Source organism: Canis lupus, chromosome 4, assembly GCF_011100685.1.
Source record: "Canis lupus familiaris isolate Mischka breed German Shepherd chromosome 4, alternate assembly UU_Cfam_GSD_1.0, whole genome shotgun sequence".
NCBI classification, from domain to species: Eukaryota; Metazoa; Chordata; class Mammalia; order Carnivora; family Canidae; genus Canis; species Canis lupus.
The window spans coordinates 39,882,980-40,027,158 of record NC_049225.1 but is presented as its reverse complement, the minus strand read 5'-3'; the positions used below and the strand labels follow the sequence as shown (position 1 = coordinate 40,027,158).

The 144,179-nt window shown below is 44.2% G+C and overlaps 1 long non-coding RNA gene across 7 annotated transcripts; it reads left to right on the top strand.

Annotated features, from left to right (window-relative positions):
• The first annotated feature begins 29,506 nt into the window (after positions 1 to 29,506).
• On the top strand, positions 29,507 to 142,828 carry LOC106558720. Of its 7 annotated transcripts, none has more exons than XR_005358167.1 (9): positions 32,720 to 32,858; positions 39,136 to 39,274; positions 51,010 to 51,776; positions 116,006 to 116,351; positions 116,577 to 116,718; positions 122,415 to 122,482; positions 126,222 to 126,359; positions 129,478 to 134,542; positions 141,756 to 142,828. It is a non-coding gene; the product is annotated as an uncharacterized LOC106558720 (long non-coding RNA). The 7 variants fall into 7 exon arrangements; XR_005358165.1 differs by having other exon boundaries at positions 32,721 to 32,858; positions 39,136 to 39,283; XR_005358164.1 differs by lacking the exons at positions 32,720 to 32,858; positions 51,010 to 51,776 and adding an exon at positions 29,507 to 30,831 and having other exon boundaries at positions 39,136 to 39,283.
• Positions 142,829 to 144,179: the final 1,351 nt, after the last annotated feature.

Genomic DNA, 144,179 nt, shown 5'->3' with positions numbered 1-144,179 from the left:
GGACAAGTACAAAAGCAACACTTTCTTTTTTTTTTAATATTTTATTTATTTATTTATTTATTTATTTATTTATTTATTTATTCATGAGAGAGAGGGGGGAGAGAGAGAGAGAGAGAGAGAGAGAGACAGACAGACAGACAAAGATACAGGCAGAGGGAGAAGCAGGCTACATGCAGGGATGTGGGACTGATGTTGGACTTGATTCTGGAACTCTGGGATCATGCCCTGTGCCGAAAGCAGGTGCTAAACCCATGAGCCACCCAGGATTCCCGCAACACTTTGATTCTTACACTGCAATGTGTAACCCTCTGTAGGATAAAAGATTTTAAGAGGAAAAGGCAAGGTACAGGTATTAAAGTAGTATGATGGTTATTCAGCTAATGACTTTCATTCTCTCTGTTAGATGTTTGGACTTGGCTTAATTACCTGTTTGCATCAAATGACACAGCAGATCATTCATAAGCCTCCAGATTCACTCTGTTAGGTCCTGACTCACTGTAGATGCAAAGATTCAGAGATAACAGGGACCTTGGTGGGAAGCATCTTCCCAGAACCCTTTGAATAAGCCACTCCCAACGTGTCTGACATCCCCAGAATCTGAACATAAGTTTGGTTGGGGAGCCTTCCTAGCAGGTGACCCCCTAGCTTCATGGGGCACCTCTAGCATTGTGCAGGCTGCTAATGCATAAAGCTGCAGCTCCTGCCCTCTGAGTGCTGGGCTTCGGGCTCCTGTGCAGACATCATCCTGGTTTGGGATAAGACTTTGTAAGGATGTTGGGAATCAGTATGCCAGGTGGAAGACCTGGAGGAGGTATTGCGAGCTCCTGGTGAGTCACCTTCTTCTGCTTCTAGATCAGATTGCTCATAGGATTGACCCAGGCTGGTTTGCTTCCAGATCGGCAAACCAGCCACCATATATATATATATTTGCAGTCTGCATTTGAGTCCCAAATTTATCTTTTTGCTTTATAGTTTCAGACAACTCATTTTACCTCTAACACCTCAGTTGACTGTTTAGTTTGAATCACAGCTTCACCCCTTGCTTGCTGTGTGGCTTTGGGCAAGTTGTTAACCTCTCTGTTCTTTTATTATTTCTCTGTCCATAAAATGATGATAATAATCATACTTATCTCTTGGGGTTGTGATGATTAGAGACTTGACATAGGTTAGTCTGTAGAACCCTGAGAGTCGTGTCTGGTGGGCAGGAAGCACTCTACAGAAGTGCCTGAAGTGGGTGCTGGTGCCTGACTGCTGATACTATAACCACACTGACCTTCCTTTCTTGATTTGAGCCTGGGTCTTTGATATCCTGATGCTTGTGTATCCTCTGATTTGCATCTGTCTCCTTCTTGTTTTTTAACCCTCTCAGGGCACAAGGCTGTGTCCCCTCTAGGCCCCTTGCCCTCCCCCACCATCACATGCTTCATCCTTTCTCCCAGTTTACTCCCTGTTATCTATTCCCCCACTTTCAGTAATACCACCTGACCCCATCCTACAAGGTGTCCAGATATTAACTGGACCCCACAAGGGCCAGATCTGCCAGAGACTCCTCTAGGCTGTGTCTGTGCTTTGGCCCCTCCTTAACTGCATCTCCTCCTGCCCTGGGCTGCCGACTTTTCTCTCACGCTTCCTGGGAGGGGCCAGCTCATTTGTAGTCCAGGGTCCCTCCTGGGCCTTTGGGCACTGTGCTGCTTCTCTGTGCTTAAGGCCTTCTCTGAGGATATCCTGGTCCTCCGCACTGCCCTCACCTCTCCACCTCCCCGTGTGGCCTGGCCAGCGTGTGTTGGTGGGCCGTCCCACCTGCCATTCCAGATCTGTCCCCTTGCTTTCTGGTGCTTGTTGGAACCACTCTCTGAGGCTTACCTTTCTTGGCTTTTTCTTTTCAATCTCTCCCTTGGAGATGACACCAGTTCCCACAGCTTTGGTGGCTTTCTGCTCTGCGTGTAGCTGTGTGTCGTTGGTGTTCTGAGTTGCTATACCCTCACAATATGGTAACCTAGACTCCCCATCCTGCCCTCTGCTCTGGCTCTTCCTGATTTTGCCCCTGCTGCCCACCACTCCCTGGGCCTGCCTCCTCCCTGCCCTGCCCTCCCGAGCCATGCTTCTCAGTATCCCCAGCCATCCCTAGGCTCCAGGCAGCTTATGCTGTTGCCTGTATCATGGGAAACCTTTAACCTTTAACCAAACCTCAGGGGTCAGGGTACAGGCCCAAGACCTTTTGGCAGAGAGTCCAAAGTCCTGCCCCTGCTAATTCCCAGATGGCACACCCACCTCATGGCTCTGATGTTCGGCCCACTGTCGTCAGTGCTGTAATGCTGTTCTCTCCAAGGCCAGCCTGCCTCTGCACCCCTTATCCTGCCCTATCCATTAGGATAACTAATGCCTTTTTTCAGGTTAGTTTTATGGATGAACGAGGCTAGGTCATAGTACTCAGTCTAATCAAACGCTGATCTTCATGTTGCTGTGATGGTCTTTTGTAGATGTGGTTAACATTGCACTTAGTGGCCATTGAGTAAAGAATATTACCCTTGATGTTGTGGGTGAACCACATCCAGTCACCTGAAGGCTGTTCCTACAAAACTGAGGTCTTGTAGAGAAGGAATTCTGCTTCGAGACTGTGGCATCAACTCTTGTGTTTCCCAGCCTGCCGGCCCCTCCTAGAGTTCAGATGTGTCAGTTCCCCATGATCACACGAGCCAGTTCCTCTCAAGAAATCAATCTCTGTGTGTGTATTTATATAAACACATATATCCATATGTATGAATAAGCAGTCCCTAGTTATCCAGTTTCACTTTCTACAGCTTCCATTACCTGTGGTCAAATGTGGTCCAGAAGCAGATGACCCTCCTTCTGATGTGTCATCACAAGGTCAGTAGCACATGATATGATGAGCACTGGGTGTTATATGCAACTGATGAGTTATTAAACACCACATATGAAACTGTGATGTACTACATATGTCGGCTAAGTGAATTTCAATTAAAAATATCTATTAAAGAAGAGATCAGTAGCAGCCTCATGCGATGTCATAGTGCCTGCATCATTCACCCATGTCATCTTCTCTTACAGGTGTCTTGTCATCTTATATCTTCACAAGAAATGAGACAATACAATGAGTACAATATTTGGAGAGAGAGAGAGAGAGAGAGGGAGGGAGGGAGGGAGAGACACCATTCGTGTAACTTTATCATAGAATATTGTAATAATTGTTCTATTAGTAGTTATTGTTGTTCATCTCTTACTGTTTCCAGTTTATAAATCAAACATTATCATAGGTGTGTACACATAGGAAAAGCATAGAATGTATAGGATTCAAAACCACCAGTAGTTTCAGGCATTTGCGGGGGGTCTTGTAATTTAACTCCTGTGAATAATGTGGAATTACTGTATATTCATATATATGTATTACTGGCTCTATTTCTCTGGAGATCCCTAACTGATATATTTCCTCTGGCATGGCCCAAGCCTTACTTTTGGGAATCCCCTGAGTCTCCAATCTCCAGGAGCTGTGCCCTCCTTCCTGTATCTAGCGCACTGATTGTTAGGATGCCTCCTTGACTTGCCTCATATGGTGTCTGGTGGCATTATGTAACTGTAAGGTTGTGTACCCATTTCATATTCATACTTCTCTGGAGCTTCCTCAGCTTCCAGGGGAACTGGGCACGTAGTAGCTGGTTATCAAATATTTGCTGGCTGAATGCAGGTGGTGGGACTAGGTGGTAAGTTGGGGATTATAAACACTTCCCTGGATTTGTAGGAGGAGAATCAAGAGTATCTAGCCCAACTTCAAAGAATTGGCTTATTCTTTTTGTGTTTGAGGCCTAAGGCCCTAAAATACACCTTAACTACATTTTTTCCCCCTTGTTCTCCCTCTCCCTGCCCAGCACGGTTTCCAGAACATAAAATACAAGTTCCGACATGGCAGAGGAGACTAGAACATGAAATTCCTGAGCTTTCAGATGGTTATTTGGTTGGAAGACACAGCTTGATTGTTGTGCTTGGTAGAACTATGTCTTGCTTATGGTGGAACATTCTGGGATTTGTCTCCTAAGTGTCCATCCTTGGGTATCTTCAAGTAGTTCCAAGTGGAAAACCACACAGGTGCCCAGATAAATGCAGACAGCTGAGTAGACTGCAGAGAAGTGGCATCCTCAGGACCTGGAGGTCAGCCTCCACCATGTAGGCTGGCCCTTTTCGTGTCCCTGGCAATGCTTCACCACATGACCTGGCAACCACGGTGAACATTCACTCAAGAAGTTTCTGCCTTGAGCTAGGGAGCTTTTCAGTTTTAACAAAAGCCAAGGCCTTCCTGGAATCTTCTTTTAAGGTCCCAGTACATAACCCTGCTTTACCTCTACTGGGCCTTTTTGGAATTGACAACACTTTCTCTTTTAACCAAAAACATCACTCTTCTTGGTGGGCGAGGCGGAGTTAATGAACACAAAGAGGGCATTGCAAATGAGTTTTGAAATGGCAAAAATTCCTTTTATTTTGTCGTTTTTAATGGAAAGGTCAATAGTTGAAAAAAAAAATGCCCTCGATGAGGAGTTATACTTAGGGTTTACAAAAAAGCACACTTTGTTGATAAAATATGAACTGTTTGAAAGATTTATAAGAGTCTAAAATCCTGCATAGCCCTTCAGAATTTGAAGCAGCAGGAAACCACTGTGATATTTTTAAAACAAGTATTTATAAAAGTAATTGGGTACTCTTGATGTGGAATAAGGAGGGAAAAAAAACTGCTAAGGAAGCTATATTGGACTTGACATAAAAGCGAGGTATGTAATTTGGGAGCAGAATGAAGGGTGAGGAACGTGTACATACAGTACCTGGGGGCCTGTCTCTTTCAGAAGAGCTGGAGGCAAGGATGGAACGCGGCTGCCTCCCCCAGTGGTGGGCGAGAGGGCGGCTCTTTGGGGCCTGCAGCCAGTGCCCAGGTAGTATGGCTCATTTCTGAAACCCTAGCTTAAAACTCTGAGGCCCTCTGAAACTGATTACATGCAAACAGGACAGAAAACACATGTTTCTGAGAACATTTTGGTTAAAATTAAAAATGTGGCAGAGACAGTGCCAATAATTTACTCGAGAATATCTGAACCAGATGCTGCTAGCCCGTAATTCTGAGTAATTTGCCAAAATTATGTATTTACTTTAATCCCAGAGATGAAGCTAAAATATGCATGGTTTTTGTTATTTGTGATGCAAAAAAAAAAAAAAATCTGAGGTGACTTCAGCAAATACTGGATAGAGAACAAGAAGTGGACAGGATGTCTTTTAACTACTGCTCAAACCTGCCTGGAGTTAAGCAAAGAGCTGTCAGAAATGGATCCTCAAAAAGCATGATACCCTGGGAGGTTAGGCAAACATTTTTGAGTAGGTAATTTATGAAATGACAACCTTGCATTAAGACTGTGTTTCTACTGGGGACAGTTCCTCCCACTCGTGGGCTTATCATCTTGTTTATGTGATGCCAAAATCTGGATGCAAATGGAAAAAAAAATTGTTTAGCTGTCTGGATTCCTCTTCTCTGTGAAGTCAAATAATCCAGTAGTGGGGCTAGTTCATCATTAGATGACACTTTTTTGTTCCTGTTAAACATTTAACATCTAATTGGACAGATGCAATTTAGTGTAGTGGGTAAGGATGCAGCTTTGAAGTCAGACTGCCTGATTTAAATCCTATCCTTGGGGTACCAGCTATGGGGTAGCTCCCTAAGTTCTCTGTGCTTAGTTTTCTCATCTGTAAAATGGGCATGATAGCAGTATTTACCTTGTAGAGTCTTTGTGAGGGTTAAATGAGTTAATACAAGTCTGATACCCGAACACAGTAATTGTCTTCAATAAATGTTCCTCCTTTTCATTCTTCCTAGTATTTGAAGAGTGTTGTGACCTAGGGGAGGTCCTTGAATTTATGCCTTTTGTTCTTTTGACAAATGAGTTGTGTGACATGGAGAAGGAGAGGTTTTTTTTTTTTTTTAATATTGTGGTAAAACAAAACAAACGTTACTATTTTCACACTTTTTAAAGTATATAGTTTAGGGTTATCAAGTATCTTCATATTGTTGTGCAATCATCATCACGTCTACAGAAGAGAATTTTTTTTTAATTACAAAAATAATCTCTAGAATCCATGGCTGGCTGTCCACACCCTAGTTTGGCACTTGTCCATTCTCTCTCCTGAACTGTTATAATGATCTGGTGGTTGGTTTCCTGCTGTTCTCTAATGCATATATGACTCCAGAGCAGTCTTTCTAAAATGCAGATTTGATCCCTATTAGCCTTTGAGGATCTTTCCACACCCCCCCACCCCCCCATATCATTCCTATGGGTTAAAGGTTGGCCTCATTAGCATGGCCTTTTTGGCATTTACAACATCATTCCTGATGGCCCGGTACTTGGTATATAGGCTTCAAGAAGTGTTTGGGAGCCTCTGAATGTGTGCTGCCTTAGGAATAAGGGATCCAGGTATCATGCCCATTTTACAGATGAGAAGTGGTGTCAACTTCAGCCTGGGATGGTGCCCCACTTATGCCTGGGTACTTTTTGGAGTCTATCTTATTGCTCACAATTTGAGGGGTGCCAGGATCCAGCCACTGTTCTCTGTTTCCAAACTCCTGCTTGGGGTTGGCCCTTGTGTGTGCAATGGTGCTGCCAGCGCATTAGGTCTAAGGAGATGTGGGTTCTAGTCCTGCCTCTGCCCCTCATTTGTGGTGGGACCTGACTCTCCATCTTTCATCTCTGATGTGGGGAGGTGGGGCCTTGTTGGTCTCTGTGGAAGTGGATGAGGCCTGGGAGGGTGAGGGGCGCTTCCTCAGAAAGGTGGAGAGACATGGGCAGAGGGAGAAGGACAGACCTTCATATTTACCACTTTGCTTGGCAAGGTGGTACCTTGCTCACATTCAGAAAATGTGCAGCCCAAGGTCTGGTTCAGTGCAGATGCCGATTACGTATCTGTGGAGTAAAGGGGAGTAAAGGGATGATCCAGTACCTCAGTGACACTTTTGGTGAGTAGCACTCTTTTCTTTGGTTCTGAGAATTGACTTCCAATCCCTTCTCCCTCTGCATTAGCTATCCATGGGCGGCTGCCGCTGCTGCTGCTGCTGCTTCTTCTTCTTCTTCTTCTTCTTCTTCTTCTTCTTCTTCTTCTTCTTCTTCTTCTTCTTTTAAGATTTATTCATGAGAGACACATACACAGAGAGACAGAGACATAGACAGAGAGAAAAGCAGGCTCCATGCAGGGAGCATGGTATGGGACTTGATCCCGGGACTCCAGGATCACGCCTTGAGCCAAAGGCAGATGCTCAACTGCTGAGCCAGCCAGGCATCCCTGGGCCTGTTCTTATTCTGCACTTTACCTTGGTGAATTGACACCCTTCTTCTGGATGCTCAAAAAAGAACCTGAGTGCTCAGTAAACTGCATGTCTACTATTTGCACTCCATTTCTTACAGGTGCTCACGTTATTTTGGAAATGATCCCAGAGTTCTCTGGCTTTACAGCTGGGACAGGGATCTCCCTGGAGGAGCATGACTTCAGATTCCCCCAAATCTGCAGAGTCTGCTCTTGAGGATGCCTTCCCTTCTGACCTGTTTCTCTCTCTATTTCATTTCCACATTAAGCTGCCCCTGGGGAAGGCTTTGCTTGTTGTCTTAAGTTGAGAAAAGGCTACAAAACAACTTTTTTTTAGTACTTGAAATATGCTCTCAGGTTATGGATGATATTAGGATTAGACAAGGAAGATCCCCTGCTTGCTAAGAAGTTTCTACCAGGTTTCGCTTGTGTGCTGTCTGCCCCCAAAGTGAGACCCCGTTGCATGGAGTCAAGAACATTACCATCTGCAGGACAGGTTGAGTGTGTGACCAGTGTCACAGCTGGAAGAGCCCCACTCAAGAGCATGTGGGTTACAGTGTACACCCCAGCGGAAGGAGAGGCTGGGGATGCAGCCTCCCTTTGGCGCACAGGCATTTGGGCTACATGGGGCCGCCTGGGCCTCAGCTTCACAGCGATGGCCATTTAGACCCTATACATCTGCAGGGAGGCTGAAATTAGCAAGCTTTTTCCTTCTTTCAAATCTGAGGAATGTGTGAAAGGCGAGTGTCAGACCAGAAAGGAGCACCATTAACTGTGCCTCTGGCACTCCCAATGGGCCTGCCCCACCACAACCCTGCTTGCTGTCAGAATGTCAACAAGTCAGACGGGGCAGCTCTGTGCGGGGTGTGTGGATGCCTGGGGAGACAACAGGAGACATCTGCTGCTTCCAGGCAGGGCGGAGGGCCGGCTCCCAGGAGGCCCTTTATTTCGGATGAGGAATTTTGCTGGCGATTAGGCCAGGTTGCCGCTGGGAAAACACAAGTGTGTTGGTGATGGTGTGGGCAGTCAGGCATCCTATGGGTGTGGCCGTTTGTTGGGCTTGCACACGTATGTGTGCACACACACACGCTAGCATGTGCAGACACATACGTGCACCACACCCTCACACATGTGCATCATGGGCACACGTGTCGCCCACATAAGCACATGCATGCACACTCATGTACATACCACCCACACACACACCACCCATGCACACATATGAGCACATGCTCACGCACACGGATGCATACTTACCACGCAGCTCCTTTATTAGGCAGGCGAACACAGGCATCAAACACCCTATTTATAGAAACAATAAAGCTGGCAGAAATTAAAATAAATAACAATGCAAAATTTTGTCTTTTTCTCTCTATTAAGACTTTATTTTTTCCCTTCTCTAGATCTCATTCTGCTTTGAGAAGGCAGGCCACTTCCTCCTCTTACTTTGGCTTTGAAAGCTGCCCTTGAGTATGATTCTCAGCTCTCTGATGAGAAAGAAAGTACTCTTATTCTGCCTTCTTGGAGCATGGTGTCATTTTATGGCATCTGGAATCAGGCTGTCTGGACTCATAGGCCAACTCTGACACTTATTGGCTGTGTGCCTTAGGGAAAGTCACTTAACTTTTTGTGCCTCAGTGTCATTGTCTGTACAATGGGAAAAATAATAGCCTCACCTCTGTGGGGGCATTGTGAGAATTAATAAATGCTGAGCCCAGTGCCGGCACATAGTAAGTATACAGTGAACACTAATGGCTATTAGTTTGCCCCAGGCCCTGACTATTTTCTGGAGGTACAGTTGGCTGTCTTGGGCTTTCAGCCTCTTGCACTCTACTATGCAAGTGTTTGTGTCTTTCTTTTCCATGTGAGCTGGACAAGAAGGAACCAGCAAAGTCAGATACCGATCTTGCTGATTTCTTTCTCTAATCCATGGGCTTCTGTATACCTGACTGCCTCTGTTTGTACCCTTTGGAGCTATAGTTGGGATTATCCCTAATTTGCTTCGCATGGTTCCTTAGCAACACTCACTAATATAGGATTAAGTACAAAAATACTTTTGGTTAGAATTTCAAGGATCTTCATTTACAGTCTATAGACTGTTGCTTTAAAAAAATTATTTTGACATTCCTTTCCTTATTTCAAAATTAGTGGTAAAATATTTAGGATACCTAGATGATCAGAATAAAAGTCACCCTTCTGTCAGCATCTTTGTACTTTTCTAGTTTTAACAGTATATATACGTGTGTTTCTGTCAAAATGGGAATTGTTGTACATGCCCTTTTGTGAAAAGCTCCTCCACATTTCACAATGTCCATCTACCCATAATGTTTTGAAACAGTTCTTAAAAGAACACAATATTTCCAATCAGATGAAGCATGGCTTCTCCCCGAAGAACGTGGTCCCTGTGCACATTCTTAGTGGAGAGGAAGTGTGATGGGCTGGATGGGCGGGTGTGTGGCTGTAGGAGCACCCTGACAGTGCATGCCTGTGGGAGGGGCAAGGAGGATGCAGCTAGGGCATGGGTGGGAAAGACATCTATCCTGACTTTTCTTCTGCAGTTGGAGATGACTTTCAGCCCAGGTGTGAGGTAATGGATGGATGGCCTGCTGTCACTGTCATTTATGGACATCAGGGCTATTGGAGGAAAATGTGAACCCTTTGGGACTTGGACAAGGAGCAGAAGGGTACAGGGTTTACCTTCCAGTGAGGCAGGCAGGGGTTAAGCACAGGTGCTGGGACCAGACCATCTCCGTTGAGGTCCCACTACTGTTGCTTGTGTGCTTTGTGACATTGGGCAAATTGCCCAATGTCTCTGTGCCTCAGATTTCTCATCTACAAAATGGGGATCATCACTGTAGCTATCTCACAATGTAGTTATGTGGATTAAGTTAATAGGCACATGCAAAACATCTTTAAAGCTAGCGGTGGTGAGTTGAGTCTTGCCTCAGATAGCACCCCTCTGATCTAGTCTGCTTTCTTCTTCTAGTTCTTAGGAGCTGATTATATCTGGCCCACCTGGATAATCCAGGATAATCTCTTTATTTTAAAGTCAGCTGATCAGGGGTGTCTGGGTGGCTCAGTGGTTGAGCGTCTGCCTTTGGCTCAAGTTGTGATCCCGGGGTCCTGGGATTGAGTCCCACATCAGCCACTTCACAGGGAGCCTGCTTCTCCCTCTGCCTATGTCTCTGCTTCGCTGTGTCTCATGAATAAATACATAAAATCTTAAAAAAAAAGCCAGCTGATCAGCAACCTTAATGGCCCTTTGCTGTGTAGGGTAACATATCTGCAAGTTCTGGGGATTAGGACATGGACATCTTTGGGGGCCATTTTTCTACCACATCTGTTGGTTTGAACAAGTCTTTGTGTCTTCTGCAGTGATTGATCTGGGATGATGGGCTCAGAGTGCATCTCCCTCCCCAGATGTGAACTCCTGGAAGATTGGAATTGTATCTTGTTCTTATTGGGATTCTCTACAACCTCATCTGCAGACCTGGGCTACTGGTACCCCTGTAGGTGTGGGAGAACTTTCCAAGGGGATGTGGGCAAAGGTAGTTTTAAAGGGACCCATTTAAGAATGTACCTACTATGGAGGCCAGTTTTCTTTTTTCCCCTAGTCTTTCCAGATTCTTTTTTCCTACTTTCACAAAGAAAGATTTAGTCCTCCCTCACCCTGAGATGCCAAATAGTGGCATTCATATACTGGTGTCTGAGAAGCCTCCATACCACCCGTCATCCTAATTAGGACACGTTATTTTCCATAAAGTGTGTGTGTGTGTGTGTGTGTGTGTGTATGACACATATACAGCAACTTTTGTTATATATCTATATTGCCTTGATCAGATGTGTACAAATAATAATTACAATGATAGCTCAATCCAGAGGAAGAATTTTCTTTTTTTTTTAAAGATTTTATACATGTTCTGTCTCCCTTTCTGATATTTCCCATTCATTTTTTCTCCTTTCCCCTTTAATCCCTTTCACTATTTTTTATATTCCCCAAATGAATGAGGCCATATAATGTTTGTCCTTCTCCTAACTCTGGGAAATGAACTAGGGGTGGTGGAAAGGGAGGTGGGTGGGGGGTGGGGGTGACTGGGTGACGGGCGCTGAGGTGGGCACTTGACGGGATGAGCACTGGGTGTTATTCTATATGTTGGCAAATTGAACTCCACTAAAAAATAAATTTATAAAAAAAATAAAGATTTCATACATACACAGAGAGGCAGAGACACAGGTAGAGGGAGAAGTGGGCTCCTTGCAAGGAGCCTAATGCGGAACTTGATCCTGGGACCCCGGGATCATGACCTGATCCAAAGGCAGATGCTCAACCACTAAGTCACCCAGGTGTCCCCAGAGGAAGAGTTTTTAACACTCAGAGCCTTATTGTTATAGAAAAGAAAGAGTAAATGAAAATTTCAGCTTATATACTATTTTTTCTTCCATAGAATTATGATAAGGTGAATAGTAAAAGACTTGGTACCATAAAAATTATATTACAGCAAAATTCTGTGAGGAAAAGTAAATATGCTTTCAAGGAGGAAAAAGGAAAAGCTGTAAACTTTTCCAACTCCTAAAGAAGAGATTGTTTATGTATTTTTTAAAATAACTGATGGTGGGTATCAAATTGCTATGGCATTTAAATTCCATTGGAAACATTTAAGAGAGTGATGTAATAGTTTTAGATTTATAAAATGTCAATATTTACAATACGGTAGGAGTTGCAGGCTTTGCATTATTTAAATTTACAATAAAAATTTTAGATGTTAACCAAATTGTGCAGGGGCCTACATAGTATATGAAAATTCTTTTAGGAGTAATATGAGCTTAAATACATAAAGACCATCTGCTTTTGGCACCTTGGGACTAAAGTGGTCGTACAAACTTTAAATGAGAAAGGTTTATTTAACAAATAAGATTCTCTGATGGATGGCTGAAGTGTGTATCTTTTAGCAGTTCAGGAGCATCTTTGGGTCTCTGTGTGTTCCATTTTCCCCCAAAAAACCAGTTCTTCAGTTCTCTGATACCAGTTGGGTGTCCCACAATTCATTTAAGTTCTGATACCAACCACCCAGAGTGATGCAGACCTGCAGGTGATCTCAGTCTTCAACCCTGCCCCCACTCCAGGTGCCAGGTACAGATGGGGTCCCCAGGCTACATGCACTTCTGCTTGACCAACTACAGATTTGTGGGGCTTCATGACCTTCATGCCCCTTTACTTTCATAATTGGCTAGAATGACTTCTGGAACTCAGGAAAGTGCTATACGTGGGGTTATAGTTTTAAAGGATAGAAGTCAGGAACAGCCAGTTGGAAGAGATGCATAGGGCAAACCTGTGGGGGGAGACAGAGATTCCATGTCCTTTATGGGGGGGTACTACCCTCCCAGAACATCTGTGTGTCCACCAACCTGAAAGCCTCCCTAACCCTACATTTCAGAATTTTGATCAGTTTTATTATATAGGCATGACTAGATCATTGGCCATTGTTGATTGAGCTCTATCCCTGGTCACTCTCCCCTCCCCAGAGGTGGGGCTGTGCAGGGTGGGGTAGGTTCCCTGGGCATCCAACCCCTCTCCTGCAGCCTTTGGGGGGGCCTGCCAAAGGTGACATAAGCATAAACTCAGGTACAGTCAGAGGGGCTGGTTAGGAATAAAAAAAGATTCTATCACTCACAGAATTCCATGTATGTTAGGAGCTCCATGCCAGCTATCCAGGACAAAGACAAAAAAAAAAAAAATATATATATATATATATATATACTTTTTAAAATTTTTTATTGGTGTTCAATTTACTAACATACAGAATAACCCCCAGTGCCCGTCACCCATTCACTCCCACCCCCCCGCCCTCCTCCCCTTCTACCACCCCTAGTTCGTTTCCCAGAGTTAGCAGTCTTTACGTTCTGTCTCCCTTTCTGATATTTCCCACACATTTCTTCTCCCTTCCCTTATATTCCCTTTCACTATTATTTATATTCCCCAAATGAATGAGAACATATAATGTTTGTCCTTCTCCGACTGACTGACTTCACTCAGCATAATACCCTCCAGTTCCATCCACGTTGAAGCAAATGGTGGGTATTTGTCATTTCTAATAGCTGAGTAATATTCCATTGTATACATAAACCACATCTTCTTTATCCATTCATCTTTCGTTGGACACTGAGGCTCCTTCCAGAGTTTGGCTATCGTGGCCATTGCTGCTATAAACATCGGGGTGCAGATGTCCCGGCGTTTCACTGCATCTGTATTTTTGGGGTAAATCCCCAACAGTGCAATTGCTGGGTCGTAGGGCAGGTCTATTTTTAACTCTTTGAGGAACCTCCACACAGTTTTCCAGAGTGGCTGCACCAGTTCACATTCCCACCAACAGTGTAAGAGGGTTCCCTTTTCTCCGCATCCTCTCCAACATTTGTTGTTTCCTGCCTTGTTAATTTGCCCCATTCTCAGCGGTGTGAGGTGGTATCTCATTGTGGTTTTGATTTGTATTTCCCTGATGGCAAGTGATGCAGAGCATTTTCTCATATGCATGTTGGCCATGTCTATGTCTTCCTCTGTGAGATTTCTCTTCATGTCTTTTGCCCATTTCATGATTGGATTGTTTGTTTCTTTGGTGTTGAGTTTAATAAGTTCTTTATAGATCTTGGAAACTAGCCCTTTATCTGATATGTCATTTGCAAATATCTTCTCCCATTCTGTAGGTTGTCTTTGAGTTTTGTTGACTGTGTCCTTTGCTGTGCAAAAGCTTCTTATCTTGATGAAGTCCCAATAGTTCATTTTTGCTTTTGTTTCTTTTGCCTTCGTGGATGTATCTTGCAAGAAGTTACTGTGGCCGAGTTCAAAAAGGGTGTTGCCTGTGTTCTTCTCTAGGATTTTGATGGAATCTTGTCTCATATTTAGATCTTTCATCCATTTTGAGTTTATCTTTGTGTATGGTGAAAGAGAGTGGTCTAGTTTCATTCTTCTGCATGTGGATGTCCAATTTTCCCAGCACCATTTATTGAAGAGACTGTCTTTCTTCCAATGGATAGTCTTTCCTCCTTTATCGAATATTAGTTGAAAAAAATATATATTTTTATTGTAACTCAGTGGGATTCTAAGAAATCATTCACTTTCTTTCTTAGTTTGGGAAGTTGGGGATTGGCTCAAGGTAGCAGAGGCAACTGTGACCTTGTGGCCTTTGCCAAGTCTCAGAGGAATAGCACTTGAGAAAGGGATTCAGGACTCTCCTTTGAGATTTGAGTTGTTCATTTAACCAACTGACCAATCAACCAACCAACCAATGAACCAACGAACCAACCAACCAACCAACCAACCAACCAACCAACCAACTCATTAACTTTACTGAGTGCTAAGTCCTAAACTAGGACCCCAGGAGCCTCTGCAGGCAGAGGTCAGAGGGGAGGCAGGAAGTACAAAGTTGAATTCAGTGCAGTTCCTGCCCTGGAGGAGTCTGTCAGCCCAAGGTGAAATGCATGGCCTCTTGCCTTTCCAAGCTTTCCCCCAGGGCCAGCTCTTTCTGCTTTCCTTTATTCCTTTTAGGATCATGTTTCACTGATAGAACACGCCTCTGGTGGAAGGGAATTTCTGCTGCCCACCAGCAGCCGTTGGGAGCAGGGTCTCCAACGTGGCAGCTGTTCCTATGCTTGCCCTCTAGCCCTCTGTCACTGCCCTGGATGACTCCTGTACCCTCCTGCACCTATGCTCCGGGTTGCCTCAGTCTCTTGATTCCTCGTTAGCAGGAATGAGTCCATTTTTAGAGTGATGAGTGGATGGAAAAATGTCACCAATCACTCATGACAGATGTCGCCAAAGCTTAATTAAGACCAGACAGTTTCAGCTCAGCGACTGTGTAGATCGTGTCGGAAGAATGCTGGATCACAGAGCAAAGATCCAGGGTTGCAGGCAAGGTTCTGTTATTGGTCTGTCTCACCTTTGTGCAGAGAGGTCTGCTCTGCAATGTAAGGAATGCAGAATGTAGAACATGAAGTTTCTGCCCTCATGGAGGTTATAATTAGAGACTTAAAACTGTGTGTGTGAAAAGAAATAAGGTAAAACCTAACATTGTATTCACACTCCTGCTGTGTTTGCCTCTCCAGAGAGATAGAGAGAGAGAGAGAGAGACAGAGAGGGAGAGAGACAGAGAGGGATAGGGAGAGAGAGATATTTTGGATTCTGCCCTTGGCTGCTCAGGCTCTGCCTCTTCTCTCCACTGAGGGAGGCTGTGGGTCTGTCAGCTGGGTTCTAGAAGAGGGTGTAGGGGGTGAAGGCATCAAGAACCTTAGACTAGGGTTTGAGGAGAGATTCTGATGGGAAATCAGCAAGGCTGGGCTGAGGAGGGAGGCTGCTGAGGAAGGTATGGGTAGGAGAGATGAGAATTGGAAGAGGGGATCATTGGGAAAAGAGGGTTTGATTAAGTGTTGGTATGGACTGTGAATTAGATCTCTTTTGAGGTTCTAGAAGATTGGAATGATTTTTCTGGAAATATTGGAATGACTTTGAATTATTTTTGGTCTCTAGACTGCACTTTCCAACATATGCTATCAGACAGACATTGGAGGAATACAATAGAAATAATAACTCCAGTTTAAACCGAGGAGGCCAGCTACACTATTGGAAAATACTCTCAAGATGAAATGTAAATCTAATCATGCTACTCTCAGGCTTTCATTTGCACTTGAAGTGAAATCCCATTTCCTTACTGTGCCTTCAGGGTAGGCCTCTGTCCAACCCCCCCTCCCGCCCCAGGACACCTTGGGCCATTGTACTCACTCTGTTCTGGCCACACTGGTCTTCCTTCAGTTTCTGGGCACTGTCAACTCAGCTGCTTGCTTGGGCCTTTGCACAGGTTGTGCTCCCAGCCAGTGGTGCTTTTGTCTCTGTTCCCACTTCTCTACTCTGCATGTTTTTCCTCATTCTTCAGGTCTCGGCTTAAATCTCACAACCAAAAAGGCTCCCCTACTCCCCCCTCTTTTTTTTTTTTTTTTTTTTACTCCCCCCTCTGATCTAAGATCAGTTCCCCATTATTCCTTCCAGTGTCGTGTAGCAGGTGGCCCCCCAAAACGTAGGTCCTGGAAACTGTGAATGCAACCTTATTTTGAAAGAGGTCTTTAAAGATGTAATGAAGTTAATCTCAAAATGAGATTATCCTAGATTATCTGGGTGGGCCTTAAATCCAAAGTGTTTTTATAAGAAACAAACAAAAGAGAGACATACAGGGGAAGAAGACGAGGAGGCCATGAGTTCATGGGACGATAGAGTCCTTTAACATAAGTGCCATAAGCCAAGGAACACACCGGTGGCTACCCCAAGATGAAAGAGGTAAGGAATGATTCTTCCCTAGAGCCTTTGGAGGGAGTGTGGCCCTGCAGGCACTTTGATTTCAGACTTCTGGCCTCCAGAACTGTGAGAGAATAAATTTCTGTTGTTTTAAGCCACCCAGTTTGTGGTACTTTGTTGCAGCGGCCCTGAGAAACTCATACTCCCAGTGTCTGTTGTTTTCCTTCATATTGTTTATGATGACTTGATTTCACATCATGGACTTGGTGATTTATTTATTAGCGACTTGCAACCCCCCCTCCATGCCGCACGACACTGTCAGATCAAGGTCCTCTCTGTTCCCCGCCATATCTGCAGGTGTTGCAGCACAGTATTTAACACACACAGCAGATGCTGAAGAGATGTTTATGGAATAAGTGAAAACAAGTACCACAGCTTGTTTAGAATTGTTGATGAGGGCAGCCTGGGTGGCTCAGCAGTTTAGTGCTGCCTTCAGCCCAGGGTGTGATCCTGGAGACACGGGTCGAGTCCCACATCGGGCTCCCTGCATGGAGCCTGCTTCTCCCTCTGCCTGTGTCTCTGCCTCTCTCTGTGTGTCTCTCATGAATAAAATATTTTATTTATTTATTCATGAGAGAGAGAGAGAAAGAGAGGCAGAGGGAGAAGCAGGCTCCATGCAGGGAGCCTGACATAGGACTCGATTCCAGGTCTCCTGGATCAGACCCTGGGCCAAAGGCGGCGCTAAACCGCTGAGCCACCCCGGCTGCCCAAAAAAGAATTGTTGAAAACACCACCTTCTTGGAGAACTCACCCTTAGAAGGTGGAAGGTGTACTTCTCAAGTGCTTGACATCACCTGTTTACATCAGGGGACAAAGGGCTGCAGCTAAGGGCTTCAAGAGGTAGAACCATTCCCTCTGAACTTGAGCCCACTTGTACTTTTTTCCTTGATGATCCTTTCTGTATGGAAAGGGAGACAGTTTCCCAGCAGTCTTTGTCCAAACGACCCCAGACAGCAGTGTGGGAAAGGAACAGCCTCGCCCTGAGCCTGGGGGTGAAGTGCAGAAGGCCTGGGCGCATCACGTCTTAGTAGGGGTCAGTGCCGAAGAAAACACATTCTTTGAAGAGAAGGGTAATTGTTGAAGGCTTTGTCTAATATGAAGGCAGAGGGGATGGACCGTTTGAACCAGTTTAGTATTCATGATAATATATGGTTCGGGACTCAATAAAAGGGTATAATTCTATTGAGGGATTCCACTGAGCTCATAAACCACGGGAGTGTGGCTCGTCAGCAGAATGCAGAGATTGGGTTACCACGGAGCTTGTCAACAGGGACCACTCAGGGCTGCTGATCACTCCCGAGAAAGGATTATCATGGAGCTCCTCTGGACTGCATGCCTAGAAAAATCAGTGCCCAAATAATTTAGTTAAGTTGTGTGTGTGTGTCTGTGGTCCCAAAGTAAACCAAGGATCACAGTGGAACAAATGGTTTCATTATGTGGTATTTGTTAATGAAATTTATGTACAGAAATTTTTGTCTCTAAAGATGCCATGAATGAGAAAGTAGGTGTTTCCTCGAACTTTGGGTGAAACAGCCTTTACCTTTACTCGGGAATCATAACAGTAAATATGAAAGTGGCATGGTATTAGGGTAATAGGGAATAGTGGGGCCCATGGTCAATAAGAAAGTGAATGTCTTGCTTAAACCTGGGGTTTGCCAAACAAGACATGTCTGAAGGCCAGTGTGAGATCTTGGTTTACATGTTTATCTTTCCTGTACACCAGGGGTTCACAAACTACAGCCCTTGAGTCAAATCTGGCCTGCCACTTGTTTTTGTAAATAAAGTTTTAGTAGAGTGCAGCCATGCCCATTTATTTATATATCATCTATGTTTGCTTTTGAGCTATGATGGCAGAGTTGAGTGTATAAGAGAACAAATGACCTTCAAAGCCCCAAACATTTATCACCTTTCCTTTTACAGAAAATGGTTGCCAATTCTTGTGCTAGACTATGAGCTAGAAGAGGGTGACTTGGCACAGATTCTAAACTCAGTAATTATTTATTTGTTTTGAGGAGGAGATTTTATATTTTCCATGGCAGGTACAGGGGTTGTTTACCCAATAGCCATTCCCTCTTCTTTGCTAACAGGGGCATCCATGGACTTTAGGGATGGCAGATGGACTTCTCCCCAGCCTCCAGAGGGTGAACTTTGCTTAGTTCAAGCTAACTTGTTATTCCCTCCTCCTACTAGTTCTGTGGTTTAGACATAGGCTTGTGATGGGATTGTGGCCAAGGAGATGTGGGGAAATGCAGACTTTCCCCACAATGGAAGTCTTCTGGAGGTTTCTGAGAAGGTAGGTCTGAGGGATGGTTTCACAGTCTTCAAAAGGAGCTCAGGGAGTGCTGTCTTTCCATCTTTTGCCTCTGGACTTTGCTGAAGGAGGATGGTGCTTGCAAAAGCTGTAGCATCTTAGGACCAGCCAAGACCAAAACTCAAAGGTGAAGATCACAGGGTGAAAATAGAGTGTGAGTTCTCAATGACATATTGAAAACCAAATGAACTAATCCAGGATCTATCCTACTGTGTGTGTGTGTGTGTGTGTGTGTGTGTGTGTGTGTGGTTAAATGTCTTTTTTGCTTATTTACTTTTAATTGGGTTGATTTAAAAACCTGCATGCTAAATAATTAGAAATGTTATGTTGTTGGATCTGCCGACTTTCTTTGGGATTTCTAACTTTCATGTCTGTTTACTAGGAAGGTCTCCTATAGTTTTTTTTTTTTTTTTTTGTCTCCTATAGTTTTTATGAAAAGGTTCTTCTGATGTTGTTTTATCTTTCATTTAGAATCTTACTCCATCAGGAATTCATTTCTTTATATGGTATGAAGTGAGGGTTTTTCATTTTTTTTCTAGATGGAGAACGACATTTTTTGAGTGCATAGTATGAGTGAAATCCAATGTGCTTATAGAATTTTCATAAAGATAGTATGTTATTTTCTACACTGGAAACTGATATGATAAGACTGGTTTCTCATTGATACCTTCTTAGAAAATGGCTGACCTAATGGATGCTTTTTACGGGTGATACTACTGTTCCTGGAGTGTTTGCTATTTCCCAACAAAGAGCTTAAAGTAATGTGAAGATCTTTGCCAGAAGTTATCAATTTTAAGACAAACCATATCATGTAAGGGAAACACCAGCCCTGCTAAGTATATCTAATCTGGACCATCCCAAGGACAGATATTGGGTTATTTCTTGGTTCTGATTAGGAATGTTGAAAGAAAAAAAAAAGTGAAGATTTATCAGCATTTTGCACTGACTTGAAGGAAACAGTTTAATTTTGGACTGCAGACATTCCTCATATATGAAGATAATTGTTACTGGGAAACAACCTTTCAAGTATATTTTGCCGTATACATGACCAAAGAGTAGTATGAAGAATGTAAAAAGAATACTTGCAAATCAACAAGAACAGAAAATAGAAATGTGGGCAAAAGACATGAACAGATATTTTTCAGAAGAGGGAGCCCAAAAAGTTAACACGTTTATGAATTCTTGCTCGTATGGTTAGGGTCAGGGAAATTCAGATCAAGATCTCAATGAGATTCCCCCATCATGCCCATTTAACTGAGAAAAATGTACTATACCCTTAACCAAATTTAGTTTATAAGTGAACTGTGTACTGAATCTTAGAATAAGCAAAGTAAGGGTCAAATGTTGATTTTTTGGGATATTATGTTTTTAAGGCCATAAGATGTATAATTAAAAAATTGTAATATAGCACTAGTTTCTAAGAGTCATTTTATAACAGGGATCGATGTTGACAAAAATATTTGAGGACATCAAGTTCTGATGTTTAAACCATTCTTTTAAAAAATTCTTATTTTAGCATCGTCCCTGCAGATTTTTCCTTTTGAGTTATAACCGGGCTAGCTTTGGCCAGATCCTCCTTTGCCAACAGGCCTGCCTTTGGTTTAAGCAGCTCTCCACCATCACTCTTCTGGAATTCGTGACTTCTTGCATCTTTGTCGTCACTTTGCAAGCTGTTGGTGATGAAATCATGTGGCATTGGAGAGCCTTTGCAGTTTCCCTTGGGACACTGACAAAGAATTGATAAGATTGGGAAGATGGGAGAATGTTGGCAGCTTGAGTGGCTTACAGTTGGCTTTTGTCTCTCTGGTAACCATTTCCCCCTTTTTGGAAATAGCACCCTGATTTTCATGGGGAGACTTAATCTCTTCCAGTTCTCAGCCCATACAGTTTGACTGAGGCTGCTCCCCACCTCCAACCCCAGGGGTGGGGATGTGCCCTGGGCCTGCACTGACATTGGCCTGGCCACATTGAATGGCTCAGGGATGGACACATGATTGAAAGCAGGCCAGCGAAATCCTACTCAGTGGCTTTTGATGGAGCCCTTGGAAAAGAGGATGTTCCTTTCTCCTGAGGTTCCTGAGCTGCTGGAGTATAAGGCTGGATGTACTGTGACCACTTTGCTGTCACCAGGGGAAAGCAGATCTGAGAACAGAGCCAACAAAAAGCAACATGCTGTCACAGAGGGAGCTGGTTTCTTTTTGACATTTTTTGGGAACTTGGAGAGGTTTTTGTTTCTATTTTTCACATCAGTTGTGTGATTTGGATTTCTTTCACTGGCCTTCATAAGAGGCTGGTGGACAAATAGGAGGGAAGGATTTAGACTAGAGTGTGTACTTCTTGGTCCTAGTTCACTGCAATCCCCACTACACCCGGGTGCTTTCCCCAGAGTCACATGTTCAGTCTGCAGAGCTCCTGGATTTGTAGTCTAATGAAAGGTGATGTTATCACATGTGGAAGAAATTGCCGTCTCTACTGATGGAACCCAGCACACGTCAGCCAGTCAGTTTTCTAGGAAAGCATTTGTTCCGTGGAAGGGTGGATCATGCTTCCCTACCATACTTGGCAGGTTCGTACAGTACCTTTGGAGTGAAACTGCATACGAGGAAGTGACTGGGAACCAGAGCTGGCAGGGAAAAGTCTAAGCCTTTGAAGAGGGTTAGGAGAACTGCTGTGTGGGTCCCACTTCAGCTCTCACATGTGCTCAGTAAGAAGCAGGGGAACATGATGGGGCTTTCTCTTCTTTCTGTCTTACCAGATTCTGTGCCACTAAACATGGTGAAAAATGGTTGTTGTAGGTTTGGGAGGAGAGTAAGCAATTTGATGGAGTGCCTGGGTGGCTCAGTCAGTGAAGCATCTGCCTTTGGCTCAGGTCGTGATCCCAGGGTTGTGAGATCGATCCCTGACTGGATCCCTGACTCAGGGTCCCTGCTCAGTGGGGAGTCTGCTTCTCCCTCTTCCTTTGCCCCTCCCCCGCCCCATTTGCGCTCTCTTTCTCCTATGCTTTCTCTCTTTCTCAAGTAAATAAATAAAATCTTAAAAAATTAGCAGTTTGACAAAACACCAAGTGCTTCTGTCATGCAAAGTGCTGAAGGGTAAAGGTATGACACTACGGTGTATGTATCAGTCAGGTTATGGTAAGTTCTGCTGTAGTAACAAAGAATCCCTAAATCCCAGCAGCTTTTAACAACAAAGGTTTATGTCTTTCTCATGCTACATGTCCACTGTGGGCTGGCGAGGGTACCCAGGCTGCTAGAGCAGCTATCATCTCCATTATTGTCAGTCACCATCCCAGATGGGAAAAGAGAAATTAAATGGCATGTGTCACTTTCACTCACTTCATGAGTCAGAACCACACTCTTCCCAACCATAGGGGGACCAGAAAGTACACCCATACTATGAGTTTGAGGAGGAGAGCTGGAAATATTTGGTGAACAGCACTCATGATGTCCGTGGTAGGTAAGTTCCAGCCTTGTCTTTGATGGAGGGGGGAATAGAATGTAGAGGGGGAATAAATAAGGCACCCATCCTATGGCGACAGGAGGACAGGGGGAGGGTGGGCGAAGCAAAGGTGGAATGAACAGGCCTCAGGGTCCTGTGAGTGTCGGATACAGTCTGCTGAACTGTTAGTTACCGTTTTTTTGCTTAAAAATGCAGCATTAAAAAAAAAATGCAGCATTTTCACACCTCACCCCAGACTGGACTGAATTAGAATCTGAATTTTAACAGGACCCCCAGGCAGTTTGAATGGACAAAGTTTGAGAAGTCTGACATGGACAACAAATCAGAGTATTTTAGGTGGCAGATGGATATATTTAATCTTGGTAATTATTAAATACCTCTTCATTCTTAATAATATTTGATAGCTATTTGTTTTATTACATTCTCTACACGTCTTCACCCCAGTCATCCCTCCTCCCATATTTCTCACCTTCCCCCAACTCCCTGTCTGCTTGCAGAGTCACCTGTGACCAGCCTCTAGAAGTCACAGGTAGGAGATAACAGGACAGAGATTCAACTGAGCTCTGCTTGTGGAGAGGGAAATGGCCATTGGAGTTCAAACTGAGGGTGGGAGGGGAAGTTATCTGGAAATATCAGTCCTCACAAATATCAGGATCCTGAGTCATCCAGCTAGTTTCCTCATTTGCCCGGGCACTGTGCACACATATGCGTATATAGCCTCAGAATTCTCTGTTAAAGGTTATCAAACTAAAATAGGAAACTTCAAATGAGGGCAATGGTGTTCAAAATAGTCTTTGGCTAGTTTCCCATTTTAAGCTGATCCGTAAGAGACAGTGTCTATCTTAGTCCTTCATGGTGGGTGATGGTGGCTTTATAAGGTGATGCCTTTTTTTATTATCTTTCATGTGGTAATGCCCCCATGCAAATGTCCACGTCCTGATCCCCCCAAACCTGTGACTATGTTACATCACATGGCCAGAATGACTTTGCAGATATGATTGAGAATCTTGAGATGAGAGGGTTATCCTGGATTATCCAGGCCAGTCCAGGATAAACACAAGAATCTTATAAGAGGGAGGTGAGGGTCAAAGGCAGATAGAAGATATGATGGTGGAAGCAGATGTTGCTGGAATGGGCTTTGAAGGTGGAAGAAATGGCTATTAACCAAGAGTTGTAGGGAGCCTCTAGAAGCTGGAAAAGACAAGCAAACAGATTTTCCTCTAGAGCCTCGAGAAGAAAGACAGACTTGATTTTGACTAAAATCAAGATGTTAGTCACATAAAGACTCATTTTGGACTTCTGACGTCCAGAATTTCCAGATAAGAAATTTGCATTGTGTTAAGCCACTGAGTTTGTGGTGCTTTGTTATAGCAGCAAGAGGAAGCCAATCTACCTCTTCAGGGGCGGAGAAGTAGGTGCATCTCTTAGCATCCATGGGGACAACCACAGGATCACCTTCTCAACTGAGACCCCCAGATGGCCATTATCCCATGAGCCAAGCTCCCACCCCCATCCCCGCCCTCACCTCATCAAATAACCTGTGTAGTCAAGTGCTCCTCACAAGGAAAACTCACTTGAGCACATAGGCCCATCTTAATGATGTAGATGCCCATCTGGGTGATGGACAAGCTGGACCAAAAAATAGCTCCTTTCCAAAGATCCTGTTAGTGAAAAAATATGACATTTTAAATCACTCCCACAGTGATGTCCAAACATGACGAGCTGACCCTGGCTGAGGTGGGTGGGTGGGTTCCATCTTCCTGCCCTATATCTAAGTAGGATTTTATGTATTTAGGGAGAAGAATGCATGATGGCTTCCTCAGAATTCCCCCAATTCTCCTCATCCCATTTTGCACTTTATTTTTAAATTTTAACAATGTTTTTTTTGTGTGTGTGTTTTCCCATGGATCCAGAGGCTGAAGGTCATTTATTTCCTGCTTTCCAACAATAGTATTAGATTCATATGAAATTAACTCACACATCCTACTTTTGTTTCTTGAAGTATACCAAGCAAATTGGTGTGCTGGGGCTTTTTCCACACAGAGATCCAAGTTTGTTTTCCCACTGTGTCCCTCTCAGCTGTGTGCCTTTGAGGAAGTCACCATACTGCTCAGAGCCTTGTTTCCTCATGTGCAAAATAGGAGTGATGGTTCCAAATCCTAAGGGTTGCTGTGAGGATTAAGTTAGTGAAGGACATAATATAGAGAAAGTACCCACATCCATGTTCAGTAAATTACATGTGATCTCATTTTAAAGTTTTGACTTAAGAGATAGGACATTTTGTGAGATTTTCCCCTAGATTCCTAAGTAAGTGGTATCTTTCTGTGCTGCCCCTGGCCTTCACTGTCTTTGTGTCTCATGGTAGTTCTTGTCGGCTGAGTACCCAGCATTTATTCCTCCTTTCTCCACTGCAACAGAACTGGTTTTCTGGTTTCCACTTCTCCCTGGAGGAAAATTGGAGCTCACTCCCATCTCAAGGGCCCATTTGACCTAGGGTAATTCCCAATGATTGATTCAGGGATTTGGATTTGAGCCAGTGATCATGTGGCCTTGCCCCAGCAATAGTTATTGGGTCAGGATGGGTATATAGCCAAAGCTTGAGTGAAGTATGGCATCCTCTCTGTCTCCCCTGAACAAGGGGGAGAACAAGTGAACAAGTTAATTTGCTGCAGGCTACCATGAAGGAAGCCAGCTCGAGGTGCGATCAACATGTGGAGGAGGGCCAAGCCCAGAGACCCATAGAGAAGTTCAGCTAGAGCCCCTGATCATACCATACCTGAAGCCCACATTGTCGCTCAATGCCCTATTACAAGAGATAGTATATCTTCTGACTGTTCAAATCAGTTTGCCTCAGGGTCAAGCTAGAGGACTCTCCATGGAAGAATTTTCTTCTTTATGTATGTGAGCATGTGCTGTACAAAAATACTATTCTCCACATTATTCCAAGCCTACAGAGCTCCCTTTAAGGAGTCAGGGGAGGGGTAATTAAAATTAACCGCAAGGCTAGGTGAATTTAACAAAAAGATCCAGACTAAGGATTATGCTTTCTCCTCACCGAGGTAAGAAGTCTATTGAATGTGGATGTGACAGATCCTCAGAGAGCTTTAGTGGGAAGTAAAGTGAAACACTAATCTATCCTTTTTACTTCTTTGAGAAGTGGCATGATTTGGTGGGAAGAATCATTCAGAATCCGGACTCTGATATGGATCTGGATCCTGACTCCCACTCTCCTCCACTCCCCTAGCTATGTACCTTTGGACAAGTCACTCATTCTCTCTGACTTACTATTTATTGAATGTCTTTGAATGTTTTCTGTGTGCTGTTCTAGGTGCTTTCTGTGGATTAGCTCACTTTATCTTCCTGTCCACAATGCGGGTATGTTTAATAGGGAAGTGGGCTCAGAGAAATGAATAATTCATCCAGAATCACAGAGCAGCAAGCAGTGATACTGGGATTTGAATCCAGACGGTGGGACACCAGAGACACATGGTCATACTCAACCACCACATTGTACTCCCATCAATCTTTGGAGAAGCAGCAGTGGCTGGTCACATCTAGGCAGGAAGCTGAGGGCAAGTGACAGAGAAGCTCCAATCCCAAAGCTGCTTCATTCTTTTATTTATTTTTATTATTTATTAAAAAAAAACATGTTATTTATTTGAGGGAGAGAGAGAGCAAGACAGTGAGTGAGCATGAGCTGGGGGAGGGGCAGAGGGACAAGCAGACACTCTACTGAGCAGGGAGCCTTATGTGGGGCTCGATCCCAGGACCCCAAGGTCATGACCTGAGACGAAGTCAGACCCTTAACGGACTGAGCCACCCAGGCACCCCTCAATTCTTTTATTTTTAACTTATTTCTGTAGATATCCCTGACGCTATGAAGATTTGCTTTCAGCTTTCCATTTTATAGCATGGCATGTCTGCTTGTGACCTCCTAAGTCAGGCATGGCAGGGACACAGAAAGCTGAGCTTCCTTGCAGTGACACTTCCTCGGTTCCATTTATACCTTTAAGTAAAACCTGCGCACAGTCAGCAACAGAGAACTCCTCCTGAGAGGCCCCCCCCAGGTGAGGCCGAGATACCAGGCTCTCTCTTTAGACGCTCAGGGTTCCCATGCATCTCATGTGCCTAGTCAGTCCCAAGCACCATTCTGCCCTCCGGTTCCAGAGCTGACCACAGCCTGCCAGCCCCACACTGCAGGCTGGCAAAATGAGTCCCATACATGCCAGGGAAGCCCCAGCCAGGTCAGCATCTCTAACTGGAAAATAAGACCTAGAGAGGCTGTCCCCTCCATCACCCACCAGATTTCAGCCAATCATTTGATCTGAGCCCCATGTTTTTATCTAATAAGTGGGATGGGTGGTAGAGGTCTGCCCTCCTCACACTGTTTAAGGAGGACCCTATATGTGAAAACACTTTGTAGACTATTAAGTGTTCTATGGATGTAATGGTTGCACACAGTAGTAGTGTGGCCATTTCAAATTCCTTCCCATTTTCATGATCTTGAAAAAGGGCAACAGAAAGTCCACCAGATCTGTGTGGGACAGTAGATCACAGTGGTAAACGCACAGGTCCTAGGGTCCTACAGAGTTAGGCCTTTGGCACTTACCTGCTGAAGATGTTGGGGCATCCCCAAGGCTCAAGGTGCTCAGCTTCCCCTTGTGTGGCAAAGGGAGTGGTAATGCCCATCCATGTCATGCTTGCGAGGATCTGTTTGGATTTAAAGCGCTGTTTGAACATCTGTTTTGTCTGAGCTATCACCAATTGCTATCCCTTGTTCTAGAAGCAACACCTTGATTTCCCTCTGGGATATGTCCCTACTGTGTGCAGTCTTGTGTTGCCACTCAGAGCACCCTGACTGCCGCTTGCTGATGGCGCACCCCAAACCCAGTTGTGCCGTAGCCTGCCTGAAACTTTTGTGATGAGAAGACAGGAAACACTGGAGCTGAAGAGGCTGTGATTTGATCGTCTGCCAACAGCCCGGCAGCTGATCTGATTTCCACTGGGAGGCTTGCTTCATCCCCTCTTCCTCTTGTTCTGGGAGCTCCCCCTGGAGTCTCCCAGTATCACCCATTTTTGCTTGTTGGCCAGAGTAGGTTTCTGTTGCTGACTTCCCAAGCTCCCTACGTAACTGTCTGAAGGCTTCATATAAGAGTTTGGCAGGTACATACTACACATATAACAAATGGTAGCTCTAGATTCAGCAGACTGCATCACACACTCATGGGACACTGAGGCCTGTGCATTCCACCCCAGCATCCCTTACCCTCACCTTTCTTTCCTCCTTCATGTGATTGGTGCCCTCTTAATTCTCCTTTTACATATTAGTCACACCCCTTAAAGACAAAACCCAAAGCCCAGAACTTACCTACTATGGGCATCATGAGTATTGCTCACAAATGTTTTTAGTTCTCCATCTTCTAACATATGGTAGGATTGCACTTTCTGGTCTTATGGTTGGATGGGGCCTAGTTCTGGCAAATGAGTTGTGAGTGGAAGGGACTAGTGTCATTTAATTGCCAGGATGTGACCCCTCCACCCCAGAATTTTAATGCCCTTTGGGATGCTGATCAACTATATTTGAGACGTGGCTAGGTATCCTTGCCAACCCATAGTGGATATGGAGTGTGAGAAGGAAATAAACCTTTTTGTTGTTAAAAGCCACTGGGATTTAGGGATTCTCTGTTATTGTAATAGGACCTAGTTTAACCTGACTAATACATACACTTTTCCTTTTAGCACCTTGCATGTGGGAAGCACTTGATAAGTGTTTGTCAAATTGCTTATTTTCCTCCCTGAATCTATAAACACAATATTCTTTTTTTTTTTTAGATTTTTACCTATTTTTGGAGAGAGAGACAGGGTGAGCATGAGCAAGAGGAGAGAGGGAAGGGCAGAGGGAGAGGAAGAGGGAGAGAATCTGACTCCTCACTGAGCGCAGAGCGTGATGTGGGACTTGATCTCATGGGCCTGAGATTATTATGACCTGAACAAAAAATCAAGAGTCAGGCACTTAACTGACTGAGCCACCCAGTCACCATATTTTGCATTCTTATACCATTTTGGGCCACATTCAGTGGCACTGAGTTTGATAAAACAGGAAGAAGAGAAAGAAAGCTCAATTTTATTTCCTTGCTTCTTACTTTGAATCATGAGGATGTACACCATACTTTAGGAATCATGGCAGTGGGGTCAGAAGATGATGAGGTTCTCACATGTAGATGCCATCCCATCATTCTATTGGGGACTCATTTAGCCAACAGGTACTGAGCTGGAACTCTGTGTTGGGTGCTGTACTAAGTGTAGGCAGTTAGAGGGAGATGTAAGTGGAAAAACTGAGAATCCCAGCTCAGCACTCCTCTGGACATAAGCCAGATGGCCCAGGAGTAGAGATGTAGGAATGACTAACCCCAGCTTTAGAAATTCATGTGACATTTGAGTTGAGTCCTTTAAAGAAAGCAGAACTTACCTGGGCCAAAATATCTTGACAGCAACGCCAAGGGCACAAGCATGTCGGTTGGGAGATTTCTTGACTTCCAGCTTCCCAGGTGCAGTAGATAGTGAACCCCTTAGAACAATGGTGCTCAGAAAATATGTATGCACTGGGAAGGTCATTTCTTCTAGCACTTCTTTGTTGAGGGGCGGGGATATGGGCAGCTGAGGAAGCAAGTTTTCATCAGGTATTTAGGAAAGAGCAGGACTTGATCTAACATGATGCCCAAAGGAATGGGAACAACTAAAGCCAGATTTTCCCCATGATGCTTGGAGGAAACTAGCAGCCCAAGGAGGCAAGAGGGTGTCAGGCTGGGACTTGGGGTGAAGAATACATGAGATGGAGAGGCTTGGGCATGGCCATGGTTTCAGGTTTCAGGCAGCGTTGAACCACATGACCACATCACATCAGAGTTGCTGTTTTAACAGAAAGCTTAAAGAGACTGATGGATCATAGGAGTAAAGGTTTTGTGTCCAAAGGGAAGTCCCCTCTAATTTTGGCAGATCCGGGAACACCCCCTACAGTAAAGCCAGTTTACTTGAAAGGAAATATACTTTCCTCTCATCTTGTGCACAATAAGCATGAAGTTTTTTGATAAAATGAAGTTAATACACTTTCGTGATATCAGTGCCAATAAACATGGAAATGTGCTCAACCTTGTCAATAATCAGGGGAATGAAGAGCTGGGATTCATGATGGTGCTGTTACATTGAATTCTTGAGTTTTTGCAGGATCTGTTGAGACATAGGTTGTGCTCTTTCCTGCTGGATTGGAACCTGAGAGGATAAAGGCTCATGTTGTTGCAGCCATCTTGCCACATGAGGGGAGAGCTTGTCTGAGAATGGAGCCACACCAGAGGAAGGAGAGACTAGAGATGAAGAGAGAGACTAGGGCTGGTCAGAGCCATTGAGTCTCTAGATCCAGCTATACCTGAGGCCAGGACTCCCCTGAACTTTTAAGTTATGTGAACTAAGTTTGAGCTGAGATTTTCCATATTTGGTAAGAGTTCTAGCTGACATGAGCATAGTGATGGAGGGAGAAAGGCTCTCGATGTCTGTCACTTACTGACTGTCACTACACACTGTTCTAAACTTTGTGTGCATTACTTCATTTAATCCAACAAGGCGCTGAGGTAAGGCACTCTTCTTCTCATTTTACAGGATGCAAGGAGACTGAGGCATACAAAGCTAAAAATGTTCACCTAAGATCCCACAGCCAAGTTTGGGGCTAGGCATAGGCGATCTGACTCGAGAGCTTGTATTCTTAATCACATCCTCACTGGAATCCTTGAGTGCAAGTCAGGAAGCTTTGGTGCTTTCTCCTGGGTTGATGACGTTGGCATTGCCTGCAGGTTCATGTATATGAGTACAGTCGGTGGGATCCTGAACATTCAGTCTGTGAGGAAAATCCACAAGATGTTTTCAAATCCATTGTCTTTCTCCATTTAGAAGCTGCTGCTGCTGCATTTTCATCATGCAACACAATGATATGGGATTAATTTGGTAATTAAATGTTTGTTGCTGGGAATGAATAAATTGTCCTTCATCACTAGGAGATTTTGTCATCTCAATTTGAAATTGGAGAAGCAAGACGCCTGCTTGTTTGTTGTGGCATTCACTTCCACTTTGTAACTTTGTATAATATATGCTGACAGTATTTCCCCATTTGTATTCTCTGGGAAGATGTTATTTACTCTCCCTGATGGTAGAGGAAAAAAAATAGGTCATTGCCTCAGACATCTTTCTTAAACCATCCTAGCACGTGCTCCATTAGGTAGAGATGCATTTTCTGAAGAAGAGAAAGCCAACCCTGTCTTTTTTTTTTTTTGTCCTAGTCCAAATTTTCTCCGAGACTGCTGTGTTCTTGAATGTTTGCAGATAACAGGTAGGTTTCTTATTCTTTTATGAAGCAGTCTTTGGCTCAGCTGTAGCATCACCATATTTTAATAAGTCCTGAGGTCATCTAACTGCTGAAGCATCGACTCTGTGCAGATCTTCTCCCTCTTGCCACTGGAGTCCGTTTCCAAGATGACCAGGCAAGCCTGACCCCTCCCACCTGGGGACATCTCCAACATGCCCAGGGTTCGCACTGCACACTGCACACAGCATGGGAGGACAGACTTGTTTAATTAATTAATTAATTAATTAATTAATTAATTAATTGAGACACACAGAGAGAGAGAGAGGCAGAGACACAGGCAGAGGGAGAAGCAGGCTCCATGCAGGGAGCTCGAAGCGGGACTAGATCCCGGGTCTCCAGGATCACACCCCAGGCTGCAGGCGGCGCTAAACCGCTGCGCAACAGGGGCTGCCCAGGACAGACTTATTTAGATGAACTCTTTTGAAAGCTGCTGTGTCATATGCTGGTATTTTGTGGCTGACACTTTATAAAAGAGTCACTGGTCCACCTTGTTACTACCAAATTATATCAATGGAAAGTTAAACTTTTTGTTTTTGTTTGTGGTTTGGGGGAAATAATTTGAAATAGTTTACTTTAAAAAATATGTAGGACATTGGAATGTGTTTCTTGACTCTTATTGTACCCTATAATAGTGTAGAACTTTCATCTGTTCTGAAAAAAGTTGTGTTGCATAAAGATCAGTTATTAAAGTCCCTTTGGAATCACATGCAACATTTATTCTCAAAACATTTTACTTGAGGTGTGAGGGGACGCACTGAGTGAGCATGTATATGTAGGTTTTTGAGTCCAGCAGCTTGGGGTCAAATCTGAGGGCCTTACCTAGTAGCTATGGGACTTTGGGCAAAGTACTCTGTATCCTGAGCCTCAGTTTCCCTCTTCCATAAGATGAGGAAAATAGTATCTCTGTGCAACGGATGAAGAATAGTATAAGAATCTGAGATATAAGAAGTACTCATCAAGTGATAGCTGCTTTATTTTTTTTTAAAGATTTTATTTATTTACGAGAGAGAGAGAGAGAGAGACAGAGAGAGACAGAGACAGAGAGAGGCAGAGACACAGACAGAGGGAGAAGCAGGCTCCATGCAGGGAGCCCGACGTGGGACTCGATTCCTGGTCTCCAGGATCACGCCCTGGGCTGCAGGCGGCGCTAAACCGCTGAGCCACCCAGGCTGCCTGTGATAGCTGCTTTAATTATTGCTCTCCCTTATGGCTTCTTCCCTTAGGTAGATTCCCACAGGAATTTAAATATCACATTCCACTTAAGATGGGGAAGCAGGGCCAAAAGGTAGCATGATGCCCAGATATACTTTGTGCTAAGCAGTACTTTATGAAAATTAGGACTCAGAAGCAAAACACAGTAGAAGGGTGTTTGAAACAATCATTTGCTCCTAGAAAGATCCTTCTTTACTCTGTATACTTTCCTGATTTATTTAAAACATGAGTGCATTTTCATCCCACTTTTGGGAATATATTCCAGACATCTAGGGTCTGTTCTCCAGGACATTGCCCTAAACCTGGAAGATCCTAGGATTCTCTTAAAAGCAAGATTTAAAGTAGAAGCCAGGGCACTCCTGGCTCATAGGAGGAGACAGAAGAACAGAAGGGATCTTGAGGGAAGAGGGAAGAGAAGTGGACCTGGAGGAGGGGCAGCCTTGGAAAGCAGGAGCATCTCTGAAGGAGATCCCCCCGTAGCAGGACGGAGGGAGAGAAAAGAGGCAAGGAGAGAGGGGCCCTACAGCTCTGTGAGAGAGGCCACACACAAATGGTTAAAATATTGCTTACTTCTATTATATCATGAAAAAAATGGCAGTGACCAGAGCTGCCTGGATTAGGAAGAAAGGGTGTAATTCCATCTTGGGGCTTCTGGTGAGTTGAGCTTGTGGTTCTGTGGTTTATGATGTCACCAGAACCCCTGGCTGGAATTACAGCCTTTTAATTTACAACTTGGTAAGTGGGGAGGCTGAGGGTCCATCATGCCTGCTGGAAATGTGGTAAGGACACAAGGGTCGAGGTTGGCCTAGGAGGTCAAGTTCTGGAGGCTGGCCCCTTCTGCCCTTAGTGGGTAGTCTTGGTGAAGCCACTTCTCCTGTTCTGTCCTCTGTTCCTTCTTTCCCTGTCTTCCTATCCCTCCCTCCTCATTTCACCAAGTTGCACAGCTTGATTTTCCCATGATTTATTTTATAAAAAACCCAAGTTGGCCAGATTCCTCTGGCCTTCCTGCTCATTAAGCTCACAGTTCAGACCTTGCCATCTAAAAACGCACCCAAGAAAGGCTCAGCCCTACTGTGAATTGAGTGGCTCACTTCTGTCTTTTGTTCTGCCTCCAGCCTTTCACTGTACATGACAAGGTCAGAAAGTGATGGTTTAGCCTTAGTAGAGTGACTGGTTGTGGCCTCCTCCAACATGGTAACAAATTAATACCTCATGGTCTTTGGTTATTCTCATTCCTTAGACTTCACTTATCCTTCTACTCATAACAAAAGTTGTCTGAATATTTCTTATTGGCAGGACATTATAAGGGTGACATCCAGAAATATAACAGAAGACAAGATAGAGATGATTGCTGTTCTCATGAAGGCTCCACCTGCCTGCCTAACATGGCCATTTTGGGGTTTCCTCTGAAACCCCAGATCTCAGAATTAGTGTGTCACAGCCCTTGTCTCCAACCTGCTCCTCCTCACGTATTCTCCATGCAATTTCTGCCACTGTCATACCTAGTTGCTCAAGCCTTTGATCTAGGAGTGTCCTGCCTGATGTCTCCTTTTCCCTCATCCCCACCCTCCAGTCAGTCAGCTAGTCTTGTCCATGGTATCTCCAAAATAGAACTGTTCATGATCAGTTTTCTCCACCTCATTGATATTATTTTATTCTCCCAGCTCTTAACAATCGCACCAGCACCCCAGTAGCACCTCTCACCTCTTTTCACTGTTCTTTCTAACCCAAGAGTTCTCAAAGTAGGGTCCCCTGGACCAGGAGCAGCCAAATAATCAGGGAACTTGTTAGAAATGCATCTTCCTGGGCCTCCCCCAACCTATTGCATCAAAGTCACCAGGGGTGGGGCCCAGCAATCTTGAGCTTAACCAACACCTCAGGTTATTTTGATACAAGCTCACATTTCAGAGCATCTTCTGTCCAATTGCCAACCAGGCAAGGCACTCATAGCTTTTTATGCATTCTCTTATTTACTCTTATTTTACAGGTCAAGGGACTGAGGCCTGGTCTTGGAGAGTAAATTGGGCTGTATCACTTTCAAGCTGAAAACCCTGCTAGAGCTTCCCACTACACTTTTTCATAGCCTTTAAGATGCTATCTGATCTGGCCTTGGCCTTTCTCCCTGGCCTCCCCTTGAGCAACACTTTTCTTTGGACTCACTCACTTTAAGACAATCTAATCTTTCAGTTTCAGGAACACACAGTTCCCTTTTCAGCCTCAGGGCCTTTGTACATACTGTTTCCTGTGCCTGTAACACTCACTGTTCCATTATTTTACATGAATAACATGTTTGCTTCGTCATTCAGGCCCAGCAAAAATGTCACCTCCTCAGAAAGACTGCTTCTGACTGTCTTCAAATAGATTTCTCTGGTATTCTCCATTTCTGTTCCTTTTATGTCTCAGCACACAAAATTGGCAATAACTTTATTCATGCAATTTTTTAATGTTTCCATTACTGGGAAGTAAACTCTTTGGGGATAGGAGCTGTGTCTATTCACCACCAAATTCCTAATACCTACCACAGTGTCAGAAATATAGCATGGAACAAATGAATGAGTGAATGAATGAATGAACAGAAGTAGTCTAGATTATTTTTTGTCAACAAAATCCTTACATGTCCTTAAGGTCTCAGGCCAAATACTGCCTTCTCCAGGGAGCCTTCCCTTGTTCCCCTAGTGGAACTAAACTGTGTTCTCCCAGTGTTCTGGATGGCGCCATTATGGCACTCATTTCCTTCTGAGTCAGTGGGAAGGCAAGAGTATGGGTTTTGAGACACAGAGAGCTGAGTCCATAAAATAGCCTGTGTCACTTCCTGGCTGCTTGCCATTTTGTCTCTCTGAGTTCTCTCATGTGTAAGCTGGAGAGTTTCTTGTGAGGATGGAGATAATGTGCCCAGCACAGAGCAGGCCCTTAAGAAGTGGCTGTTACTGTTCTAGAGCTAGTTATTCACATAACCTTCTCACTCAAGGGAGAATGAGAGAAGGAGCTCCTATAGCACTGGCCTCTGTTGTGTTACCCATGCTGGTTGAGGGTGGAGGCAGAGTGAGTCCTTTGCCACCCCTCCCCATGCACGCCCAGGGCATGGTTTTGGTGGCCAGTCGGCCAGAGGACAGTAAGAGGGCTGTCTGTGTCTGTGGGTGAGCCTGGCCTATGACTCATAGGGAAAGGGAACACAACTGGTTTCAAAAGCAAGCTAGACCTATTTACTGATGCTCCCCTCCAATGAACATCACAAATAGATGAGCCAAAAACGCAAAGAAAACCATGGGATCATAGCTTGAGCCGAGTATCCCATTTGCCACAAGATGCCAGTGAGTAGTTTTGCAACACTGCTTGGAAAGGCTCAGTGGGCTTCTTTTCCACCCAAAACTTCTTCCTTCCAGCACTTGCCCTCAGCTGCTTGGGTGGCAGGGGATGCGGGAGACCTGGATTCCTGGTAGTACACTAGGTATTTGCCCTGTCCTCATTTGGTGATTAGTGAAGTCTGCTTTTCTTTCACGGCTAGAAAGGCTAGAATCCTAGCCTTGTGGCAGATGCTGATGACTGCCAGTCCATTCTTTCTCCTGCAGACTCTCTCTTTCATGGAGCTTCCTGAGCTGCTCTGCCCAGTGCTGACTTCTGCCCATGCCCATGACCTTCTGCCCGTGTCTGTGTCCAAGACCCATCTCCACGTTCAGCAGCATCTGCCATCTTGTGCTGTGTTCAGCTGCAGGGGGCACTTTGAGGTTAGCTGCTTCTGGAGGCAGGACTTTGCCATTGATTAGCTTCTTGAGTGCTCCCTGGGCACAGAACATGTTTGTGGGACTTCTGCTTCCAGGGCCCCCTTAGTGTCTACCAGTGTCTCTCACATTTGAGGCGTTTGGAGTTTATTACCTTCATGATTTTTGCCATAGTATGTTTGCAATTGATATTGTTATTTCATGTTTTTCTTCGAATCAGCACAATGTTTAATATCAATAGACATTTTATATGGAAAATTTATACCACTGTCATAAATAGAAAACCAGTAGCAATTGCCATTAAATAATAATGGTAATACAACAAAGGTAAAATCACTTTATTTCAGCTAACTCTTTCTGCCTGCCAGAGACGAGCTTGAGGCCTGCTTTCTCTCTGTTAAGAGAAAGAACAGCAAGTTTTAGAGATGTGTTAAGTCATATTTGCATTAAACTGTGACCTTTTCCTTGATACAGAAAATCTGAAAGAGGATTGAGAACAAGGTTGTTCCTGGGTTTAATGTTATTTGAGGCTACCAAAACCATTTTAGATATAGTGATTTTAGTCAACAATACTGTATTCTATATTTCAAAATTCCAAAGATACTAGATCTCAAGTGCTCTTACCACAAGAGACACATGACAATAATGTGACCTGAGAGAGATATCAGCTAAAGCTACAGTGGTAATCATATGGGCAGTATATAAATGTACCAAATCACCATGTTGTGTATTTAAATGTATACAGTATCGTATGCAAATTATATCTAAGAAAACCCCTAATACTTACATAGTGAAGGCACTGTGTTTTGCAGAGATTAACTTACTTTTTTTTTTTTTTTTACAACAACCCTATGATGTTGTATTGTAATTACCCCCATTTCACACATTAGGAAATTGAGACATGAGGAGGCTAACTTGCCTCTTTATAAAGCTTGTGAGTAGAGTGAAGGCAGAATTGGAACCTAGCTGTCTGATTCCAGAAGTCTTGATCTCAAATGCTAGTCCCTATGGCTTTTTGAAGCAGTCGCTTGTCCCAACATTTTGGGAGATGCTGGCTATGTGAAGGGTCTCATCCCTGAGCACAATGGGTTGGTGTAGGCAGATTCTTCCTCTGTGGGGTAGGAACTGTGGCCCTTGTGTCTATAGTGCTCTTGTGTCTTTGGGTCTGTTCTCTTCGCTGTGAGTGTGTTCTGTAATAACTGGGGTTATTACACAAGAGCACCCCAGGCCTTGCTCTCAGGGACCTCCTGGCGGGGGCAGTGGAGGTGGTGGGGGAGACATGCAAATGGCATGGAAGCGGCCACATGATGGCGTTCTGTTTCAAAGGGGGGCAGTAGGGTGAGATGGGCTGTAGGTGTCTCCCTCAGGTTGGGAGGTGGAGAGGTAGGTGCCTCCTGAAATGAAGAAGGGCATACAGGTTGTGCAGAACACAGGGAAAGCTTGAGAAAAGGCCTCAGTCTGACCAGCTGGATATGGGGAGGTAGCTTGCTTCTTGACTCCTCTGAAGAGTATATGCAAGTCTCTGAAAATCCTGGGCAGCACTGCAGGAAAGTAGTTATGCGGCTTTTCTTTCCCATTGATTTTTCCAAGGACACAGATCTGGGACTGGTGCATGGTGATCAGTGAAGACCTCTGGCTCATCAGAGAACAAAATGGAGGCTTTGGTCCCCCACTGTTCCCCAAAGAACCACAGATCACTGCAGTCTCTGTACACTGTCACAGCCTGTGACTCTGAGGTGCAAATTTGGCCATTCTGGAGGGGTAATTTTAGGGGTAAGTTTGTTTATTTGAAACCCCACGCTGGCAATGAGTCAGGTTTTTATGTGAGGATTTTGTGTTCTGCATATAAGGAAGTACCGCTTGTTAGCTACTACGAATGTGCCCAAAACATCTCTCTCCAGAATAAACTCGTGTTTTGCAGATGAAATGAAACATACTGGGGCCACACTCAGAATAGAACATCCTTGGCTTGGCTTTGTAATCCCTGGTGAGCCGCTGACAAGAACCATAGAGTGGGAACTGCCACACTCCATACTTGGAGCTCCTTACTGAAGGCAGGAGGCTTCAGAATGCAGAGCTGAAGGGCGGTGATGAATGGCAGACTGTGAACGTTTTGGGGGAGATGCAAATGCTCCCTGCACTATTTCAAGGATGCACATACTCTTGGGCAGCGTTTGATAAGTGGCGAAGGAAGGCTAGTTTTGGCACAGTGGCAAGGAAAAATAGTCACAATTCAGGCCTTCTAGCCAGAACAACTTAGGTTGTATCTTTGTGGAGAATGGAAATTGTTTGGGAGTCTGCTCAGGAAGCAGAGGCAGGTGGGAAATCTGACCACCTCTAATGCACTGAAGGACACTGGCTGTGTTGCCTAACCTTCCAAGAGTGTCTTTTTCTTTTTCTTTTTTTCTTGTAAAATGAGTAATTGAGGCCATTTGGGAAGCTTTCAGGTCACTTTCAGATTTGAAGTGCAGTGATTATCTGGGGACAGTAAGTTGGAATTTGCTGAAGTTGTTTTGCTCTGTGTATTGGGCAGGTTCTTTAAGCTACAAGTTATACAAATACTCTGGGAATTTATTGGTAGGACATTGGTAGGATCGAAAGCAGAGCTGAGTGCTTGAGTAATGTAAAGGTGGGGAACTGGGGTGATGCTGGGGATCTGGGGAGTCGAACTGAAATGCTGTTTCCTGGGGCTTCACTGATAAGAGCCCATCAAGCCTAATCTCTTTGGGTATTGTATTGTTCTACTCTAACTCAAAATTCCTCAGGAGAGAGGGCCTGATTGATCTATCTTGGGTCCAGTATCTACTCTTTAGGCAAGGGAACACAGGATGCCTGGAATCACAGGCTCATCAAAACTGTATGAAATGGGGGTGGTCTGGGGTGGGGATGGAAGCAAGAGGGGAAGGATAACTGTCCAGAAGGAAAATGCATTGCTAACAAAAAAGGTAGCATAATGCTGGATGGGCCAAAATAACAGATTTCCATTACTCTGACATAATTGATGAAGAGGAGATAATTTGGACTGTTACAATGCCTATTTTTAAGGTCATATTGAGCAAGGCAACTGTTCTTCTCATCCTGATCTTATCAAACATTTGCTTAAATATCCTACCTGGCTGTGTAAAGACAAGCATTTCTACATGTGACCAATGAGTTGGCCATGACAGGATCCTGGCTCTTGTAGCCATTTTTCCAGTCCATGCATGAGTAGAACTGAACACACAGGAGTAAGCGGAGGTGAAATTACTGCAGCAGTAATAGTGGGGTGTGTCTTTTCAGTTATTTATTTATTTATTTATTTATTTATTTATTTATTTATTTATTTATTTATTTTCAGTTTTAGAGTTATAACCATGATGGTTTGTACCTGTTCCTTGGACCAGAAGGGGAAAAAGGAAGAGGAGGTATATGAGGGGAATTGATAGCAGCCCTGAAGCCCTTGGTTTACATTATTCCTTTGCCCTCTTGGGTTGGAGGTGAGCATGGTGAGCAAGTTATATTGTTAAATTTCCACTAAGTACTATTCTTACTATGTATTGACAGTGGAGAAACAGCTTTGAGCAGCATTTTCCAAAACTGTTCTATGGGATCTAGGCTTTGAGATTCACAAAACAAAACAAAACTAACCCCACAATAGTCAAATAGGCTTGGAATATATTGCAAGTTATATTGTCTTTTGGGTATTCATGGTATGCATTGACATTGATAAGTCCTGCAGCATACAAGCCTGTTTAGTTATTTGGCATTTCCCAAACATTTTTGACCAGGTAACATTTTAAAATGACACCTATTACTAGATAACATCTTTGGCTTCGAGGAATGCTCACAGTGCTCTTTCACTTCCATTGATCAGGAGCATGTGGGGTCATTGGTCACCTCTCCATCTTCTTGGCACTTAGAGATTTCTATCCAGTGACTTCAGACACCATGTTGAGTTATATTTGATAATTCTAAAGCAAGCAATATTTCCAGATTTTCTGTGACAAGGTTCATTTACCTTCCCACCAAATGTTTGTCAGATGCCAAGGTACAATGTTCTGGGAAGCACAGTTGGAAGCAGAAAGATGAATAATGGATGGGCACCCCCTTAAAGAGCCTCTGGGCTCACAGTTGTATGCAAGAGCATACAAACAAATCACAAAAAGGAGATACGGTGATAACAATAAAAAGATGCTCTATGCCAGCTCCAGGAGGGGCTTGGTGTCTCATGTGCATGCTAAGACACACAAATTAGGTACATTGTACCTAAAACCCAGCAACTCTGCTCTATGGGTATTCTGTTCCCTTTTTACTAGAGAACTGAGGTTTAGACAGTTCTGTCTCTTGCCTGATAATATACCATTCATAAATGATAGAGGCGAGGCTTCAAACTAGCTCTGACTCTAAAACCCGGGGTCTTCCCAAACACCCTGCACTGCTGCTATTTACTAATATGATTTCCCAAATCCCAAAGTCAAATCATTTCAGAGACTGTCAAATATTAGAATGGGTTCAACTATTTAAATAAGTATTGGGCAGCCCTGGTGGTTCAGAGGTTTAGCGCTGCCTTCAGCCCAGGGCCTGATCCTGGAGACCCAGGATCGAGTCCCACATCAGGCTCCCTGCATAGAGCCTGCTTCTCCCTCTGCCTGTGTCTCTGCCTCTCTCTCTATCTCTCCGTGTCTCTCATGAATAAATAAATAAATCTTAAAAAAATAAATATTGTCTCAGAAAACCTGAGCTGTGATCTTTGTCACTAGTGGGAATTGAGAAGAGGGCAATTTTCACCTCTAAAAGAACTTACTTCAAATTGTGTGATCAATTTGTAAATGCACTCATAAAGAATAAAAATATCACTGCAGGAAAGCTAAAGTATAGCTGCTATCCTGGTCTTTTGCCCAAAGGTAGACTGTGTGATCAATTTGGGATGTATTCCTCCAAACCTTTCTCTGTGTATTACTTATCTACAAAGAGATGTATTATGGGAAGTATTCCACTGAGAGAATTATCTTGCACATTTTTTTTTCACTTAACAGTATACGTGGAGCTCTTTCTATGCTAGAACACATAGTTATATCACTTTTTGTAACAACTTTTCCTTTTGAAGCAGTAACAACTTTTAAAAAAGATTTATTTATTTAATATATATAGAGAGCATATGCAATTGGGGAGGGGGCAGGGGGAGAGAGACTCCTCAAGCAGACTCCCCACTGAGTATGGAGCCCTACATGGTGCTGGATCCCAAGACCCTGAGATCATGACCTGAGCTAGAGGTCATGAGAGTTGGCTGCTTAGAGTTGGCTGCTTAACCAGCTGAACCATCCAGGTACCCCCAAAGCAATAACTTCTTATTTTGAAATATAAAAGTTGTATGAATAATATGAATAGTTCAAAGAATCTTCAAATACCTTTTAATATTTTGCCCTATCTGCTATCTGTATGTGTATGTATGTATATAACGTACACACACATTATATATATGCATATATATAAATACATATAACATGGTTTTCTTTTCTGAATCATTTGAGAGGAAGTAGTGTAAATTATACTCTGCTTCCCCTAGTTTACTGCATATTTCCTAAGAGTAAAAGTATTCTCCTAAATAGCCAAATAGTTATCAACATCTTAAAATTTAATATTGATATGCTGCTTTTATGTAGTCTACCATATATATTCCATTTTTTGTCAATTGATTTCTCATTTTTTGTCAATAATGTACTATTTCTCTCTGCAATCTAGGCTGCCATCTAGGATCAGATATTGTTCTTAGTCATCATGTCTTTTTGTTCTTTTACTAACATGGACCAGTTTTTAGTCTTTTTATTTTATGATATTGACACTTTTGTAGAGTACAAGCAATTTTTTATGGAATGGACTGTTTCCTATTTGAGGTTTTCTAATGTTCTCTTATGATTAGATTGATGATTAGATTCAAGGTTTACATTTTCAGCTGCAGCATTATAGAGGTTATGAGTCTTTCTTGGGGTGCCACACCTGCACACACAATGTCTGCCTGCCCCTTGTTAGTGATACTCATTTTGATCCCCTGCTCAAGGTGTTGTCTAATTTGTCTCCTCTAAGATTACTATTTTTCCCCCTTGAAACTAACATGCATTCTGTTGGAAGACAGTTAAGACTATGTGAGTAGAGTGCTCCTCACCAGTATTTCTCCCCACATTTAGCATCCTTTGATGATTCTCACCTGAGGCAGTCTTGATTAAGATGGTTGCAAAATGATGATTATCAGCTGTAACAATCCCTCCACATACACCAGTGGACTTTACATTCTGCTGTAAACCAGGGCCCTCCTTTCCCTCTGTTTTTTTTTTTTTTAACCTATTTATCGTGGACTCGTGGGTTCTAATTTTTTAATGGTTATAATTTGTTATTATCCTTAATTATTTTGGTGCTCAAATTGTCTCAGATTTGCCCAGTGGAAGTCCTTTCCTGTGTCCCTGTGACATGTACCCATAATTTTTTTAAGTGTTTTTTTTTTTCTTTCTGGCATTATAAAATGTTCTAGGCTCATCTTGTACTTCCCCTGTCTTGGTTTCAGAACCAGCCATTCCTCCAAGGAGCTCTGATTTCTTTAATTTTTTTTGGATTAAATTTTTATGTAAATTCAATTAATTAACATGTATTATTAGTCTCAGAAGTTGTGTTCAGTGATTCATCAGTCTTATTTAACATCCAATGCTCATTACATCACGTGTCCTCCTTAATGCTCATCACCAAGATACTCTGTCCCCCCTTCCCTCCTCCCCTCCAGCAACCCTCAGTTTGTTTCCTCTGATTAAGAATGTCTATGGCCATACCACCTTAAATGTGCCTGATCTAGTCTGATTTCTTTTAATAAGGAATAGTATCAGAGATCAAGATCTGCATACTAGCATGCTCATTGCTTGGATCTTCTCACTCCTATCTACCATATTCTTTTAAACGACTGCCTGGTATTTCTTAGAATGGCTGCATAGTAGTTTATTTATTACCCTATTGATGGATGTTTAGATTGCTTCCAGTTTGTCTCAAGCAATGATTGAGAGTTGCTTGAAATAGGTGCTCTTTGTGCATTTGTATAAGGAGTATCTCTCCAAGGGTGAGTGATGAGAAGTAGAACTGCTTGCTTGTGAGATGTGCATGTGTAACATTTTACTACCTACAGCCACTTTATTCTTCACAGTGGCTCCACCAATGTAGTGCCCAGTAAACAGGATATGAAAGCCTTTATTTTTCCACACCCTTTCTGATGTCTGGTATTGCTCAATATTTTGTTTTTACACCATTTCGGTGGTGCAAAATGTTGTCATATTGTCTTAATGTTCATTTTCCTGATTGTAAGGGTGAGCATCTTTCAAGTGTTGACTGGCCATTTGTCTTCTCATGGGAGGAAATAGAGAAAGCTTTATGAGGGCTATAATAGCTGAGCCAGACCTCACTAGATGAGAAGATTTTTAGGAGGTAGACAAGACAGAGAAGCTGTTTCAGACATAGGAAACAACAGAGCAAACCACAGAGTAGTTAGGGCCAACTCGTAGTGGACTTTGGATCCCCCCACTTTCCTGGGGTGGGGCCTGCTATTTCATCCCTATGCCACCTCGTTCATGGTCATCCCTATGACAAGCCTTGGAAGTGATGGGAGGGCAGCTCCCTGGCCTTTTATTTTAGGGTCATTTCAGAATTCACACACGCCTTCCTTGTCTGAGTGAAATTTAACTGGGGCCGAGGTAGCCAGATGTTTTTCTTAGGTGGTAGCCAGATGTTTTTCTTAGGTGTGAAACCAACTGCACTTACCAAAAATCAGATCAAGTCAGGGCACAGCTGATGGAGGAAAGACTACAGGCTAAATGACCTGGGGTGGGAAACAGATTGATCGTTCAGTGATATCAAGTGAACAGAACTCCACCCAGAAGTGACAGGTGGAAACTCAACACAACATGCGTGTCGGATCAGGACTAAATGAAAGGCTAGCTTTTCCTTGTGGCCTAGTGGTCAGAGGTTTGGAGAAAAAGCAAGAGAGTGTTGAAGAAAGAACATCTTATTATGATCATTCTGCAGTCTGTATGTAGTAGATCATTACATTGTAGACCTTAAACTGATACATTGTTATATGTCAGTTATATCTCCATGAAACAGGACCAAAAGACTTCAAAAAGAGACACAGAGAGAGAGAACAGTGATGGTATTCTGCTAAGAGATGGGTGCAGGGTAATTTAATAATGGATAGGCAAGACCTTCTTTCATGGGAACAGTGGCCTTTGTGAGAGAAAAGGGCGAGAAGAAGGAATTTCATCTGGAACATGAGGAATTTAGGTTGGAGGTTGCAACTGATGGGGATGACCGTAATTATTTGAGTGATTTGTCAGGGGGGGTTTGTGGAAGGCTCCCTTCCTCTTTGATAAAGACATAGATTCTCTTGTGCTGGAATAATTTGAGGCATCCTGTGTGAAAGCCCCCCAGGCCTGGATTCTCTGCCCCTCAGGGTCTTTGTGGGTGACTGCAGGTATAACACCTGTGGGCAAATGCTGGTTTACTGCTCACACATCCACATACTTCCTCTGTCAAGGAAAGGAGAGGAGCCTAACCAGCAGGCCTGAGCCTTTCTTTCCTTCTTTTTATTTAAGATTTTATTTATTTATTTATTCATTTATTTATTTAATTTATTCATTCATTCATTCATTCAATCATTCATTCATGAGAGACACACAGAGAGAGGCAGAGACACAGGCAGAGGGAGAAGCAGGCTCGTCGCAGGGAGCCCGATGCAGGACTCCATCCAGGACCCCGGAATCACGACGTGAGCCAAGGGCAGACACTCAACCATTGAGCCACCCAGACATTCCAAAGACCTGAAACTTTCATAGCATAAATGGCTTTTGGGGATGCAGATGTTCTTGGGAAAATGGCACAGTATTATTATTATTTTTTCCAGATTGCTATCTCAGTTTACTTCTGACAGTACCATGATTTAGGGATTCTTATTCTTTTCCCCAACCTTTTAGTATGACAAATTTTAGACTCACAGAAATGTTGAAGGTCTAATATCAACACTGCTATATTCATCACCTAGATTCAACAATTTAGTCTCTCTCTCCTTTATCTCCATACGAATTTGTGTACCTGTGTGTCTGTTAGATCTACACGTACACATGTTGTGTGTCTATATATTTTTTCCTTTTGGTTGAATCTTTTTGAAGCAAGTTGCAAACATTATGACACTTTAGCTGTTTGGGAGACAGAAACCACACGTGCTATTTGAGTGGAGAGAATTTAATGACTTAATGAGGTATAAAAGTTATAACCAGGTAACTGAAAAAATAGGAAGAGAACTCTAAGGAATCATGGAGGAGACAATTTCAGGAAGCATGTGCCATCTTTACAGCTGGGGGCATACAGATGAAAGGCTGGGATTATTAAACTAGAAGCCTAGAGGGGAGGCAGCTTGGCTGGTGCTGGCCTCTGAGCTGTGGGGCTGGGACCTGGACCTCTGACTGCGGGGTGGGTGGAGGGGCTGGCATCTGTATGGGGCTGGATTCAGCATCTGGCACAGGAAAGAAGTGCTGCTGCCAGGGTGAAGAAGTGGTGCTGAGCCGCAGAGCAGGAACGGGAAGGCGACCGGAGGGAGCAAGTCCCCTCTTCCCCCTTCAGCCTTGTAGGCTCTCTCTAGCGCCCCCTTTTGGCAGAGACTATCAGGGTTTGCAGAGTCCCAGACCCAGCATCAGAGGCCAAGTACGGAAGAGTGAGTTTGGAGTCCAGAGACAACATTTTACTAACTGGCACAAACCTTAAATACTTTAGCATGCATCGCTGAAATTAAGAAGGCACTCCTACCTATACACAATATCATTATCATGCCTAAGAAACAGTAATTCCTAATATCATCTAATATGCAATCTGTGTTACAGTTTCCCTTATCTCCCAAATGGTTTTATGGCTGTGATTATAATCTTTTAGGGAGTAATCCAGTCAGCATTCCTGCATTGCATTTGCTTGATATATTTTAGTCTCATTCTAGAAGAGTCTACTGCCTCCCTCTCCTTTTTAAAATTATTATGATGAGAGGCTAGGCTGGTTGAGTTGTATAAAGTGTTTCTTCATGGTGTTTCTTTACCGATTCTTCTGTCTCCAGTATTTTCTGTATTCTAGAAGTTAAGTCTGAAGGCTTGATTGGATTCATTCATTTTGGCCAGAAATTATTCATAGGGGGTGTTGTGTTCTTCATTGCAATGTGTATTTTAGCATATGAATTCTAGTGTCATCTCTTAAGACATGTATTAACTTCCAATACACTTTTGTACCCCTGGGAGCAAAAGCCAAATGATTCTCATGAAAAGGGAAGAGGACAGTCGTTTTCATTGTGACAGGTACCCTTATCTCCCTTCCCTCCCCCCCTCCACAGACTGCGCCCTCCCTGACCATCCTCTTGCGTCATCTGGAGATGTTCTGTACTATGTACTGGAACTTCTGCTTATTCAGACTAGGTTTTATCCCCAAGCATCCTGTTTTGCAATCCTTTGGGTTCCCTACATGACCTGCCAGTGTACAGTGTGGCATCACCGGTTCCCTGGGCATGCCAGGCTTGGCTCTCTGCTGCCCGAGTGCTCTCAGCTGCAGAGCCAGTTTGCTAATTACCTGTGAAAGGGGAGTTTTCTCTTCTTTTGCCTGCATGATTCTTTGTGAGTTCTTACAGGGGGTACCTTGCCAACCCTGCACTGTGTCATAGCATCTCTCTTCTGTGGATGTGCCTTTCTCACTAGAGATTCTGGACTGTCTCAGCATTCCTGCTGTTCTCTCTGCCTTGTCATTCACCACTTGGGATCTTGGCCATCCTGACCTTTCTTTGGTATCACCAAACAGAGCCTTCACCAACTACTTTGGATCCTCTTTCTGGGTTTTAGTTTCATCAAATCCAGGTTGCTTTCCCATATGCATGAGTTGAAAGATCAGGCATGCTTGTTCTAGCCAAGTCATAGGCTCAGAGTTTTAGGTTCATTTCTTTAATTTGGATGCCTCTAGGGTTCCAGGTTTAGTGAAGTTTTGAGGAAGACCAGATGTAAGAAAACCAGGATTTCTTTTTTTTAATAAATTTATTTTTATTTTATTTATTTATTTATTTATTTATTTATTTATTTATTTATTTATTTATGATAGTCACACACAGAGAGAGAGAGAGAGGCAGAGACACAGGCAGAGGGAGAAGCAGGCTCCATGCACCGGGAGCCCCGCGTGGGATTCGATCCCGGGTCTCCAGGATCACGCCCTGGGCCAAAGGCAGGCGCTAAATCGCTGCACCACCCAGGGATCCCCAATAAATTTATTTTTTTATTGGTGTTCAGTTTGCCAACATATAGAATAACACCCAGTGCTCATCCCATCAAGTGCCCTCCTCAGTGCCTGTCACCCAGTCACCCCTCCCCACCCCGTCCACCTCCCTTTCTACCACCCCTAGTTCGTTTCCCAGAATTAGGAGTCTCTCATGTTCTGTCTCCCTTTCTGATATTTCCCACTCATTTTTTCTCCTTTTCCCTTTATTCCCTTTCACTATTTTTTATATTCCCCAAATGAATGAGACCATATAATGTTTGTCCTTCTCCGATTGACTTATTTCACTCAGCATAATACCCTCCAGTTCCATCCACGTCGAAGCAAATGGTGGGTATTTGTCATTTCTAATGGCTGAGGAATATTCCATTGTATACATAAACCACATCTTCTTTATCCATTCATCTTTCGATGGATACCGAGACTCCTTCCACAGTTTGGCTATTGTGGACATTGCTGCTATAAACATCGGGGTGCAGGTGTCCCGGCAAAATCAGGATTTCAAGTTAAAGGAGAAATGGCAGCTGACTCCCAGTTTCTGCAAGGTGGGGGATTATGGTGAACTGGAGAGCCCATGGGAAAAATAACTATTGATTCCATGTAGCTTCTCCTATCAAGAGATAAAGAGATAAAGTCTATTTTGCTAACCCCTGAATCTGACTGATCTTGTGTCTTGCTTTAACCAATGGGACATTAATAAAAGGCATGTAGGCAGAGGCTTGAAAAATGCTTGTGTACTGTGACTTGCCCTCACTCGCTGATGGAAGACCACTGAGTTAGCCCACTGGACAGGCCACGTAGAGGAGAATTGGGGTATCCCATCCAACACCTGTCAGCTTCTGGCCACAGCCATATGTGTGAGCCTAGGTGAGACCAGCTGAAGAAACACTGAGTTGGGCTCAATCCAAATTGCAGATACTCATGGCTAGTAAATGATTATTGTTTTATGCCACTAAGATTTGGGGTGGTTTCTTAAACATAGCAAAGACTAACTGGTACAGGCACTGTGTGATGGGGGCAGTGCCCACTCAGCCCCTGCGTGGAGTTGGCTGCCAGAATATGGGCCCAGTATCATCCTATCTTCCAGTTTTTCCAGAGAAGCAACAAATTCAAGATTAGTTTTATGTGAAGTATTCTAACTTTTAAATTGGCTCCAATATTTGCCCCACATCATTCTTAATCCAGGGGAAGTGGTCATTTGAGGGGGAACAGAAGAGCCAGCCTCAGTCTCTAGGGACCCATGGCTCAGGGCTGGAATGGGAGCAAAGGCATCTTGGCCTGCCTTGGAGCACTGAGTCAGTAACAGACATTTGTGGCAGGGTGAGGCTCCCTCTGAAAAAATCCCCTTCTCAGGATTTTTTTGCTCATTTTTCAAGAATCAAACAAAATGCCATCTTCTATGACCTTCTCTACCACTTTGTTCAATCCTCCATCAGGGTACATAAATACTGTACTCTTCTCCCACCATCTGCCTCCTTCCCTTGACTTGGAGGAGCTTCTGGAGGGCCATATTTAGGGGACTTATTTACCTTCCTACCCTAATGGCCAGACCAATGCTTGTTGAAGGAACAGGTGACCTGGTGAATGCCTGGAATGTTCTTGTGTGCCCCTCCTTTCTTTGGGACAGCCTGCATCTTGTCACTGGAGATGACAAGATTTCATCTTTCCTTGAAACCCTGTATCAGAGTGAGTCATTGAGAACAAATGTTCATCCAGCTAAAGAATTCAAGAAAATGGAATTTTCTTACATTTTTGTCAGTTTAAGGAAAAGCAACAAATAAGCCAAAAATAAACCCCAAAACCAAAGACAAAGGTACTCTGCATGTCAAGTATGTCAGAGGTTAAACCCCAAAGATGGACTGTCAAAATCACTCTTGGCCTGGGAAAAGTATTAGCTTCCTTGGGGCCTTGGAGCTGGTACAGCCATAGGGCAGGTGATGTGGGCCTCTGAGGTGATTTAGCCCCAGTAGAAACTGCAGAGTTCTGTTGGGCCTGATAATCCGGGCCAGCCCAAACATCTGGCTGATTATGGAAGAGTAAAGCCTCCCAGAATCTGGTTCCCTAATGCCTTGTACTCCCATTGAGAGAGTGAGTGCAAGGACACACTTTTTCTATTTTCATTTACATATTTGACATCTCATAGTCCAAGACGTGGTGTGATCACGGTAGGCCAGAAAAACTGTGTGTGAAGGTCATCAAAGACCCTCAGGGGAGGCCTGGGGAGGAACAAATGTGTCTGGCAGGGCCTACTCCTCTTTCCTGCAATAGTCCTCTCTACCTAGCTGGTGGAGGGCTGCTTTGACTCTAAAGAGCAGGGCCTGGGGCCTGGCTGGGAGGCGCATGGCTTTCCTCTCTCCACTAGGGGGTGGGGGAGTTTGGATGTCCAGCTAGGAGGCTGCCTGCATAAAGTTCAACCCGGCAAGGAAACCAGGTGGCTCCCACAACTAGTGAGCTGCAGGGACCCGATGAAGTTGAGGCCTTTTGATGAGTTGCCTGTTGGAGGCAGGTCTGGTTCCTGGGGAAGAGTGAGCTATTGGGTCTGGCCCAGGTTGGCCCAAGGCAGGCCAGTGAGGGTGACTCCTCTGGGCTGTGACTCCTGCAGTCCCGACCTCCAGGCTAGCTAGCCTCCATCAGTGACGGCTCTGTCCCTTGTTACAGACCAGCCATAAAAGATGACAGTGCACTAGGTGGAGGACACAGGGATGGGTTTCATCTTCTACAACCTGCAGTATAGGGCCCAAGGCTTTCCCATGGCAGGGCAGTCAGGGTGCCAGGAAACCTGCTGCCATTGAGAAAATATTTGCCCAGCCTCCTGCTAACTGCCCTGCATTCAAAATTTTATTCCTTTGAGTCAAGGTGTGGATGCTTCCCTGTGGTCTCTTTTAAAAATGCATCTCTGTCTGAGAGAAGGAATATGTTAACATAGGGCTGTCATAGATGCCTTAGAGTGAATTAATTGATCACGCTCCTCTACCTGCCAGGGTCCTTGATTGTGAAGCAGAGGACACAGAAAGAGGAAGGACAAAGGTGGAAGCCTGGGAGACCAACCACATTAAGAGGTCCGGGGCAGTCAGGGAAGAGTGGTGGTAGAGGCCTCTTGGCACCTTTCTAGGAGGGAAAAGATGGAGCAGAGAGAGGATTTTTGGAATGCAAGAGAGAACTGAAGAACGGGGCAATGACAGAAGCATTCCATAATTTAGCCTCATGCTGCCTTTCTGTCAGAGCTCCTGGAATTCTGGGTGGAATGTTTTGTTTCTCACCCCTCCCAACTTCCCCATCACTTGTCACTTACTGAGGGATTGACGAAAGCTTGAAATGCAAACTCAAGTGAGTTAACTTTCCAAGTCTGGATTTTCTGCTTGGTAAAATGGAGAGAACTCGACTCATCATTATTCACGGAAGGATCCAAGCACAGCATCGGCAAGGAAATACTCATTTGCCAATGCCATAGAAGAAAATCTAGAGCATCTCCCTTAATCCCTACTATGGAATAGTACTAAAAATATCCAGGCTGGTGTTTCTGGGATTTTGCAGTAGGGATGTGGTGAGAATGGAAGGCCAGAAAGATGCTAGCCTCAGCGTGTAGATCACCATCTGGTTGGACCAGGTGTTGTCATCAGCTGAGAGTAGGGAAGAGGGGCAGATTTGGCTTCTGGATTTTCAGAGAAGTGCCCCACTTTAAGATTTTTATTTAGGTGGGCTACCTATAGACTCAGGTTTTAAGTACACAAGAATTAAAGAAAAAAGTCCTAAAACTAAAATAGACAAGCCGTGTACAAACACCACTTTTGATAATTTATACCCAAAGAAAGAATTACAGAAAACCAAAACCTGGACATCTAAAGAGCAAACAACGTAAGAACACATAGTGTTTCTCCATGGGATAAGCAAGATGTTTGTTTTCCTGCAGGGAGGCCCTTCTTGTCCTGTGGCCCACATGGTCTTCCCTGCTTCATCTTCATGGAAAGAAAGAAGTGTTGAAAGATCTATGAATCATCCCTCCTTCCTCAGGAGACCTTGGAGCAAACTCACAGAACACAGCAGGACAATCGATGTAAAGAAAGATGTGAGAGTGAAGAGGGACCAGGATGACACAGGAGAACCTACCAGGGGTAGACTTGAACACAGATGCTTGAGCCTTAAAGTCCTGTGCAGTTTCTAAAGGTGAACTACAGATCTAACTCTGAGCTCAGCAGTGGCCAAAGCAAAGGCAGAAATATGATCTTCAAGAGGCCTCATGTGGTCTGGCAACTGGACCCACATTGGCTCACTTAGGAGAAGCACAGTTCTTCTTCTTCTTTTTTTCAAGATTTATTTATTCATTTCTTCATGAGAGATGCACAGAGAAAGGCAGAGACACAGGCAGAGGGAGAAGCAGGCTCCCTATAGGGAAGGGAGCCTACTGTGGGACTCGATCCCAGGACCCTGGGATCACGACTTGAGCTGAAGGCAGATGCTCAACCATTGAGCCAGCCGGGCATCCCAGGAGAAGCACAGTTCTTACTGGAACCAAACATCTGTCTGATTATGGAAGACTAAAGGTTTCTAGCCTGGGTTTTCACGGAGGAAACACTGTGTGATGAAGTCAAGGATCTCTTCACCACAGTGCTGCAGTACACGGAGCAGTGAGTTTTATACACCTCACCCAAAAATTCCCTCCATGGAGGCAGATGCCAGGTAAGCAAGGCCCTTCCAATGAAAACGATTGCACGAGAACCTGAACCACTCTGACCCAAGCATTCAGCTCTTTCGTGGTTGGATTTTCCCCGAAGGTAAAATTTAGAAAATGTGGAGCAGTAACTTGCAAGGTGTGTCCTATGGGATAATAATATGCATGGTGTGAAAAAAGGTTAAGCAAAGGTAAGCAGGCTATTTTTGTAGGCTGTAAACCCTCTCAGAATCTTTCCTGGGCTGATACACTTAGACCTCTCCAGTTTGTGGTCTAAAACCTATTTAACTGCTTAACTCTGCGTGTGTCTGTAGGATGTTGAGCGTCCAGTGGAGGTGGGGGAAGACAAAACAAAGACAATTCCCCAGAACCCAGAAGTGAGGATGCTGCATCTTCTTGGTCCTCAGCTACATGCCTGCCTCAGACTTATTTTTGAAAGGGAAGCTTATGTGGTGTCACCTTGGGAAGCACTCCTCTGAAGCAGTGTTACATGATGTGGCTATAATTTTCCTGGGAAATGTAAATAAATAATCTAAATAGATTTATAACTACTTTAACAGTGAATATTCAACAGAGCCCTATCTGACCTTGCATCTGTGCAGTAGTGGGCCTGCCCACCACCCTCAGGCCATCCTGCTGTGGGTGGAGGTATGGATTCACACCTTTCCATGAATCCGCTATGGGATTTAGCCAAATCTGCCCCTCTTCCCTACTCTCAGCTGATGACAACACCTGGTCCAACCAGATGGTGATCTAGACGCTGAGGCTAGCATCTTTCTGGCCTTCCATTCTCACCACATCCCTACTGCAAAATCCCAGAAACACCAGCCTGGATATTTTTAGTACTATTCCACAGTAGGGGTAAAGGGAGATGCTCTAGATTTTCTTCTATGGCATTGGTAAATGAGTATTTCCTTGCTGATGCTGTGCTTGGATCCTTCCGTGAATAATGATGAGTCGAGTTCTCTCCATTTTACCAAGCAGAAAATCCAGACTTGGAAAGTTAACTCACTTGAGTTTGCATTTCAAGCTTTCGTCAATCCCTCAGTAAGTGACAAGTGATGGGGAAGTTGGGAGGGGTCTCATCCCTGATACCGTAGGAGAGTTGGCAGGGGAGAGTCAGTATTGTTCTGTGGCCCGGCCTTGGACTAGAGCCGTCCTGGGTATTGGCATGCCTGGTGAAGGGATGACACGTTCACTCTGGACTTTCATGAAGTGTGGGGCAGGGAGGAAGTGAAAGGAGGTTCAGAGTCAGAACCTGACAGTGCCTGGCCTTAGTGGATATGAGCTAGAAAATGAACATTATTCTCAATTTCTTAAACTGCCCAGTGCATCCTACTTCTTTTTCTCCTTAGGTTACATAGTGGTTTTTTTTTTTTTTTTTTTTTTTTTTTTTTTTGTCTTCTTCAGGGGAGATTTCCAGATGGGATTCTTCAGGTTGTATGACAGTGGATCAGGTTCATATCCTATCAGATCTTCAGCATTCCCCCCAGTTTTGTGGCCAAATGTTTGGGAATGTTTGCTTTCCAATGGCAGCCATTCATTTATCTCTTTATGCAGCAAACATATATTCAGTGCTGACCATATGCAAAGCTCGAGTGAGCAGATGCTCACAAATATATACAAAAGTCATCTGAAAGTTACATAAATCTCTGTATAAATAGTATAAACCACATTTCCAGCCAAAAATGGCAAGCATCATGTATTTGACAAAGAACATTTATACAACAAACCCTATTCTTTTAGTAAAGTGGTTCTTAAATAATTTACGCTCAAAGATTGTTGCTTACCAAACTCATCTGATCATTAAATATGGCCACCTTGATTTGGGATTTGGGACAAAGTGATGTGGTCAAGTTTTTGACTTTTCTATGTCTGATCTTGAGTGTCCTCACTCTGCTCGGCCCTAAGGCCTTTTTCTGTCCTTCCCTTTTATACTACTGCTCAGGACTAACACCCTTCATGCACTAGTGTAATCCTCCTATTCAGCAAACATTTACTGGCTGTGGTGGCTCAACATCTTCACATCGGACACACTCTCATCCCATCCCCTCCGAAAACTTCTAGAACCAACCTTGTGTAGGAAAACTGTCTCAGGAAATTTTCTCTTTAGCTTTCTGCCAGACAGGTCTCTAAAAGAACACAGAACACCCCCTTCTGGGAGAATTATAGTGAAGAGAGATTTAGCTGCAGATCATTTCCAAGCTAGATGATGTACTGTGCTCATAAGCTGTCTGAACAGTCTGTGATTTGGTTGGTAGGAAATGCGCAAACAGCGGAAAAAATCTCCAGGTGGTTAAAAGCCAGTGAAGATAAATTTCTTTTACAATCTCATTATTCAGTTAAAAAATGGTACATTGCGAATGAAATTCTCTTGACATGCTAGGTCAAAGATCAGAAGGGACTATTGTCTGCATCCTGGGGAGGATCAATAATATAATAATGGGAGATGTAATTCTGGTGTGTGGATAGTCATTCATTTGATTATGGTACAGATTCATATTTGAATGTCTTCCTAACTCGGCCATAGGATGCAAGTGGACAGTGAGACATTCTTCCCAGCACATGAGTGTGTCTGACAAGGAGTAATTAATGAACTTGTCAGTCGTGCTTCAGTATTCTGGAGGTTAGTGCCTGCTTGAGAGGATCTCCATACTGACAGTGGAGAAGAGGCATAAGTGGATTAAGCCATGAATGTCCAGTTGACCCTTCTGTCATGTGTCTCACTTTCCTCTTCATTGAGATGTCGTGTTGTCCTGTCTATCTCAGTCCTGTGGCTTAAATATTTTGTGTTGACCTCCACTGAGAGGGAAAATATTTCTGGTTGAGGATGTGAGATCAGATAGAAGTTGTGAGAGGAACCTTGTGAAACCTGCCACCAGTGTGATCCAGCCAGCATTTCCTGGGCAACTATTAATGTGAGTGTGTGTGCTAGCCCCAGAAAAGCTCTGTGGGGCAGTGAGGATCTCTAGTTCCTCCTCATTGATATTTTATCTCTTTTCTTGCCATGGCACACTGATATTTTACAGATTGCAAATGGAATTTTCTCCTCAAGTATACCCCTTTCATTATTTGGAAAATCTGAATTTCACACTGGCACGAAGCAATATCTGTGGTAAATCAAGCCATCCTGCTCTCAGAACCCCATGAAATCTGCCTTTCCACCTTGAGGTTTAAAGATACATTTGTTTTCTTCTAGGAAAATAAGGGAGCAAGCTTCTTTTCTTCTTTTCCATGGGTAAGAGTAGGTTATGATTTTAGAATATTGTCCTGGTCCAGCAAGTTTTGCAATGCAATGACCTCATCTGTATGAACTTATATTCCGTGGTCTTACAAAAAAAAAGGCATAGAAGATTAATAGGAGGGGTTATTTGAAACAATTGATACTACTTTATCTTGTTTGATATGCCTTTGGTTCTTAGCTTTTTTTTTTCTTTTTAAATTTTTATTTATTTATGATAGGCACACAGTGAGAGAGAGAGAGGCAGAGAACATAGGCAGAGGGAGAAGCAGGCTCCATGCACCGGGAGCCCGATGTGGGATTCGATCCCGGGTCTCCAGGATCGCGCCCTGGGCCAAAGGCAGGCGCCAAACCACTGCGCCACCCAGGGATCCCTAGCTTTTTGACTTAAAGATGTTTGTTTCCTGATTGATTACTTGAGAATGATTCTTGGATGTGTTTCAGCACTGGGTATTTTTTATTAAAAAATACAGATTTTTAATTAGAAAAAATGCAGAAAAATGTAAAAGAGGAAATTAAAATAGCCTATAATTGGGTTTCAAAAATTCAGTGCAGATATATATACCTATCTTTATTTATAAAAGTGGGTTCATATTGTACAAACCATTTGTAACAGTGTTTTTCACTGACTGTATTAAGAACATTTCTATGTTGTTTCATATTTTTCTCTATCATCATTTTAATGGCTGCATAGTTATTCCCTGTGTATAATGCTGTAATATATTAAACTAGTCATTCACTGTTTGGACAGTGAGGCTATTTCCAACTTTTTGCTTTTATAAACAATGCTTCACTTGACATCCAAATACATGTATCTTTAGCCATGGTGATTTTCCTTAGGGATAAATGCTTAGAAGTGGAATTACTATGTCAGAGTTTATGAATATTTCAACAGTTATTAATAGGTTTAGCAGTATTGCTCTCCAAAAACGTTTTTTACCAATTTATCCTTCTGTGAAGAGGGTTGAGGTTGTATACCTGTCTGTCCTCTTATCAACAAATACTGTAAAAAAATTTGAAACATATTTGCTAGTTTGAGAGGCAAAAATATGATCTGATTTCCATCATATGCTCTCAGTTATTAGTGAGGATGAATGTTTTATGTTTACTGGCTATTTGTAGTTTTTCTTTTATAAATTGCTTATTTATTTTAAATATTTCCCTCTCTCATCATAGTTTAAGGTAATTTCTTTTTTTATAACTAGAGATTTTTCAATTTTATGCATTAAATTCATCCTCCCTTCCCTCTGTGATTTTTGCCTTTGCCATGTGCTTAGCTCATAGTGTGTGTTTATATGTGCATTTTAGCCTTTATTTTAATTTTTTAGAGAGAGAGAAGGGGAAGAGGGGTAGAGGGATGAGGAAAGAGAGAATCCTAAGCAGCCTCCACACCCAGCGCAGAGCCTGATGGCAGGGCTTCATCCCACAACCCTGAGATCATGAGCTGAGCTGAAATCAAGAGTTGGATGCCCAACCAACTGAGCCCCAGGTGCCCCATTTTTAGCCTTTAATTTAAACATTGTAAATGCAACATATGCATACTCCATATGAGGGCTGTGGATGATGGATATGAGTGTAAAATAAGTATTAGTTCTCTCTGCCTCCTACTGTGCATTCCCATACCCCCAGGTAACTACTGTTTGCCATTTGGAAGCGCTTGGTTTTTAAAACAGGTGTAATTGATTTTTGGTCAATGGAAGGATCATTTCCACATGTTTATGGTGTGATGGTATGCAGAGCTGGTGGTGGTGGTGGCTCCTTCCTCCACCTTATATTCAGTCAGCTTTCCATTCTCCACTTTGCGTTCTCTTTCTTCAGGCTCTAGGATCAATATGGTCAGCATGTGTTCATGGCTGGGGTTTGCGGGACTTTCAGCTGACAGACCCTTTGGTTGCTGCTCTGGGACCTTGAAAGTAGCTTGTCTAGAGACTGAAGTGGAATAAGAGAGGCACATTTATGATAGGCCCTTTCTTCAGGGGCATGAAATTTGGTGTTAGATGCTTTTGTGCAGGCCAGACCTTCTAGAAAGGGACATGCTCCGTGGCTGGCATCAGGTGGGCTGAGTTAGGCTGTCTGGGAGCCACACCTGCCCTTGACTGCTGGTGACCACAGTCCCAGAGCTCATGTGCTCAAAGCTCTGTCCACTCAGCTGGTGATTTTAGGTTATATTATGATAAAGGATCAATCCTTGAAATGCTTTTGTCAATAGGAAGGGAATGGAATGTTTTGAAAGTTTCACACTTATCTTTATGGAGGGTTAAAATGAAATAACTTTTTTTTTTCCTATGTTAAAAAGAAGCCAGCCTCCATTTTTTACACAGTGTTCCTTAGAACACTATTACATACTCTACCAAGCCTCACAGGGAGGTAAAATGCCCCTTCCTGAATGTCTTTTCAAATCAAGAGCTTGAGTTGGATGAATATTGGTTTCATGCACAGAACATTTTTTTAAAGATTTTATTTGAGAGAGAGACAGAGAGAGACAGAGAGCAGAAGTAGGGAGGAGAGGAAGAAGCAGTCTCCCCACTGAGCAGGGAGTCCCACGTGGGGCTCGATTCCAGGACCCCTGGGATCATGACCTGAGCTGAAGGCAGATGCTTAACCGACTGAACCCACCAGGTCCCCCTCACAGAACATTTTAATGTCTGATTTTTGTTCCTGTTCATAGTCTTAGAAAATACTCAGGTTTTCATCCAGGTTCAAACTGGTCTACCATTTTTTTTCTGGGGGGAAAAAACCCCACTTTGGTTTGTTTTACTCTTTGATAACAAGCTTAATTTGGGGGCCCTGCTCAGGGTTCAGGTAAAGAGTATGGGCTGTTTTGGTTACAGATTGACAGTGTGAGCTCTTGCTTCAGACTGGATTTCTTCATTTCAGGGGGAGGATCACTCATCTGTTAGCCAGCTGCCTTCATGGCTCTCGAGAGCTGCCTCAGAATTCCCTGGGAGGGATGCCTCATCTCCTGGCCAAATGGTGCAGAGGGGCTGGGGACGAGTTGAGCAGATAGAACCAGGGGGCGGGGGAGCCATTCAGCAGAGCTCTTGCCCCTCCACTGGCAGGCCTGGGCTGCCTGGCGAGACAGCCCCAGTGGCCACCTGGCCTTTCCTCCTGCCTGACCTGCACCTTCCTGAAATCTGCTCACAACAGTTGAGTCCAGCAGCAGATGTCTGGGAGGAATGAATAGGAGATGAACATCATTGCGCGGAGGGTATGTGTGTCTGGGAAGTGCACCTGTGATCTAGAAGTTGACCATCTCAAAGGATCTCTGTCCTGGGATGCCTGGCTGGGTGACCTCTGGCAAGTGACTTCTTTCCTTTGAGCTTCTGTGCCTCATCTTTAAAGTGGGGATAATGTGATAATAACTGTCCTCTGCTGCAGGAAGGTTGTGAGTGTCGTATGTAATGGGTGTAGCACAGTGCTTGGAATACAGTAATGTGCTTAGTTGCTCTTGGGAATTTTGGGGGATGCAGCACATATGCGTGGACTGTGGCCTAAAAATATCAAGGCAGTGTAAGAACAAGTAGGTGGCACAGACAGGTAAATCCTGCAGGAATTCAAGGCAGGGAGGAATTTCCAAGAGCTTGGGAGAGACGGGCAGTCTTCCTAGAGGTTTGAACTAGGCTTTTGAAGATAATTCTGTAGAGGGTAAAGGCAGAGCAAACTTGGTGTTTTCCGCTCAGAGCCTGGGAAGAGATCTGTATATCGACTCTCCACGGCCTTTGCTTTAGACGTTGAGGGCCTTGACCAAAGCCATATGACAAATCAGCGTCTGAGCTGCAGCTGGGAGCACTTTCTTCTGTACTTTACCCATCGGTGTTCTGTCAGTTATTGTGTTTTTGGGTGCAAGTGACAGAAAAAACCCCGTTCAAGCTGACTTAAGCAGAAAACCAAAAGAAAACAACAAGAACAAAATCCCAGCAACAGGGAAGGGAATGCATGGACTCCACTTTTGAACAGATCCTTCCCCCGGTGGCTCCTGGCGTGGCATGTGCTCCTCGCCTCGCATCCAACAGAAGGAAAGAAAGCACTCCCGTCCCCTGAGTCTACCATAGGGTCACGGCCTGGCTGTGCTCGGGGTCCACCCCAACCAACCACTGTGGCTGCGGCTCCCCACCGGAGCCTTCAAGATGACACAGTCTAGGAGGTTCTTGCTGGTAGGACAGGGAGTGGCTCTTGAGAAGACAAAAGCAGCTGTGCTCAATGCTGGAACAGGTTTACACACTTCTTGTGGTCATTTTGTCCACAAAGTTAGGAGGGGCACTGTAGAGTGGCCAGGAGGTGAGGGCTTCCTTTCTCTGGAGGTCTGAGTACAAATTTTATCTAGCAGCAGCAGCAGAACTAGAAATTGGGCCCTGGCTGCCTGTGCCCCCAGGAGGAGATGAAATTGGAGTGCCCATTGTGTGGTGCTGGCACATGGCTTTGAGGGGACAATCCAAGATGGGTCTGGAGAGCTGCCTAGTGGAGTTCTGGGTCAGTGGACTGTGGTAGTTGAACTGGTGACTGCTGAGCATTCCAGAGGCACTCTGGTAAGACAAGGAGAGCTTGAAGAGGGGAGGAATCCAAGTGCCTCGAGTCCAGGGCTCAGGATGGGGATGAAAGCCTGAGTGCCTGTGTGTCCCATGTCACCCTCACTGTCTTTCTGCTCAGGTGGGGAGCCAAGTTAGTTTCCCTGCCTGTGTGACAGTCCTGGGGGGCGGTGGGTACTCCAGAGGCAGTGTACTCCCTGGTCTGGGGCTGCCTGGAGGAGGGAGGTAGTCTTCTGGGGGTCAGTAGAAAGATGACTTCCAGGCCCCGTGGCCCTTGCTCTTTGGGTTGTGTAGAGCACACCTGGCCTGGCCTGTTTGCACCTGGTGTCCAAAATTATGTCCCTCAGAGGATTTGTGTACAGTTGATATGTGAAGTGAGTGCTCCTAAAGCAGTAAGGGATGGGAATTAGGACCTGAAGTCAAGCAGGAGAATGATTTTTATTTATTTTTAAAGAAATATTTATTTATTTATTTATTTATTTATTTATTTATTTATGCTCAAGAATTTTATTAGTCTTTTTTTTTTCTGGTCTACTTAAACTCTGGTTTCACTTCTAGTCTGTGCTTCACACTTCAGTTAAGAATCATCTGACATGTACATCTCATCAACTGTATTCCTGCTCAATTATTTTTTAAAAATGGCTCCCCATTACCTTTAGCATAAATTTCACCTTCATAGGACATAAATGTCAGTGATAATCTGGTCTCTCTGAACCTGCCTGGCCTCATCTCCCACTCTCCTCACATCATAAATGAAGCTTCAACATTGACCTCTCATTTGCCCTACACATGCCACAACCTATATCACAAACTCAGGCTACAGGGTCTCCCTCCAGCCTCTATGTCTGGTTAATTCTTATTCTTTTTTTTTGTATATTTTTTTTATTGGAGTTCGATTTGCCAACATATAGCACCCAGTGCTCATCCCGTCAAGTACCCCCCTCAGTGCCCGTCACCCAGTCGCCCCATCCCCCTGCCCACCTCCCCTTCCACTATCTCTTGTTTGTTTCCCAGAGTTAGGAGTCTCTCATGGTTTGTCATCCTCTCTGATTTTTAACACTCATTTTCAGGAGAGTGATTTTTTAGACAGAACGCATGAGGGTGGCTTCAGCTCCATCTGCAGGGGACTCTGGGATGTAATCTACCTCTCAGAGCTGGTTCTGAGCAAAGAGAGCTGGTCTTTCATACCCCTGTGACCTTCTTCGGTTGTTGGCTTAGGGCCACCTAGAGGAATGTAAACTCCCACACTTTTTTGAAAGCTCAGGATTTTGTAAACAAAAACACATGGGGGGTGGGTACCAGAAAGAGCAAGAGGCACTGGGCTGGTGGAGCTTTGGTCTGGATGGAGCAGAGACTCTGTCTACCCCTGTAGTTTCTTCTGTTCATAAAACTCTACCACATGTGTTCTTGCTGAGAACCCATGAGCACACTTCTTCCCCATGGGGAAGAGTCCAGGGAACACCCAAGTCTGTATCTGAAGGGTCCCTGTATTAACTGGATCTAAGTAAACTGTGTTAAACATAATTAGCTCATCACACTGAGCAGGACAGGATAGGTCTAGCATGGCTACATCTGGGTGTCCAAATGATACATCAGGGACTCTCACTGTCTCTTGCTCTTTCTATGGGCTGGCTCTATCCTCAGGTTGGTGCTGTCATCATGGTGGAAAGATGGCTGCCTGCAGCACTGGGAAGACTTAGGTCCAGTGAAAGAGAGCGCTTTGCTCTTAGGCCTCTAGTAAGGGCCATGGGATGAATTCTGATTGGGTTATATGCTCGCCCTTGAATGAATCTCTTATGTTCTGAGTGACTAGGCCTGGGCCACCCTTACCCCTGGAGGCGTGTGTGTGTGTGTGTGTGTGTGTGTGTGTGTGTGTATGAAACTTTCCCAAGGAACATCGAGATGGAGAGGAGACCAAGTTAATACTGGGGTCAGGCCCCAAAGCCAGGCATTGGGATTGGGGACTGTGTGGTTACACCCCAAGGATCTCTTGCCCTCTCCTGATGCTCATGGTGATCTGTCTCTGACTTCAGAGGCTGGAACCAGGGGCTTGGTCTGAGGGCCAGAGTGTCCTGGAATGGTTTGCTGTGTGCATTCATTCACTTTACTTTTTCAGTTTACTATTATGAAAGTTATATGTAGGAATATTATAATATTGAGTAATATATAAACTTATAAATGTATAAAATATAAAAATACATTTTAAATATAAAAATATTTGTTTATTTATTATATATTATTACATGTATTATATTTATGTTTATTTTATACATATGTAAAATAAAAGTGCAAATTACTCATAATCTCAGCTCCAGAAAAAGTCACTGTTAGTAGCTTGGGGAATATCACTCTCTAGATACCCCTCTCTCTGGCTCAGTGAACCAAATTTCTATCTCTTTCTTTAACGTCTGGATGAAATCACTCCAGTCCCTATCTTTTTTTTTTTTTTTTTAATTTTCATTCCAGTCCCTATCTTTTGGGACAGCAAGAAGTCCCATTTTGTCTAAGTAGTAACTCATCTCCTCTTGCCCTGAGCCCATCCATCCATGTGTCCATTCATGTAGTTTTTACTGAGTGCCTATTAAAGATAAAGAGCATGCCATAGGCACCTGAGGTGTGTTGGTGATCGAAATAGGCTAAGATGCTGCCCTTGTAAGGTTCAGGTAGTAGATGATGAACCCAACCACTAAACCAATGGTTTCACCTATAAAAAGATGCTAGGTTCCATGGAAAGGGAAAAGGCTGGAGCAGGTTGAGGGGTCAGGGTGAAGGCTGCAGGTACAGCAGTGCCTGAGGGAGGACCTCTCCAGGGAGGCAGGGCTGGAGCAGGAACATGAAGGAGGAAGGTGGCCATCTGGGCAAAAAGAATACCAAGCAGAGGCAATAGCCATGCGAAAAAGTTGGTAAAGTGTCTGGAATGTTCTAGGAGGAGAAAGGAGGCCAGATGAAGGGAGCCAAGTGAATGGCAGGGTCTGTGTGTGGAAGGTGGTGGGCCAGCTGGAAGCAGAGTGGGTTAGTGCCACACAATGGGAGTCTGGGAGGCTGTGAGGACGTTGGCTATAATGACACAGAATGGTGAGCCAGGGGAACATGCCATTCTGCTGGAGGAGAGGAGCCTCTGACTTGTGCAACCTGGATGGGGGCTCTACATTTCCCCCGGGGGCTTCCTCCTGCTGCCATAGCTGGCACACTGGGCAGGGCACCCTCCTCCATTCCCCATGGCACAGGACTGAGCCCAGGCTGGCTGGGGGATTCAGAGGAGAAGTGGCTTTATCACCATTGAAGGAAAATATGGGCACATGTGTGATGGGTGTGTAAATGCACATGGAAGGTTAAAAAAGGCCCGGGCATTATACAGTGCTGGGCAGGAAGCAGGATTGGTGCAAGGAAGGGGAGACTTCCTCCCCTTGTTTCTGTGTTGTGGCTGCAGTCTTGTCATAGGTTGTGGCTTGAGCAAGGTGCCTCTCTCTGGGTTCCCATAGTTCCTCAGCTGCAACTTGGCCTGTCCTCACCTCACTGCTTCTGCTTGCGGCTGGCATTCTTAGTCTTTCCTTCTCCTCCCACCCCCTCCACCTCCACCCAGCTGCTGACCTTCTCTGTAAGTCTCCCATTCATTTTCCCGGAGATCAGGGATCTGCATGGTTTAATTAACCACCCCGACCTTACCCTACGTGGTAGATCATAACATTGGCTCTAAATAAAGTAGAAAGGTGCTAGTGTGCTATTCCAGCTCGTGGGGGAGTGTGTATGGGATGTGGTGTTCCTGTCCGCTCTCCAGGTGGCCGCCACGGATCTGTATGCCTGGTTGGGAAGTCAACGGTGGCTCTGTTCGTTGGGGGAGATTCTGCTTTGCTTTGCACCTGTAGCCACTGTCCAGAGCCATTGTCCAAATCCAAACTGTTGCTTCATGATTTCAGTTTCCACTTGTTCAGTCATTCAACAAATGTTTTTGGAGCATCAAGGCCCTTACCATGCTGTAAGTTGAAAGCATACAGATGATTTTAACCAGAGTCTTGACCCCTGGGTAACACATTCTTGTAAGCTGGGGGAAGTGTTCCAGTGTATGGGATTGTAATCATTATCATCATCATCATCGTCATCATCATCGCCATTATCTCTTCATTATCACCATCATCTCATCATCACCACTGACATTCGTTCTAAGTTGTCTAAGCATTCTACATGCATTAACTTACTTAATCCTTACAAGCATTCTAGGAAGCAGGTGCTATTGTGATTCCCATTTTCCAGATGAGAAAATCAAAGCACAAAGAGATTTAGTAATGTGCCCAAGGTCACACCACTAAAAAGTGTCAGAGCAGGGATTTGAATGCTGGTGGTTTGGATTCCAGAACCAGAGAAGTAGCTATGGCTCTCAGTGCATTACCATGTCACTCAATATTCTGATGAACATTGGTTTCATGAGATGTTAATAAACATTCCAGAAAGTAAAGGGGTAGTTAAATGGTTTAGGAAATGCTGGGCCAAATAGAGAAATAAACAGCCTTTTATTGCAGGCCTTCCCAGAGCCTTTAGTTTGCTAAGATATGAATCCCTAATGGCAGCACTTCCCAAACTTGGCTGCATGCTTTGGGGGTGGGAACCCCTATCAACATTGCATAGGACTGGTATTTCATTGGATAAAATTTAAGAAAGGCTGTCTTGTGGCTTGTTTTTCCTTACCATTCTTACTTTAAGTTTTCTTTATCTTTCAGTGACAACTGCTGGGGTATTCTTTTACCATTCATTCTACTCATGTGACCCACCCAGTGTGGGTGGGGGATTTCATGCAGAGGATATTGTTCTGACACTTGATGCTTGATATAGCATTTGTCATTGGCAGTAATGACTCTGGTGTGGAGTGGGGCAGTCAAGCACTGAGCTGGACTGGTGGAGTGGCCAGAAGGGCAGGAGGGTGCCAAGAGGTCAGCTAATACAGGCCACGTGTGGTCTACTGAAATCCCATGTGGCAATTCAAGGCAAGGGCCATGTCTGGGGTCTCAGACAAGGTGTGGGGTCCAAGCTGTGGTTTGGCCGTAGTATCCAGGATGGACCTGGGAGCAGGATGTCCACAGTGTCTACAGGTCTAGTCTAGGCCATGGCTAGACTATGTCAATGGGGCTCACTGTTAATTCCAGCCAGAGTGGCTTTGCCCTCCTCTGGCTCTTGGCACCTTCTCTAGGGTGAACCATAAAGGCCAAAAGATTTATGCTGATTCCTGAATGAAGCAGGAATGAAGCAAGATCCAAGTTTTTCTTTCAAGCTACACTTGTAGGGATCCTCCCAGGACAGTTTCCATGCCTGATTGTAAGATCTTCAGCGCAGAGAAGGCTCATGGGGCAAGAGTTTAAGGCAACAAGTAGTCCTGAACTGCTGAGAATGAAGTTTGAATTCAGTCTGATGAGTCAGTTTCTTGGAATCCAAATCTGAGAGAAAAAGAATGAAGGATAGCAAGTGAGTTTTCAAGAGAAGGAATATGAGAGCTGAAATTCTTTTCTTTTCTTTTCTTTTTTTCTTTTCTTTCTTTTCTTCTTTCTTTCTTTCTTTCTTTCTTCTTTCTTTCTTTCTTTCTTTCTTCTCTCTTTCTTTGTTTTCTTGTCTGCTTTCAAATTTATATTTAAATTCTAGTTAGTTAGCATATAGTGTAATATTGGTTTCAGGAGTAGAATTTACTGATTCGTCCTTTACGTATAACACCCAGTGCTCATCATAACAAGTGAGAACTGAAATTCTGTAGAAAAAGAATGGGCAGGACTGAGTGGGAGTTGGCGTGCAGGCACTAGAGGCCTCTCTGGGAGACAATCAGGTGCAGTCATCATCGAGGCTGAGTTGGCTAGTGGCCTCCCAATGTCCATCCTTCCTTTCTGGAAGCATTGCTCTCTAGCAGGTCTCAGCCTCCCTTGCAGCTAGGTGAGGTCATCTGACTAAATTCTGCCCCATGTAGTATAAGGACTATTACATGGTAATTCAGAAAATGACCATAAATGGGAGGGAAGACCCTTCATCTCCTCTTTCTTCTGGCTGCTTAGAATGCAGACATGATGTCTAGACTCGAACAACCATCTTGGACCATGAGGTGACATGCCAAGGATGGTGAAGTACAAAGACAGAAGGTGACACTGCGGAGCCACCACACCAACTATAGGCTGTCCATCTCTAGACTACTTGTATGTAAAAGAGAAATAAATCTCTGTCTCCTTTTAAGCCACTATTGTTTGCAGGGGGCTGATGGAGGGGGTTCTATAGATCAACAAAACAGAGACAGCCATAACTCTACCTTTCTATCCTAGACGGGTGATGGCCTGAGAAGTAACATTCTGGAGATCTGAGGTTACAGTAGAAACACTGAAGGCCTGGGGTGGTGATATGTTCTCCTGACTGGCTTGGGCTGCCGCTGTCCACAGCCTCACGGCACTCCTTCTTTTTGGCCAAAGTGGTGAAAGAGATGGACAGGGGATGGGGCGGGGGGCAGAGAGATGGGGGCTTGATGACTGGTCCTCATGAGACCAGACTGCCAAATATCTTGCTCTGAAAAGGGAACACGTTTCATATGGACAAGATGGAAGGACTGCTTGTTCCCTTTGGAAAGTTCTATTAAAATGACCAACCCAGACACACTTTAATATTAATGGGAAATTCCGCCTGTTGTTTATGAAATCATTTTAGAGTTGATTTTAAAAGGAGAGGAGAGAGAGAGAAAAAGCCGTTTGTTAGCTAAACGAAGCCCAGACAATTATTTATAGATGCATCTGAGTGGCTTGTTTTAACATGGAGCAACTGTCTGAAAAGACTCCACTTTGACACCGGTAAGCACCCCTGGCACTAAGAATAAATTTATGAATGTCTTTTATGAGAGTCAACACACTAGACAAATAACCCCACAGACCGCCCTTCACATCGAGAACCAGAACAAAGACAGTCGTATTCGCCATTTGCTCAGGGCAGGCACGGCGCCAAGCAGCGCAGCCCTCACTGGGCCGGATGTTCCCCTCCAGCTAATGTGATTCCTTTGGGCACTGCCACGGTGGCAGGCAGACGCCTGGTTTATTTCCATTCCTCCACTTCTCCGATTTGTTTGGGTAGCTAAATATCTCTTTCCCAGGAGAACATCTGCTCTTTTAAAAATGGAAAAAAAGCAGGAAGACCTCCAAGCTGTTAGACTGGAACTCACCCTCTGGTGAGACAGACCAGAACCTCATATAATGTGGCTTCTGGGGTCCGTGCCACATCTCAAGAGAGGGTGCATGGTACCCAAGCATCTGTAGGGCTCCTGGAACTCTACTCAGTTGAACGGACTTCAAGGCAGTTCATATTCTGTGCTGTGATGCGTTACGCTTATTCACTGCTCTGACCAGGTGGAGGTCATTTTTCTCGCTGTCTCATTTATGGATGACTTCTTACCATCAGTAACACCGTGGTTGGTTGGAAATGAACCAACCCACAACAATTCAGAGGTGCAAAAAATTATGGTGGAAAACCCTCAAACTTGTCAGTTAAAGGCACTGAAATGCTTCTGAGTGAAAACAATCTCTGTAGGGGAAAATAGTCTTTCAGAGCTCTTTTTCTTTTGTCCCCCCGCCCTTTCTTGGGGGCTCTGGGTGCAAGGGGATGCTCACATGCCATTGTGGCAGCATGGGAGGAGGAACCTCCTGTTGCAGCTATCCCATGGGGTTTGCTGTAGTGTGGCTGATGGGTCCTGGTCCCTGACACCCTGGCTGGGTCATGCCAAGGGAGGTGGGGTTGCTCCCCTTCCTGGTCAGTTTGTGGGTCATGCCAGCACCCACTAGTGAATTCTCTGATATATCCATTTCTTTTAGCAGTGAGCTGCCAGTGTTTGGATGCAGCCTGGTCCCACCTTGTGGGTCAGTGTGGGTTCACTGACACTCATTCCTAGGAGCATCTAACTATGCCAGGTGACATTTCTATTTTCCTTGTTTTTTCCTGTGGCCTCTCCTTGGATTGCAGATGGCAGCCTTCTCTCTGTATGTTCACAGGGTCATCCCTATGTTCACTGACACCCCTGCTGGCTCTCTTCTTATGAGGACACCAGTCATATTGGATTAGGGCCTTATTCTAATAGCCTTGTATTTTTTAAAAATATTTTATTTGTTTATTTATTTTAGAGAGAGAGTACAAGTGGGAGGAGGAGTGGAGGGGCAGGGAGAGAGATGGAGGGGGAAAGATTTTCAAGCAGACTCCACACGGAGCGGGGAGGCTGATGTAGGATTTGATCCCACGATCCTGACATCATGACCTGAGCTGAAACCAAGAGTCCATGCTTAACCAACTGAGCCACCCAGGTGTCCCTCTAATCGCTAATTTTAGTGCAGTTACCACTTTAAAGATCTTAACTCCAAATATAATTACATTCTGAGATACTGGGGGTTGAGACTTAAATCTATGACTTTGAGGGGACATGAATACAACCCAGAGCAGTTCCCTTCCCCTCCATGTATCTGGGCTTTCTAGGCATTCTCTTTTCTTGCTGGGCCCTCCCTCCCTGGCACCCCCGGCCAACGCCCGGGGAGGGGTGGGGTGGCTGGGTCCTTCAGAGATCAGGCACTATGCGGCCTCGTCTGTGTCTCTCTCTGGTTCTCCAGACCAGAAGGGCTTTTCCTTCTTCCTGCTGGAGAGGAAGCCTGGAGGACTCCCCTCCTGTCAAATCTTGGCTTTTCTCCAAATATAGCTAATATGTTCAGACCCTGACATGTTGTTCTTTGCAGGGGAAGCAGTTTGGAATTTAGAATTCCTTTTCTCAACAAAGCCTGACTTTCAAAACAGTTTTCTTGCTGCTGCCATTACAAATCTTATTAGAAGTTCACAGCTCAGCAACTGCTTGGCCCTCTGAAGCCATGAGTGGGGAGGGAGTGCAGGACAACTCGATTTATAGGGAATGGAACAAAAATTGGTACAATATCATCAGAATTACAATTTCTGCTTCATTTGTCATATGACTCAATTTATTATTTTTTTTAGTTCAAAAAATTTTTTTTGTGTGTGGAAAAATAACACATGTTCATTTTACGAAATTTGGTAAGTAAGTTCAAAGAGAAAAGTCATGCTTAGGGTTAACATATAAAAGACACTTAAGAGTTATCATTTTGACCTATTTCCTTCCTATCTTTCTCCTGAGGATAATTTTTAGACTTTATTTCTAATTTATTTTAATTAATTTGTTCTTAAGATTTTTAAGAAAGATTTTATTTATTTATTTATTTATTTATTTATTTATTTATTTATTTACTTACTTACTTACTTACTTATCCGAGAGAGAGAGAGAGAGAGAGAGAGAGAGAGAGAGAGCTCATGTACAAGTGTGGGGAGGGGCAGAGGAAAAGAGAATCTCAAGTTGACTGTGCACTGAGCATGGAGCCCGACATGGGGCTTGACCTCATGGCCCTGAGATCATGACTTGAGCCAAAATCAAGAGTCAGATGCTTAACTGACTGAGCCACTCAGGTGCCCCTAGACTATATTTTTAACATAATTTGTATTTTAAAAACTGGTAATACTTTCAAATTGTTAAAAAACAAAAACAATACACAAAGATATACAGTAAGAAGTCCTATGTACACTCTGATTTCTCCCCTTTCTTACACAAAAGTTATTTGTGTTCTAGAGCATTCTGTACCTTTCCCACATCAGCACTTCTTTCATAGCTTCCTGCAGCCCAAACACTGTCTTCCTCCCAAGCTGTGACACTTTGGGCAAACACTGTCACCAGCCTGGGTCAAGCTTCAGCAGTGATGCAGGTCTTTGAAGTTTTGGGGGTTAATGCTACTTGTCCCTTTTTCCCTCTTTCTAGTAACAAACCCTGCCACCTGCTGCCTCATGGTAGCCCTGGCCACAAGTGTGGACACATGATGCAAGTCTGGGCAATCAGATAGTTGCCCTGCTGATAGTCATTGGTTCTAGGATGGTCATGTGCTCTTGGTGCTGGTGGGAATGCCTGCCTCTCGCCTCTCTGGGCTTGCCGTGTTGGTGTGGTATGAGCTTGGGGCTGCTCATGGTCATTTTCCCCAATGTGTGGAGGATGCGTCACTGGTAGGATAGACATGGCCACCATTCAGAGTGAAGCAGAGGAGAGATATAAAATGCTCTGATGACTCCTCAGAGTTCTGGATTCAGTGCTGCCATGGGATCCATCCCTCTCTCTGAGTTGTGAGGGTTTAAGCTGCAATTCTGTCACAGCTGGGGGAGTCCTAATTGTACCAAGTTCAGTGAAGACATTCAGGGAAGGAGGGGAGTTCACCCAGAGGTGAGGGTTAAGGGCATAGGCTCTGGAATCAGACTGGCTGGGTGCACATCCTGCCTCCACCACTTAGAATGTGGCCTTGGGCACACCATGTAGCCTTGTCATCTCCATTTTTGCACTTGCAGGGTGACAGGATTGGATGAGTTGGTGTGTGTCAAGTGTGCGGCACAGTGCCTGGGTCATGGCAAACCAGTGATAAATGGTATTGTTGTATCCACCTGCTTGTATTTCCCAGATGCCCTGTCATGCTCACCAGCCCCACGTCCATCCTGCCCAGGCCCACCCTTCCTTCTCACCAGCCCAGTGTGGAACATTCACTTGAGTTGCACCAGGCAGGGAGCGTCAAGATAGTAGGAAGTGATGGCTAGAGATTTTTCAGTCAAGGCTGGGCATACAGACAAAGACCAGTTTCAAATGAAAAGCACTAAAATAGAGCAAAATTTTAAGGATGGATTGAGAATGTACAGCCCTGATATACACACACACAGGAGACCATCTTTCCTCCTTCAAGAATTTTCTTCCTTTAGTGAGGGCCTCTCATTAAGATGGTTTTCCCAATACTAAGTTGTTTATTTATTTTTTAATCCCCCTATGTTAGTTTGCTAGGGTTGCCATTCAAAGTACCACAGACTGGGTGGTTTAAACAACAGAAATTTATTTCGTCACAGTTCTGGAAGTCCCAGCTCAAAGGTGTCAGCAGGCTGGTTTCATTCTGAGGCCTCTCTCCTTGGCTTGTAGATGGCCTTCTCTCTGTGTCCTCACATGGGCTTCCTCTGTGTGGATTTACGTCCTAATCTCTTGTGAGGACACAAGTCATCTTGGATTATGGTCCACCCTAATAACTTCATTTTAATTTACTTTGTTATAAAGGGCCTGTCTCGAGATATAGCCCTATTCTGAGCTACTGGGGGTTAGGACTTCCCTGATTTGGGGGACACACAGTTCAGCTCATACAACTCCCCAAAAAGGACTTTTCACTGCTGCCCTACCTCTCAGACATCTCTCCTGCTCAGCAGCCCCCTTCCCGAACCCTAGACAGACACCACAACATGGTATTTTGGTAGAAGCAGCAAAGGGGCTTTCATCAGAGTCCTGGGCTCCTGAAAAGTGAGCACTGTGAAAAGCCCTCCTGAAGTGGGTGGGCGTGGAGATGAAGAGGTGTGGGCAGGAGTATTTTGGGACTGTTTGTCCTTCACATGTATTAAAGACTGGCTTAGTTTAAAATGGAGTCTTTCCTATTTTTTTTAAATTGTAGTTTTGAAAGAGTAGATGATGAGTGTGTGTGCACAGGAGCCTGTCTTGGGGTAAAAAATAAGCCAGTGGACAGTTCCATAACTAGATGGAGACAATCTCAGGGTGCTGAATAAAGGAACATGGCAAGCTTCTTGCCCTTCTGTTTTCTAATTCCTCCAGAATATTTTTAGCTGATCTGTCATTTTTATCTTAGAATCATAGGAGGGATGGTTTCATTTGGTTTGTCACCAGGAGAGCTAAGATAGTTGGTTGTCATCGTGACACAGTGGGGATAAGGGATGAAGAGCACCCCTTTTGTTTTGACTGCTAGGAGCTGAACTTGCAGCCCAGAGACCATCACTGTGTAGGGCGGGCATCTGCTGGCTTGTGAGTGAACTTCCTCAACACCTCCCTCTGCTCAGCCTTCCTTTTCCATACCTATAATTTCATTTTATTTTTTTTGTTGTTAGATTAGATATATTTGTATCAGCTGTTTTCAAATCCATTCATATATCCGTCTCTCCATATATATAAAATTATGTATATAAAGATATATATAAGTACATATCTATATTTATATATAAGTGTATATAAATATTTGGGAATATTTTCTTGTATCTCGATATGATGTTGGAAGCAATCCAGCTTTAACCTTATAATTGGAGGTGGAGCCTCATAAATATTGTACCCAACCGTGTTTAGCTCATATCTTTCAGATTGAGAATAAGAATAAAAAACAGAGATTTTTTTTTCAAAAGGACAAACATGCTTTTGTTGGCTTCAAAACATACTCTTTGTGTAGATATCTTTGACCATACACATCTGCAAAGATATGTATGCACACACATATATAAACATTAAATATATTGCACCATATATTTAGGATTCTCTCATTTGGCATGATTTGGATTTGTGAGACATTTTGTTTAGTGAAATGTTCTGGTTAATTGTGAAATGTTTTTTTATGTCATTTAAAAACTATCAATCCAAACAAGAATGTGGTAAAACATCTAGCTCTGAAGTTACAGTGGGCAGAATTGGAGCGCCTTTCTCTGTCATTCAGGAGGTGCTTCACTCTTGGAATGATGCATGTAGCTATATCAATGGACTAGAGATAAACTATTTAATTCTGGACCTTTCTGTTAAGTTAGAGGAATATATACCAGAAATTGCAAACGTGTGGTTTGGGGCTGTGTTTTATACTGATGGCACATATGTGAAGTTTTTTTTTATGGTGCTTGAAATTTTTAAAATGAGGTACAAACATTTAAACATTGAGAATTCACATGATCTGGATTTGAGGCTAATCTTGAGTGATCAGTGGTCCTAGACTCCAGAGATCCTGCTTGATTCTCTGACCTTCCTAGTCTCTGATGGTATTTGAGATTGCAACTCCTGAACATGTCTTCCTAGTTTATTGCAAGTTCTTAATAAGCAGTGATTAAATTCTTAAAATAACCTGTTTTACGTCTATTTATTTATTTTTCAAAAGAGTATCCAATCCATTATCTCCTGGTTGCAGCCCTGTGGGTTAGGCAGAGCAAAAATTAGCATTGCAGCCATTTTCTCAGATGGAGATAGCACCTTCCATATTTAATGGTCCCTAATGCTCTTCAGGAAGCAGTTTGAGGTTTTGTCATTCATGAATTTATAAAACCTCTTTGAGACTCTTAATTATAGGAAACAAACAGGGTCACTGAAGGGGAGGTGGGTGGGGGGATGGAGTAACTGGGTAATGGGCGTTAAGGAGGGCATGTGATGTCATGAGCACTGGGTGTTACATGCAATTGATGAATCACTAAACTCTACCTCTGAAATTAATACTATGCTTATGTTATTTAAATAAAATTAAATTAAAAAATAAAACCTCTTTTGATGTTATATACACCCCCAATGAAAATATATTTGCTGTTTTTTCTGATTATATAAACAATAAAACCTTAATGAATGCAGAAGTGAATAAAAATAAAGTAAAAATTACCCAAAATGTCTTCACACAGAGATAATCACTGTTAATTTGGTAAACTCCCTTTAGAAGCCCCCTAAACATATCTGTGGATGTCTGTAGATATATAAATTTACCTAAATGAGATAATATTAATGATGGGTCTTATGACTTACTTTTCATTTCAGTCAGGAATACATCACAGACAGCTTTCCATATCTTTACATTGAGATGTATATATCATTTAAGCAACACAGCATTTTATGTTAGGCATGCACTGAGATATTTTTACCGAGGCATCTTTAATCAGTCCTCCCTATTCAGACATGTAGGATGCTTCCATTTTTTCATTATAAACAAGATTGTAATGAACATCCTTGTATATGTATCTTTGTCCACTGGTTCAGTGAACCCATAAGAGTAAATTACTAGTTTGAAACTGTGTATCTGTGCACATTTTAACTATTGACAACTCTGGAGAGAATATTCTTCAAATCCATGTGAGCTCTTGGATTTGAGAAACAAGTTAATATTGGTGGTGTCCTAGTTTCTCCAAGTACAAGCTTTATGGCCAAGGACATTAAAAAATTTAACAAAGCTTTATTGACTATATTTTCTGAAGACTAAGCAATATGTAAAGGCAAATAAAACATGATTCTGGTCTTTCTTGAGCTTGACCCCAGTGTAGAAGCACTCCCTCCCACACACACACTCACATATAATTAACTGTAATACAATATATTAAGTGCTGAACTTTCACGAAAATTAGTCAGAAAGCAAAATGGGTAATTATGCCTGGGAAAGTCTGAAGGGATAATATTCCTGCTAAACCTTGAAGGATGAGTAGGGTTACAGCAAGCAGAGGTGACCAAAGGTATCTCAGATGGAAAGAAACATGGGATGGCCTGATGGTTCAGAGGTTCAGGGAGAGGCGTCGGTATCCTGGTAGGGCTAGATCTTAGTAGTGAGATGTGAAGAGCCTTCCTTGGGGAGTGAGTTTGTAAAGACCCCCTGGTCTCCTCTTTCTCAGTCATGTAAGTAAAAATATTGCCCATTTCATAGAGTTGGAGCATTTTAAAAGGTAATGGGTGTAAGATACTTAAAATGGTGTCTGGCACATACTAAATGCTCAATAATTAGGTCTCTTTATTATTATCTATTCCCTTCACAGTTTATCTGAATGTTCCTTTCAGCCATTAGGTTTCTTTATTTTTTTTTAGTTTTATTGTTTTTATTTTTTCAGTTTATAAGTATTTATTTTTTTTTAAATTTAAGTTCAATTTGCCAACATAGCCATTAGCTTTCTTAACAGAAGTCCAGTCATCTCTCTGGGCAGTGTTCCTATGCCCCTCCTCTAGGTGAGCTCTCTGAACCATCTCCAGCTCCATGGTGATCGTTCCTGAGACTTCTTCAGATGTGGAGAGAGAGAGAGAGCAAAGAGGCTCACCATATTTGGTTTCAATATCTTAACTCTGAAAGTTTGTTTCTATAGGACTCTTGGACATCAAACTGGACTTCTAATTTGGAAATAAGGAAAATCCATATAATTCAAATATTTTTCATGATGTGCTATAAATTTTTAGGTCCAGGCAATAGTGTTGTCTCAAGGTGATGAAATGGAAAAACCCACTGTTCCTTTCCTGTGGAAGACTTTGTTTTGCCACCAGCCACAGCTGTGCAATTTCAGACAATCCTTTCATCTTCCTGAGCTTTAGGTTCATCATGCTATTGATGATGATGATGGTGGTGATGATGATGATGAAGAAGAAGAGGAAGGAGCAGCAGCAGAAGCAGCATACTTGCCCTAGTGAGAGAGTCATGTGCCAGTCTCTCAACACAGATTATTTAATCTTATTTAAAACCATCACAACCCTAAGGGATTGGTACTGTTATCCCCATTTTCCTAATGAGGAAACTATGGCCCAAAGGCAATAACTCAAGTTGTTTAAGACCATATAACTAGTAAGTGTCAAAGTCCAGTTCAAATTCAGGGCAATTTAACTCTAAAAATCAATAGTCATTGCCACTGTCTCCCAGTGTTTTTTTGTGGGGAGAAATAAAGAGGTTTGGTGAGATGACCTCAAAGGGTGCTTTAAACTCTATAATCCACAGTCTGAGGAAACATGCCCACCACTATCCAAAGGTTGTTGATGTTATTGAATACAATGCGAGATCTTTGTCACAAACATGTTGTTCTAGCCCCCCTGGTGGAGCCGGGTAGGACAGCATGCACAGAAGATGGAAAGTTGGTGTCATAGGCACCTATATTTACTCTGCCTCAGAGTAGGAAGGGTGGAGGGACAGTTCCTGCTGTCCACACTCCTTGGTGCCCGGTGGGGTTAAATTCATCATTTGATTTGGGAGATTTTGTTCCTACTGGTTTGAGTCACACCTTCTGAGGGAGTTGCTTTTTATAGACAAGCTAGGGTGTTTTCTGCAGGCAGAGCAGCTTCACAGACACCTGGGAGCCAGCGTGGACTCGGGAAGGGCATCAGTCTGAAGTTACCCAGATCGTTCACCTCTTGGAACTACCCTGGTGAAGAGAAGCCAGCAGCTGTTGCTCCCCCTGGCAGGATGGTGGGGGGGGGGATGTTCTAGGCCAAGTAGAACTGGATTTACCAGCATATTAGAGAGGGGTTGCTTTATTGATGTGCATAGGAGGCTTTTTTTCTGGCCTCGGGATTCACAAACCTGCGTGTGAATCCAGGATCTGTCACACTGCTTAGAAAGGATCTGGATGTGGATATGCTTCCTAACTGGAGAAGGTATTTAGGAGTCTTAGTGTCAGTGGGGCTAATTTTTTCAGTTGAGATGTAACATGCATAGGTAAAGTATAATAAACTTTTGGTGTGTGGTGACATCTATGTAACATAAGACATACCATGTTAGCCATTCATAAGTACACAATTCAGTGGTGTTGGATACATTCAGTGTTATGGAGCCACCTCTTTCATCATCTCCTGCCAAAGCTCTGCCTGTTGAACAGTAACACTCTCTTCTCTCTCCAGCCACTGGGAACCTCTGTTCTACTTTCTCCCTCCATGAATTTGCCTATTCTAAGTACCTCGTGGAGGTGGAGTCATGCAATATTTGTCTTTCTGTGCCTGGCTTACGTCCCTTAGCATGATGTCGCCAAGGTCTGTCTGTGTTGTAGCAGAGATCAAAATTTCATTCCTCAGAGCTGAATAGTATTTCCTTCATTGCATGTATATGCCACATTTCCCCCCCCCCCCCCACATACACACTTTTTTTACTGTGGTAAAATACATCTAACACAGAATTGACCATCTTAACCATTTTTTAATGGCCAATGATTATTTTATTTTATTTTAATTTTTTAAAAAAGTTTTTATTTAAATTCCACTTGGCTAATAGTGTTAAATCAAAACCATTTCCAGTGCACAGTTCGGTGGCGTTTAGTACATTCACACTGTTGTGCGACTGTCACCACCATCCGTCTCCAGGACTCTTTTTGCTTTCTAAAATTGAAACTCTGCCCCTGGTAGACAATATCTCTCTATTCTTACCTCCCTGTGGCCCCTGGCAACCTCCATCCTAGTCTATGTCTCCGAGAGTGTTGGAGAATGTCATAGAAGTGGAATCATACACTGTTCGTCTCTTTGTGACTGACTTATTTCACTCAACATGATGTCTTCAGGATTCGTTCATGCCATAGCAGGTGTCAGTTTCCTTCCTTTTTAAGGCTGAATAATATTTCATTATATGTGTGCACTACGTTTTGCTTAACTGTTCATCTGGTGATGGACACTTGGGTTGTTTGCACCTTTGGGCTGCTATTACAAACAATGCTGTTGTGAACATGAGTGTTCAAATATCTGTTTGGGTCCCTGCTTTTGGTTGGTTTGGAAATATACCTAGGTTTGGAGTTGCCGGTAGAATGTACCAATCAAATACATAACTTGAAGTTTTATATATGTTTCCATTGTGGAACTCGGATCAAGATATAGAATGTTTCCATCATTCCAGAAGTTTTCCTCATACCCTCTTACGGGCAATCCTTGCTCCTTTCCCCAAGGTAAGCATCATTCATTAATATTCTCAGCCTCATGGTTCCTCATGGGCCAGGTTTAGAGACTCTGGAGGGTTAAATGAGGTTAACGGATTAAAAGGAAACACACATACATACAAGCATACGCACGCACATGCTGAGAGACACACATTTACACGTTCAGGCCCACATTTACAACTGGTCTCTCTGTAACCTTGTAGCCAAAGAAACACTTCTGATCCAGCTTTTCATTTAGGCCTTTTGGCTTCTTTTGAGAGAATTTAATGGGACACAATGATTCTAGACTCCTTAGCATTTTGAGGTAAGAGGATAGACTCAGTGTCCAAGAAAGTAATCTTGCTGGGTACTTTTTGAGTTCCTGGGTGTGAAAATGTTGTTAGTAAGAAATGAGCCCCTGAAAAGAAGGACACCCCCTTGTGAGAGGTGAGAAGTGATAGGACTGCCTCCTGCAGGACAGAGGGTAGTTTGCCCCTGTCAATGGGTAAGGCCTCAGAAGGTTCTGGGTGCTGGAGATGGGGAGAGGAGGCCTCAGGAGATCGAGGCCCTGGAAGGTGGGCTGGGTCATGAAGAATACAGAGGAGCAGAGGGGAGCCAGGAAGCCTCTGGGGTCTGGTGCTGCCTCTACAATGTCTCCACTTCTCTCTGCCTATCTGTTCTTCCGCCCCCCTCCCCCATCTATGTGGGAGATGTCCCCTGTTGTTATTTTTTTTAAAAGATTTATTTTCATTTATTTATTTATTTATGATAGACATAGAGAGAGAGAGAGGCAGAGACACAGGAGGAGGGAGAAGCAGGCTCCATGCAGGGAGCCTGACACGGGACTCGATCACAGGACTCCGGGATCGCGTCCTGGGCCAAAGGCAGGCGCCAAACCGCTGAGCCACTCAGGGATCCCCCGTCCCCTGTTGTTCTGTGTATCTCTTTTCTGATAGCTTTGGCTGCCTCATGGTTTGGATTTGTCATGAGGCCCTGTAACCCAGCTTTCCCTCTCAGACCATCCCAGCCCCACCCCCATCAGTTGCTGCCATATCATCTCAGGCTGTTAGGGTTCAGATTCCAATTGGAGGGGACATATGTCACCTGTCTTCTTGTGTTGTGTCCAGCTGAGCCAGAGGTTGCTACTCAGCCTGAGATGCGCTGCCCCTGGTCAGGGCCCTTTCCCCACTCCAGGGTGGTGCAGGGGCCTGCAAGCAGGCCTCAGGGATGGGGTGGCCTGGGCAGGCATCCTGTTGACTGTGCCTGGCCTCTCACCTTCAGGGTACCATTCCCACCTCATGGTGGAGGTCGCTGAGGCCAGGGTGTTCATGTGACATGACTAGTCCAGCACACAGCCTGAGCTGATGATGATGGTGGGTGTTGGTGGTGGTTGGAGGTGGAGTGGGGTGAATGGAGAAAAAAGGGAATGGAGGGATCTAAGATCAAATAGAAGGGAGGCAAGATTGTTTTCATTATTTCTGTCTTCTCATTTGTCTATGGAAGCTATCCTGCCTCTGGATTCCTATGGATCTCAGTGAGTCCTCTGTGAATGGAGTCCATCACTCCCAGGATAGCTATCCTATACTTGTTATTCTATAGTTATTCCAGTATGGTTGTTATATATTTATCTATTTTATTGAGGTAGAACTGACAGGTAAAATTGTGTAAGTTTAAGGTGTATAACCTATTGGTGTGATACATTTATGTGTGGCCGTGTGATTACCCTCATAGTATTAACTAATACCTCTTCCCATAATTATTTCTTCTTTGTGGTGAGCACAATAAAGACCTAATATATTTGTAATTTTGAAGTTTATAATATAGTATTGTTGACTGTAATCACCATGCTGTGCATTAAATCTATAGAATTTATTTATCTAGTAGTTGGAGCTTGTACCTTGAACAGTATCTCCTAAATTCCACCATCCTCAGCCCCTGCTAACCACCATTCTGCTCTGTTTTTATGAGTTGGGCTTTTTAAGATTTCACATATAAGTGATGCTGTGCAGTATTTGTCTTTGTCTGACTGGTTTTACTTAGCATAATGCCTTCAATGTCCATTCATGTTAGGTTGTCCTTGGGCAGTGGGAAGCTGGGGAAGGGCAAGAGAACGGGGTCCATGCCTGTTCCAGGCTATATAGTGTACTCAGTGGAGACGGGTTAGTCTGCATTCTCTGTCCTTAGGGAGCAATCCTGGTGGGACTTTGTTCCCACATCCATCCTCATGCCTCTCCCAGGCTCCTGGGGAAAGCTGGAGGGTTTCCATCTTGAAAACCCAGTCATTCATGTCCAACCAGATTGGGATCCTGGCACAGTCAGACATTTCTTGCCCTTTGTTAGGGCCACTGGCTGTGAGACCCACATCTTGTGTATCCAACTCCAAACCTGTAGTCAGGAAACCTGAATTCTAGTTCTGAATCCACTGTTGAATCATTTAAGCTTCCTTGTCCCTGAAGAGGCAAGAGGTTCACCAAATTTTCTAAGGTATTTGTGGAGTGCCGATGGTTTGCCCACGGCAGTGTACCAGGCTGTTGGGAAAAGTAAACCAAGGTGAATCTAAACAGGCTGCTCCCTCTGCCCTTGGGGGCTTTGCAGTTGTGCCCAGACACGGGATTCAGACACAGGAAGGTCCCCCAGGCCTTAGAGCTCAGGGCCGGGAGCATCTGCTGTGTGCCAGGCCCCATGCCATGCACTCCGTTGGCAAGCTCACTTATTCCTCCGCATAACTGGAGGTTGGTATCTTAGTCCTACCTGCTAGATATGGAAAACTGAGGCCCAGAGGCTTGGAGTGTGACTAGCCCAGGGCCACAGAGCCAGTAAGGTAGCAGAGCCGCCGGCATCTGGATACAGGCCCTCATGTACTGCTGTACCCTTCTTCTTCATTCAGCTGACTGAAAATTACTCATTTCTGCTCTCTAGCTTCCACATGACCTGTCTCCTTTGTTTGTGGGGAGAGAAGTGGTAGGGGACAGAAGTGTTAAAAAAAAAAAAAAACAAAAAAACAAGTAAGGAGGATTGGAGTCTGGGGAGCCAGCCTGGACCTGCTGCCATTGACCATGGAGGCTGTCTCATCCCCAGTTCTGTGGGGGAAAAGAGTTGTTAAATATTGTTAGTGTCAAGATTTTGTTTTTCTTATGTGGGCGGTGGGGCAGGGAGTGTCTTCTCCATAATGCACCTGCGTGTTCATTGAGGAAATATTTATCAAACTATACTTACTCTGTGTGAGGCACACAGTGCCAGAAGCCAAACAAAGATTTGGGTCAATGATTTCTTGAGACACCTCCGGTCTAGAATGTAACAGTAGTGATCCTGTAAGAAAAGATGCGATCTTTATCTTATGAGAAATAATAATAGTGATAATAATAACAATATTAATAGCAACTGCCAGCATAGAGTGTCCTTCATGTCTGGCTCTGCCCCTCCTGTTCTGCATATACTAACTCATGGTTAGAGCACCCCTGAAAGGGAGGTTTTGTTACTTCCCATGTTTCCTAGGTGAGGAAGCTGAATTGAGAGGCAGATGACTCGTTCACTGGCGCAGGGTAAGTTGGAAGCAGGGATTAGAAGCCCCAGCACACAGGCTCCAAAGTCCACTCTGTAAGCATAGCTGAACTCTGCCTCTCCCAGTTCCCCAAGCACTGAGGAAACCAAGTTCATTCCCAGCTGGGGGTAGGTGGGGGGTGTCTGAGCAGGCTTCTGGGAGGAGGGAACTTTGAGCTGACCTGGTGGGGAGGGAGGGGGGACTTCTCCTTGTGGATGTGTGTGGGGCAGTCACATTGTACTGTAAGGCCAGCCTGGAGCTGTGGGAATCCTATCACCCCCCTCACCCCCTCTGTGACAGGAACAGAAACCTGATGTTTTATTTCTCCAAAGAGCTGCACCATTTTACATGAGTGTACTAGTGTACTAGCCAGGCATACATTGGCTACACCTGTAAAATGTCACCTGTAGCATGGGATCCTAGAAATTGATTCTTCAGTGCATCTGAAGGCCTTTCTTTCATTGCTTCTCCATCTCCTTCATCTCCTGGGAGAGGCCTTGTGTGTTTGGATGGTAGGACAGGACACATGTGAGGGATGGGTGGGCTTTCATTCTGTCCTTTGATTGGGAACCCTTTGGAACCCTCGTCTTTATCTTTTGAAGGCTAAAATGTGTCAGAACATTCTATCTCACTCACTGAGGACAGGGAGTTCCCTCCCTCCTGTGAGCATGTTTGCATGTGTTGTCCCCTCTGGGCCAAGCAGCATGTGAGGTGTTGGTACATGGATGGAAAGATGCTTCCTGACCCCAGAGGGGTAAGTCAGTGGGGACAGTGTTGTGCAGTCAGGTTATCTTAAGCCAAGTCATGCTCACTTGGAGGCATGAAGAACATGTAAACTAATCAGGGGCCGGGGTGGGCTTTAGTTTTGAGGGTGATGGCAGGCTTCCAGGGGAGGTGAATGTGACTGACTTGCCAGGGACAGATAGGCAGATAAGGGGAGTCGTGAATCTGTAGTCGGGAGCTACAGAATCAGCGCATTGGCAGAAGGCCGTGAGCAGTGACAGGAGGTGATGCTACGTGGAGGTGGGGGTGTGGACTTGTCACCAAATCTCCTGCGGTTTGTACCCCAGTCCCCAGGCAGGAAATGCAGGTTCTGATGATTCCTCAAGGTGCGTGGGCCCTGGTTTCCCTTTCCTCCTCCTGCCCCATCGGCCTGAGACAGTTGCAGAACTACGGCAGAAGCTGGGCCATGGCAGCAGTAAGTGGAATTTCTTCCTGTGTTGGGAGCAGGAATTGGAAGAGGCTTTGGAAATCCACTTGAAAGAAGACTCCAATGGAGAAACACATGTATATTTTGTCTTATTTTTGGTAAAATGGACTAGAGAGGAATGATTCCCTGATGCACCAGGTACAGACACATTCTGTGTCTGATGTCGGAGGGGTGGAGCCCCTGCTTCCGGGGCAGCCCCTCCACGGGGTGTCAGTGAGCTCTGACTTCTTACTGTTGCCCATCAGGGTTGCACTCAGCCCTGTGGTACAAGCCAGGTTCTCCTCCCATCTTCAGCTGCATAGTTCAGCATTTTCTGGAGAGACCAGGGAGAGGGCTTTTCTGGGAAGGAGGACTTAAACCAGAGAAAGTCCCTCAGAGGAGCAGAACCTCTGTGCTCTGGAGTGAGGGATAATTTTAGAGATCTGACCTGACAGTTGTGGGAGCTGATGCCACGAATGCTCTGTGAGGCCATTGCTTCTGCATTTGGTGCTAGGCATGAAGCCAGCAGGTCTGGCAGTCCAAGAGAAGGGGGATGTGAAGTGGGGAGATCCAGGGCAAGCTGAGACCTGCAAGGATGGACTGGACTTGGAGGGCTGGTTAGGACCCCGAAGGATGGGATGGTGCCTCCCAGGACAAGCTGGGACTGCACCACTCTCATCCACCTGCAACCATCCCACCTGTGAGATGTGGATGCCTCGCAGGAGAAGCTGGTGCCCCTGGCCATGGAGTGACAGGCCTGGCCCAGGACTCAGAGAAACCAAAGGAGGAGGTCCAGTGTGAGCTGAGGAGCCTGAACGTGACTGCAGCTTCACAGCTGCCTTCCAAGTCTTGCGTGAGCTTCTCTTGTGTCCCAGAATCAGACACACATGGAAGAGCATTCTGGGAAAGGTTGTTTCAGCTGGGCTAAATTGCCATGGTACAAAGTTGTCATCACTTGGGGTGATTTCAACCACAATTCGCCCTCTCCTTAGGACCTGCGGTTAGTTTCTTCTGAATTTTCTAAGGGCAGACACCCCTCCGCTTCATGTGGGCCACAGAAAATCACACCATGACTGCCACTTTTCTCCCAGTGACTACACAGCCCCCTTTCCCATGAGGAAAACCTATCCTTCCCCTCACTGACACATTAACCCTATTCCATATGGAGTGGTAAACCTGGCGGGAGCTTTGCCCCCTTTGTCAGGCTTGTCTTCATTGAAGCATCCTCCATGTTAGCACTGATTGCTTCCACTGGTTTCTCCCTGATGCCCACATTTCTGCCCATGAGGCTCCCTGTGGATTCTTAACCCACGTGCCTGTAGTGGTTAATATTATGCATCACCTTGCCTGACACATTAATCCGCACCCTGTCCCACCCATCTCTTTGGCCTGTGCAGAAGACAAGTCCATCCTGGAGAATGACCGTGGATCATCAGAAGCTTACCCAGGTGGGGACTCCACTTGCAGTTCAAGAGCCAGATGAGGTTTCATTGCTTGAGCACATTAACACGTCCCCTGGTACCTGGTGTGTGGCCATCCATGTGGCCAATGCCTTTTTCTCCTTCCTTGTCTATCAGGCCTCACAGAAGCAGTTGGCTTTCAGCTGGCGAGGCTGGCAGGGCACATTCACTGTTCTGCCTCAGGGGCCTATTAGCTCTCCTTCCCCATGTCATTATTTATTGTGCAGAGGGGTCTTGATTGCCTTTCCATTTCACGAGACCTCACCCTGGGCCAGTACATGGATGACATGGTACTGATGGCACCTAGTGAGTGAGATGTAGCAACTACTCTAGGTATATGGGAAGACTTTTGCCTGTTGGGGGTGGGAAATAAATCTAATTAAAATTCAGGGGTTTTCTACCTCAGTGAAGTTTGTAGGGGTCCAGTGGTGTGCAGCATGTCAAGATATCTTTTCAAAGGGGAAGGACAAATTGTTGCCTCTGGCCTGACCTACAACCAAGAAAGAGGCAGAATGTCTAGTGAGCTTCTTTGGATTTTGGAAGCAGCACATTCCTTATTTGGGTGTGTTGCTAGGGCTCATTTACGAAGTGACCCAAAAAATTGCTTAGTTTGAGTGGGGCCCAGAACAAGAACAAGAGAAGGCTTTGCAGTAGGTTCAGGCTGCTGTGCAAGCTGTCCTGCTACTTGGGCAGATGATCTAGGGGATTCTGTGGTGCCTGAAGTGGCAGTGGCAGACGGGTGCTGTTGGGAGCCTGTGGCAGGGCCCTTTAGTAAATCACAGCACAGGTCTTTAGGAATTTGGAGCAAGGCCCTGTCATCTTCTGCAGATAACTACTCTTCTTTTGAGGAACAGCTCTTAGCCTGCTACTGGGACTTAGTAGAGACTGAATACTTAACCATAGGCCATTAAGTTACTGTAGGACCTGAGATGCCCATCATAAACTGGCTCTTATTTGATCCACTAAGCCATAAAGTTGGACATGCACAGCAATACATCATCATTGGGATGGAAGTGGCATATACATGATTGGACCCAAGCAGGTCCTAAAGGCACCGGTCAGTTACATGAGGAAGTGGCCCAAATGCCCTCAACTGTCACTTCTGTTACATTGCCTCTGTCTCCAGTGTTTACTTGTGGCCTCATGGGGAGCTCTCTATGATCAGTTGACAGAAGAGAAGGCTTGGTCCCATTTTACAGATGATGCTGCACAAAATGCAGGCAAAACCCAAAAGTGATTAGCTACAGCACTAAAGCCCTTTTCTGGGATATCCCTGAAGGAGGAAAGTGGTGAAGGGAAATCCTCACAGTGGGTAGAGCTTTGAACAGTGCACCTGGTTATTCACTTTGCTTGGAAAGAAGAGTGGTCAGATGTACAATTATATATTGATTTATGGGCTCTGGCTAATAGTTTTCCTGGATGGTCAGGGACTTGGAAGGAACATGATTAGAAAATTGGTGACAAAGAAATTTGGGGAAGACTTATATGGATAGATTTCTCAGAATGGGCAAAAATCATATTTGTGTTCCATGTAAATGCTTATCATTGGGTGACTTTAGCAGGGAGGATTTTGATAATCAAGCGGCTAGGATGATCTGTTCTGTGGATACCAGTCAGCATTTTTCTCCAGCCACCTCTGTCTATGCCCAATGGGCTCATGAACAAAGTGGCCATGATGGCAGGAGTGGAGATATGCATCGGCTCAGCAACATGGTCTTAAACTCACCAAGGCTGTGGTCACTACTGGATGCCCAGTTTTCCAGCAACAGAGACCAACACCTATTCCCCAGTATGGCGCCATTCCCCAGGGTGGTTGGTACGTCAGCTACCTGGTGGCAATTTGATTGCATTTGACCACTTCGTGGAAGGGGCAGTATTTTGTCCATACTGGATTGGACACTCTAGATATGGATTTGCCTTCCCTGCATACAATGCATCTGCCAAAACTACTATCCATGGACTTTACAAAATGCTTTATTCACCATCATGGTATTCTGTACACCATTGCTTCTGATCAAGGTATTCACTTCACAGCGAAAGAAGTGCGGTAATGGTCCCATGATCATGGAACTCACTGGTATTATCATGTTCCGCACTATTCTGAAGCAACTTTTTTAAAGAAAAAGTTTATTTATTTATTTGAGAGGGAGAGTGAGCATGGGGGAGGGGCAGAGGGAAAGGGAGAGAGAATCCCAAGCAGGATCCATGCCCAGCAGAGAGCCTGGCAAAGGGCTCAATTTCATGACCCTGACATCATGACCTGAGCCGAAATCAAGAGCCAGACACTCACCTGACTGATTCTCCCAGGTGCCCCTGCAACTGTCTTGATAGAATGGCCGTTGGAAGTCTCAGTTACAGGGACAGCCAGGTGGCAATTCCTTTAGGGCAGGGCTCTTCAGGGGCTGGATATGCTCTGAATCAGCATCCAGTATGTGCTGCTCTTTCTCCAATAGCCTGGATTCATAGGTACAGGAATCAAGGAGTGGAAATGGGAATGACACTGATCACTATAACTCCTAGGGACCCACTAGCAATATTTTTGCTTCTTGTTCCTACAACTTTATGCTCTACTGGCCTAGAGGTCTTTGTTACAGAGGGAAGAATACTTCCACCAGAAGACACAACAATGATTCTGTTGAATTGCAAGTTAAGACTTCTACCTGGCCACTTTGGGCTCCTCATACTTCTGAGTCAAGAAGAGAGTTATGGTGTTGGCTAGGGTGATTGATTATGACTACCAAGGGGAAAATTGTACTACTCTTCCACAGTGCAGGGAAGGAAGAGTATGTCTGGAGTACAAGAGATCCCTTACCATGCCCTGTGATTAAGGCCTGTGGAAAACTGCAGCCCAATCCACATAGGCCTACTAATGGCCCAGACCCTTTAAGAATAAAGGTTTGGGTCACCCCACCAGGTAAAGCACCACAGCCAGTTGAAGGCAAAGGGAACACAGAATGGGTAGAAGAAGATAGTTATAAATATCAGCTATGACCACATTACTAGTTACAGAAACAAGGGCTAAGACTGTCATGAGTATTTTCTCTTTATTTTATTATAAATGTGTGCATCTATCTGATACGTATCTCAGATATCTTTGTTTTCTTTTTTCTCTTATTCCATTGTCATAAAACATAAGATGTATTAACCTTATATTTTAGTCCTTGTTTTAGTCATAAGGTTAATACATAAGATGTATTAACCTTATATTTTAGTCCATAGTTTTGAGTTATGGGATATCAAGAATAAAGTCACTTTGAGGACGTTTGAGAAGAGGACTTCACCTCTTCTTTTGGGGAAGAGGTTAGTGCATTTTTGGTTGTATGCAGGATATATGTATCATGTTAGGTGGAATTATGTTATTAGTGATGTCTTTATTCATTAACACTGTCCTCCTTGGGTCCCTGCTCCCTCTCAACCTTCTCTGTTCCCATTCACCTCTAGAGCCACATGGCTCCTTTTGGTTTCTTGGACACTTTGCACATACATTGCACTTGCCCTCCCCTCCTCCATAAGATAAAGTGGCCTCCCCAGTTACTCACTGGCTTTTCACCTGTGTATTGCCCTCCTGGCTTTCATCAGTCTCCATTTTCTTGTTTCTCTATATGTTTGTTACCTGTGTCCTCTACTTGAATGCAGCCCCTTGAAGGCGCAACCTTATCTACCCTATTGATTGCGGTCTGTCCTCTTGCCTAGCAGATGTTGAAGGTACTCAATAAACATTGTCCAACTGTTGAATGGAGAATATGGTGATGCAGTGGAGAACTTGTGACAAGCACTGGTGCAGATCAGAGGGAGGGGTGTATGTTAATAGTTCTGTTGGTCAACCACACCATGGGATGCCTGCGGGCTCAGATACCAAACAGCCCTTGAAAGCTTGCAGTGCAACTTTTTAGTATGAGAGTCAGTCTCACAAACCTGATATTCCAAATGAATACCCTGGGTATATGAGCCATGTGCAGTCTTTCATTCCAGTAGTCAAAATAGGAATCACACATGTTTATTGAGTGTTTACTATGCACCCAGTTTTGGCTGTGTAATAAACAAACACAGGATCTCAGGTGTTCAGCTCACACACCTTCAGGTCAGCTGGGATTTGCCTAATCTACATGGGGGGTGGCTGTGTTGGGCTCAGGCTGTAGTTTGGTTCCAGGTCTGTTCCATGTGATGCTCATCCCCCTTACACCAGCTGGTTTCTGTGGGCCAAGGCAGGACCAAAGGAAGGCAATGCCAGTTACGCAGGCACATTTCAAGCCATTGCTGGCATCTCTTTGGCCAAAGCAAGGACATGGTCAAGTCCAAAGTCAAGAGCAGGGAAGGTTCCTCCATACCCCCTGAAGCCATGGCAAAGGTTGAATGTATAACAGAGGCATGGAGAAATGTGGTCAGTATCGCAGTCTGTCAAGTATGAAATTTAACCCACCAATAACCCTATCAGATTATTGTATTACTATTATATTATTATATATTATACTATATACTATATTATTATTTTATTATTATATTTTATTATACTGTATTATATATCATATATGCATATATATAAACTTATATATAGTATAATATGTATAGTATAACATTGCATAACACATATATATGTATAATATAGCATAATACATAGTTGATATATGTTATGTATAATATATGCTACAATATATAGTATATATAGTATGTATAGCATAGTATAATGTATCATATATACATATACATTAATATTATGTATAATATACATTTACATATTTTATATTATACTACATAATATAGTTTAATAGTATATAGTATATGTGTAGTATATTATACTATTTATTATAGTATACTATAATGTATACTGTATAGTATAATATATTGTATGTACAATATTGTATACTATATAGTACACCACAGTATATTATATATAGAAATATATATTATACTATAGTATTAATAGTATAGTGTATATATTTTATGTAACATTATCTCGCAAGTTCCTGTTATTCTGCAGGTAAGTTTGAAAAGATTTGCACAGGGTCACACAGTTAGAGGCAGAGATGGAGTCTGGACCCAGAATGTCAGACTCTGGAGCTTAATCACAGCCCATAATGCCTTCCATTATTTTGATACAAGAAACAAAGTGCCTCCCAATTGAGATGCAAGAAATGTTGGATGCTGTTGTCCTTGCATCTCAAACTTAGGTTCTTTGCTCTGCCTACTTGCTGGTATCTTAGAGTGCTCCTTAGTCTGGTATTTGTACAAAGCCCCCTTTTCCTCTCATTAAAGTGTGGGTTCATCTCTGCAAAGTCTCTAACAACCCAGGAATCAATGGCTAGTAATGATTTAAGAGATCATTTTCTTGCATATACCAGACTCTAAATCCAAAGGCTTGACTGATGTAAGAATTTCAGACTCCAGGCAGACTCATGGGAGAGGGAGTAGGAGATAAGAAAGCTTCTTGGGATCCTTAAATTATTTTCAAATGCGAATTTTATTTACTTGCTTGGAACCCTTTCAACAGAGTGAGGATTTCCTTAGCATTTAGTCCGTGGTAATCTTGCAGAGAGAGAGAGAGTGAGGTGGAGAATAAAGAGAGCAAGAAGCCTCAAGATTGAAGCTGTGGGTCCACATACATACGTATGCACTTACATAAAGGCATTCCATGCTGTGCAGAGGGCAAAGCTGCTGCCTGCCGAGAATCTGCCTTAATTATGATGGAACATTTCGTCCATCATTTGGCACATTCTCTAACCAGAGGTCTTTTGGCACAATTCAGGCTGGTGGGAAAGGGATCTGCGTATAGGACTTAATACCCTGCCCCATTCTGTGTGCATCTGTGTTTGTGTGTTTATTGAAAAATTCAGTACTTAATTGTATGCTTGGCCTGATCACCACTAGTTTCTAAAAGAGACATTCCATAGCTTTGGTTAGGTTTGCTCTTATCTCATAAAAGCTAGCTGACTGTGGACACCCAGAACTTACCCTGTGTGAAAGGGACTAACAAGTCACCTGGGAGGGTTTGAAGTTCTGGAAGACCCACTTTGCTGAGAATTACTGGTCATCTTCCTAGCATCCATTTCCTTTTCTTCTTCCTAAAAGGACTCCAAATTTCCCATCATGTGGTTTGGCTGGCCCCATCCCCAGGTCCAGCAGTGTATCTTTATCAGTCAAAAGCAGTTAGCTTAATTATTGCTACTTTGAATTTGTTCAGGACTGGGAATGAGATGTGGGTGGCTCCAAGAAGAGGAAGCTCAAGAGTTCCGAAGGTTGGGTGGAAGAGAAAATCACTTCCCTTTGAAATGTGAATGAGAAAGATGAACCCTGTTGTAGCTCTCTTATGACTGTAAGAGGAGTCAGCCTTAGGATAGAGCTGATGCTGGGGTAAGTCCACAGAGAGATGAAATGGATGCTGAGTGACATTGTTTAGCTACTGGATCAGACCATACCTGAAGCCTGTTCTGTCACCAAAATCTTTAGTTCTTTTAAAGGTTGAGCCTTGGTTGGGTTTTCTGTTACTTGGAACTAAAATAACTTGCACAGTTAAACGCAACCCCCCCCCCCCCAAATGTTGTCCTTTGATGGTCTGCTCCAGTACTGGAAACATATAAAATCCCAGCTCTGGGACATATCATGCTACCCAAAAGACCTCATGAAGCACTTTAAAGCATTACCCTGGAATTCCCACTCATCCCCAAAAGGGTTCCTAGTCTGGTGGAAAAGGCAGATGTATCATGTCATGACAAGGTGGTATATGAGCACTAAGATGGAGCATGGACATGTGTGCATAGGGTGAGTAATGACTCCAGAGCATAATCTAGTCTCATGCTGCCACCCATTATTTCTATAAAAGAAGCGAAGTGACTCCAAAGTGGAATATAATCTCTTCCTGGAGGAGTATGGGAAAGTCTCACTAACATTATTTATGGAATATCCCTCAGTCCCCAAGCACTGTTCTAGGTAGTGGAGATATGACAGTGGTAACAAAACACCATTGATTTAGATGGCTTAACAACAAACACTTAATTCTCAAAGTTTTGAAGGTTGGGAAGTCTGAGATCAAGGTGCTGGCCCATTTTGTTCTCTGTGAGCACTGGCTTGCCGATGTCTGCCTTCTTGCTGTGTCCTCACATGGTGGAAAGAGAGAAAGCGCAGGCTGTCTGGTCTCTTCTTGTAAGGATATGAAACTCATCATGAGGACCCTACCCTCATGTCCTCATCTAAATTGACTACCAAAGGCTCATCTCTAAACATCATCACATTGGGGATTAGGGCTTCAACATATGAATCTAGGGGGACAGGAACATTCAGTCTAGAGCATGCAGTGAGCAAAATAAAACCCGTGTCCTCATGGGTCTTACATTCTGTTAAAGGAGGTAGGCAATAAAGAAATAAGCAATATACAATTGATGATGGAAGAGTTTTAAAATGCTATGAAGAAAAAGAAGGCAAAGTAAGGGAGATTTGGGAGTGGTAGGAGCATTAGGAAGTAATAGTGGAGAAAAGAGAAGAAGTGAACCATGAAGGAAGCAGAAAGAATAGTAAGGACAAAAGCCCAGAGCTGGGGTGAAGTAGGCATGTGGGGTGGACAGGGGGCTACAGCAGAGGGAGGGAGGGGCAAAGGGGCAGGTGATAAGGTCAGAGAGTTAGTGGGGACCATGTCCGAGGGTCTTCTTGGCCATGGTGAAGACCTCTGATTTTACTGATGAGATGAGAGCTTCCAGAGGGTTTAAAGGCATGACATAATATGATGTATGGTTTTAAAGGCCCTTGGCTGTAAATATATACAGGGTCCTGTATGGAGAACAGACTCTGGAGAGGTTTAATGTGTTGGATGGTGGCTCCCCCAAAGATATCCTCAACCTTACCTCCAGAACCTGTGAATGTAACCTTATTTGGAGAAAGGTTAATTATGTCTTTGCAGATGTAATTAAGTTATGAATCTTGAGATGAGCTCATCCTGGATTATCTGGGTGGGACCTATTCCAGTCCAATGACAAGTGTTCTTAAGAAAAGAGACAGAAGAAGAAAAGACACAGACATGGAGGAGAAGGCCACATGAAGAGATTGAAGTCCTTCAGCCATAAGCCAAGGGATGCCAGCAGCCATCAGAAGCCAGAATAGGTGAGGAGGCATTTTCTCCTGAAGCTTTTGGAAGAAGCATGACTTCTGCTGACACCTTGATTTTGTACTTTTGCCTTCCAGAACTGTGGGAGAATAAATTCCTATTGTTCTAAGCCACCCAGGTTGAGGACATTTGGTGTGGCAGCCACAGGAAACTAACGTGAGAGGCAAGAACGGAGCAGGGAATTGGGGAGAAGGCTGCTGCCATAATACAGGTGAAAAATGGAACTTCCTTGGTCCAGGCTGGGAACCAGTGAAGGGGCAAGAGATTGTCATGTTGTGGTTTTGCTCAGAGATTAGATGCTGAGATATTAGATGAATAATATGCCTTCTGAATGGGCATTGACTGAATCTGGTTTATGTATGTGGGAAGATCATCAGGAGCTTGAGATGCCTCTCAGATGTCGCTCAGGTGGCAATGCTGAGTGGGTACTTGTTATATGAGCTTGTTGCCTGAGCTTTCTGGTTCTTAAAGCTGAGAGCATGGATGAGCACACCAAGGACTGAGAGTAGATGGGAGGAGGAGAAATGAATGGAGTTCTTGGACACACAAGGCCAGGGAGGCAAGAAGGAAACTAGTGAGGGGCACTGAGAAGGAACAGCTGGAGGGGTAGGAGGAAAACCTGGTGAGCACGGTGTCCTTGACACAGGTGGAGAAAGTATCGGCTCATTCCAGACAAGTGGAATGTAACAGAATTTTATTATTCAGTAATCAAAATAAAAATTTTAGGACTCAAGAATCTTGGTTTATGCTACTTCTTCTAACCTTGAGAACATGAAGAGATGTATCATGGCTGCCATTTCAATCATTTAATTGTAATATGCTCCACAGGCCTAGTCTAGGATTGACATGTGTCATGGGACATGAAGGGCACATATTGAGTGTTTCTAAGATGATAGCAGTAACTATGATAATTCCTTGAAGAATAGGTGTTGACTACCTGTTTACACATAATCTCATTACTAAGTAATTCATTTTTCAAAGTGTCTGATTCTTTTTGGATCACACTGTGTTTTCAGAGGAGGGCATGGTCATCTGTGTCAATGTTAATGGTTGGTCAAGGTGATGGGGGCTGGGCATTGACTGCTGGGCTGAGCACCATGGGGGCCTTTGGTGGCCTTGGAAAGAGTCATTCAAGGGGGATGGCAAGGCTGAGAGCTGATTCGAGTGGATTTCAGAATGAGAGGGGAGAAAGCTAGAAGTTTGAGTTCAGTGAACATTTTAGAAAATTTACTCTGTGAAGGAGAAGAAAGAAATATGGCAGTAGGCTAGAGGGGATACAGGGGTCTGAGTAGGTAAAAAGTATTTTTTTTATAGCATAGATGGAAGAACAGCATGTATATAGGATGATGGAGAAGATTCAGCAGAGAGGGAAAATCCAAATATGTAGGAGCCAGGGGTTTAATTGCTGGAATAATGTCCTCAAGGAGGTGAGAGGTGACAGCATCCACAGCCCCAGGGAGTGGCTGGCCTTTGCAGAGAGGAAGTGACAGGGGAAGGCAGGAAGATGGGATAGGTGCAGGTGAGTGAATAATCAATGTGGGGTGCATGAAGAGGCTCTCTGTAGAATAAACATTGGAAGTTTGAGGAGAAGGTCCAGAGAATAGTCCCCAGGTGAAGGGACTGACTAAGGAAATGCAGGCATTCCAATGCTGGGCATGGCCAAGGGATGTTTCAGGGAGGCCTGTCAGCATAGCTGGGTGTGTGTCTCCACAATGTTCAGCTGCTAGGAGCAGACATGGAGTGGGTAGGCAGATGGGCTTAACCAAAGTTGCATTTTGCTAGGCAACAAGGAGGAAGGAATTACAGGCATATAACAGGATATATGAAAGAGGATATAGACCCTGGAATCTAGCCAGGCAAGGTGGGCAGATTCTCCTGATGGTTGGGTCAATGATGGAGGTCTTGATGGATTTTTAAGATGATTGGAGTTGGATTCATGGAGGGTGTAAACCAGAAAGACTGGAGATTGTGGTTTGTGGCTGGGGTGTTTGAATTTGGGATTATAGAGAAAGTGAAGGGGATTAGTCTCTTAAGCCTGTCATTAGAAAATACCATAGGCTGGGTGGCTTACACAGTAGACATTTATATCTCACAACTCCGGAGCCTGGAAGTCCAGGGTCAAAGTGCTGGCAGGGCAGGTTTCATTCTGAGGCCTCCATTTTTTCTTTGTAGATCTCCATCACATTGTGTACTCACATGACCTCTTTGTGCATGTGAAGGAGGAGAGAGAGTGAGGAGAGAAAAGGAGAGGGACTGGAGAGGGGAGAGGGGGAATGAGAGAACTCTCAAATGAGCTCTCTGATGTCTCTTCTCATGGGGCACCAATCCCATTCATGGGGCTCTGCTCTCATGGCCTCATCCAATGCTAATTATCTCCCAATGGCCCCATCTCCAAATACCATCATATTGAATGTTAGAGATTTTGGAGGGGGGCATTAGCATTCAGTCCATATAATTTTTGCCAATGACCTGATCTAAGCATTTTTTTTTAAAGATTTTATTTATTTATGATAGTCACACAGAGAGAGAGAGAGAGAGGCAGAGACACAGGCGGAGGGAGAAGCAGGCTCCATGCAGGGAGCCCGAATGTGGGATTCGATCCCAGGTCTCCAGGATCGCGCCCTGGGCCAAAGGTAGGCGCCAAACCGCTGCGCCACCCAGGGATCCCTGATCTAAGCATTTGACTAAGGTTATAGGATTGTAGGATGAAGAGCAGGATAACTGGAGGCAAGGAGGCCACAGAACTAAGTGGGAAGGGTGCTGGGAGGATTGTCTTCATGGAATTTAAATCACTAAGCATTATGACAGGAGTGATTTTAGAAAGAATCAGTGAGGCAGGTGCTAAAATCTTCAAGGAAGGGGAGTGAACAGAGGGTGTTGCCCTATCTGGGAGTGAGTGGAGAGTGAAGTGGTTAAGAGGCCAGACTCTAATGCAGCTTCCCTGAATGTGAGTCTTCTCTGTGTGATCCTTGGCCAACTGCTTAACCTCTTTGTGTCTCAGATTCTTCATCATACCTACCTCATAAGGGTTTTGTGAGGTTTAAATGCATTAATAAATGAAAAGCACAACAGGGTTGGGACAGGAAGGGGCTGGGTGGCCTAGTCTAGGGATGTGAGCTTCTAGGTCCATGAGCTTTTTCAGGGAAGCAGAAGAGAGAGAGTCCTGAATGTGAAGAGGAGGATATCTCTTCCATCTCTGGGTCAGTGGCACAAGGAGTTTGAGAAAGAGAAGGGCTACCCTTGAGCAGGTGGAAGAGGAAGCAGAATTTTTAGGAGAGAACTGGGTTTCCAGGTAAGGGCAAGGTGAAGGGGAGCTCCAGAGAAGAGGTTGAGAATAGAGAATTGTGCTGAGAATGGACAGTGAAAGGTGCAGGACCTATTAGAAGGCTGAGACACTGGGGAGGGACAGTGAGCTGGGGATGGGCAAGCAGGCTATATGGGGTGATGGCTGGAAGCTGTGGGCTCCGGGCTGGGACTGAGGCATGATGGAATGGGTCTTGAGGATTTCTTAGACTGTGGCATTGAGATAGAGTTCTGGGATATGTGTGTGGTGGTGGCAGGGGATCTGCCTTACCAAGAGCGCTGGCAGGGTGGGGGGTGGTCTCTGCTCTGGAACACCGATGGCAATGTTGAGACCTCCTGTAGGGAGCTGAAACTGGAGTCAAGTGTCCCTGGGGATACATAGAGAGATGGGCCTGGTGAACTGATGGGGACCCATATTGTGAAAGGCCCCCTTGTGCATTTTTCACAATGCAGACCTGTAGCTTGAGAGTCAAATCTTTGCTTTATAAACATCATCCAGAATGAGGATGGAGAAGGAAATCCATCTGTGTCATGGGACCATAGGGACTGCTGTTGCCATGGACCAGGCAGCAGATAGCAAAGGCCAGAAATCAACAGGTGGAAGGGAGAAGAGAACGGAGGGTAGAGGGGCAGACTTGAAAGCAATTTCAGGATCTCTTTCTTAGAGATATTCAGAAATCTCTGAATAAACAGGCCCCAGTAGGGACCCAAAGTTGCTGAAAGGAGGCAGAAAAGGGCAAGGAATATGAAAACCTGGCTCTTTATGGGGCCCTCTCATCAAGTCAGTAAGTTGTCATCTGTAATGATTCTCCTAAGTTTTCTGGAGCCACCGTTTTCCCTGACTATTCCACTAGCCCAAGAATCTATCCAGCTTCCCCTGGCATTTTGACAATGGGGAGTGAATGGATGGGATATTATTATGCATTTGAGCACTTCAGTGAAAGATGCTTTCTCTTTGCAAGGGACATTCATATCCATTATCTCACGCAGTGCTCATGATTCTATCAGTCAATTGATGCAGATGATGATGATGGTGAAGGTCATAATGAAGGCAGCTGATGTTTATGGTGTACTTATAAGTACCAGTGGCTGTACTAAGCATTTGCCAACATGGTTTTGATTCTCACAACAATCCCTCAAGGTACATAGTATTTACTCTCTCCATTTTAAAGATGAAAATCCTGGAGGTTGGAGAGATTTGCAGATTTCTTGAAGTTGTACCATTTAGTCAGGCCCTGGAACTGGTTTTGGACTTGGTCGGTAAATTAACACCATGATCAGTTAACCACTTCTGCCATTTATGTCATCATTCTTAATTAGAGGAAGGGTTGGCAGGCCAGATCTTGCCCACTGATTGTTTTGTAAATAAAGTTTGATTGGAGTCCAATCATGCCCATTCACGTATGTATTGTTTGTGGCTTCTTTCCTGCTGTGGTGGCAGGAGTGAGTAGTCATGGCAGAGACTGCATGACTCACAAAGCCTAAAATATTTACCTTCTGGCCCTTGGCAGAAAGTTTCTTGAGCTCCATGCTAGACAGTTTTTTTTTTCTGTCTCTTCTTCCTCTTCCTTCCTGCTTTTTTCTTCCTCCAGTCATACAATAATCTATAAAATATAAAAGTAAGGGAACATTATTCCTAATGTAGCATCCCGTTTTCATGGGCATTTTACCAAGGTCAATTTGAGAAACAAAAAACAGTCAATGTATCATCTGGTGAGCTTTTTGATGAAGACTATTTTTTTAAAAAAATATTTAAAAAATGTATTTGAAAGAGAGAGAGAGAGAGAGAGAGAGAGAGAGAGAGAGAGAGAAGGGGCCAAGAGAAGCAGACTCCCTCTTCCCACTGAGCGAGCGGCCTGATCCCACAACCCATGAGATCATGACCTGAGCAGAAACCAAGAGTCAGATGCTTAACCGAATGAGCCACCCAGATGCCCTAATGAAGTCTACTCTTAAAGTAATGATAAGGATAAAAAATAACACCTAATTCTCATAAACTGTTTATGATGTACCTCCTATGTACCAGGCACTATTCTAAATCTTGGGATTTCCCCAATCTGTAAAGCAAAGGGATTGAAATTAGGGAATCTAGATTAGGGTGTACCCATCTCTAACATATCCTAAGATTTTTTTTGAAGAAACCCTCTGTCTCTAAGCAAATGTAATGTGTACACAAGTGGCATACACAATCAAATGCACTCAGGGGAAGGACCTCCTTTTTAGAGATTTAGTTCATAAAGTGGGCCAGACCACAAGCATGCAGGTACTGGGTCATAGGAAATGTGTTTTAGCTCATTTGGCCACAGCAAGGGAAGAGAAGGAGACCTACATTCTCTCCTGACACTCTTGGCAAAACCAAACCCAGCTAAATAAAGGTCGCCAGCAACCGTTGGGCACCTTGTGTTGGGACTCACATTAAAAAAGCTGTAGTGTCACCTCCTGGCCACTAGAGGACTTCATCCTATTTAAGCAGAGAAAGCCGTGCTAGGTGCCTTTCTGCCCTGGGGGAGGATTGCTCACCTTTCCTTCACTTAATTCTGCCAGCGGCCTTATGGGGGGATGCTTCATAAGATATAAAGCATCAGAGGGTATTTATGACAGAGCCATCCGGTGCTGACTTGCTGAGGAGCACACCTCCAGCCTGCTTGATAGGAGACAGCTCTAGAGTTACAGTCTTTATTATTTTGAGCACAAATCCATCTCTTGCAACTTCCACCAGTTAGGTGCCCTCAACAATGAGGTTTGTCTGGCTTCTACATTACATTCCCTTCCAAGATGTCCCCTACCCCCAGCAGTGGAAAGGCAGTTAAACGGCTTGTGTTTAACACATGCTTGCATAGGCACTTACTGTGTAGGAGGCAGTAAGTGCTTTACAAACGTTAACTTACTTAATCCTCAGGAGCACCCTATGAAACAGGTGTTCTTATTAGCCCCAAATGACAGAAACTGGGGAAACAAATATAGAATACTTACAGAACTCATGGAGGACCATGCCACTACTAGGTGGTAGGGCTAGGATTTGAACCCAGACAGTGAAGCTTCAGAGCTCATACTTTTAACTAGCATACACTGCTTTGCTGCCTCCCGGGAGAGGGGCCAGATAAACAATGACACATTTTAAAAACATTTTAACCTATTTTTTTATAAGTACACAACAGGAAATTTGGAACATCAAAGAGAAGAAAAATCGCCCAGTCTTAACACAATCCCAGCCAGCAGTCTTGTGTTTTTGCTTTCATTTTTTATGTGCACATGTGTTTTCTCCTATCTCTGTGCATGCAGTTTGCATTCTGCTTTTCCACTTAACATACAATGTCCTGATGTTATTACATAATTCTCATAACCACTATTTTAAATATTGCAAGACTGTATATGCAGTGACATAATCAAAGCTCTAGAGGAGCTGGTAGACAAGAATGTCCAAAGAAGGGAGGGAGCAGGACAAACTGTCAAGGCACAGATGCAGAATGCCTGCGGGACCTCTGCACACCAATGAAGACAGCAAAGGCCACTGTGCTGACACATCATGTCAGTGGCACTGAGCGAGGAGGCAGCAGCTGGTGAGCCAGTGCCTCACAGCATTTGGAGGCTAAAAACAGCTCTGTGAGGTGACAACATGTGGTAAAGACTCCTTGGGGAGAAACGGCTTGTGTTCACTGTAGTGTCTTTTACTCAAGTGTATGTGGATTCTGAGAAGCCCCGAGTTCCATTTCCAGCCCTACTGGCTATGTGACTTTGGATACATCAGTTTGCTTCTCCCAGTATCTGTTTTCTTAACTATCTCATGCAAAAAGTAACATGGGTAAAAATGATAGTTGTGTCAGTTAGGGATGCTTTCGGCTGCAAGTGACAGCAAATCTGATTTACAAGGGATCAAGCAAGAAAGACTTTTAATTACTTTAAATAGCAAGAAATTTGGAGCTGAGGAGTCCAAGGCTAGTCCAAGGGCTAACCAGGGTCATCAGGGAACCCAGACTTTCTTTGCAATACATCATTCTTAGGGCGTTGGCTATAGTTCTTGTTTTTGAGTACATTTTGATGACTGGATCCATGGTGAAGTAATATTAACCCTTTATTATAGAAGTCAGGTTCAGGGAGACACTCTTGTTCTGTCTGACCAGTAGGAAGGTGCCTATCTTTCCAGGAGGCATCTTTATCAATCCTTGCATGGGTTAGGAAGCTTCCCTGTGAAGGAGCCTTCTAGCATGTGCTGAGAACTACTTCCAAAACCATTGTCTTAGTCTGCTATAAGACTAAGTGTGTACCAGTACACACACACACACACATACACACACACACACACACCATAAAACAAAACAGAAATTAAAATGAAAATAACTAGACATGTGCCAGACCAGTAATGATTAAGTTCCTCTCTCCCTTGGATGTGTACTCTCTATCTTGGAGACCTGTGATCTAGGACATTTCAGAGATGGAGAGAAATGATTTTGACTTACAAAATACAATCCCCATGCTTTCGTTTAGCAGTTTATTGGGGGGGGGGGTAAATTTCCAATTGACTTTTCTACCAAAATATTTTTGTTGTAGAAATTCATACACATGATAAAATTGCAAAGTCTATAGAGAAAGTATGGAATGAGAGATAAGTCTCTGTTTCTCTTCCAACGGTGCTATGGGTTTAGATTTGCCTCCCTCCCCAATCTGTATCTTGAAGTCCTAACCCCTGATAGCTCAGAATATGATCATATTTGGAGATGGGGTGTTTATAGAGGTAATGAAGTTAAAGTGAGGTCATTGGGGTGGGTGCTAATCTGATATGACTGGTATCCTTATAACAAGGGAAAATTAGGACACAGCGACACAGAGAGGGAAGCCTATGTGAAGAGACAGAGAGAGAAGAGAGCCATGAACAAGCTAAGGAGAGAGGCTTGAAATGGATCCTTCCCTCATGGTCCTCATGGGGAGCCAACCCTGCTAATACCTTATTCTCAGACTTCTAGCCTTCGCACCATGAAACAATACATTTATGCTGTTGAAGCCATTCAATTTGTGGTACTTTTGGTATGACATCCCTAGAAAACTAACACAAGTAATTTTTTGTGTGTCCTTCCAAAAAAAATAATCTGCATATACCTGTGTATGTTATTTTATTCTTACACAAATGGATCATTTAATAACACTTGTCTGTATATGGATCTCTTCACTTTCCAGTTTATTGTGGTAATCATTTAGGTAGACACGTGTGACTGCATTTAATTCCTTTTAGCAGCTGCATCGTATTTTGCAGTGTGGAGAAACCACACTTAAGTGAAAGAATCTTTGTCAAGGGGGGGTTACCAAATTCAGGATAGAATCAATGCAAAAGTAAAGCAGTTCCCCAATGACCTAGGAGAGGCATCACATCAGATCATGTGAATTTCCTTGAGGTCAAGGTCTTGCAAGGCCCCAGTCCAATGAGCACCCTCCTGGTACTCTGTCTTTCCTTTGACCCTTGCCTTTTTCTACCTTGGACTGTTTGGAATTTGCAGTAGCAACCAGCAGCGGCTTCCCACAGCTATCTCCTGTCCTCCTGCATGGCACTGATTGGATGTACCATTGAAAGTTTGAATTCAGTGTACATTTTAGAAGCAAGGCAGTTGGTTAAACTTTTTGGACCTAGAGACATCTAGAAGGCTAAGTGAGCAGCACATCTACTGAGGAAGGTGGGGTCAAGACTTACCAAGGCAGGGGGCACCTTGGTAGCTCAGTTGGTTAAGCATCTGACTCTTGATTTTGGCTCAGGTCATGATTTCAGGGTCATGAGACCAAGCCCTGTGTCATGCTCTGTGCTCAGCACAGAGTCTGCTGGAGATTCTCTCCATCTCCCCCATCCCCACACTCCTCCCCCTTCTTGAGCATACTGTCTTTCTCTCTAAAAGAAATAAAATCTTAAAAAAAAGTTATCACAGCAAGAACATAAACTGGGAATCAGGAAATGTGGTCACTAGTCATGGGACTTGGGCAAGGTGTTTGATAAGAATAAGAAAACTATCCACAGTAGCTGATAGCATTTATTGAGCACTTACTGTGTGCCAGGCATTGCATTTGGTATGTATTATCCAGCTTAACTCTCACAGTAGCCCTGAGACAGACACTGTTCCTACCTCTGTTTTGCAGAGAAACAAACAAACAAACAAAAATAAAAACAAGGACAAGGCTCAGAGAGGCCAAGAGACACCCCCACAGTCATACAGCTGATGAGTGGCAGGGTCAGGTTTTCTTTTCTTTTGTGTGTGTGTGTGTGTGGTGGTGGTGGTGGTGGTATTTATTTATTTATTTATTTATTTATTTATTTATTTATTTATTATTTTCTAAAAATTTTAAATTCAATTTGCCGACATATAATATCCAGTGCTCATCTCATCATGTGCCCTCCTTAATGTCCATCACCCAGTTACCCTATCCTCCTACCCACCTCCCCTTCTGCAACCCTTTGTTTCTTAGAGTTAGTAGTCTCCCATGGTTTGTCTCCCTCTGTAATTTTTCCCCACTCAGTTCCCCCCTTACCTTATTATGGTACCTTTCACTAGTTCTTATTTTCCACATATGAGTGAAACCCTACATTAATTGTCTTTCTCCAATTGACTTATTTTGTTCAGCATAATACCCTCCAGTTCCATCCTCGTCAATGTAAATGGTGGGTATTCATCCTTTCTGATGGCTTATTAAGAGTCAGGTTTTCACCTCAGATTTGCCCATCTCGTGTTTCTGAACCACTGAAGAGTCCCTTTGGGGACCTCTGTTTTCTCCTCTGAAATGGAGAAGATGGTACCAGTCATTTGGTTTTGGGGCCATATGGTTTTGTTTTGAAACAGGAGATTTCTCTTAGAAGAGGTTGGACCATTTGTAGCCTTGGTTAGACACCAAGGATCATGTATCTTCAAAGTAAAATATGCCCACCTTTGAAACATTAAGAACCAGACCGGGAGGATCCCTGGGTGGCTCAGTGGTTTGGCGCCTGCCTTCAGCCCAGGGCGTGATCCTGGAGTCCTGGGATCAAGTCCCGCGTCAGGCTCCCTGCATGGAGCCTGCTTCTCCCTCTGCCTGTCTCTGCCTCTCTCTCTCTCTCTCTCTCTCTGTGTCTCTCATGAATAAATAACATAAAATAAAAAATAAAATAAAATAACCAGGCCGGAGAAAATTACAGCATTGACCACTACAACAAGAATAGCAGTTAAAATCAAAACCACAATGAGAGACCATCTCACACGTGCATCAGGATGGCTACTATAAACTACCACCAACACCACCAGGAAATAAGTGTGGACGAGGACATGGAGAGTGGAACTCCTGAACACTACTGGTGGGAGTGTAAAATAGTGCAGCCACTATGAAAAACAGTACAGCGGTTTCTCAAAAAAATTAAACATAGAACTACTGTATGGTCTGGCAATTACACCTCTGAGTATGTAGCCAACAGAACTGATGAACAGATACCAGCACTCTCATGTTCATGGCAGCACTATTCAGATAGCCAAGATGTGGAAACAACCTAAATGTCCTTCAGTAGATGGCTAGATAAAGAAAATGTGGGACATACATAAATGGAATATTGTTCCACCTTTAAAAAGATGGACTTTCTGACACCTGCTACAACATTGATGAGCCTTGTGGACATTATGCTTAAATGAAATAAGCCAGAAACTAAAGACAAATAAATACTGCATGATTCCACTTATATGAAGTACCTGGAGTAGTCAAATTTAAGAGACAGAAAGTAAAATGGTGGTGATTGCCAGAGCCTGAGGGAGAGAAGTTAGTTAAAATAGGTGCAGAATCCCAGTTTTGCAAGGAGGAAAATGTTTGGAGATTCAGTATTAACACTAATGAACTGTACACTTAAAAACAGTTAAGATGGTAAACTATGATACGTGTATTTTATTACTGTTTAAAAAAAAGAATGACGATAATGACTCTGACCTCAGAGGGGTGGATGCTGTCAGTACAGAGAGCCGCAAGGGCGTCACTGGAGCATCAGGAGCTTGACTCTGGGTGGGGGTGGGGAGGTGAGTCGTGTCTTGGGGGCTCTCTGACGGAGCCCTTGGTTGGGCTGGTGGCCCAATCACCTGTGACAGCTGAGCAGAGGAGCCCTCAAGGGCCGAGGCTGCTCTCATGCCTTCTGTGAGCCCTGTGACATCTGCACTGCCCGTATCATTTCAGAAACTTGAGGACTCCAAGTGGAGAGCCCTGACAGCTGGGTGGGGGGATGGCCGGAAGGGGAGGACGTTCTTCAGATGGTCCTCAATCAGCAGCCGATGGCATTTGGCCTGCTGCATGCATTTGTGGCATTGCTTTGGAATGCATTTCAGGGGAGAGGACCCTCTGTGACCAGATAGTTTTCTTTCGTTTTGAAGGGGGCTGGTTTGATTTGCTTTAAACTCTCTAAAGTTCAGGAATACCAATTCAACTTTGTCATATTACTGAATGCTGAGGGAGGCAGGGGAATGAGGTGATGACATGCTCAGCCTGTTTTTCTCCCAAGAAAAATGAAAGGTTAACCACTTATGGAGAAAATAGTAATTGCATGCATAAATAAACAGATGCTATGCAATATTCCTGACCAACGACGATGGACTTTGCATTCTCAAGGATTTGGAACCACCAGCCCAACAAAATGGCACAGGCCAGCAGCAGAAATTCCAGTGGAGGAGCATGAAAATTCCATGCCCTTTCTTAACATTAAATGGACTTCAAAGATGCAAGGATGGAGAGGAGCTGTTGCACGGGGTGGCTGACAAAGAGGGTGTCTTCAGTCGGGGGGAGGGAAAGAACCCAACTTCACTGGCTAAATAAAAAGAAATTTATGGGTTCATACATCTGAGGTGTTCAGGATACTATTAACTTAAGGCACAGCTGGATCCAGGTGTTCACACAAAGGCTTTAGGCATCTGTTTCTTTCCATCTTTTAGCCCTAGCTTTCTTTTGTGTTTGTTTCATTTGAGGGCAGTCTGTTTGTGGTGGCTTCAGCATCTCTGAGCCCACATCTTACCAGAGGGAGCTTCTCCTCCCAAGTGGTTCCTACAAGAGTCCCCTGGTTGGCTCTTTTGGGTCTGGCTTGGGTCATATGTCCATCCCTGACCCACTGTGGCTGGGGTGATAGAATATGCTGGATAGTATGAGCCCATGCCTAGAGCCAGAGAGCAGGGGGACCCCTCCTTAAGCCACAGGGCTGATGGGGAGGGAGGGTACAGTGGCTCCCTACAGGGAAGATGGCTAGTGCAGGCAAGCACAGTTGTTCACCACGTGGGACATGTGAGGCAGAAGCCAGGCCCATCCAGGATTCGGAGTTATTTCCCTGGTGCATCGTCATTGCCAAGTGCTGTGAGGTTATTGATGGAGTGGCTGCTCTTCTCTCTTCTATCCTGCCAGCATGGCAGTCTATTTTTTTAAAATAAGATATTTATCATCCTTTTCCTCCCAGCTTTATTGAGATATAATTGACATACAACATTGTGTAAGTCTTAGGTGTATAGTATAATGATTTGCTATACTGATACATTGTGAAATGATTACCGCCATCAGGTTAGTTAACACATCCATCACCTCACATAGTTACCTTTTTGTGTGCATGTGGTAAGAAGTTTAAAAATCTACTCTCTTAGCAACTTTCAAGTATATGGTACAGTATTGTTAACTATAGTCCCCATGCTCTATATCACATTCCCCAGAACTTATTCATCTTATAACTGGAAGTCTGTGTCTTTTGACCACCTTGCCCATTTCCCCCACTGCCATCTACCACCTCCAATTACCACCAGTCTGTTTTCTGTTTCTTTTTCTTTTTTTTTTCCTGTTTCTTTGAGGTTTGTTCTTTTAGATTCCACATACAAGTGAGACCATATAGTACTTGTCTTTCTCGGTCTGACTTATTTCACTTAGCATAATGCCTTCCAGATTCATTCATGTTGTCTCAAATGACAAGATTTCCTTCTTTTTTTTTTGGCTGAATATGTCATTACAGACACCCCCACCCACCCCCACACACACTACATTTTCTTTATCTATTCATCTGTCAATGGGACTTAGGTTGTTTCCAGATTTTGGCTACTGGGAATAATGCTGCAGTGAACATGGGGGTACAGAGATCTTCAAGATACTGATTTCACTTCCTTTGTATATATATATATACCCAGAAGTAGGATTTCTGGGTCATATGATAATTGTGTTTTTACATTTTTGAGGAATCTTCATAACTTTTCTATAGTGGCTGCACCAGTTTGCATTTCCACCAACAGTGTTATGAGGGGTCCCTTTTCTCCGCATCCTCGAAAACCCTTGTTATCTCTTGTTTTATTTTTGTTTGTTTGTTTGTTTTTATAATGGCGATCCTAACAGGTGTCAGGTGATAACTCATTGTGGTTTTGATTTGGATTTTCCTGATGATCAGTGCTGTTGAGTACCTTTCCATGTACCAGTTGGCCATTTGAATATCTTCTTTGGAAAAATTTCTATTCAGGTTCTTTTACCATTTTAAAAAAAGATTTTATTTATTTATATGAGAAAGAGAGAGTGAAAGAGAGGTGGAGAGAGAGGGGGAACACGTGTGGGGGGAGGGGCAGAGGGAGAGGGAGAAACAGGTTCCCCACTGAGCAGGAAGCCTGACTTGGGGCTGGATCCTAGGACTCTGAGATCATGACCTGAGCCAAAGGCAGATTCTTAATCTACCGAGCCACTCCAGGTGCCCCCTTTGACCATTTTTAAATTGGGTTATTAATAACTATTGAATTCTATGATTTCTTTTCTATGATATTAACTCCTTATCAGATATGTGGTTTGCAAATATTTTCTCCAATTCCCTATGTTGCCTTTCAGTTGTAGTCACCTCTTGTTTTGGGGCGATAAGGAACCTTGTGGTCAAGGGTGCCAGTAATGATGTTTTTGGATGATGGCTGTTCTGTTTTGGGTTTTGCAGCATACAGACAACAGCAAACATTTATTTTCTTGCTTACGAGTCTGGGGATGACTGAGTCTTGGTTGGGTTTGACAGCTTGGTTCCAGGCTGCTGTTGAAGGCAAGTCTCTTTGGACTAGTGGCTATTTGGGGCATGCCTTTCTTGTGGCAGATCATGAAAGCGTAAAGGGCCAAACCAAACTGCAAATCCTGGGAGAGTTCCTCTTGTGTCAAATCTACTGATATTCCTTTGGCCAAAGCAAAGCATATAGACAAGCTCAGTGTCAATGTGGTGGGGATGTGCTTGTCCCCCTGCTTGGCAAGGCCACGTGGCAGAGGGAGGGGAGAAGAAATAGGAATAATTGTTCAACCTTTCACATGTTTCTTTCGTGAGAATTCACCTGTGTCAGGCATCCTGCCCAGAATTAGCTTCATGGCCCATCTAGTCCTTTCTGTCCCTGAGTGATGGAGATAAAGAGTGGTTTTGCAAGAGTTTGAGTTTCCTCCTTGAGGCCAAAATCAGAGTTGAGATGGGTACCCTAAGTCTTCTCAGGTATTGCTTCACTTAGTGTGTAACGGGATGGTCTTCACTCTTACCTGTTCAGAGCCCCCTGCTGGATAGGTAGGTGATCAGGAAGGGTCAGCTGAATATAGGGCTGTGAAGGGTCTGACCAGAGAGCTGCAGAGCATGAGGCCAAAGGTGAGCTGGGAGACCCAAATCAACAGCCAGGAGGCCAGTCTGGCTAAGATGCCTGTCTGGAGGGGTAGGCAGAATGAGATTGTTTCAGGGCAATTGCACGGAGCCTAGGGGACAGGTCAAAGCAAGAGGGTGCTGGATAGATTGGGGGTGGGGCTCAAGAAAGTTGTCAAACAACAGGAGTTCTCAGCCTGGAAGGGAAGGAAGTTTTAAGACTTGAGACATGACCTACTTTTTCATCCCAAGGAGGAAACAATCACTGGGCAGTTGATTTCTCTTCTGATTCCTGCCTTGGCCAATTTCTTTAAACTGCTTAAAAATATCAAAATCCATAATCATTGTAAGGAGCTCATATACCATAGAAACACTTGCAAAGAAATAGTGTGGTAGTTATTTTTCTTTTTTTTTTTTAGCTCCTAGAGAAGGCTGAATGTTTTACAAACTGAATGGTTACTATTGAAATTATCTTTCCAGAACTCTGAGTATTTTTTCCTTATAATTAACTTTAGTGTTGCTGAAGTTGGTCTGTTACATTTGAATAATGGAGGCACAGAGTAGCAGCTGCAATTGCAGAAAAAAGGCACAGTCACTGTAAATGGGTATTTCTATTGTGATGGAGCAGTTCTACTTAGTTCTGTTACATATCGGGAGTCTGGGGGGCAGGGAGCAGAGGCAGAGCAGGTGGAGAGAGGGAGGAGAGGGCTCTTGGAGGGCAGAGAGTGAGATTCTCCTGCAGAGAATGTGGGGCCTTCTGCACAGCTGGGCATCCACAGATGGCAAGGATCACATTTCCGGATCTGGTGTGAGCAGAGGAGGAGCAGAAGGCCTCTACTTTTGTGTGCATTTGGAGGTTGATACTGGTACCAGATGGGAGAGAAGTAATTTATTATTATTAATAACAATACCAAGATCTATGAGGAACTTATGTCCAGCACAGAGTGGGTTTAGACTATACATGCTTTATCTCTTGAAGATAACCCAATAGAGTAGGTACTATTATGATTCCCATTTTATAATTTGAGAAAACCAAGGATAAACATGGGGAAATAACCTGCTCAGGGTTGTATATCTAGTAAGTGGTAGAGCAGGAATCCAAACCCAGACCCCACTGAAGCTCATAGTGATTCATCCCCCAGCATGGCATGATTGTAAATGTCACAATTCAGGTTTAGCCAGTGTTTCTAGATGCCCAGAGTACTGACACAAGCAGAGTGGCTCCCCAGGGGCTGAGTGTTAGAGAGGGCAGTCAGATCACAAGATGTCCAAATAGGAGGAGGGACTGGAGTTTTTAACCAAAAATGGAGAAGAACCATAATGGACATGGTTGTTGTTTCTCTGACATTCACCACACCCTTCTCCCATTGTGTAGCACCAGTAGTGGTGGGAGGGAGAGGGGGTTCGGTAGATTGGCCCACAGCTTGGATGGACCCTGATTTGGTCTATAGCTAAGCCAACCAGGGAAGTCCCATCCACCTTGCCTCTGTGACTGGCTCAGACAGTCACATTTCAGGACATTTCAGGCCAATGAGATGCAAGCTGGGGTTTGGTAGGGGCTTCTAGGAAAGTAAGTCTGTGCTTTGATGAGGGAGGTTCAGGAAAGGGCCATCTCTCTGTCTACCCCCACCCTCAACAGCAGGCAAGAAAGCAGGTAGCTTTGCTGGCTGTTGGCAGCCACCCTGTAACCACAAGGGTATCCAGTCCTGGGAGATGGCAGAGCCACTAGATCAATCCCCCTCCCCTGCACAAGCTCCTACCAACTCAGGGCTGCCTCTCAGGCAAGTCCATAAATCTCCTTATTGTTTTATCCTCAATGAGCAGCGTTTACTTCTTGATGCTACAGCATTTTAACTGACCTATCCTGGGCTACAAAAGGAAGATAAATCAGCCTGATGTCTTTGTTCCCAGGAAAGCAGATTAGAACTCTGGGAGTTCTAACTAATTCCCTAGTCTGGGGAGCTAGGTATCTGTCTCCACACAAGGAGCTGCCTTCTAGTGAGTGCTGTAGCATTTGAAGCATCCAAACTCAGGCTGGGGAATCTTCAAGAGATTTCTAAGAGGGAGGAGAGACATGGCTGCTGGTATGTTCACCACCATCAAGGTGGGGACTCCTGGAGTGGGAGCAGGACTCTGAGGCAGGGGGTGGATGCTGAATGCCTCTCCCTGCTGCAGGACAACTTCTCAAGGAGAACTGAGGGCACCCATGTAGTTTTTCCTGCATCATCTCCAAAAGAGACCAGAATTTTAAAAATTATTTTCCCCAGACCCCCACATATTAAGAACGTGACTCAAAGTGGTGCTCATGTGAAGTGTATTATAGCTAATATGTTGGCTGTAAAGTTGGTGGTGCAGTCGCATTGTATATCTTAGTTTGTTGTATGCTTTAAAGTAAAATGGGATTTTTTGTACAATTAATGTGACTAATCATGCAATGTTCATTCTATTAGGCATGCCATGTAAATTCTTATCATGGCAAACTATTGTAAAGGTTTATTGGTTGTGGTATCTTTGCTGTCCTGACATACTGAGTCATATTTATGATTTAGTTATTGTGAAGTCCAGAGTTAGGAACACTTTGTAGCGTTGCTACAGCAATGTTGTTTTCATGGGGAAAAGGAAGGCCCATCCATTTTAGTCATTGTGCTGATTTATAAACACATTGCCTGTTCTAGGTTCCTTTCACAATCCCTTCTGGGCCTCTCATCTATGAATTTATTTGAACATTTAAAAAGCATTGACTGTTTCCAGTGTGTACTACCCGCTTGCTATGAGAAGCCTTGATTTCTTTTATTTATCCTAAACTTGTGTGTCCTGAGATGCCAGTATCTTTAGCATTCCCCACTTTGGATTACTCTCTCAGGACATGACAAGTAGCAGTGGCCTTTGTCATTCTCACCTAATGCCACCTTAACTTTGTTTTATATAAGTGGCTTATTTACTCTCCTCTACTGGGTTGCAAAGCAAATTAACAGTATCAGTGGATTCTGCTAAATGAAGACAGACTTAAGCAGAGGCCACAGAATGTATTGGTGCTACTTTGGCAGCCTTTTACATGGTGAAATGAGGGAGAACTTGGATCCTGACTGCCTTGCCCAGCATGTGGCTTTATGCAGGAGGATGGGTGAAAGGAGGGCCCTGTAGCAAGCAGTATGTTCTGTGTCGGTACTGAGTGAAGAAGGACTCAGGGTAGACAGTGGGGATTCTTATTTGAATTCACAAAAGCAGCTTTTTAGTTCCCAGGTAGAATGGCTGTTCCTTAATTGTCAGGCTCTTGTGCTTATTTTGTGACCTGCAAGATGGGCACAGGGCAGGAAGAATCAGACAGGTTCTCAAATACCTGAAACAATAGACATCATTTTCTTAAATTATCTCTGCTTCATATAGAATTAATTTTTTGAGCTCCAAGTCCCCTGAATCTCTTGCTGGCTGCCCTGAAGCATAAGCAGGCATGTTGCACCCTTTTCTTAGTCCAAAGCTGCAGATGTTTGTCTGAGATTTTCTCTTCTTGCCCAGTGCCAGAGAGAGGCCACACAAACTGCTTAAGGGTTGCCCAAGGGGCTAGACCCAGTGTGTGGCCCATCAGCCCAAATGCTCTGCGTGCCCAGCTCCACATTGAACCTCCCGTTCCTGTTATACAATGTAGGAAAATGAGACTGTTTGTAACCCGAAAGCCCATCGCTGGCCAAGGGCACTTGCTAGCAGAGATCTAGAGGAATTAAGGACTTCAGCAGCATACCTCAGTTCCAACTTTTGCCCTCCAGCCAAGAGGAGCTACTCTGTGTGCATTTTTGTGCACACTTGTCTTTCTCTCTGGCTTTTTGATAGCACAGATTGCTAGTCCTTATCACGGGCTGACTTTGATCATGCATTCACTCTTTCTAAAGCTCCCAACCAGCTTACAGGGTTTGTGTCATTCCTCCACTGGATGGATGAAGAAGCTCCTGCTCCAGGGAGGGAGGCACCTCACTTGGCATTACACTGCTTCAGGGTGGCGGAAGTAGGATTTCCAATGCTGAATTGTCCTTGTCTGCTGATTTGCTTATACAAAATTTGAGGGGCACTTGAAAAATGATTAGAAGTAGGAATGTGTTTGTTCTAAGTTCCTTGCCTTTCACAGCTGACTAGGCTTTTCATTTCTGCAGGTTATGAGGCTTTTGTAAAGGCAAGACACATGCTTTGTTCTCTGCCCCATAAAGTCTCCGTTGGCAGGGCAGGGAGCAGTGGGTTTCCAGGGCCCAGGAAGGTGGCACATTACCCAGAGGGTTATTGACCCTCATTTACTCAAGAACCCTGGGGCTGAGACTGAGGAGTCTAGGGCTCTCTACATGGTCTTGGGGAGGGGTGAATTTAATTCTGTTGCTTCTCTGGGTGTGAGAATAAACTTTGATGGGCTTCCGTTTCTGTCTCCTCCACACCGCCCCCCCAATACCCTTGCGTATATTGGCCTGTCTTACTTGATCGCCATTTCCCCCATGACTGTAATGGCCATTTTCATTTCTTCTCTTGTAAGTGATTGGTTTGTGTTTTCCGGCACCAATTCTAAGCCTACATCAGTAACAAAGAGAGGTCTCTCTGAAAGGCTGTATTTGCTTTCTATCCCTGGCGTCTTTTTGGCCAGAAAATGGGCATTCTGGAAAACATAGAGGACCCTCCTAGAAGACCTCCTTCCTGCCTCTCCTGCTGGCTTTGCTTGGTTTTCTCTCCTCACGTCTTTTTCATCAGTAGCGATTCCTCTGTTCCTTGACTCACGATGGTGAACCAAGGAATCCTCTTGCCATGTAGCAAGGTTCTACCCATGCTTGAAAGCTTATCTCAGATACTGCCGCCTCCATGAGGTGAGCCCTGATTATCCCCAACCGGGAGTCCTTCTTCGTGTCCTTAGCACTGATGGTCTATCTTTATCATTTTTTCTTTAAAACATGCCACTTCTCCATATTTCCCTAGTTGTAGAATCAGCACCTATCTATCACAGGAAGTGGAAAAGGCAGAAATGCACCAAGAAGGAAATGAGAATTCGCGAGATCATGATGGGCTCTAGCCCTAGGAGGTGCTGTGTGTGGGCACTCTTCAGAGCCCTTCACGTGCGCTCAGCCAGCTCACTTGCACAGCCACTCCTGGAGGGGGCTCTCGTCAGAACCATGATCTTACACACGAGGAAATGATATTCAAGGCGGTCATGACATGTCATCTGGGGCCCGTGTGACATGGAGATCTCACTGAACTTCCTTGACTGGCTTCCATGGCTGTGAGAGTCGGGGAGACCTGGGTCAAGCCACTGGACTTCTCCCTCTTCCTGCTCCAGGCTCTGCACAGCCTGGCATGCTGCTTGGATGTCCAGCTGGATGCCAGCTGTCAGGAGATTGTAACTTTCAGATGCCACCTCTCTGGTTTACTTTCTTCCTACTTCTCCCTGTGTGATTGTATCTCCTTGGGGCAGACACAGGCTGCCACACATAAAGAGAAGCTGGTTTTAACTGTGGGAATGAAAAGCACAAGAAGTAATATCCTGCCCTCCAGAAGCAAACATTTATGGAGTGCTTACCAGGTGCCAAACCCTGTTCTCGGAGCTGTGTGTGGAGGAACACAACAGCTCACACAACAGCTGTGTTATGGAGGAAGGGACTTCAGCACAGAGAGGTTAATAAACTTGACCAAGTTACACAGCTAGAATGTGGTGTGATTCGAGCTCAAGTGGATTTATTCCTTCTGTAACCTTACAATTAGAATGAGGATCAAGGAACAGTCTCATGGGCCTCTCCCCATCCTGAACCACAGGGATATCCCCAGGTTGGAGGGAGTCCTGGGAAAGAGTGGGTGTGGGCTGAACACAAGACAGGGGGACCTGCCTGAGGTCCAGGCAGAGAGGGGAAGGTCAGTGAGAGACAGTCAGGGGCAGCCTGGGAGCTGATCTGATGCCCACAGGGGAGTCCTGAAAGTTCTTTATCTAGTCACTCCAGCCTCTGGCCTTCTGAACACCTGTGGATCATTCATCAGAACAACACTCTTCTGAGCCTGGAGACTTTGCCAAGTCCTGTCCAAACAGCCCTGTGTGGACACCCCCATTTTTTCAAGGTCCATCGTAGCTGTAGCCCCTGGATATAGAGGCCAGGGGGTCTTGATACACAGAGAGATGGTGGCTGTGCTCTAGAACTTGGGTAGGAACAGCATTGAAACCCATTGTCTCTTCCAATATTCAAGGGACAAATTGAACATCATTACCATTCAGGTCTTATGAGATCAGAAACGGATGGTCATGTGGATGAAGGCTGGGAAGACTTCTTAGAGAAAGAAGAGAAAGAGCCTGGTTCTAGAATGACTGAGACAAATTCACCTGGAGGAGGTGTGAGAAAGGAGCACACGCCAGGCTGAGGACAAGAGCTGAGAGAGGGGAATGGCTTGGCATCCAAGGATACAGACTGAGAGAAACCTCCAGAAGCTGGGTTAAGGTAGATGGCAGGTCGTGTATCATTTGGGATGGGGGGTGTGATGAGGTCAGGAAGAAGTTCGGGTGGGGAATCAGACAGACCTAGGCTTGAATCCTAGCTCTGCTACTTATTAGTTATGGGATTTTTGGTGAATCACATGTCCTACCCTCACCCAAGCCTCAGTTTCTTCATTTGTAAAATGAAAGCTGTTAACACCTACCTGAGGAAGCCCCAAGCAGGACTTGGTGAGATCATCAATAGACAGTGCCTAGCCACATATGTAAGACTTAACAAATGGTATTTATTATTCTTGTTCCACTGGCAAATCTTACCCACTGCTGCTTTATTTTATATGTTTTCATGCAATGTCCCCAAGTAGCAGTGAAAACACTTTCTAGTCTCCACATCTGAAAGAAAGTGGGAAAATCTTAGTGGATGTTCATCTAGAGAAAAATTATACAGTAGGCATAAAGGAAATGTTGGGATGCCATTTCTCCATCTTAATTTGCTTTTGGTTTGCCTTTCATGGGAAGCTGTATTCTTTTGAGTAGTTTTCCTGGCAAATATTGGAAACCTATGTTTGGTTCCTTTGTGCACAACAGGGTTGCATCTGGCTTCTGTCTGTGGATAAACCAGGGATCAGGAGAGCTGTTTGTCTTGTGATGGGGGTGGGATTTGCCCTCATCCATCCCACTGCCCTTTGCTGAGCCCATTTCTGGGAAATGGAAGCTGATGGAGCTGTGTTGCTGCATCTCTGCCCTCAGCCCTTCTCAGTGATTACCGCACCACCCCTGGCCGTCCTGAGGAGCTGGCCATCCTGGAAATGAGTCCCATATCGGGTTCCCCGCAGGGAGCCTGCTTCTCTCTCTGCCTGTGTCTCTGCCTCTCTCTCCCTCTGTGTGTCTCTCAGGAATAAATAAATAAAATCTTAAAAAAATAAAGAGAAAAAGCCAACTTCTGGTTTTCCTGCCAGACTCCCCTGCCCCATCCATCATCATTTTGTGGCTGTGTTCACACCTAATGAATGTCTCCTGGGCATGTAGCCCAATGCCATGCAGGTAGTAGGCATCTGGTAGGTGCTGAGTGCCGAATGTGGAGGCCAAAGGTCATTTCGAATGTCTCCTTTATCTTTACTTCCTTTCTTCTTATGAACCTTTGTGTTTTGTAGCTCCTCCGTGGCCCTCCCAACGGAGGCATCAGTGTTAAAAAATGAGCTAACCTGATATCTGAACCTCACTCACCCATGTGTCACTTTACCAGTTATTTGTAATATTTAAGTACTAATAGACAGTATCAAATAGATTTTTTTTTCAGTTTTGGAAAGAGTGAATTCCTTTTTTTTTGTTTTAAATTTTAATTCCAGTATAGTTAACATGCAGTGTTATATTAGTTTCAAGTGTTGCAAAGAGTGATTCAACAATTCTGTCCATTACTCAGTGCTCATCATAAGTGTGCTTTTAATCTCCTTCACCTATTTCACCCATCTCCCTCTCTCAAATAGATTCTTAAAATGAACTTTTAAGAAAATTTAATCTCATTTTAAAGGAAAACTTCAAGGGCTTGATGAGCTAGTTACATTTTTATAGGCAAAAAAAGAAATCTGTATCAATTTGAATGAAATAAAATTAAGGTGTTCATTTGCATTCCACCTGTGGAATCTGTCTCACCTTTGGCAGATACAGTTGTTGAGTGAATCTCTTAATGGTGCAAGTGAGGAAACAGAGGACCAGTGGTATGAAGTTATTTGCTCAAGGTCACACAGCTAGCCAGTGGCTGAGCCTGGACTTGAACCAAATCGTCTGAGTTATTTATGCATCTTGGCAGCCATCTATCCGTCTGATTCATGTGGTCCCACGAAAATGTTTGGAGTGCAAGCACAGCTCCAGGTGTTGTGGCAGATGCAAAGAATACAATGGAGGGCCTGTTCTGGTAGACTCAGGGTTTGGTGGGGGAGACAGTATTCCGACAAGCCATCTCAGTGCTGAGTTATGTGACAAGAGCTGTGGTACAGACAGGAAAAAAAGATCATGGGAGAGAGGAGCTCAGGGTTTAGGACTGTCCATCTGGGTTCTTGTGCTGCTCTTATCCAGGGCTAAGGCAATACCACTCTCCTCGCAATAAATAACACTCAGCCACCCCATTTCTTGCCCCACAGTCCTGTCACGTGGCATAGTATGTCAGCTGAGAGAGAGCACTACCTCTGGGGTCCCTCCGATGTAAGTTCAAATTGGGTGTGCACATTACTAGCTCTCTGATACAGGCATGCTCTGTCTCCTCTCAGACACTAGCTTCCTTCTGTAAGATGAGGTTTACATGACCTGCCTGTTTGTTTGTTTGTTTGTTTATTTATTTATTTATTTATTTATTTATGAGAGAGAGAGAGAGAAAGAGAGAGAGAGGCAGAGACAGAGGGAGAAGCAGGCTCCACGCAGGGAGCGCGACATGGGTCTGGATCCCGGGTCTTCAGGATCAGGTCCTGGGCTGAAGGTGGCACTAAACTGCTGAACCACCAGGGCTGCCCACCTGCCTGTTATTTTATAGATGTGGAAAGGAAATGAAATCATGCATGTAAAGCACTGAACATTGTCTAGCCTCCTGTACATACTCAAGAAATGAAAGCTCTTATGTATTATTCTAGACAGATAGTTGTTACATATGCCTGCCATATCCCTTCCTCACACCACATCATGGGCAGCTTTTTCCTCTTCCCACCAATCTGTTTGATAGGCACACCTGGTGTGAGGGTCTTTAAAAAAGCCTCTCATGTGATGTAGGGGCTTCCAGTCAGAGTTCTGGGCATGTCCTTTGTCAAAGCACTCATCTCTCTTGCACATGCAGATGAAAAGGCCACCGTTAAACACAACTTGGGAAGTGACTCCCATTAACAAAAGTCAGCATAAAAACATGGTGGTCCCATGGTCTTTGAGCCAGGCAATTGGAGGTTAGGTTGAGTCTGTCTGACTTCATTTCTGGAGGCAAATGTAGTTCCAACATTACCCAAATTGGGCAGTGAGGAAATTCTCATGTTCCCAACACTTTCAACAATGTCTCATTATGTTTGATGAATCACAAATGGGCCCTTGTCCATGGAACAGCATGTGTCTCTCTGTAGTGTGTACAGTGCCTTGCTGTATGCTTGAACTAATTTCATAGGCTTGTCTCCACCATGGATAGTTACTTGCCTTCTTTTCTGATGGTTGCTGGAAGCTTGTTGTATCACAGAAAGCCAGAAAAGGAAAGTGCTATAATGCTTTCCACCGGGCAACTGAACATGTTGGGGGTAGTGCCCAGGAAGGAAAGTTGGGTTCAATATGAATTAAAAGTGAAGTGTTGGGTATCTTCAGAAAGGCACTTACCTTAGTTAACAGGTTGAAGAAAACTTTCAGGTGACCTGTAATTGTTGTGGTTAATACTGAGGTCTTGCTTTCTCTTGACAGGCAGAGGAAGGGACAGCAGAATATTGAAACAGCTCCTTGGACATGCCAGGGTCAAGGAGGCACCACAGACTGTGTGCAGAGACAGCTGATTTGCATCTTGTGTTGTTATGATGGTGAACCTGGACAATTTCATAGACAACAGAGAACCCCAGGAACACAGACTTGATTTCTAACATTCCAAAGGGAGGAAAGAATGGCTGGCATCTACTCAGTTCCAAGGACACCTGCCCTGTTGCTTTTTCCCACTGCATGGCACACATGCCTTGGCTGTGCTGAGCATCAGCCACTTATAAGGGGCCGAGGGCCAGCCTTGCTTGTACCATTTCAGACCTTTGCACCATTGCAGGTACTGGAATGCCCACATCCCCTTGGTTCCCCCGTGAACTCCTGGCCTGGCCAACTGCCAGCAGCCAGTGGCGACTATAGTTTCTCCAGCAGGCTTTCTTCACCTGCCATTTTGGGTAACTGCCTCTGGTCCCCTCATGGGTTTATACTTTCTCTGGTAGTACTAAGACTGAGAGTTAAAGTTCCTTAGCAATGACTTTGCTGATTGCTCTATCTCTTTAACTAGACAGTGGGCTTTCTGAGAGCAGGGACCTTGGCTGTCTTGCTCACTCTCATATCCTCAGCACAAAGGACACTTCCTGGCAGGCAGAAGGCACTCAGTAAGTGCTCAAGTGCCAAATGAAGACACGAATGAACAGCATCCACAGGTAATACTCTGTGTCTGGTGAGACATATTCAGTTTCCAGGAGATCTGAAACTCCTGCAGTTAAACATTCTAAGGTGTTACTCTATTGTCAGTAGAAGGAGCCCTTTAAAAGTCCCATCAGTGATCTGTTCTTATTCCTCAGTACCTTAGCATGAGCGAGTTTGCAGCATTACAAGGTATCTGAGGAAATGGACTGGTCTAGGTACAATTTTGGAGTGGAAGGGGGGCAGTATAACTGTGAGGCAAGAGGTGAGTAAGAATGATCTGGAATGAGGCTGTGGGCTACTATCCAAGCAGGTCTCTGAACTGAGGGGCTCCTTATGGGCATGACACCCAGGACAGTGTCCTTGTTAGAGAAGAGGGCTGGGAAGGAGAGGGTAAGAGGTCAAATGTTCCTATTAGCCAGAAGCCAAGCCTGGGGGACATTATACCTGGGGAGGGGTGTGGGGGAGGTGTCCCAGGTGAGTTTCTGGTCTTTGTTTTTTTTTTAAATAAATTTAGTTTTTATTGGTGTTCAATTTGCCAACATACAGAATAACACCCAGTGCTCATCCCGTCAAGTGCCCCCCTCAGTGCCCGTCACCTAGTCACCCCCACCCCCCGCCCTCCTCCCCTTCCATCACCTCTAGTTCGTTTCCCAGAGTTAGGAGTCTTTATGTTCTGTCTCCCTTTCTGATATTTCCTACTCATTTCTTTTCCCTTCCCTTCTATTCCCTTTCACTATTATTTATATTCTCCAAATGAATGAGAACATATAATGTTTGTCCTTCTCCAATTGACTTATTTCACTCAGCATAATACCCTCCAGTTCCATCCATGTTGAAGCAAATGGTGGGTATTTGTCATTTCTAATGGCTGAGTAATATTCCATTGTATACATAGAGCACATCTTCTTTATCCATTCATCTGTCGATGGACACCGAGGCTCCTTCCACAGTTTGGCTATTGTGGACATTGCTGCTAGAAACATCGGGGTGCAGGTGTCCTGGCGTTTCATTGCATCTGTATCTTTGGGGTAAATCCCCAACAGTGCAATTGCTGGGTCGTAGGGCAGATCTATTACTGGCACAAAAACAGACACATAGATCAATGGAACAGAATAGAGAATCCAGAAATGGACCCTCAACTTTATGGTCAACTAATATTCGATAAAGGAGGAAAGACTATCCACTGGAAGAAAGTCTTTTCAATAAATGGTGCTGGGAAAATTGGACATCCACATGCAGAAGAATGAAACTAGACCACTCTCTTTCACCATACACAAAGATAAACTCAAAATGGATGAAAGATCTAAATGTGAGACAAGATTCCATCAAAATCCTAGAGGAGAACACAGGCAACACCCTTTTTGAACTCGGCCACAGTAACTTCTTGCAAGATACATCCACGAAGGCAAAAGAAACAAAAGCAAAAATGAACTATTGGGACTTCATCAAGATAAGAAGCTTTTGCACAGCAAAAGAAACAGTCAACAAAACTAAAAGACAACCTACAGAATGGGAGAAGATATTTGCAAATGATGTATCAGATAAAGGGCTAATTTCCAAGATCTGTAAAGAACTTATTAAACTCAACAGCAAAGAAACAAACAATCCAATCATGAAATGGGCAAAAGACATGGAGAGAAATCTCACAGAGGAAGACATAGACATGGCCAACATGCACATGAGAAAATGCTCTGCATCACTTGCCATCAGGGAAATACAAATCAAAACCACAATGAGATACCACCTCACACCAGTGAGAATGGGGAACATTAACAAGGCAGGAAACCACAAATGTTGGAGAGGATGAGGAGAAAAGGGAACCCTCTTGCACTGTTGGTGGGAATGTGAACTGGTGCAGCCACTCTGGAAATCTGTGTGGAGGTTCCTCAAAGAGTTAAAAATAGACCTGATCTTTGTTTCTGGCTTCTTAGATGAAGTAATTCCCTAACCTACTTCCATTCATTTGTTAATTCATTCATTGACCTAAACCACTAACCCATTTCCATTCATTTGTTCATTCATTCATTGACTTAAACCAAACTGACCCCTTATAATGCACCAGAACCCAGTTGTCTGGGTATGGTGAAAAACTAAATAATTCTGGAGACATGGGATCGAGTCCCATGTCGGGCTCCCTGCATGGAGCCTGCTTCTCCCTCTGCCTGTGTCTCTGCCTCTGCCTTTCTCTTTGTCTGTCTCTCATGAATAAATAAATAAAATCTTAAAAAAAAAAAAAGAAAAAAGAAAAACGAAATGGACAAGTTTCCTGTCCTCATGGAGCTTATGGTCTAGTTGTGGAGAAACAGATACTAAACAAATAAATCTATTATGATACCAGATAACCATGAGTGTCTTGAAGAGAAAGGAGCAGGGAAGACCAGTGGTGAGCCATGGGATGCTGTTTTAGATAGGGTGGTCAGTGTGGCTACGTTGTGGCGTGGACACCAGGGCAGAGAATAAAGGAAGGGACCCTGCTATGTGGGGCTGGTCATTGGTGGGCGACAAAGAGATTGGATGCAAGTCTGGCTCCCTTGCTCATGGCAAGCATGTAGGATTGAGAGAAATATGTTCCTTTTGGAAATAATTCTTTCATCTGAGTGAAACTTTGACAGGTGGGTGTGCTGGATGTCGTTGGCTTTGAGTTGGCTACAGCATTTCCCACCAAGCCTCAGGTTGCTCCTTTGCTAAGTGAGGACATCTTTGATCCCTTTCACAGGGCTCTCTCTCTCTCTTTTTAAAGATTTTATATATTTATTCATGAGAGACAGAGAGAGAGAGAGAGAGAGAAAGAGGCAGAGACACAGGCAGAGGGAGAAGCAGACTCCCTGCAGGGAGCCTGATGTGGGAGTCAATCCCAGGACCCTGGGATCACGAACTGAGCCAAAGGCAGACACTCAGCCACCGAGCCACCCAGGTGCCTCTACAGGGCTCTCTTGAAGGTTAAGGGAACTGACATGTGAGAACAGCACCTGGTAACTGTGAGGGACTGCACCCTAGAGTATGATCTATGCTTGTCAACCTTCAGGGTGTGGAAGCTCTCTAGCAGTTGGTGGCCTACGGATTTGGGGGAGCTGTTGGACACTCTCCTTCATGCCCTTGAGTCTGACCCCTGACCTCTGCCCCAGGACTCCCATAAGGGTTAGGTTCCAACAGTTTGGAGGTAAACTTAACAGCTTTGTGACCTTGGGCACATTACTGTCCTGTGCTATTTCCATACCTGTAAAACAGGATCAGAGCAGTACTATTTCCTGGGGTGTGAGGAGAATGGAATGGATTATGCCAGGGGACCTGCAGCCATGGCTACCACATTGCCCTATGTAAGTGTCTGCCATTCTGCCCATTACTTCTCTTGCTCCTCAATGCCACTGTGACTTCCTGTGGGGAAGAGGTCTGTTCCTTTCATCCTTTGGTTCCCAACACCTATGTCAGGCTCAGCAGAGGGCAGGCCTTCAATAAATGTTGGATGAGTGCGTGGCTGGATGGATAGATGGATAAGTGGGTGGATGAGCTTCATTTTATTTCTCCTAAACTTTATGATCAAGGCTGAGAAGGAGATGAAGGAAAATGTGGAGGGTCCTGATTGTATAGTTTGGAGAAGAGGCAGAGCAAGGTGCAAGCTTTCCATTGAATCCCCTTTCCTGAAGACATGCCTGAGGATGGAGGTGAGAGGGGACCTGGGCTGGTCCTGCAGCTGACTGGGTGTGGGCTCTTTGCCCAGCACAGCACAGCACTATCCGTCTCATCTCCTCACAGCCATCCTGGGGGGCAGGAGTAGTACAGCTTCCATCTTACAGGTGAGGAAGCTGAGGCTTGAAGTGAACTGACTTTCTGAAAGCCACACCCAGGACTACTAATTCCAGAACCTTCACCCTCAACCTTTTGATTCACTGTTGGGTCTGTTCCTCAGCCATATTATTAACAGTTTTGCTACATAGTGCTGAGTTAAGGACTTACTCTTTGGAAATCCTTCTTTCATCTGAGGTAAATGGGGATCTTTGGCAGGTGAATATGCCAGCTCTGAGTGCTAGGCATTCTCAAGTTGGGATTCTTTACCCCACCCTCTTCTTGGAAAAATTCTATGATCTCTTCAGGGCAGTTTGCCTGAGTTCGTTCAATTCACAGGTAATGATGAAGCTGGTGTCTGATAATGTACACCCTGAATTTAGAAATGTGAAATTGAGAAAAAGGTATTGGGATCTTAGAAAGGAGGAAACACAGTGTTTTGAGTGTTTACAATATGCCAGCACCTTGTGTATTTTCTCAATAGTCTTCACTAATAAGGGCTTCTCCTGAAATTTGAACCTGGGTCTCTTAGGCTTCCAAACCCTGACCTTTATACTGGGAAAGTGCAGTTGGTTGTGTTGGAGAGAGGGCTCCCCAAGGTTCAAAACTATCTGTACAGAGTGTCTTGTTAGAAGGCTAAATGTATGTGAGTTCATAATTGCCATATTTTCTAATCATTTGACAGTTCTCTCATTTGCTCAATCTCAGAGAATGCTGGGTTTTCCTCTACCCACCTCCACCTTTCAGGGGAAATTTCATTGCTTGAAAGAAATCCCAGTGGTATATACCCAAAAGAATAGAAAGCATGGACTCCCAAGAGCTATTTGGAAACCTATGTTCATAGCAACATTTTTCACAATAGCCAAAAGGTGGAAGCAATGCAAGTGTCCATCATGACATGTCTGTATGTCTTTATTGTGCTTATTATGACTGTAACATCATGAATGCATAAGGAAAATTTAGTACTTACATACAGTGGAATGTTATTCATCCTTAGCAAGAAAGGACATTCTGACACCTGCTACAGCATGGGTAGATCCAGAGGACATAATGCTGAGTGAAAAAGGACAAAAGGACAAATACTGTGTGATTCTACTTACATGTCAAATTCACAGAGATAGAAAGTGGAATGATGGTTTCCAGGGCCCAACGGGGAGGAAATGGGGGAACTATTGATTAATAGGTATAGAGTCTCAGTTTTTCAAGATGAAAAGAGTTACAGAGACAGATGGTGGTGATGGTGGCACAACAGTGTGCTTAATGCCACTGAACCATACATACACTTAAAAATAATTATGGTTATGTGTATTTTACCACAATAATAACAAAAAGAGAAATCCTAGGTGTGTTGCTGCAGTTTGATATTGTCTGATGGGAAGGATTTTGAATTTCACTTCAAGGAACTTACCTCTTTCTGTCCTTACCAGTTAATGGGTAGGAAGTAAGGGTAAGGTGTGTTTCTGTTGGGTTTCTCCAAGTAAAGCAGGTGCTTCAGTAACTCCTGGATTCCTGGACAAGTTTCTCATGGATAGAAAATCTCCCTCTCTCCTCTCCTCTCCTCTCCTCTCCTCTCCTCTCCTCTCCTCTCCTCTCCTCTCCTCTCCTCTCCTCTCCTCTCCTCTCCTTTCCCCTCCCTCCCTCCCTCCCTCCCTCCCTCCCTCCCTCCCTCCCTCCCTCCCTCCTTCCTTCCTTCCTTCCTTCCTTCCTTCCTTCCTTCCTTCCTTCCTTCCTTCCTTCCTTCCATGTTTATCAAATGCCTACCATGTGCCATCCACTCTGCCAGACACTGGACATGAGAATATGTGATCTGTACCCAAATCTGCTCACATCTTCTTCCATTTTTACTCTGTTTTTGTCAGCGTATATTCTGTTTTGCTTAATATTGATTCTCACTCCATTTATTTTATTTATTTTTTTTTCCCTCCAGAGTTGCTTCTACTTCAATTTCTGGTCCTTTCCTAAGGCTGAGTTGAAGGCTGCATCGTCAGAAGCTTGGTAAGTGTGGGTGACTGGCCGTGGCTTGGAAGCTGCTGAGAAGTTCAAGTGGGAAGGGCCCCAGAGAGTCAAGTGAGTGCTTTCAGTTTTTAGAGTTTGGCATCATGGGAATTTGCCTGGCCTGCTGGATGGAGAGAGGCTGACTTGGATTTTGTGGGCTTGGAAAGACAGTCAAAAGACTCTTCCTTTCTCTGAAATAGCTGTGCATTTGTTTAAAGACTTGAAATGGTTCTGATGCTGGAAAGTCCCTCTGTGTTTATTTTCACATCTGGGTGATGGTCTTCTGCCACTGAAGGACTTTTAATGAATCACTTCAGAGATTGCTTTTAATGTTTCCCAGATGAGAGGGGACTGGCGCTTGTCTTTTTTTTTTTTTTTCTGAGGCCTTACAGGGCAGGACTGACTTGGCTTCCTGGCTGGCCGCCTGGAGCTGTCCCTGGGGGTAGACAGACAGACACTTTTCATTTTGCTGGGAAACCTGTTCCGGCAGAGCTCTTCATCACAGGACTCTCTTTCCACGTGAGGAAGGGGGGAAAGGTGGACTGGAATATAAATAAAAGAGATAGACAGGTTTTAATTGGTTCAAGATGCTCCAGGTTGTGTGCCCTTCAGTAGCCCCTGGCAGACACCACCCCTCTGCTTTCCCAGGCTCTTGTCCGCAGCAGTAGGAGCTCCAGGAAACAGCACCAGTTTCCAGAGCACAGTTTGGGGTGGGCTTCCAGAGCACAGCTTGGGAGGCTTGGGAAGGCATAGCTCACGAGTTATTGGCTGTCCGGTGTCATTTGATGGACACCTGTTCCCAGGGCCCTCTGCGAAGGCCAGCTTAGGCCAGTGTCTGTATGACCACTGCAGAGCAATGGTTACCACTCACCCTTAGCCTAACCAATGGGCTCCTTTGTGTCACATCCCTGCTCCCTATCCCTCTGTCCCTCCTCACCTCCACCCATACTCCCTGTTCCAGCCACATTTCTCACACTGTTGGATACTTTCCAGTTGCCCCCACCTCAGATCCTTTCTCCACTCTGCTCTGCCCAGCTCTAAGCCCCTGTAATTGGTACATCACCTAGGCTCCCCTGCCTTGCCCTCTGGCTTCCCGTTGGCCTCGGTGGATGGGGCGCCCCATAGGAGATCTGAAGAGGAAGGGAGAGAAGTAGAGGTATTGATTTCCTTGACTCCTGTTCTGTGGGGTCATTTGAGGCTGGCTATGTGCCTTAGAAGTCTTAGATCCTCTCAAGGTGACCTGCTGTATATAATTTTCTCTTTCTGTGTTCAGGTAACTGCTGCCTGCCTTCATCCTTTTGAGTCCTGGGATACTACAGTCCTTGGAGTCCTATACTATCTCTTGTGGATTCCCTATATCTTGCCACACCTTTGTCAGTAATCTGTTTACTAAACCCTTCATGTTGAGTATTCCTTCTGGCACTTAGACCGATATATACATGGTGTCATTTTATACACTGGGATCTTTCCCATGTTGTTTCCTCTTCTAAGAATTCCCTTCTTCACCTTGGCTGCTTGTTGAACTACTCCACGTCCTTCAAAAATTCATGGAAATGTCATATCTGTGAAGACTATCTTGAGTTCCTCATGAGGGTTTATTACTGCCCCTCTTGGCCTTCCTTCTCTCTTTGTAGTATCAGTCTTTTTCATATACCCTCCATCTTCATCCCAATCCCTTGCTAATCAGACCTGTCTAAACTTTCCCCACATCAAAATTTTGTAATGTTTAATTCCTTCAAAGTCTGATTCAGTGACTGTGCATGCTTCAGTGTGAGGCCCAGAGTAGATGCTTAATAAATGGTAGCTCTTATCAGTCTACTTCATACTAAAATGTGAATGGTTTAATGCATTACCTCTCCCAGGAGCAGCTTACATTTATGAAAGACCTTTAGAGTTAATATTACCTCCTATGAATCTCTAAATTGGCAGAGGGGTGGAAGATCAAGGGGTCTGTCTCTGGAGCTTCTCAAATTATATAAAATCCAAGGCCTCTCTGCCTGTAGGTTTGAGACAACAGAATCACTTCAGGTCAGTATTCAGCATACAGAGGCTACTTGGAAAGGGGACAGGTTGCTCAATAGTGGCCTGGGGGAGCAGCGTCTGTGGAAAAAGACAGATGTGACTGGACACATCTCTGCTCAGCTAATATACCCTTCTAGTGCTATTGGAATGTGATTTTCTAAATTGTGACTGGCTGACTTTCTTCTCCTGTGGTTGAGTTTGTAATAACATAGACTATGACTCTAGTTTTGCCAAAGTGGAAAAAAATGCCATCCAATGGATTTTTATGGTGGTTCTTAAACATTTTTTAAAATATTATTAAAGATGTAGCTCAGTAAGTCTTTAATGTCCTGCTTTGGGGCTGACGAGCCAAGGCACAGACTTAGGAGGCTGGGTGTGGGCAGCTGACGATGCTACACCTGGGAGGTGCCAACACTGGTTTAGTTGCTGTGTGCAATTTTGCCTAAAAATGGAGCTACCTACGTAAGTACAAATCCAGAGTATTTTGTTCGTCCATGGCTTGGGGCAGAGATCAAAGCTAAGTGTCTCACTCCTCATTAAGTTCAAGAAGCCAGGGAACTTGCTCTGTTCCAAGAAGTCCAGATACATCCTTTCTGGACTCTGGAGAATCACAGCTCATGTCTTAGGTAGAAGACAGGCAGGGCTGAGTGGAACCACCTCTTGCAACCTGACCTCCTCCCTGCTCTATGGAGAAGAGGGGCCAATCTTTTTTGATTTCATAATCAAGAAATTTGGGGACATGTTTTATTTTATTTTATCTATTTATTTTTTTTGGGGGGGGGACATGTTTTATAAGAGCATCCATGCAGCTGGCAAAATGGCAGGGTTCTTGGGAAGAACCAAAAGTGGTGTTTGCTGAGTGTCTTGGAGTGGTTATAGGGCAGAGAGTTTCTCAGGGAAGGTGATAACCTCCGGTGAGCAATAGAGAAGGCCCAAGAACCCTGTATCTGCTGCTCCCCCACTCCCCACCCAGCTTCTTGTGTCATCAGTGTCCTGAATTCCCCCTTTTCCAGGAACTGCCATGTAGCCACTGTGGAGTCCCAAAACCTGGGAAGGAAGGCTTATGAACTGGACTGCAAAGGGTGTCTGTCCTGGTCGATAATGGCAGCCCGAGTTGACCTTCTGCCACATGCCTGAGCTTTCCAGCCCCCATTTGGTCATGGTCTCTACCACACAGCATGGCTGTGGCTCCACACACCTTCTGTGGCTCTCTGGTTGCATCTCTGTCCTTAGTAGATGCTCAGGAAGCATTTATCAATGGAATAACTGAACGTTCATCTGGTATCTCCTTGTTGTCCTAAGATGCAGTTCATTTCACTTCTCCTCAGTGTTTTCTTTTCTTGGGTTGGGCCCAATCTCGGGAAGCCACTTGCATTGGTCAGAGGTGAGTGACACACTTGCTTTGTGTCTCTGGTCTCAGGATAGCCGTTACTGTGATTCTAGCTTGATGGCTTCTGGGTATTGGACTCTGGACCTGCGCTACACCTTGCAGTGTTGAACAGGGCAAATCCCCCTTGTTTCAAAGAACTGCACGTAAATATATTCACATTTCAAAAATTTCCAGTCAAAACATTTTGGGAAGAACAGTCAGATTTTATAAAGAAAAAAAGGGCAGTTTAATGGGCAAAGAGATTCTGAGTAATTCTACGCTTGGGTGACAGTCCAAGTTAAGAAACCATTTGATGAATATTTTAATATTCATTTTCATAATTTGCAGCCTCTAGGATGCCTTGTTGTCGGAGCAGCTTCAGTGGGTCACATGGAGGGGCCCTAGTTGTCTCACTGAATGGTTGCACCTGATCAGAAAATGGTTGTCCGCCCCACCCATGGGGTTTCTACATCAGGAGCATGACAGGTGAATGTGATTTGCCTTAGGACTGGTGGTGGGGGGACAACGATGAGATATGCACCACCTTGGTCTTTCCTTCCCTCACACTTGGGGGCAGAAACGCCTTCCCTCGAGATCATGGACAGAGCTGTGTGCCCACCTGGAAGCAGTGGGGGTGAAATGAATGCCCTTGAGGAAGCCCACACCTGGAGTTCTTGGGGTGTTTGCTCATCCAGCTGTGCACACCTGCTCCTGGCTTCTGACCGCCTGTTCCCCCGTGTGGGTGCATTGGGTAAAGCAGAACCTGGGTAGAGATGGTGAAAATACTGCTCCTAACTTTTGTGGAGCATTCTGTGGCCTGAGGCAGGTCTCTTTCCACCTTTCTGCCTCAGTTTCCCTTCTCATATGGCATAATACGGCAAATGTTCTGGTGCAGCCAATAGGAGATCATGCTCTGCAGAGGGCTCTGTCCTCACCCAACCCCGTTTCCTCCCATCTCCTTAGTGGTCGCTTTTCATCTCTTGTTACTTCTCGATTCTATTTTACTCTCAGCTGGTTGCCAGTTTCTCTCCCTCTCAGATGCATGTTGATAATAACTTGAGGGTTATTTTCTTTCAAGACATCTGCACATAAAAGAGGATTCTGGAAAGCTAGAAGCCTTCAAGGTGCAGACGAAAAAGTCTCCAATGATGATATTTCAGCAGAGATTTGGGTTTTTTCTTTTTCTTTTTTTTTCAAAAGGGAGTCTTTTCTAAAATGCCTTCCATCTCATCATGGTAGCAAAGGAGCCTTTATATAATTGAAATCATAGAGTTTTTTTTTTTGCTTAATATCATAACTATATTGTCATTAAAATTGTTTTAAAGGCATCTACTTTTCTAACATTTTCTTATAAAAAGCTTTCAAACAATGCAGAAAAATTGAAGAAATTTTAAAGGGAGTGCTCACATACCTGCCATTCAGAGTCTACATGCATTAATATTTTTTAAAATTCATTTTTATTTATTAAATTAATAATTTTTATTTTTTATTTTAATTTTTTAAAGTTAAAAATATTACATGCATTAGTATTTTGCTGTGCATGGTTTTATCATGTTTCTCTCCATCCAGCCCTCCCCCTCTACATCTGTCTGTAAATTTGGGGGTGCATTTCAAAGTAAGTTGCAGCCATTAATACACACCCACAGTATACTTCAGCATGTATGTATTATTAGAGTTCACTCTTTGCTTATAGTTTTTTTTCTGAACACACAATAAAATGCACACATCTTAAGTGTACTGTTTGTAGACATTAATCTCTGAAAATGTCATTTCTATTTTAGTCGTGTATTCCCACACTTCTTCACTGAACAGTTAATTAATTAACAGTGGCCGAATGACTGTTCTGTTTTCCCCATTTGGAAGCTGGAGGCCTAGGCTCCTTCTTCAGCAAGGAGAAATAATCATTGTCCCATCCAATTCCCATCCAGTGTGATCTCTTGACATCCAGCAAAGGATGCAGACCCCTCCTCTATCCTCCTCCCTCTCCCCTGCCACCCTGGGTCAAGGACTCCTGGAGCCATGTCCTGGGCCCCTCTGCTGCAGCCTGGCCTTGTCCAGCCAAACCCAGGGATGCTGACTCTGTAGCCCCGAGATAGATAAATAATTGTAGACATCAGTTACCATGCTAGCCTGAATTCCCAGGCTGTGAAATAGTGGCCATGTGTATTGCTAAATATGTGTCATCGTAACTTGCTGGAAAGTTTGATTTGGGTACAGTGTTAAACTTGTGCGGGGATTACAGACATAATGACATAATTTGCTGATCATGTAATTCAAACACAGAGGCTACAACTGGATTCTCCTGGGCCAAATTTGGTCCACATGGTATTTGCTAAGAGTTTCATTCTTTTAACTTGGATTTTCAACATTTAAAATTGAGAGAATGTACATAACAACATGTTTTTCTAGCTTACCTTACACAATCTGAACATCTGGTTGGAGCAGGTCTCTGGGTAGACATGAAGCAGCTGGCGGGCTCTGAGGCCTCTGATGCTTGCTTCCTAATCCTCCACAGTCCCCACCATTCCCTCTTGTCTCCAACTTCCTGAGCCCAAGCAGCAGTGGCCATTTCTCATCCTGCTTGCATTGTGGTTTTGCTGACACAGGCCCACTTGACTCACTGTCTGCCTGGCCCCTGTGGGCATGTGGGTTTGTAGACAGAGCAAAGACTAAATAGCTCATGGGGCACGTCCTTATTATTTTCCAGAAGGGAGCTGCAATTCAGGTCATTTGCTATCTATGAGAATCAAAGGTCAGGGTGTTCTCATGGCAGTAAACACATGTAGATACCAAGGAATATTCAGAAGGCATTTACTTCCCAGCTAGTCACACACTGGTAGTTTTATAAAGCTTTGGGTGAATGCTGTGGCTGTATCTAAGGTTGTCAGTTTTGGTCTTCATGGCATTTTCAGCACTTATCTCACCCTGGCCTGTAATTTCCAGGTCACTGCCCAGGGCATTGCAAGCCTGCTCCCTCCTGATTATATGTCCTATTCCCTAGGACTTCAGCCTGGGAGCAGTGACAGTAATACAGCATTTCCCTAAGTGGGGCAAGCATTTAAGTTTTACACAAGCATTTTCTTTAAATGTTAATTGTTATGCATTTTTTTCATGAGTACTAGAAAAATGTAACTAGCACAAGTCTCTGATTTTAAAAATATTATTGCTTAGGAGGAAGCTAGGTTTTAAAAAGTTACTTTATTATTATTTTTTTTTAAGTAGGCTCCATACAACATGGACCCTACTTGAACTCACAACCCTGAGATCAAGACCTGACATGAGATCAGGAGTCCAATGCTTAACTGAAGCGTTATTTTAAAAGTTGCTTTATGGAGAAAAAGCAAGTAACTGCTGCTATAGGTGAAAGGTGACAGCAAAAGCACATGGTGTTTGACACATCAATGCCTGAGGTTTGGGACAAACTTTGTGGGGCTTCTGTCATTCTTTCCCTGTCTTTGGGCCACATTCAGGGGCAGGAGACAGGATCCCTTCTCATCCCTTGCTTCACCTCCATTGCTCCCCCGAGTCTGGGGAAACTTGACCTGGGTATGATCGTTCCTAATCACAACTTCTGCTAAATATATCATGTTCCCTTTGCAAATAGGCATTTTACAGTCTGTGAAAGCACTATACCTTTGAAACTCAAGGCAGGAAAAGATTTCCCGTTGTGTATCATCTCTTCCTTGGGATACAGGATACAGAACAACCTGGCTGCTGCATGAATGGGGTAATTATCCTGGGGTAATGTGAAATAGCAGGGAAAAAACAAAACCAACAAAAAAAAAATCCCTTACCAGTTAGTAGTTTTGAGGAAATATCCCATCATCAGTGGAGGTGGCAACTATATGTATGAACAACAGTTGTTGGAAAGAATGTAAGGATTGAATTGAGTAAATGAACTTGGCTAAATTTCTTCACCTCACTACAGAGTGGCACGTATAAGTGTTCCATAAATGGTTGGCTCTGTGAGGATGATGACAAACCAGGATCTTTCTTCCAGTGCTGATGTTAATTTAGAGAGAAAGAGGAATTGTATCTTGAGGTTTTATGTTGGAGTTTATGCCCATGAGACCGTCTTGACAGAGAGCAGTCTGCTGGCATATTACCGGCCATGCCCCAGGGCCACCATTTTCCTGAGCCTTTGTTTGGTCTGTGGGGACAGGGAACATTCTTTTCTTTTGGTCATAAGGCCAGACAGTGGGAGGAGAGGGCAGCTCTGGGCACTTGGCTACTTTCTAGGTTGGGTAAAAGCCAGTGAGGACTGCCTACAGTGCTCCTACCTGGCTCCCATGCAGGAATGCACAGTTAGAACTTAGTAAGTCCCAGTTAAGGATCCAGTAGAGGAAAGGAGACACATGAGTGTATTACCTTGAATGGAGATTACTTGAATTCTCACCAATGTAGTATTAAAACAGGACAGACAGGCCCCAAGAAACTAGCTTGGCTTCTCCCAGCGAGAACTCCCCATTGAAAACGAATTCTTCTCTTTGTTGGATTTTATGCAACTTGCAGTTATTGTCATTGATTTTGCAATAACCACATACTCTAGTTTTTGTGTTTTATGCTCCCCTCAGTAGTTCCAAAAGGACCCAGCCCTGCCGACATCTTGTCTTTAGCCAGTGAGATAGTTTTTAGGCTCTTGGCCTTTTGGAATTGTAAGAGAATGAATTCCTTTTTTTTTTTTTTTTTTAAGATACTAAGTTTGTGGTAATTTGTTCCATTGGCCCCAGGAAAGTAGTATATATAGCTTTCCTTCATTCGGTCAACACATCTTTGCTGTACATCTGTGAAGTATCAGCCATCTTTTCTCTATACAGTGCTTCTGTGGAGGAAGTGCCAGTTGGAGATGCCACATCCCATCCAGTTAGAGCTGAGTTGGTGACTGGTGGAGGAATATTAACCCCCCTGCTCCTCAGAGGCTCCAGTCGTCTTTCTCTGATCAGCAGAGCTCTGAGCCTGAGCTCAGGGGTCCCATCTGGAAGAGGGGAAGGGTCAAGATGTCTTGGGAGCTGTGAGATGGAAGCACTGTCATGTACTTACAGCAGCTTCCCAGCCATGAGAACCAGAGCCCAGCTTGGGCGAAGTGCAGGGAGCTGCTGCTGGCATGTGGACACAGCTAACCTGAATTAGGTTCCTGGTACCACACAGGTAGTGGCTTAGAACAGCACAGATTGATTGATTGATTGATTTTTATAGTTCTGGAGATGGGAAGTCAGAAATCAGTCAAGGTATGGGCCTTCTGGAGTCCTTAGAAGCCACCTACATTCCTTGGCTGCTGGGCACTCGCTCCAACTTCAAAGCACATCACCCCAGCCTCTGGTCTGTCATCACATGGCCTGCTTCTTAGTCTCTGACTCCCTTTTTACCTGTCTTGTAAGGAGCCTTGTGACTATACTGGGCCCACTGGGATAATACAGGGTCACCTCCCTATCTCAAGGTCTTGAACTTCATCACATATGCAGGGCCCCTTGTTCTAAGGTCACAATTGCAGGTTCTAGGAATTAGGACAGGGACATCTTTGGACCTAGATACTTAGGGCCATTTTCAACCTACTGCTAACCCTCTCAGAGCAGAAGGTTGCTGATCCACTTTGAGCTTCAGTAGAAGCCTGGCTCACAGCTCTCTCTCTGGAACGTGATGGATAGTTTCAGAGTTGAGGCCAGCCTTTTTCTGTGTGCATGTGAGCACCACATGGTTTGAGGGCCTCATGTAGCCACCCACCACTTGACCTTTGTCATGCCCTTACCTGGTGCTGGGTAATGTGGTCTTCAATGGCCTTTCCAGAAAAGAATATAGAAGTGTGATCATGAGGTTTTGTGAAAAGCATTCAGGAAGTACAGTAGGATCCAGGGAGCTGTCTGGGAAGAGTTCGAAAACACTTGTGACAGACGCCCGTTGCTTGTCTTTCCATGGGGCTAGAGCTGTTTCTTTTTCTGAGCACTTCGTAAGTAATCTGAAGCCAAGCTGAACATTAATCTAAAGTCTCAGGTAAGTTCATGTTATCAGGACTCAGTTCTTGCTTTCTCATCTGCCATCACAAGAGCATTATGCATAGCAACTGGAGTTTGGGTTCCTGTAAAAAAAAATCTTGGGCCACAGTGATTACACCAGATTTAAAGGTCCATGGGGTTAATGGAGGTGGATGGGATCTGTAGTCACAGCTCTGAGAACAGCTGGAGTTCATAGTGAGTGGAGAGAATGGAAGGGGGGGGCAGCATTGTGAACATTGCATCTTTTTAAAGATAAGTGACATTTGGAAAGAGTCCACGGTAGGGCCTAAGCTTTTTTTTTTCTAAACTGTCATGGTTGAATGTGCTATGTCCAGGGATAGATTAGGTAGGGAATATAGGCAGCCTTTACTTACAAATTAGCCAGAATTGGTTGAATATGACAGAAATGTAACTGGTTTAAACAAAAGGGAAAAAAAAAGGAAAATTTTTGACTCAAATTTCTTAAAGATCCCATAGATAGATGTTACCTTCAGGCATAGTTGGATCTAGGGTTCCAAGTGTGTCATCAAGACTCGATCTTTCCCTATCTCTCAGTTCTGCTATCTTCCCATTAACACTGAGTTCTTCTGGACTTGCCAAGCAGCAGTTCTATCAGCCAAGCAGCTTCAGTGGGAAGGAACAGTGTTTTTCCCCAAAATTTTGACATAAGTAGTTGGGCTGATTCCCATTGGCCTGGTTTGAGCCATATGACCATCCTTAAGCCAATTAACAAATGACCAGGAGGGTGTGATGCTCTGATTGTGGGTCTGGGTCACCCATTCTCCTGCCCCACAGCCATGACAGGGATTAGACCTAACTGAACCACCAGGCTTGAGAGTGAAGGAAAGTTGGCTCCCCAAGGAAGATTGGTTGGTGTTAACAGAAGATAGAGGAGCATGTGCTGGTGAGGCAGAAATAGCAGAATGTCCATGGCAATTTACAGCCCAGGAAGGGCTTATTGAAAGGCTGCTCAATTACTTTCTAGGACAAGGAAAGGAGTATGTGTGTTGCTTTTACAAATCTTTCAGAGAATATTTGTGTCACCATCCTTAGCCCTGATCCTCAGTTGGGGAAGCATATCCTATTAGACTTCAAGACCACTAGGGTTTATTTAATGAAGTTTACAAAGTAGAGAACAAAATGCTGGCTTTGTAAAAAAGCAAAAAACAAAACAAAACAAAGACACACTTGGAGACCCTGGAAGTTCGGAGCGTTGTCTTTACCAAGTGAGCTAGCTTCAGGGGACACAAAGTGAACAAAAAATGCTTATTGACATATATAAACTGTACCCAGAAATGCCACTCTTTAAATGTACCACCAGTGAGAGACTCTGGGAAGGTCTTAATACTCCGGGACACTCAGGCTTTCCCCTTTAATAAGGAGAAGCTTGTTCTGGCCATAGTACAATAAAGCTTGCTACATTCTATCTCCCAAATTCCCCTTCAATTTCCTGTGGAATTCTTCCCTTTTATATATATATTTTTTGAAATTGTTAAAATTCCTTTTCCAGCCTGAATCTGCTTCCTGGTTATTTATAAGAGCTGTGTGCCACCCAGAGGTGGCTGATTTTTCAGACAGAGACATGAGCATTTTGTTTTAGTGTCCTTCTTTAATTTGAATGTGGAGTGAAATGTGACCAGACTCAGAGTTTGGTCAGGTGTCACCACGTCTAGAGGATGACAGTAGCAATTAGGAAACTTTGCTTTGAAAGCAACAAAAATCTCAGCTCAAACCGGCTGAAATGCTACAGGAATTTATTGGCTTGGGTAGCTCAAATGTCTAGGGACTATAAAGCTGTGGACATAGTTTGATCAGGCATTTTTCACCTGCTTTATTCACTGATGTAATAACCTAGGCACTTAGAACACTGTTCAGAACAGTAAATATTTGTTGAATGAAGAAAATTATTCTGACTCTGCCTTTTTCCATGGGTTGGTATGTGGGTGAAGAGGCAACATCTTCTATCTCTTCTTTCTCTCCTCTTCCCTCTGCTGACAGTGCTCCCACCTCCATTATTATTTTGCCAAATCCACAAAACAGCTCAAGGCCTCTAGCATTTTACAGAAAAGGAAACCAAGGCCAGAACTCTGGAAGAATTTATCTTTGGACAGTCCTTTCACCCTCCTATAGAGCACTGATGGCAGATATTTCTCTTGTCATACCTTCTGTTTATATTCCAAATGGGCAGCTGGCCCTCAGCCAGCAGGATAGGGAGCTGAAATTCATTCTTATAGTTCTGCTGGTCTATATATTTTCAAATTGGCAGCAAAACCCTTTTCTGATCATAACTGCAGTTAGTTTGTAAAATGGGAACATGGGGTAGCTTGATCACTCCACGGGGAGTGGGATTCTACTTTTCTGATTTTAAGCCTTTTATGCCTCCAGAGCATCCCAAAGCTTACACTGTTTTTTGTTTTTGTTTTTGTTTTTGTTTTTCAAGTGACCAAATGCACCTTGTTTGTGTGTTAACTGGATTTCCAGCTATTTGTTTCAAACAGTTAATTTTTTCACTCTCTTATTTAAAAATGTCTCCTGTCCTTGGGCTGAACCTCCTGATGGAGGAGATTCTCCTGCTTCTCCTGCTACTCCTTATCGATTTGTATATCAACAAAATGCCTCTGAGGACTGTTGGGCCCTGACACCCTTCTGGAAGGCAGACTTTGATGAACCAAGTCCAAGGTGAGAAGGAGGACAAACAGAGCCCAACAAAAAATTTTGTGGTCTGAACTTCAATCAAGACCCCAAAATCAAAGGCGGTGTGTGACAGGTCCCACTTAGTTGCCAGGATTTTTTAAATGGGCCTCTCTTGCCAGGCTGAGGATCCACAGAGGCTGGCCAGAGATAACACTGAAGGGAAGCCAGGAGTCTCTCCAGTTGTGATGTGGGATCTACAACAGTAGCCTGGGCCAGGACCCACAGCATTGCATGCATGCTCCACCAGGTCACTTCACCACACCACCGTTCCTAGCTCTTTATGAACCCAGACAAGAAGACACCATTAGCAACTGATTGCCAAGGTGTTACTTCCTCTCAACCCCCAAATTGGGTATTATCCTTATACATAAGATAGGGAACTGTGTAATAGAAGGCAGAGCAGATAGATTTGCATGCACCTGGTTGAACAACCTTCTTGATAAATGGGCAAGAGGTCTTTCTGTGTCCAGCATTGTCCTTAGTGGTCTCAACAGAGATGTGTGAGTGAGGTTGGTTTATCACATTTGCAGCTGAAACAAAGCCAGGATAGAAAGGCAATTCTATAGATGACAGAAAGAAAGCTCTAAGAAATCTCCAACCAAGCATGAAATGTAACAGAGAGCAATGTCAAGTCTTCTGTTTAGATCCACGAAATCAATTGCATCATCCCCACATCACCAGGAAGGCCTGCCTTTAACTCCCTTCCTGAGGTTCCATCTGTGAATGTTTCTCTCTTTGCTCAGAAAGGTTCCTTCAGGTCTGCAGACTTTGCTCATGGATCCTTTTCCTCCCTGAAGTGGTTTCTGGAGCTGTATAGGAATGCTCTGTCCTACCCCAGGTGGTGCTCTGTTATGCCAATACCAATCCAGCTCTGTGGGACCCACTTGGGGGCCATAGTGGGGACTGTGGTTCCCAGAGCCACATGTAGGACATAAAGCTCCATAGACTAGGATGCGGGGTGGGGGCAGGCAAAGGCCTCACCAGGGCTTTGGGGTAGGCTGTGTGGCTAAGCAGGAGGCGGCCGCTGGATGCTGATGGTTGCTGGCTGTGGAATGGGCCTTCAAGGCTTCCATAGACCTTGCCCCTCATGACTCCCCATGCCCAGACTACCTGCTCTCCAGCTTTGGGGGGCTGGGGTCTTCAGGGCTCTGCTCTGCTGGCTCTGCTTTGTTTGTTTCTGTCAGGAATTTTATCGCAGCTAAAGATTTTTTTTTAGGGGCATGTATGTGAGTGGTTTAAATGTTCTCTGATCTTTTTTTTTAATTTATATTTTATTTTTTCCCAATTCAATATATATATATATATATACACACACATATATATGTGTATATATATATGTAAAACATGTGCAGCCTTCTGTGAATATTGAATATGGAAGCAATTACTCGAGGTTGCAGTAATTACTTTTATACAACTATAGTTGGAGACTCGTGAATCAATTCCATGCCCATTAGCAATGTATGCTTGAGCCAAGATTTTCTTTTCCTTTCTTTTTTTAATAGGACCGGACAGTGTTGAATCCCTGAAAAAAAAAATAACACTTTTTTTTTTTTTTAAAGCTGACAGCACATTCCGTCTACTCGACAATGTAGAACTAATGAAGATGTAAGTGTAGGGAAACCTATAATTGAATCCAGCACGCAGCAAGCATAGTTTAACACAAAGCACACCCAGCTGAAATCACATGTGCTAGTGGTCTAATCCTGTCAGGGCAGCCAGCACTAGGAAATATTTCTGGATTGTGTCTCAGGCGGCGTTTTCTGTCCATGTAGCCAGGAAAGAGTGAAAATGGTTTCGAGCTAAGTCGGGGAACACCCGACGGGCTTTTGATAAGGTTGCCCTTTGGTTGATTGTTTAAAGGGTAAGGATAGGAAAAATAATCCTGAGAAACTGAGGCGTTTGGAACTAGAGATCTTCTCAGAACTTTCCTTCTGTTTCCCTTGACAGTGTCTGTCAACTCCCTGCGCGGTGGCCAGAGGTGTGTCTCTTCCACATTGCAGAATTGGGGCAGTCCCTCAGGGACGTGCCTCTTGGTCCCAGCCCTTGGGCTTCGCATGCAGGGCCGATCAACCCAGCTGACTAGTTCCTTGCATCCGAGGACCCCTTTGATGTGTGGTCAGCGTGGGAGGGAGACTAGAGTTGGAAATATGTGCTTTCCTTTCAAAATTCTTGATCGATGATTCACTGCCAGGTGTCCCCAGTGCCCCCAGCTGCTCTGTCCCATGCAGTTGCTCCCCGAGGATGAGCACTCCTCATGCCTTGCCCTTGGCTCTGCTCAGCTTCCTGGCTGGAGATGGAAACTGCAGGGTAGCCCCCTTGAAACTGTGCTCTGAATTCCGCCTGCCAAAGGCAGGCAGCCCTATTCCTTTGTGAGCCTCTCAGACCTGCAGGCCTCAGATAAGGAGTACCAGGCTAAAAACAGCTCAAATTTGAGTGCCTCTGGTTGGCTTCTCCAGTAGCTACCACTCCCTCTCCGCCCCCCCCAGAGCCATATTTGGGTTCTCTGATGCTCCCCTCCCCTCCTTGACTGAGATCACCAGAGCTGTGCTTATGTGGAAACCATAACAGATTTACAGAGCGACCCCCACCACCAGGCTGCCCCTGCTCTGTCCCCAGTCCTTCTGGTTGAAAGCACGCTCAGCTGCCTGGGCCTTGGGGTGATGGCATTCTGCTCCCAGCCTGTGGAAGGTAGTGTGACCTTCCAGGCTGGGCCCTGGAGACCTGGGCCAGATGTGCTGTCAGGCCCCGTCCCCAGGACCTCAGAGGCCCGTGTTTGGAGCAGGGAAGTCCCTGAGTGTCTGCTGAGCAGGCGGCCTCTGTCTGGACACCCAGCCCTTTCAGCTGTTGAGCTCTAGTTGAAAGAGGCATTCCAGGGACATTCTTTTTGTCTGGATCAGCGACTTGGCTTGAACTATGAACCAAAAACCAGAACAAACTGCACCAGTTTGCTCAACCTCGAACCAAATCCAAATAGTTTTTATATCACTAAGAACCAAACCAGAGTTCTGGGGTTTGGTTTGGTTTGTTTTCCCACCAGAGAACATTTAGTGAACAAGGCCAAACTGGAACAGGACTCATCTTCATCCTCATGCGACTGAGAAGGAACACGAAGAGAGCCTCGGCATGGACTTTGGACCCTGTTGGCTCTTGGGCCAGAACACACTAAAAGGCAGGGCTAGATCTGCAGAGATTGGACTAGGTCTACTCCAGGGTGGAGAAGCTAGGGCGTCAGATCTCTACTCAGAAGACAGGCAAAGTTGCAGATCCACATTGCTGTGAATGGTGCCCTGTGGTATAGGTGGCTCAGAAATGTGCCACAAGGCAGCCACGATGAATGCAGGATGCCACAGATGTGCACAGCAACATGCAACAGGGAGGGACTTGAGTAAAATGTTGATTTTTCAGAATTTTTTTCAAGTATATTCTGGGTAAGTCAGTAGGCCGTCAGTTAGTACATGGCACATGCTAGGGCACATCCAAAAGAAGTAACAAAGGCATGACCTGCTATCTCAGAGCCCATGGTACACTTTAGGGGTGTTGTGTGATACTACAATGTACTGAAGAGAAGCTGTAATGGTTTAAATAGTGTACCCCCCAAAATTATATCTGCCTGGAAATCCAGAAGGTGACTTTATCAGGAAATTAGGTCTTTGCAGATGTAATTAGTTGAGGATCTTGAGATGAAATTATCCCAGATTTAGGGTGGGCCTTGAATCCAATGACTGGTGTCCTTATAATAAGAGGAAAGGACATAGAGAAACATGGGGAGAAGAAGACCATGTGAAGACAGAGGAAGAGGTGGGAGGGATGCCTGGGGCCATCAGAAGCTGGAAAAGGCAAGAAAGGAATCTCCTCTGGTGTCTTTGTGGGAAGCACAGTCCTGATGACACCTTTATCTCAGACTCCCAGCCTCCCCTGTATTGCGTGGGAGAATAAATGTCTGTTGTATTGAAGCCATCCAATTTGTGATCCTTTGCAATGGCAGCCGCAGGATGCTAATATGGAAGCCTTGGAGACACCAAAGGCCTGCCACAGCCACTCCTCCTTTCTGAAGAAAATGGTATCATCTGTGTAATTAACCATGTCTGTGTCATGTGACTTCACTACCCTGGTCACACATGATTGGACCAAGGATTGGCCGGACACATGACAGTGGCCTCTCATGTGGTTCCTGGCTACCCTAGATTAGATTGGAAGGCCTTCTACCAACCTGTCCTTTGAAAAAATGAAACACGTATACCAACCATGTAGGGCCATGGTGGCAATAGAGAGATGGAACCATGAGGTGGAAAGCAGAGGCAAGTAGAGCAGGAGACAGAGGGAGAGAGAAGGAGAGAAAGAGGAAGGCTGTGTTGAGAGGGGCAGTATCATTAGAGTCAGGAGCCACACTGCCCCCTCTGAAAGGACAGGTCATTGTTACAATCCACAAGAAGCTGGAGTCTGGTTACTGTGTTGCATTTGCTTTCTGGACGTCTTCACTTCCTCTGGATTCTTACAATTCTTTCCCAAGTCCAGAGAGAACGTGAGCATTTCTCTGCCCTCTGCAATCTGAAACAGCCCAACTGACACACTTATAAAAGTGAGACCACCATGGAAAAATAGGAGCTCACATGTGGCTATGTTTAATCCAAGGCTTGTCCATATAAATTGCTTGATAGCTGTATTACCCTGTGCAGGTTCCTTAACCTCTCTGAGTTCCGACGTCCTCTTGTATCAGATGGGATTAATGTCATCCTTCAGAGGGTTTTGTGAGGATGAAATAAGTCATAGAAAGGGAAAGATCCATGATAATGCCTGTAGCCCAAAGCATGCCCTTGAGAGTTTCCTTCCCGTTTAAGTGAGTGCACTTGAGACTGGACTTGAGTCTGGACCTGTAGAGTTGGAAACAGATATGTGCTTCCAGTTTGAACCAGTCTGGCAAGTGATATTTTGAAAATGCTTTGATTGGGTTTATTTATTTGTTTGTTTGTTTATTTATTTATTTATTTATTTATTTATTTATTTTTAAAGACTTATTTATTTATGATAGACACAGAGAGAGAGAGAGAGAGAGAGAGAGAGAGGCAGAGACACAGGAGGAGGGAGAAGCAGGCTCCATGTTGGGAGCCCGAAGCGGACTCGATCCTGGGACTTCCAGGATGGCGCCCTGGGCCAAAGGCAGATGCCAAACCACTGAGCCACCCAGGGATCCCCTGATTGGGTTTAATAAAAAATTTAGTTTGGAAATTTAGCAAATGAATGTGCTTTTGGGTCCTCTCCACTGTCTTAATGTTTGTTTGTTTATGGCTTGATTCGGTGATGTCCCTGAAAGAACCCGTCCAAATAGCATAATTCAATCAGCAGAAATCTTGTAGAAATAGATTTTTAGAACCCACTAGCCTGCCAAAATATTCCCTAGCTTATCAAATATTTTTTACAAGTCCGATAACACTTACTATATCATTGGACCTTAACAATGCCCTGCAGCCAAATCAGTATTGGCCTCACCCACCTTTTCCCAGTGCTGTGCCCATCTGTTTCTCCAGCCCTGAGGCCTCCTGCTTCCTGTCCCCCCCAGTTCCTTAAAAGAACGAACAACATGGGATTTCTTTAATGTTGGAGGTTTCATCCTGAGCACAGGGACTTAACAACAACAAAAGAGAGTTTGGACAAAACAGTTGATGTTATCTGTTGCAGCATATTTTGTCTTTGAAAGGTTGAAATGCATTTCAAGCCCTACACCATATTTTTTCATCCTTTCTCTCCTCCACACCCCACTCCTCTTCCTAACAGCTGTGCTCAGCAGGCCTGTTCTCTGGCCGGGCAGCTCTGAGAGGTGGGTCTCCCGCTGCCCTCCAGCACAGCTGAGTGGAAGGTAGGGCAGAGGTATGAGCCAAGAATACCTGTTAGCTAGGAAAAGGTGAGGGGGCAGTGGGACAAGGGGTGAGCACATGCACAGAGGCTACCAGGGCTTCTACAATATTTTCTTTCTCTTTTTTTTTTTTTTTGAAGATGTGTGGTAAATATGGCATCATGTTAAGACTTGACAAAATTAGAGGTTACAATATGCGCTAATATCTTTAAGACTTGCTTAAATGTTTGAAATACCTTATCATGAAACTTTGTTTTAAAAATACTTGCAAAGAGAGTTTTTGGACTTAAAAATAAAATGAAAGAATTTGGTGTGTTAAGCGAGGCTTCAGTTGTTACAGTTCACACAGAATTTGCCCTCTGTCAGTGGGAACTGGAGTATTGAAATGAGCCTCATGTTGTAATGACTTCCTGAGCATGTTTTGAGATCAAGGGCAAAGTAGCTTCCCCCACCCCATACCTACCCTGCCCCACCAAACAAAGCCACATGTCATGGACACAATATTGAAGGATTTGCTCATGTATAAAAGTTTCTTAAAAGAGAACCTTCTTGACAAACATTATGTGGTCTCATTCACTTGGGGAATATAAAAAATTGTGAAAGGAAATAAAGGGGAAAGGAGAAAAAATGAGTGGGAAATATCAGAAAGGGAGACCGATCATGAGAGACTCATAACTCTGGGAAACGAACTAGGGGTGGTAGAAAGGGAGGTGGGTGGTGGGTGGGTGGTGACTGGGTGATGGACACTGATGGGGGCACTTGATGGGTAGCACTGGGTGTTATTCTATATGTTGGCAAATTGAACACCAATAAAAAGTGAATTTATAAATAAAAAAAAAAAGAGAACCTTCTTTGGAGTGATTTTTTTTGTACTTACTTTTTGCACTGTAGAGCCAGTGTATTTCTCAAGATTGTTACCTGCTGAATTAAAAGAGAAGTATCTGGGCAGCCCATGGCCAGGACACAGGTTCTTTGGAGTCTGTAGCCATTGTGAAGGTTGTTTGTGAGATTCCAGATTCCAGAACAACTGTGTGTCATGAGAGGAAAACTGCACACTCACCTCCTGTACATGAGGGAGGATGAGTGTGCCTTGATCTTGATCTGTCGGTCATCCATGGAAGTTTCACTGAGGCCCCATGGAACACCAGGGGTGGAGTGAGTGAGGGCAGTGAGTTCATGCCCAGCACCGAGACAAGCTTTAATTTGCTTCTGAGATGGTTGAGGACTAGGGTAACACTATTTATAGACTTGAAACCACTTCATGATGACCCAGTGCTGGTCACATATTTCTTGTTTCTCCACTGAGATATATAATTACCCTTTCTTTCCTTGACTATGAAATTTCAGAATATGGAGCAGCCACACATATAAGGACCTCCTACCACCAGCGGTGACATCTTTGACTTTCTTGAAGGAGCTGCCTTGTGATCTCAGCCTGTCTTGGGCAGCAGCAAAGGGCCCAAGGTGGGGTTAGTGTGTGCAGTGGAGGTTCGGAAGTCAGAGGTCGGCTGTCACATCCTGGGCTTGTCTGATCATTTGAATGGACTGCCTTTTTCTTATCTTTCTCATGGCAGTGATAGTATCCAAGCAAAATGTTGCTAAGTAAATAAAAGCATCCCTAGTGGCCAAAGCTGGAACAAATTGAGCAAGAAAGAGTGTTGCTTTATTACCCAAAGTATAAAATAAGTATATTCATGAGTCTATACCAATATAAATAAATGATTGATAAGCTGATAAATGAGGTAGAAGAAACAACTCACCTGTGCAGATAAATTCCAGATAACATATATATCCTTCATCTTAAAGGAGGCGAGCATAACTCCCCACTCCTCAAGTATGGGATCTATGTAGCATTTCCTTCCAAAGAAGACACTGAGCCAAAGGAGAAAAAAGAGGAACTTCCCAGTGGAGAGACCTGAAAAACATCTCCTTTACCAAGAGAGCAAGTTCAACATCAACAATCATAAATCATTTTGATAGCATGTACCCTTGATATGTTGAAATGAAAATAGCACTTCACCTCTGTGATCTTTCTCTCCCAGACCTGTAACCTCAATGTAATCATGAGAACAACACTAGACAGATACCAATAGTTGGACATCCTGCACGGTACCTTGATTGGTGCTCTTCAAAACTGTCAAGGCCATAAAGAGCAAGGAAAGTCTGAGAAGCTGTCACAGCCAAGAGGAGATGTGACTGCTAATGTGACATTCCAGATGGGATCCTGGAGTGGAAGGGCTTTAGTTTAAAACCAAGGAAACTGGGGCACCTGGGTGGCTCAGTTGGTTAAGCATCAGATTCTTGATTTTTGGCTCAGGTCACGATCTCAGAGTCTTGAGATGGAGCCCTACATTGGGGGGTGTTTAAGATCCTCTCTATCTCCTTCTGCCCCCCTACCTCTCTCTAAAAAACAAAAAACCCAAGGAAATCTGAATAAATTATTTAAGTAATTAAGTATCAATATTGGTTCATTAATTGTGACAAATAGGGGCACTTGGGTAGCTCAGTCAGTTAAACATTTGCCTTCGGCTCAGGTTGAGCCCTGCCTTGGGCTCTGCTCAGTAGGGGAGGGGGGTGTTTGCTTCTCCCTCTCCTCTGCTGGTGTGGGCTCTCTCTCCCTCTCAAAAATAAAAATAAATAAAATCTTTTAAAAAAAACATTAATTTGACAAGATACAATATCAATGCAAGATGCTAATAATGGGGGAACTGTGTGTGGGGAGGAGGACTATATGGAATATAAATTATAATATCTTTGTAATTTTTCAGTAAATCTAAAACCATTCTAAAAACTGAAGCCTATTAATTTTAAAAAATTAAAATAGAAAACATACAGAGATATTACAAACATTTGTGTTCCACACATGTAAATTGTTAAGATTTTGTCACATTTATTTAATTCTAAAGACTTTATTTGAGAGAGAGAGAGAGAGAGAAAGTGAGCACAAGCAGAGAGAGTGGCAGAGGGTGAAGGAGAAGCAGATCAGGAAGCTGAATAGGAAGCCCGACTGGATGTGGGGCTCCATCCCAGGACTCTGAGATCACGACCTGATCCCAAGGCAGATGCTTACCAGACTGACCTGTGCCACTCAGGTGCCCCTATTTCAAGCTTATTTAAAAAACAAATGATTAAAACTGAAAAAACGTTACTGGGAAGAGCAAATACAGATTTGAAAGTACTACAGCATCTATGGTGGATCAGATAGTCACGAGTGCTTTGTTTCTCCCCACACCCAAGGGTGGGATCTATTTCTTCATCTCCTCAAATGAGGGCAGAAATGATGCTGTGCCAGTGCAAAGCCTAGCCTTGACAAGCTGGGTGGTTTCTGCTTTCTCCCTGCTGGTACCCTGCCACCATGCTGGGAGGCAGCCCATGGACCCACTTGGAGAGGCCCACACTCCGTCTCTACTTGTTTGTAGCCTCACTGAGCTCCTGGCCAACATCCAGCACTGTCTTGCCAGCCATTTGGGTGAATCACCTGGAAGATGCATCTTTTGGCCCCAGCCACACGTAGCTGAGGTGAACTGTCCCCACCAAACCCTGCCCAAGCAAAGAAATGTTGGTGACTTAAGCAACCAAGTTTGTGGATGATTTGTTACATAGCAAAAGATAACCCTAACAGCACTGTACAAAAAGAAAGATTTGACCCCATGTCCCTTTACTTTTTAATAATTCTTCCATAGAATTATTATGGAATTCACTCCATAAATGTTTTCCAAAGTGCCTCACCAATTTTCTGGGGTGTTAGCTTTTATAATTTGTTATAGAGAC